The sequence below is a fragment of the Rattus norvegicus genome, chromosome 20, assembly GCF_036323735.1.
Source record: "Rattus norvegicus strain BN/NHsdMcwi chromosome 20, GRCr8, whole genome shotgun sequence".
Taxonomy (NCBI): domain Eukaryota; kingdom Metazoa; phylum Chordata; class Mammalia; order Rodentia; family Muridae; genus Rattus; species Rattus norvegicus.
Genome location: NC_086038.1, coordinates 79,506 through 223,684, shown reverse-complemented (window position 1 = coordinate 223,684; position 144,179 = coordinate 79,506). Strand labels below are relative to the sequence as shown.

The 144,179-nt window shown below is 40.6% G+C and overlaps 3 protein-coding genes and 4 pseudogenes across 7 annotated transcripts; 3 read left to right on the top strand and 4 right to left on the bottom strand.

Moving 5' to 3' along the window:
• Nucleotides 1-41,466: 41,466 nt before the first annotated feature.
• Nucleotides 41,467-42,405, top strand: Or2n1e (olfactory receptor family 2 subfamily N member 1E). Its single transcript, NM_001000267.1, has one exon. It carries the CDS (start codon nt 41,467-41,469, stop codon nt 42,403-42,405), a length of 939 nt encoding a protein of 312 aa, NP_001000267.1.
• A 3,331-nt stretch (nt 42,406-45,736) lies between these two features.
• Kmt5c-ps1 (lysine methyltransferase 5C, pseudogene 1) lies at nt 45,737-50,151 on the bottom strand (annotated as a pseudogene).
• Nucleotides 50,152-54,029: 3,878 nt separating this feature from the next.
• Clic2 (chloride intracellular channel 2) lies at nt 54,030-69,055 on the bottom strand. Its single transcript, NM_001009651.1, has 6 exons — nt 68,788-69,055; nt 59,533-59,642; nt 59,283-59,408; nt 55,526-55,632; nt 54,700-54,881; nt 54,030-54,431 (listed from the first exon to the last, which is right to left on the bottom strand). Exons 1-6 carry the CDS (start codon nt 68,842-68,844, stop codon nt 54,276-54,278), a joined length of 738 nt encoding a protein of 245 aa, NP_001009651.1. The 5' UTR covers nt 68,845-69,055; the 3' UTR covers nt 54,030-54,275.
• A 10,215-nt stretch (nt 69,056-79,270) lies between these two features.
• On the bottom strand, nt 79,271-127,124 carry Tmlhe (trimethyllysine hydroxylase, epsilon). 5 transcript variants are annotated; one of them, XM_039098398.2, is made up of 9 exons: nt 115,988-116,121; nt 112,622-112,725; nt 110,211-110,387; nt 101,723-102,011; nt 100,427-100,706; nt 99,020-99,139; nt 85,927-86,163; nt 80,244-80,382; nt 79,271-79,692 (listed from the first exon to the last, which is right to left on the bottom strand). In XM_039098398.2, exons 3-9 carry the CDS (start codon nt 110,349-110,351, stop codon nt 79,561-79,563), a joined length of 1,338 nt encoding a protein of 445 aa, XP_038954326.1. In that variant the 5' UTR covers nt 110,352-110,387; nt 112,622-112,725; nt 115,988-116,121; the 3' UTR covers nt 79,271-79,560. The 5 variants fall into 5 exon arrangements, with proteins under 5 accessions (XP_038954326.1, XP_006255917.1, XP_063135014.1 ...); NM_133387.2 differs by lacking the exons at nt 101,723-102,011; nt 112,622-112,725 and adding exons at nt 113,631-113,666; nt 126,995-127,072 and having other exon boundaries at nt 79,450-79,692; nt 115,988-116,169; XM_006255855.3 differs by lacking the exons at nt 101,723-102,011; nt 112,622-112,725 and adding an exon at nt 126,995-127,124 and having other exon boundaries at nt 115,988-116,169.
• On the top strand, nt 118,701-119,671 carry Dnd1-ps3 (DND microRNA-mediated repression inhibitor 1, pseudogene 3; annotated as a pseudogene).
• A 3,740-nt stretch (nt 127,125-130,864) lies between the features above and the next one.
• Cbwd1-ps1 (COBW domain containing 1, pseudogene 1) lies at nt 130,865-137,389 on the bottom strand (annotated as a pseudogene).
• A 1,286-nt stretch (nt 137,390-138,675) lies between these two features.
• Nucleotides 138,676-140,326, top strand: Slc37a3-ps1 (solute carrier family 37, member 3, pseudogene 1; annotated as a pseudogene).
• Nucleotides 140,327-144,179: the final 3,853 nt, after the last annotated feature.

Sequence of the window (144,179 nt, the reverse complement as noted above, 5' to 3'; positions counted from 1 at the left end):
GCCATTCCTACTCAAACCACCACAGTGTGTATAAGGAAAAATATTAAGAATACAGATAGAAATTATATTGGTTTAGGAAACATGGCAGTAATGGATCCCCCTCTTATGCCTCTGACTTCTGTAACTATGGCTAAATTTACATTACTAGGTATGAATTTCTTCCTAGCGAGCAGGATTTAGACACCTGTTGGTTACACTCAGGATATAAGTGCCACTATGGCTTCATTAGATTTGTCTTGCTGAACTAGACATTGTGGTTTGTAGGCTTTCAGATGTATAGAATCACTGATTGTTTCTCTCATTGGCAGCGTGCATAGCACTTTATAATATTGTGAGAGATAGTGTACAGGGAAGAAGCTTCTGATTCAGTTCGAGCTCTATTTTTAAAAGGGTTATCTCCAAACTGCCTTGTCTTCAGAGATAGATCCTGTCTCCAAGTTCTAAAAGGGAAACCAAGGACAATCTAAAATGTTTGTCATACCGACTTAACATACTGTACTTAATTTTGAGGCAGAGTCTGACTGTGAAGTTGTAGTTAGACTGGAACTTGCTATGTAGACCAAGCTGGCCATAAACTCAAAAAGGTCTTCATGTCTTTGCCCTTAGAGTGCTGAGATTAAAAGTACACACATCCAACTGTGAATACAAAGCCTTTGTGAGGGTCCATAGAGCCTTGTCACTGTTATTTAATCTTTAAATAAGTTGTTTTCATGTCCATCAAGTATTCAAAGTCATTTCTCACCTTCTAATTCAAAGAAATAATTCCTTTTATTTTATTTTTTTAGAGAATTATTAATTTTTAGTTGATCCTCTATACTTTGAGAATTACAACTAAGAAATGGTTATTCTACTCACAGTAAGCATCAAAAAAGTAAAACCATATATGCCTCATTAAAAGTCTGTAAAACATTATACATAACAGTATTAGTTGGAGGAATGATAAATAAAACATGACACAGCTAGCAGCAAAAATGAGTGTTTGAGGCTGAAGGGATGGATTGGTGATTAAATGCATTTGCTGCTCTTACAGAGGACCTGAGTTTGTTTCTCAGCACCCACATCAGGTGATCCACAACTGCCTGTAATTCCAGCTCCAAAAAATCTTATACTATCTTCTGGATCCCCCAGGTATTTATATACATATGACATGCACTCACACAAACTCGTGAATAAAAATCAAGATACATATAAAAGAGTTTTATGCTCAAAATAAAGGAAAATTAAAGTCATTAAGAGAAAAAGGGCAGTCAAAGGGGCTACATTTTATTTCATTTGTATGAAAATTTAGGAAGACATTTCTAAAAATATAAGAGGGGCATTAGTTATTTCTAGCATCACAAAGAAAACAAGTAACAATGACTGAAGGTACAAGATTTGCATTTTAGGATAATAAAATAGATTCTATAATTAATTAGTGGTAATAGTTGCACAATTAATGCTGGGGACATCATAGAAGGTAATTGGATTATAAACTTAAAAAAATGTAAGCTTGAACCTATAGAGAGAGAGCTAAGGAGTTAAAAAAGAGCACTGAGTACTTATCCAGAAACCCAGGTTCAAATCCCAAAACTCTAGTCCCAGGGCATCTGACAGCCTCTTCTGGCCCCTGAGTGCACTGAATACCTGTGTTGCACAGACATCCATGCAAGTAAGACACCTATACACATAAAAATAAATAAATAACGATTTTTAAAAGTGAATGTTTAAAGTTTTAAAAACCAAGAACTGTTTTCATGTTTTCATAGGTAGATATTAATTTATCATATTTATATGTAAAATATGTAAGTGAGAATGCATTTAGGTAAAGATCTTAAAACTACAAAGTACACTACAAAGGAGAAGTGTTGAACAAGGGAAGGAGGACAATTCCAATGCAATTAACATGAAAGCAGAAAGGAGGCAATTATGGTGGGGGAGTGGAGGAGAAGGCATGGTCAACAGTGGGAGGAAGTCATTAAATAGGGAAAAGTGGCAGTGAGAAAACTCAAACAAAAAAATATAATGTTTTGGATGGATCTTTCCTTCAGTCTCTGTTCTACATTTTTTTCTCCATATTTCCTCCTGTGAGTATTTTTGTTCCCCCTTCTAACAAAGTCTGAAGTACTGACACTTGTGTCTTCCTTCTTCTTGAGCTTCATGTGGTTTGTGAATTGTATCTTGGGTATTCTGAGCTTTGTGGCTACAATGCACTTAACAATGAATGTATACCATGTGTGTTTTTTTGTGATTAGATTGTGGTAACAGGAGCCTAATAAAATATAGCTGTCTCCTGAGATGTAGGGGAGCGGGCTGTGAAAGGTACCCTGATTCTTGGTCAAATCCCTGGAGACCCTAAAGGGACAGCAGGTGAAGTCTCCCAGTTCAAGGCCCCACTAGCTGCAGCCACCCCATAGAACCCTGTAGAGAGGTGTAAGACAGACCAGTCACGTAGAGCAAGGCCCCAAGTCCCTCCTCCACAGGTGAGGACTTGATCACAGGTCATGTAGGCTCAAGACAGATCAGCCATGGAAGCAGGACCAGGAGAAGGGAACCTATATTCATACAAGAAACCTTACTATACCTCAAAGCACACATTGCACCTCAAACAGTAATAGTAGGAGATTTCAACACCCTACTCTCATCAATGGACAGATCATGGAAACTGAAATTAAACAGAGACATATAGAAACTAGCAGACATTGTGAACCAAATGGATCTAACAGATATCTATAGAACATTTCATCCTAAAACAAAAGACTATACCTTCTTCTCAGCACCTCATGGTACCTTCTCCAAAACTGACCATATAATTGGTCACAAAACAGGCCTCAATAGATACAAGGATATTCAAAAAATCCCATGCATTCTATCAGTCCACCATGGACTAAGGCTGGTCTTCAATACCAACAAAAACAACAGCGAGCCCATATTCATGTTGAAGTTGAACAATGTTCTACTCAATGATAACTTGGTCAAGGAAGAACTCAGAAAGAAATTAAAGTCTTTTTAGAATTTAATGAAAATGAGGGCACAACACACCCAAACTTATGGGATACAATGAAAGCAGGGCTAAGAGGAAAACTCCTATCTCTGAGTGCCTCTAAAATGAAACTGGAGAGACCATACAATAACAGCTTGAAAGCACACATGAAAGTTCTAGAACAAAAAGAAGCAAATTCACCCAAGAAGAGTAAATGGCAAGAAATAACCAAACTCAGGGCTGAACCAGGAGCTTGTTCTTTGAGGAAATCAACAAGATAGATAAACCCTTAGCCAGACTAACCAGAGGGCAGAGAAACCATATCAAAATTAACAAAATCAAAAATGAAAAGGGAGATGTAACAACAAAATCTGAGGAATTTCAAAAAATCATCAGAGCCTAATACTAAAACTTATGCTCAACAAAACTGGAAAATTTGGAGGAAAAGGAAAATTTTCTGCACAGATACCTGGGACCAAAGTTAAATCAGGATCAGATAAACCATCTAAACCATCCCGTAACCCCTACAGAAATAGAAGCAGTCATTAAAAGTCTCCCAACCAAAAACAGCCCAGGGCCAGATGTGTTTAGGTCCACCTTCATAGAGGACGTAATACCAATACTGTCCAAACAATTCACAAAAAAAGCAACAGAAGGAACACCTCCTTCTATGAAGACACAATTACTCTTATACCTAAATGACACAAAGAGTCAACAAAAAGAGACAACTTCAGACCAATTTCCCTTATGAATAGCGACACAAAAATACTCAATAAAATTCTTGCAAACTGAGTCCAAGAACACATCAAAATGATCATCCATCATGATCAAGTAGGCTTCATCCTAGGGTTGCAAGGATGGTTCAATATATGGAAATCCATCAATGTAATCCATTATGTAAACAAACTCAAAGAAAAAAAACACATGATCATCTCATTAGATGCTGAGAAAGCACTTGACAAAATTCAATGCCCCTTCATGTTAAAAGTCTTGGAAATAACAGAAATTCCAGGTCAAGACCTAAACATGATAAAAGGAATATAGAGCAAGTCAGTAGCCAACTTCAAACTAAATGGAGAGAAACTCCAAGCAATCCCACTAAAATCAGACACTGGACAAGACTTCCCACTCTTTCCCTACTTATTCAATACAGTACTCGAAGTCACAGCCAGAGCAATCAGAGGTCAAAGGGATACAAATTGGAAAGGAAGAATCAAAATATCACTAATTCCATGATATGATAGTATACTTAAGTGACCCCAAAAGTTCCACCAGAAAAATACTAAGCCTAATTAACAACTTCAGCAAAGTGTTGGGGTATAAAGTTAACTTAAACAAATCAGTAGCCTTCCTCTACTCAAAGGATAAACAAGATGAGAAAGAATTTAGGGAAATGACACCCTTCACAATAGCCAGAAATAACATAAAATACTTTGGTGTGATTCTAGCCAAGCCAATGAACTACAAGTTTCTGAAGAAAGAAATTAAAGAAGATCTCAGAAGGTGGAAAGACCTCCCAGGCTCATGGATTGGCAATTTGTATCCCTTTGACCTCGTTTTGTTGTCTGCTTGCTCTGGCTATGACTTCGAGTACTGTATTGAATAAGTAGGGAGACAGTGGGAAGCCTTGTCTGGTGTCTGATTTTAGTAGGGTTGCTTGAAGTTTCTATCCATTTAGTTTGATGTTGGCTATTAATATAGTAAAAATGGTCATTTTCCCAAAGGCAATCTAGAGATTCAATGCAATCCCCATCAAAAGTCCACTCAATTCTTAATAGAATTAGAAAGAGCAATTTGCAAATTCATTTGGAATGACAAAAAAAACGAGGATTGGGAAAACTATACTCCACAATAAAAGAAATTCTGGGGGAATCACCATCCCTGACATCAAAGCTATTGCAGAGCAATAATGACAAAAACTGTATAGTATTGGTATAGAAACAGGCAGGAAGATTAATTAAATAGAATTGAAGATCCAGCAGCTCTCTGCTCCCAAACCCCGTGGGAGAGAGACCTCACCGCCTGATCAGGTGGGCACTCCTGAGGCTGCAGAGCGGAGGAGACCACCAACACTGCCCACCCCTGCCCACATCCCTGGCCCAAGAGGCAACTGTATAAGGCCTCTGGGTTCCCATAGGGGAGGGCCCAGGAGCGGCAGGACCCCTGCGCCTGAGACACCGCCGGAACCTGAAGGAAACAGACCGGATAAACAGTTCTCTGCACCCAAATCCCATGGGAGGGAGAGCTAAACCTTCAGAGAGGCAGACACGCCTGGGAAACCAGAAGAGACTGCACTCTGTGCACATCCAGACGCCAGAGGAAAACACCAAACGTCATCTGGAACCCTGGTGCATGGAGGCTCCCGGAAAGAGCGGCGCAGATCTTCCCGGTTGCTGCCGCCGCGGAGAGGACTTAGGCAGTACCCCACGAGCAAACTTGAGCCTTGGAACCACAGGTAGGACCAACTTTTCCCCTGCAAGAAACCTGCCTGGTGAACTCAAGACACAGGCTCACAGGAACAGCTGAAGACTTGTAGAGAGGAATAACTACATGCCCGAAAGCAGAACACTCTGTCCCCATAACTGGCTGAAAGAAAACAGGAAAACAGGTCTACAGCACTCCTGACACACAGGCTTATAGGACAGTCTAGCCACGGTCAGAAATAGCAGAACAAAGTAACACTAGAGATAATCTGATGGCGAGAGGCAAGCGCAGGAACCCAAGCAACAGAAACCAAGACTACATGGCATCATCGGAGCCCAATTCTCCCACCAAAGCAAACACGGAATATCCAAACACACCAGAAAAGCAAGATCTAGTTTCAAAATCATATTTGATCATGATGCTGGAGGACTTCAAGAAAGACATAAAGAACTATCTTAGAGAACAAGTAGAAGCCTACAGAGAGGAATCGCAAAAATCCCTGAAGGAATTCCAGAAAAACACAATCAAACAGTTGAAGGAATTAAAAATGGAGGTGGAAGCAATCAAGAAAGAACACATGGAAACAACCCTGGACATAGAAAATCAAAAGAAAAGACAAGGAGCTGTAGATACAAGCTTCACCAACAGAATACAAGAGATGGAAGAGAGAATCTCGGGAGCAGAAGATTCCATAGAAATCATTGACTCAACTGTCAAAGATAATGTAAAGCAGAAAAAGCTACTGGTCCAAAACATACAGGAAATCCAGGACTCAATGAGAAGATTAAACCTAAGGATAATAGGTATAGAAGAGAGTGAAGACTCCCAGCTCAAAGGACCAGTAAATATCTTCAACAAAATCATAGAAGAAAACTTCCCTAACCTAAAAAAAGAGATACCCATAGGCATACAAGAAGCCTACAGAACTCCAAATAGATTGGACCAGAAAAGAAACACCTCCCGTCACATAATTGTCAAAACACCAAACGCACAAAATAAAGAAAGAATATTAAAAGCAGTAAGGGAAAAAGGTCAAGTAACATATAAAGGCAGACCTATCAGAATCACACCAGACTTTTCACCAGAAACTATGAAGGCCAGAAGATCCTGGACAGATGTCATACAGACCCTAAGAGAACACAAATGCCAGCCCAGGTTACTGTATCCTGCAAAACTCTCAATTAACATAGATGGAGAAACCAAGATATTCCATGACAAAACCAAATTTACACAATATCTTTCTACAAATCCAGCACTACAAAGGATAATAAATGGTAAAGCCCAACAAAAGGAGGCAAGCTATACCCTAGAAGAAGCAAGAAACTAATCATCTTGGCAACAAAACAAAGAGAAGAAAAGCACACAAACATAACCTCACATCCAAATATGAATATAACAGGAAGCAATAATCACTATTCCTTAATATCTCTCAACATCAATGGCCTCAACTCCCCAATAAAAAGACATAGATTAACAAACTGGATACGCAATGAGGACCCTGCATTCTGCTGCCTACAGGAAACACACCTCAGAGACAAAGACAGACACTACCTCAGAGTGAAAGGCTGGAAAACAACTTTCCAAGCAAATGGTCAGAAGAAGCAAGCTGGAGTAGCCATTCTAATATCAAATAAAATCAATTTTCAATTAAAAGTCATCAAAAAAGATAAGGAAGGACACTTCATATTCATCAAAGGAAAAATCCACCAAGATGAACTCTCAATCCTCATCTTCGGTTGGTTTATATACAAGTGTGCAATTTCTAGGCTTGAAAGTAAAATGATGCTATCTGGTGCTGGATAGAGGAGCCTTATTTTTTATTATGGCAGCTTGCTATTTTTGTAACATGGTGATTTGGTTGAACACAATAAAGTACAGTAGTAACTGATCTCCCCTTCTTCCTGGATGAGTGAGGAGATGATTAAATGTTGATGTCAGCATCCTTGAGCATATTCAGATGAGCTTCTGCTTCTGTTGAAAAGGATGCTGTGTTTGATTGTGGTCCGAAGCTTTGAAGCACTACTTGGCATCTCCTTCCTTGGAGGTCTCACTGTTTAAACATAACAGATTTGATAGCTTGTTGGTAAGGTGAGGTCCAGCTTGTCTCCACTAGGTCATCTTCATGTGAATCCGGTGGTTATACGGTTTTGTTCTAGGGATATTTCATTTTTTTAATAACGGTTTTAGCTGACATTCATGGAGAGAATGAGTCCTTAGAAGTGTGCCACTAGTGAAAGGAAATCCTGTCTAGAGTATGTTTCTTTACAAAGCTGTGTCACACCATCCTTTGGGCCCTCTGCTGGAAAAGTAGAATCAAGTCTCAAATAATGCCTTTTAAATTGTATCCTCTAGTATTATAGATGTAGGACAGTACTGTATCATACCTCTGTGGATGTAAAATAGCTTGTACCTGCTTTATGATACGTAGTAGTGACCGTGCTTTATCAGAGCTGTTTTTAATGATGTTGCTCAGAATGTTTTCTTTCCAGATGATGATTGAGAAGCTAATTTAAAAAAAAATGGTGCCAGGTACCACAAGAGTAACAGAACTGTGCTGTTTTCTCGGGTTTTGTTTTTTTACTTTTTTTTTTTCCAATGGAGTGTGCTGGATGTCTCTACAGTTTTGTTCAGATGACTGCAGAACCTGGAAAAGCTGTTGCTGATGATGATGCATAACACACTGCTATTATTGGTCTTTTTATATAAATATAAATATATATATACAGATATATAATTTGAATTTTTTGAAACTTTAGCTGTGCTGTCAACTTTGGAAAAAAGTATCCCCGTTTACTGTGTTGAGTTGGCACTGTACAGAAATTAACAGCCATATTGGTCTAGAAATGTTGAACTTAAGTTTTTTCCATTTGTACAGGGGTAACACACTGTATTAAATATGTAAGGTCTTATCTATGTGGGTTTGATTACAAAAACTAATAAAGTATTCTAATAAAGTCAAAAAAAAAGAATTGAAGATCCAGAAATGGACCCACACACCTATGGTCACTTGATCTTTAACAAAAGATATAAAACCATCTAGTATAAAAAAGATAGCAGTTTCACCAAATGCTGCTGGTTCAACTGGAGGTCAGCATGTAGAAAAATGCACATCTATCTATTCTTATCACCCTGTACAAAGCTCAAGTCCAAGTGGATCAAAGACATCCACATAAAACCAGACACATTGACACTAATAGAAGTGAGGAAGAACCTGGAACACACAGGCACAGGGGAAATTTTCCTGAACAAAACACCAATGGCTTATGCTCTAAGATCAAGAATCGACAAATGGGACCTGATAAAATTGCAAAGCTTCTGTAAGGCAAAGGACACTGTTGTTAGGACAAAGTAGTAACCAACCCACTGGGAAAAGATCTTTACCAATGCTACATCCAATAGAGGACTAATATCCAATATATACAAAAAACTCAAATGTTAGACTCCAGAGAGTCAAATAATCCTATTAAAGATGGGGTACAGAGCTAAAGAAAGAATCCATAGCTGAGGGATATTGAATGGCTGAGAAGTACCTAGAGAAATCTTCAACGTCCTTAGTCATCAGGGAAATGCAAATCAAAACAACTCTAAGATTCCACCTCACACCAGTCAGAATGGCTCAGATCAAAAACTCAGGTGACAACAAATGCTGGTGAGGATGTGAGAAAGAGGAACACTCCTCCATTGTTGGTGGGATTGCAGACTGGAAAAACCATTCTGGAAATCAGTCTGGAGGTTCCTCAGAAAATTGGACATTGAACTACCTGAGGACCCAGCTATACCACTCCTGGGCATATACCCAAAAGATGCCCCAACATATAACAAAGACACGTGCTCTACTATGTTCATCACAGCCTTATTTATAATAGCCAGAAGCTGGAAAGAACCCAGATGCCCTTCAACAGAGGAATGGATACAGAAAATGTGGTACATCTACACAATGGAATATTACTCAGCTATCAAAAACAATGATTTCATGAAATTCATAGGCAAATGGTTGGAACTGGAAAATAGCATCCTGAGTGAGATAACCCAATCACTAAAGAACACACATGGCATGCACTCATTGATAAGTGGATATTAGCCCAAAACCTCAAAATTACCCAAGATAAAATCCACAGACCACATAAAACTCAATAAGAAGGATGATAAAAGTGCAGATGCTTCAGTCCTTCTTAATATGGGGAACAAAATACTCATAGGAGGAGATATAGAGACAAAGTTTGGAGTAGAGACTGAAGGAATATCCCTTCAGAGCCTGCCCCACCTCGGGATCCAGCTCATATATATACATCCACCAAAACTAGACAGTATTAAGTCAAGAAGTGCAGGCTGACAGGAGTCTGATATAGCTGTCTCCTGAGAGTCTCAGCCAGAGTGTGACAAATACAGAGGCGAAAGCTAGGAGCAAACCTTTGAACAGAGAAGGGATCCCCATTGGAGTTAGAAAAAGAAACAAAGGGGCGGAAGGGGCTTGCAACCCCATAAGAACAACAATACCAACCAACCAGAGCTCCCAGGCACTAAACCACCACCCAAAGACTATACATGGTTGGACCCATGGCTCCAGCTTCATATGTAGCAGAGCATGGTCTTGTTGAGCACCAATGGGAGGAGAATCCCTTGGTCCTGCCATGGCTGGACCCCCCAGTGTAGGGAATGTCAGGGCAGGGAAGTGGGACCAGAGGATAGTTGTGGAGGTGGGACACCCTCATAGAAGAAGGAGAGGGTGAATGGAATGCAGGGCTTATGGATGGGAATCTTGGAAAGTAATAATATTTGAAATGTAAATTTTAAAAACTGTCTTAAAAATAAGAAAAAATACATGAATCATTTTCACTATCCACAGTTTCCTCACTCATCATCATTATTTTGAAATATGCATTAAAATTCACTTTTGGAAACTTTAAAATAGTTTGAGAATGTGAATAAAATATATTTCTACCATTCAATACTGCTAAGACTGCGAAAGACTCCCAATGGACCCAGGTAAATGAGTTCATTGCTGTTAGTCCCTGAACCTCACAAGCTCACTAATGAGCTCCCAGGAGTCCATCTTTGTAGAAATAACTGAGTGTTTCAAAAGTCTTCTCAACTATGTTTTAGTTTGGAGGTGGCAGTTGCTCTTTGCCCTGTCTGTCATGGTTGCCTGCTTTTATCAGAGATATTGTTTGAGCTGAAGCAACAAGTCACTAATTTCTCATAAAATAATATAGAACAGCATTAATAAGCCAGCCACAATTCTGGTGTCTTTGTTTTCTTCTTTTTCAGAACAAAACTGATCATACAATTATAAAGTAAACTCTTCCTTTTCTCAGAGAATATGGGGAAGAGAAATACTCAACTGACCAAAATTCCCAAAGTACAGTTTTTATAAATTAAAAAAAGAAATTAATTTAATGACATTTTTCTCTCTCTGAGTGATTGGCTAGGTCTCCAGTACTAGGTGTGATTTTTTTTCTAGTTGAGTGAGTCTTAAATCTAATTAGAGAGCTGCTTGTTACCACCAAGATATGTGACTACTACTCCACCCTTAGGCCTCCCTCTTTTGGAAGCTTACATCATATGTTCAGGGTTCATTTTTAATTGATTTGTATTCATTAATCCCTGGTAATAAATAATTGGGAGAATATTTTAAAATTTTTGTATGTTTCTATTTCTTCAAATCTCAGACTATGTACTCTTAAAGTAAAAATAAATTAATGTAATTTTCTTTTAATAAATTGATTAGTAAAATGTTTATTTTTAATTAGTTAATTAATTATACATACACTCCAGATTTTATTCCCCTCCCGGTTCATCCCCAGAGGGTTCCACATCCTATACCTCCTCCCTCACGCCCACCCCTCCATTCTCCCCTTCCCCTGCCTCTATCTCCACAAGGATATCCCCACCCCACCAGACATCTAAACTTCCTGGGACCTCCAGTATCTTGAGGATTAGGTGCATCATCTCTGACTGAACCCAGACCTGGGAGTTCTCTGCTGTATATGTGTTGGAGGCCTCATCTCAGCTGGTGTATGTTGCCTGGTTGGTGATCCAGTGTCTAAGAGATCTCAGGGGTCCAGGTTAATTGAGATTGCTGCTCCTCCTACAGGGTTGCCCCATCCTCAGCTTCCTCCAGTTATTCCCTAATTCAACCACAGTTGTCAGCAGCTTCTGTTCATTGATTGGGTGCACATATCTGCATCTGACTCTTTCAGCTGCTTGTTGGGTCTTTTGGAGGGCAGTCATGGTAGATCCCTTTTTGTGAGTGCCCCATAGCTTCAGTAACGGTGTCGGTGTCAGGTCTTGGGACCTCCCAGTGAGCTGGATCCCACTTTGGGCCAGTTGCTGGACCTTCTTTTCTTCAGACTCTTCTCCATTTCCATCCCCGCATTTCTTTCAGACAGGAAGAATTATAGGTCAGAGCTTTAGCCGTGGGATAGCAACCCCATCCCTCACTTGATGCCATTTCATTCTGCTGGAGGTGGATTCAATAAGTTCCCTCTCCCCACTGTACGGTCTTTCATCTTGCCCCCCCACATACACACACACTTTGAGTCCTGATACATTCCAGAAGGTCCTCCCAACCTCCTTCCTCCTGAGGTCATCTGCTTTCTGTTGGCCCTCACTGTTTCCATCCTTTTCCCTTACATAATACCAGATCATATTCCCCTCTCCCTCTACCCCCATCCCTGTTCCCTCCCACTCTTCCTCATTGTGATTACTTTCTTTTCCCTACCAAGTGGAACTGAGGCATCCTCACTTGGGCCCTTCAACTTGTTGAACTTTTTTTTTTTTTTTTGGTTCTTTTTTTTCGGAGCTGGGGACCGAACCCAGGGCCTTGCGCTTCCTAGGTAAGCGCTCTACCACTGAGCTAAATCCCCAGCCCCTTGTTGAACTTTTGAGTTCTGTGGACTGTATCTTGGCTATTCTGTACCTTTTTTCCCAGCTAATATCCACTTATTAGTGAGAACATATCATGCCTGTCCTTCTGGGTCTGAGTTACCTCACTCAGGATGACATTTTCTAGTTCCATCCATTTGCCTGCAAAACTCAGGATGTCCTCATTCTTAATAGCTGAGTAGTATTCCATTGTGTAAATGAACCACATTTTCTGTATCCATTCTTCTGTTGTGAAACGTCTGGGTTGTTTCCAGCTTCTGGCTATTATAAATAATACTGCTATGAACATAATGGAACATGTCTCCTTGTTATATGTTGGAACTAACCCTTAGCCAAGCTAACTAGAGGGCATAGAGACAAAATCCAAATTAACAAAATCAGGAATGAAAAGGGAGACATAACAACAGAAACTGAGGAAATTCAAAAAATAATCAGATTCTACTACAAAAACTAACAAAAAGTTTCCTATTTAAGAAAACTGGAAAAGCTAGGTGAAATGGATTATTTTCTATACAGATACCAGGTACAAAGTTAAATCAGGATCAGATAAACCATCTAAACAGTCCCATAACCCCTAAGAAAATAGAAGCAATCATTAGAAGTCTCATAACCAAAAAGAGCCCAGGACCGGATGGGTTTAGTGCAGAATTCTATCAGACCTTCACAGATGCCCTAATACAAATACTTCTCGAACTATTCCATAAAATAGAAACAGAAAGAACAGTACCCAATTCTTTCTATGAAGCCACAGTTGCACTGATTCCTAACCCACAAAAAGACCCAAAAGAAAAAGAGAACTTCAGACCAACTTTCCTTATGAATATCTATGCAAAAATACTCAATAAAATTCTCCCAAACCGAATCCATGAACACATCAAAATGATCATCCATCATGATCAAGTAGGCTTTATCCCAGGGATGCAGGGATGGTTTAATATACAGAAGCCCATCAATGTAATCCACTATATTAAAAAAAACTCAAAGGAAAAAACAAGAAGCAATACCACGTGATCATCTCATTAGATGCTGAGAAAGCATTTGACAAAATACAACATTCATTTATGTTAAAAGTATTGGAGAAATCAGAAATTCAAGGTTCATACCTAAATATAATAAAAAGTAATATGCGACAAACCAATAGCCAACCTCAAACTGAATGGAGAGAAAATTTAAAGCAATCCCATTAAAATCAGGGACAAGACTGCCCACTCTCTCCCTACCTATTGAATATAGTACTCGAAGTTCTAGTCAGAGCAATTATACAACAAACAGAGAATAAAGAAATAGAAATTGGGGAGGACAAAGACAAGATATCACTATTTGCAGATGATATGATACATAAATGACCCCAGCTCTCTTCTACCAGAGAGCTCCTACAGTTGATTAACAACTTCAGCAAAGTGGCTGGATATTAAATTAATTCAAACAAATCAGTATCCTTCCTCTACTCAATAAATGAGCTGAGGAAGAAATTAGGGAAATAACACCCTTCACAATAGTCAAAATAATATAAAATATCTTGGTGTGATTCCAACAAAGGAAGTGAAAGAGCTATATGACAAGAACTTCAAAACCCTGAAGAAAAAGTTAAATGTTTTAAAAAATGCAAACTATGTAGGCTGTTACTGGACATGTTGGGGAACATAACCTAATGGAAAGGCCTGGTTTTGTTTGTCTGTTTTTATTTTCAGTTTGGATACTTGTACTTTCTAGTAGAATTATCATTTAATTCCCACTTGATTAGAATATTTAACACTAAATTTCAAGCATCTTTTAGTTACTTCTATGTAAACCTCCTAAAGGGGACAGTATTATTTATGATACATTATGTTTCTTTGTGAGATGATATGCTCAGTTTTCAGAAACACACACACAGAAAGACAGACAGAGACAGAGAGAGGGAGGGAGGGAGGGAGGGGCAGTTACATACTTTGCTTAAGGCCCAGAGAATATTGAGGAAAATGTGCTACAAAGTTTTTAAGAGCCAGATGACTAGTGTTTCTGCGGTGAGATGGTAGATGGTGTCTCCTAGAAACAGCAGGAATACTTTGGGAACACCTCAACAATATGGCGGCCTAAACAAGACCTGAATGATGACAATGCCAACACACATGCTAGTGTGGAAAGTATAAACTTCGCAGAGTCCCACTCCATACAAAGGACTAGAAGCAACTAATATTGATGAGAGGGAAAATGAGCATCTCCCAAGGATGAACCTTCTAATTGGTTATCCAATACAAAGTATTAACCTCTGAAATCTTGTACACATGAGAAACACTGAACATACTTACAAGGCTTTACACACAATATGAATACACACAAAAAATGTGTGTGTGTGTGTGTGTGCACGCATGTGTGCACCCGCACCTGAGTATGTGTACATAAAAACAGAAAGTACAGAAAAAGAAGAAATGAATTTGAAAGGAACAAAGGGGTGGGATAGGGGTTTGGAGAAGCTGGAGGGAGGAAAGGAAAGGAGAGCAGTGATGTACTTATATTTTAATTAAAATTTAAATATGTTAGGACAAAACTGACACATTAAGAGGTAAATGAGACCAGATACTAAAATGCTGAGAAATATCAATGCCCATTATAGATGATCCAGACCAAAAAAATAAATAAATAAAATAAAGGAAAACAAAACAAAAACATTTATAATGTTCACAGTTAACTTACACTATAGATCAAATGGTGTTAATAAAATATTATATCCAATAGATGTAGATTATATATCATTTATAGGATCTTATGAAATTTTCTACAAAATTGTATAATTCCGTTCATAAAGCAAGTTTTAAAAACATAAAGAAGAATAATTTCTAATACCTTATTGGATCAAAAAGAAGTAAAGTAGAAATCAACAGCAAAGCAGAGCACAGAAAGTACGGAAACACATGGTTATTGAGCAATGCACTTTTGAACGTAAATCATTGGGAAATAAAGATGAGTAAAAAAACTTTCTAGAGTCAAATGTAATACAAACCCTACTTAACAGAAGCCATGGAAAATAAGGCAAATCCAGGATGAAGGTTTTTTTATTTAATCTATGAGTGCCTCTATTAAAATTAACAATATAGTTATCATACAGACAGCCTACCATCTCAGGAACTCCAAACATCAGGAATAAGCCGAGCTTAAATTAGTATTCAGAAAGAAATAACAAAGTTTTGAGCTGAAATTAATGCAATGAAAAATACTAACAATATAATACAAATTAATGACACACAGAGATTAATTTATGGTCAGGCCAAATTAATATTATAAAAGGGATAATTTTGTTCCTAAATTATAGACTCATGGTAGACATTATCAAAATTCTAGTATTATTATTCACAGAAATAGGAACACTGCCCAGGGCCAGCCCCGGCGGGGGTCTTCTTCCTTGTTGGTTCTTCTTGAGGCAGTTGATGGGGAAGCGCTTCAGTAGAGAGTAAGACTTTGTCTTATGAGATTTGAGGGTAAGACTTTGTCTTACGAGATATTTAGGGTTGCTGTATAATAATAAAACGTGTACTTACCTAGGTTACTATGCTGCTGTAGCTGACCTGCCTTCTGTGTTCCTCTGAGACCAGAAACTACAGCCTCTGGCACTGAGCACCTCATTCTAAAACAGCAGGAGATAAAGTAAAGGATTAATTGCTAGAGCCCTTTCCCTCTTGTCCCTATGCATCTTGCTTGTCAGGCTAGGGGGAAGTTTGGAGCAATAAACTTCCACTGAACCAGGAGAAGAGAATAGCCATGTGGAAGTAAAAACTTTTATATAGGGCAAATATGCATAAACTTATATAAGTTCATATACAGATTGATGAATGCACATTTACACATTTACACTCAAACCATATGGGTCCAGCTTGCATACATTCGCACAATTACATTCTTACACACACACACACATGCATACATTCTCACAGTTACATACTTACACACATATCCATACTTCCATATGTATATGGAGCAAAAGACCAAGCACTGATGCAGAAAGAACTCTCATTATGGATGAAAACTGAGCTCCAATTGTTACTACATAGAGAAAGAAAAAGCTTCTACTCTTTTAATGCTAAATAAATTAAACCCAAGTTTTTAAGAAAAAGGCTTGTTCCTTTTAATAAGACTAAGCCTGCCTTGCTATTAAGAAAGAACCTGTTCTGTCCCATGGTAAGAAGCCTGTCTGCTCCTTCTGCTCTCTGCATCTTCTTTTTCCTCTTTCTCTCTGCATTCTGCACTTTGTCTCTTAGTATTTTATGTTACCTATAGTCTCTAAGTTTCTCCACTCTGCATTCTCCTTCTAATCTTGATCTCTCTTCTTGCTCTGATGTCCCAATAATGCTCTTCTTCTCAATGCCTTTTCTCTCAATGCTAAGCCTATGCTTCTAAGTTCTTCTTGAGTTCAGTTCTGTCTAAAAACTTCTCCTCAGCCCAGTTTCTCTCTCAGCTTGGTTCTGCTCAGCTCAGCTCTGACTCTTCACTTTGTCCTCACACTTAAACAGCTTTCAGAATACATGATCACGTGTTAAAAAGTTCATCGCAAGTTCACACAAAAAAATCAAATCATAAATTGAAATAGAAGTTTACAGCAGAGAATGTTTGCACGCATATCCATTATGAGTAATTATCTGGCTAAACACACATTGCCTGTCACAGCTCCACAGGTTCACTGGAGGATTAAAACCATAACTAAGTTATTAGTGAAGTTTTGTATAGATAAACCCAGTCAATATTTTATCTTCTGTCCTAACACCTGTAGTAAATCATTAGTTCCCTTTTGATGACCTTTGGTTAATTGTTTTACAACCTCTTGGAGTGTGCTCTGAGTAGGAGAAAGTCTGGTTACCATCTAAGAGCAATTAACTGGTGACACTTGGGAGACTGGCAGAGTTCTCACTGCAGTTTTGATTATCAAAAAAAGACTTAAAAGCAGCCCCACTATAAAAGAGCTTAATATTCATTGGTATACTTTTAGGAATTCTTATAGGATCATTATTAAGACTTAAGAATGCATGTATTTGTCTATATAGTGTCACTACAATAGAGTACATCTGTGTAGATCTGCTCCAAAGGGGTGTACTATTATTAATGATTATTATATATGCTTAATAGTAACAGAAAAAGCATTTTAATAGCAGGGATCTTTCCTAAAATGAATCCCTTAGAGCCTTGCCTAATAAGGGCAAACCAGTCACAGATTATATAATAATCCGAGGCTGGTCATCTCAGGATGATCACCTGCTAGTTATTAGCTTGTCCCATTATGGCTCCTGACAGAACACCAATCCTGAAGTTCATATATAGGCACAAAGTATCCTAAGTAACAGAAATATTCTTAAAAACAGCAGTGCTAGAGCATGGCAGTGTGCAGGCAGACATGTTGTTGAAGGAGCTGAGAGTTCTACATCTTGATCCACAGGTAGCAGAAGATTGCCACACTAGGCCTATCATGAGCACAGAAGTCCTCAAAGCCCACTTACACACTGGCCTCTCTAAAGGCCACACCTACTCCACAAAGGCCACACCTCCTAATGCTTGGCCCACTTCCTGTGGGTCACATTCAAACACATGAGTCTACAGGGGCCTTTCTTATTCAAATCATTACACCATCCTTAATTGCCCCCAGTTCACCCAAAAAAAAAAAAATCTAATCCATTTCCCCCAAATCCTTGTCACTTAGCGTCTCTGGTCTGTGGATTTTAGCATGATTGTCCTTTACTCTACAGCTAATATCCACTTATAAGTGAGTACACTTCTTGCTGGTCTTTCTTGATCTGGGTTACCTCACACAAGATCATTTTTTATATTTCCATCCATTAGACAGCAAGTTTCATGATATCATTTTTAATAGATGAGTAAAATTCAATTATATAAATGTACCACATTTTAAAATTTACTCTTCAATTGGGAAACATCTAGGTTGTTTCCAGCTTCTGGATATTACAAATAAAGTTGCTATGAACATAGTTAAAAATGTGTCTCTGTGATATAGTGGGACAACTTTTCAATATATGCCCAGGAGTGATATAGCTGGGTCTTGAGGTAGAACTATTCCAAGTTTTCTGACAGACTTCCAAATTGATTTCCAAAGTGCTTGTTCAAGTTTCCCTCCCACCAGCAATGTCGGAGTGCTCCCCTCCCTCCACAGCCTTGCCAGCAATGTGCTATTACTTGAGTTTCTGATGTTAGTCATTGTGAAAGGTAGAAAGATAGACTCTCAAGGTCATTTTGATTTGCATTTCCCTGATGATTAAAGGCACGGAATGTTTCTTGAAGTTCTTCTCAGCCATTTGAGATTTCTCTGTAAAGGAATCTGTTTAACTGTGTACCCCGTATCTTAATTGGGTTATTTGGTTCGTTGGTGTATAACTTGAGTTCTGTATAAATTTGGAATATAGGCCCTCTTTGGGGTGTGGAATTAGGGAAGATTCTTTTCCAATCTATAGATTGCCATTTTGTCCTATTGACAGTGTCCTTTGCCTTACATTAGCTTTTCAATTTCATGTGGTCCCATGTATCAATTGTTGAGCTTAGAGTCTGAGCCACTTGTGTTCTGTTCATGTCCTGTACCAATGACTTCATGGCTATTCCCTAATTTCTTTTGGAAATTTAGATTTACTCTATCTGGTTTTATGGTGAGGTATTTGACTAGGACTTGAGTTTTGCATAGGGTGATAAATAAGGATTTGTTTGCATTCTTCTACATGCAGATATCCATAGACCAGTGTCATTTGTTAAAGATCCTTTCTTTACTCCATTTATGGTTTTCTTTTTTATTTTTTATATATTTTATGTATTTACATTATGTATGTTATCCCCTTTCCCCCCTCTCCCATACCTCTCCACCCTGCTTCTATGAGGATGCTCCCACTCCCACCCACCCACTCCCACCCTAATGCCCTGGCATTCCCCTGTATTGAGCAAATGAGCTTCACAGGACGAAGGTCTTTTCTTCCTATTGATTCTGGACAGTGACATCCTCTGCTACATATGCAACTAGAACCACGGGTCCCTCCATGTGTACTCATTGGTTGGTGGTTTAGTCCCTGGGAGCTCTGGTGGGGTCTGGTTGGTTGATTGGTGTTCTTTCTATGGTGTTGCAAACCCTTCAGCTCTTTCAGTCCTTTCACTAACTTGTCCATTGGGGTCCCCATGTTCATTCTGATGGTTAACTGCAAGCATCCTCATCTGTATCACTAGGGATATGGTAGAGACTCTCGGAAGACAGCTATATCAGGCTCCTGTAAGCAAGCAATTTTTGGTATCACCAATAGTGACTGGATTTGGTGACTGTATATGGGATGGATACCCAAGTGGGTCAGTCTCCGGATAACCTTTTCTTCAGTCCATGCTCCAATCTTTGTCCCTGTATTTCCTACCATGAGTATTTTGTCCTCTCTTCTAAGAAGGAATAAAGCATCCACATTTTGGTCTACCTTCTTGAACTTCATATGATCTGTGAATATTTTCTTAGGTGTTCTAAGCTTTTGGGCTAATATCCTTTCCTCCCATTGATGCCCAACAAGGCCATCTTCTGTTAAATAGGTAGATAAAGCCATATGTCCATCCCTGTGCTTCTCTTGGGATGGTGGTTTACTCCCTGTAAGCTCTGGGAGGTCTACTTGGTTGAATTTGTGTTCTTCTTATGGGGTTGCAAACCTCTTCAGCTACTTCAGTCCTTTCTCTAACTCCTCCATTGGGGGCCCTGTTCTCAGTTCAATGATTGGCTGTGAGCATCCACCTCTGTATTTCTAAGGCTCCAGCAGAGCCTCTCAGCAGACAACTCTATCAGGCTCCTGTCAGCATGCACTTCTTGGCATCTGCAATATTGTCTGGGTTTGGTGGCTGTATGTATATGGGATGCATCCCCATGTCTCTGGATGGCTTTTCAGTTCTGCTCCACACTTTGTCTCCGTATTTCCTCCAGTGAGTATTTTGTTCCCTCTTCTAAGAAGGCCTGAAGCATCCACACTTTGGTCATCCTTCTTCTTGAGCTTCATGTGATCTGTGAAATATACCTTGGGTAATACAAGCTTTTGGGCTAATATCCACTTATCAGTGAGTGCATAGCTTGTGTTGTCTTCTGGAATTGGGTTGCCTCACATGGGAAGATATTTTCAAATCCCTCCATTTGCCTATGAATTTCATGAAGTCATTGTTTTTGATAGCTGAGTAATATTCCATTGTGTAGATGTACCACATTTTCTGTATCCATTCCTCTGTTGAAGGGCATCTGGGTTCTTTCCAGCTTCTGGCTATTATAAATAAGGCTGCTATGAACATAGTGGAGCTTGTGTCCTTGTTATATGTTGGAGCATCTTTTGGGTATATGCCCAAGAGTGTTATAGCTGGGTCCTCAGGTAGTTCAATGTCCAATTTTCTGAGGAACCTCCAGACTGATTTCCAGAGTGGTTGTACCAGTCTGCAATCCCACCAACAATGGAAGAGTGTTCCTCTTCTCCACATCCACCTGAGTTTTTTTTATCTTAGCCATTCTGACTGGTGTGAGGTAGAATCCCAGACATATTTTGATTTGCATTTTCCTGATGACTAAGGATGTTGAACTTTTTTTTTATATTTTTAAAAATTGGATATATTTCTTTGTTTACATTTCAAATGTTACTCCCTTTCCTGGTTTCCTATCCATAAGCCCCTATCTCCCTCCCCTCCCCCCCTCCTCCATAATGTCATTCTCCCCCGACCAATACCCCCTTACCACCACCTCCGGATATTCCCCTGCACTGGGGGTCCAACCTTGGCTTCTCCTTCCACTAGTGGCCAACAGTGACATCCTCTGCTACATATGCAGTTAGAGCCATGGGTCAGTCCATGTATAGTCTTTGAGTAGTGGTTTAGTCCCTGGAAGCTCTGGTTGGTTGGCATTGTTGTTCTTATGGGTTTGCAAGCCCCTTCAGATCATTCAACCCTTTCTAATATCAAATAAAATCGACTTTCAACCAAAAGTTATCAAAAAAGATAAGGAACAGCCTTCATACTCATCAAAGGAAAAATTTACCAAAATGAACTCTCAATTTGAACATCTGCTCCAAATGCAAGGGCACACACACTCATGATAGAAATTTCACTAAAGCTCGTAGCATACATTGCACCTCACACAATAAGAGTGGGAGACTTCAACACACCACTCTCATCAATGGACAGATCGTGGAAACAGAAACTAAGCAGAGACACAGTTAAACTAACAGAAGTTATGAACCAAATGGATTTAATAGAGATCTATAGAACATTTCATCCAAAAACAAAAGAATATACCTGCTTTTCAGCACCTCATGGTACCTTTTCCAAAATTGACCATATAATCAGTCACAAAAGAGGCCTCAATAGATACAAGGAGATTGAAATGATCCCATGCATCCTACTGGCTACTCCAGCTTGGTTTTCTTTTCTTTTTTTCTTTTGTGTGTGTGTGTGTGTGTGTGTGTGTGTGTGTGTGTGTGTGTGAAGGGGGAGGCATTTGCTTGAAAAAATTTTTTCCCAACTTTTTACTCTTAGGTAGTGTCTGCCTTTGTCACGTAAGTGCATTTTCTGTATGTAGTAAAATGCTGGATCCTCTTTATGTATCCTATCTGTTAGTCTATGTATTTTTATTGAGGAATTTAATCCATTGATGTTAAGAAATATTAAGGAATAGTGATTTTTACCTGTTATTTTTGTTGTTAGCAGTGGAATTATATTTGCGTGGCTCTTCTTTTGGATTTGTTGCAAGAAGATTACTTTTTTGCTTTTTCTAGGGTGTGGTTTCCCTCCTTGTGTTGCAGTTTTTCCATCTATTATCCTTTGTAGGACTGGATTTGTAGAAAGGTATTGTGTAAATTTGGTTTTGTCATGGAATCTCTTGGTTTCTCCATCTATGTTAATTGAGAGTTTTGCTGGATATAGTAACCTGGGCTGGCATTTGTGTTCTCTTAGGGTCTGTATGACATCTGTCCAGGATCTTCTGGCTTTCATAGTCTCTGGTGAGAAGTCTGGTGTGATTCTGATAGGTCTGCCTTTATATGTCACTTGACTTTTTCCCTTACTGCTTTTAATATTCTTTCTTTGTTTTGCATATTTGAGGTTTTAACTATTATGTGATAGGAGGAATTCTTTTCTTGTCCAACCTGTTTGGAGTTCTGTGGGCTTCTTGTCTGTTCATGGGCATCTCTTTCTTTAGGTTAGGAAAGTTTTCTTCTATGATTTTGTTGAAGATACTTACTGGTCCTTTAAGTTGGGAATCTTCATTCTCTTCTATATCTATTATCCTTTGGTTTGATCTCATTTTGTCCTATATTTCCTGGACGTTTTGGAAACATTTCCTGGAGCTTTTTGCTTCTTGCATTTCTTTGGCTATTGTTTTCTATGGTATCTTCTGCCACTGAGATTCTCTCTTCTATCTCTTGTATTCTGTTGCTGATGCTTTCATCTATGACTCCTGATCTCTTTGCTAGGTTTTATATCTCCAGTGTTGTCTCCCTTTGTGGTTTCTTCATTGATTCTATTTCCACTTTTAGATCCTGGATGGTTTTTTGTCAAGTCCTTCACCTGTTTGGTTGTGCTCTCCTGTAATTCTTTAAGGGATTTTTGTGTTTCCTCTTTAAGGGCTTCTACTTGTTTACCTGTGTTCTCCTGTTCTCTTTATGTCCTTGTAAAAGTCGTCTATCATCATCATTAGATGTGAATTTAAATCCAAATCTTGCTTTTCTAGTGTGTTGGGATATCCAGTATTTGCTGTAGTGGGGTAACTGGGTTCTGATGATGCAAGTAATCTTGGTTTTTGCTGCTTAGTTTCTTGTGCTTGCCTTTCACCATCTGGTTATCTCTGACATAGTTGGTCTTGATATCTCTGGCTGGAGCTTGTCCCTCCTTTGTGCTTGTGAGTTTTGAGCCTATGATCTTAGGAGTAAGAGCACTCCTGGCAGACCAGCTCTCTGTGGGCAGGTTTTGCGTCTGAAGGATTGTGGAACAGCCTAGGCTCTGGGCACAGATGGAGACCAGAAAGGTCCTGTCTTAGGCTGCTCATGTGCCCTGTGTGCTCCCAGCATGTCCCTCTTTGGAAGTCAATGGAGAGAAAGTGGGGTCCTACCTGTGAGCTGTGGGCTTAGGATGAGAGCGCTCCTGGCAGACCAGCTCTCTGTGATTAGGTTTTGGGTTTGAGAGCTGTGGGGCAGCCCCAGCTCTGGGGGCAGATGGAGACCTGAAGGCATTGTATGGTTTTACCCTTAGTCAAAATTTAAGTGTCCAAAAGTGTGTCAGCTTATCACAGGGTCTTTGATTCAATTCCACTGATCAGTCTATCTGTTCCTATACAAATTTTGCAGTACACCTTGAGAACAGAAACTGTGATACCTCCAAAAGATCTTAAATAGTTCAAGATTTTTTAAGCTATTCTGGGTATTTTGTTTTTCCATATGAAGTTGAGAATTTCTCTCTCAAGTTCTGTACATAATTGTGTTGGAATTTGGATGATAATTCCATATAATCTGTAGATTGCTTTTGGGAAGATGGCCATTTTCACTATGTTAAGCCTAACAACTCATGAATATGAAAGGTCTTTCTATATTTTGATGTCTTCCTCAATATCTTTCTTCATACACTTAAAGTTCTTATCACAAAGTTCTTTGACTTGCTTCGGTAGAGTAACAGCAACATATTTTATATTATTTGTTCTTTCCCTGATTTCTTCCTTAGCCTGTTTATCAATTACATGAAGGAGAGCTATTGGTTTTTTAATTAATTTTGTATCCAGCCACATTGCTGAAAGTGTTTATCATCTGTAGGAGTAGAATTTTCAGTAGAATTCTCAGTAGAATTTTTGTGGTCACTTATATATACTATTATATCATCCTCAAATAGTGATACTTTGACTTCTTCCCTTCCAATTTGTAACCCTTTGATCTTTTTTTCTTATTGTTCTAGCTAGAACTTCAAGTACTATACTAAGTGGAGAGAGGGAGGGGAGGCAGCCTTGATTTTCCATGATTTTAGTGGAATTGCTTTAAGTTTTTCTCCATGTAATTTGATGTTGACTGTTGGCTTGCTGAATATTGCTTTTATTATGCTTAGGTATGCACCTTTTATTCCCGATCTCACCAAATTTTTTTTTCTTTTCTTTCTTTTTTTTTTCAGAGCTGGGGACCGAACCCCCAGGGTCTTGCGCTTGCTAGGTAAGCACTCTACCACTGAGCTAAATCCCCAACCCCCCAAAATTTTAAACATGAAGGGATATTGGGTTTGGTCAAAAGTTTATTCAGCATCTAATGAGTTGATAACGTGATTTTTTCTTTCAGTTTTTTACATGGTGGATTACACTGATAGATTTTCATATATTGAACCATCTCTGCATCCCTGGGATGAAGGCAACTTGGTCATGGGAGATGATGATTTTAATGTGCTCATAGATTCCGTTTGTGAGTATTTTGTGTGTTTCTTTTCTTTTTTTTTTTCTTTTTTTTTTTTTTTTTCGGAGCTGGGGACCGAACTTAGGGCCTTGCACTTGCTAGGCAAGCGCTCTACCACTGAGCTAAATCCCCAACCCCCTCGTCTGTGAGTATTTTATTGACTATTTTTACATCAATGTTCATAAAGTAGGTTGGTCTGAAATTCTTGTTTGGTTGAGTATTTTGGGAGGTTAGATATAAGTGTGACCGCAGCCTCAAAGAATGAGTTTAGCAGTGTTTCTTCTGTTTACACTTTGTGGAATAGTTTGAGGAGTATTGCTATTAGCTCTTTATAAGTATGATAGAATTCTGCACTAAGACCATCTGGCCTTATGTTTTTTGTTTGTTTGTTTGTTTTTTGTTTGGGAGACTTCTAATTACTTTTCTATTTCCTTTGGGATAATAGAGCTGTTTAAATAGTTTACCTGATCTTGATTTAAATTTGGTAAGAGGTATCTGTCTAGAAAATCATCCATTTTGTTAAGATTTTCCAATTTTGGGAGTATAGGCTTTTGAAAAAAGACCCAAAGATTTTTTTGCATTTCCTTAGTGGCTATTATGTTCCCCTTTTAATTTCTAATTTAGTTTATTTGGATTTTGTCTCTGTTTTTGACTTATTTTGTTCGTGGCTTTGTTTTTCTCTTGTTTTTATCAAATAACCAACTCATAGATTTGTTGATATAGGGGGTAGTAAGGGGGATGTATGGGGGGAATACCCATATGGGGGAGTGGGAGGAGAGGGGAGGGGGGCTTATGGACAGGAAACCGGGAAAGGGAATAACATTTGAAATCTAAGTAAAGAAATATATCTAATAAAAATTTTAAGAAAAATAATTAAGAAACTAAAAAAAAGTAGAAATACTGTGTTACTAGGCACATACATAGTAGGTAAATTTAGTTTATACTCAACTGTGCTGCTTAAAAGAAGGCATGCAGCCAAAATTCTAAGTACTGGGTTTATCCAAGTATTAATACACAAATAAAGAAAGCCTATCTAAATAAAATAGTGGGGGATTTAAATACTGCACTCTCATCAATCAACAAGTCACCCAGATAAAAAATAAACAGAGAAATAATAAAAACTACCTGATGTTTTGAGTGAAATGGACATTTGAAATGTTATTCCCTTTCTGAGTTTCCCTTAACCCCCTTATTCCAACCCCCTCCCCATTCTTCTAAGAGGGGGTTCCCCCTCCCCAACCATCCACCCCTTCCCACCTCCTCGCCCTGACATTTCCCTACACTTGGTGGGGGGGAGTGTCCAACTTTGGCAGGACCAAGAGCTTCTCCTCCCACTAGTGCCCAACAAGGCCATCCTCTGCTACATATGCAGCTGGAGCCATGGGTCAGTCCATGTGTACTCTTTGTTTAGTCACTGGGAGCTCTGGTTGGTTGGTATTGTTCTTATAGGGTTGCCAACCCCTTCATCTCCTTCAATCCTTTCTATAACTCCTTCATTGGGGACCCCCTTCTCAGCTGAATGGTTGTCTGTGAGCATTCACCTCTGTCATGCACTGTCAGAGCCTCTCAGGAGACAGCTATATCAGGCTACTGTCAGCATGCACTTCTTGGCATCAGCAATACGGTCTGGGTTCGGTGACTGTATGTATATGTGCCTGGATCCCCAGGTGGGGCAGGCTCTGAAGGGACATTCCGTCAGTCTCTGCTCCAAACTTTGTCTCCATATCTCCTTCTATGAATATTTTTGTTCCACCTTTGAAGAAGAACTAAAGCATCTGCAATGGTCATCCTTCTTCTTGAGCTTCGTGTGGTCTGTGGATTGTATCTTGGATAATTCGAGTTTGGGGGCTAATATCCACCTATATTGTATCTTCTACACTGGAGATTCCATCTCCCATCTCTTGTACTCTGTTAGTGATGCTTGTATCTGTTGCTCCTGTTCTCTTCTCTAGGTTTTCCATCTCCAGGACTTTCTCAGTTTGTATTTTCTTTATTCTATTTCTGTGCTTTTATTTTCATTTTCTGGTCCTGAACACTTTTATTTATTTCCTTCACATGTATAATTGTATTTTTCTGTATTTTTTCAGCGATTTATTTGTATCCTCTTTAAAGGCCTCTATCTGTTTGTATTTTCCTGTATTTCTTTAAACAATTTCTTCATTTCCTTCTTTAAACCCTCTGTCGTCTTTATAAGATTGGATTTATGATTATTTTCTTGTGCTTTGGTTTTTAGGATATCTAGGACTTGCTATAATAGGATAGCTGTGCTCTGAGGATGGCATACTGTCCTTGCTTTTGTGGACTGTGTTCCTATGCTGGTCTTTAGCCATCTACTTGTTCTTGGATGTTGTAGCAGGTGTTTGGAAGATGCCTAACCTTGATGATCCTTGTATGGCAGATATCAGTTGAGTATCTTTGGACTGGACAATGAAACTCAGGTGGCAATGCAAGTCTTCCTGCAGTTAGGTGTGCCCCTGGGGACATGGTTGTAAGGGGACTGGAGTGCAGAAGGCAAGCATAGAGGTGGTGAAATAATGGCTCTCCAGAGGATATTATACTGCTCTGGACATCTGGGCATGCCCCAGAAGACTGTGGGCAGGGGACAAGGGAATGGGTACAGGGTAAAAATATAACTGCTGTGGTTCTGTATATGCAGATATGATGAAGGTGGGTGGAGAGGTGTCAGGACAGTGAACATCTGGGGAACAGCAGTCCACAGAGGGCAGCTGGGCATGCTCCAGAGGACTGATGGCGGGTGAAGGGGAATGGTTGTATGGGAGAAATATATGCTTCCAGATCAGCAGGATTGATCAGGACTAGGTTTTCATTCATTCGTTCACTCATGAATATTTTTAATGTAACAAAACCAAGTATAAGATTAAAACAAAAACTACCACATTAAAGTAGAGCAAGTCAAACCAACAGAAAGAAAAGAGCCCAACAGAAAGCATAAGAATCAGGTACCTACTTGTTCATATATGGAGGAATCTCATAAAAACACTAAACTGGAATCAGTAATATATAAGCAGAGAGCCTAGTGCAGATCCATGAGGGACCTCTCAATGCTGCATCAGTCTCTTTGAGTTTATATAAGCTTTGCTCATGTTGATTTACAGGGCCATGTTTTCTTGGTACCTTTAATTCCTCCAGCTCTTAAACTCTTTCTGCCTCAACTTTCATGTTGTTTCCTGAGCTCTGAGGTGAGCAAGTTGATAAAGACCTCTCATTTAAGGCTTAGAGTTGCAAGGTCTTTCACTCTGTACGTAGTGTCTGTCTGTGAGTCTCTTTATGTGTTCCCATCTGCTGCAGGAAGAAGATTCTCTGATGATCACTGAGCAAGGCATTAATTTATGGTTATAGTAAAATATCATTAGTAATAATTTCCTCACTACTTTTTTTTTGAGACTAGTCTTATTTGATTTATCCCAAGTCTCTAGGTAATCTTCTCTCAGTTTCTTATCCCAAACAGTGTTGGGTATGGGATGCATCTCATGAAATGACCCTTGAGTAAAATCAGTCACTGGTTGGTTACTCCCACATGCTTTGTGACACCATTCCTCCCATAAAATCTTGTAGACAATATACAATGGTAGATGAAAGGTTTCTGTCTGGCTTTGTGTTTACATTTCTCTTAGTCTTGGCAACAGTCTGAATTATAACTTCAATGATTTCAAAACTATATAAACTACTCTAAGAATGAGTGAAGGTACTTAAATTCTTGTGTAAGTTCCAAAGACTCGTTTACTCATATACTGTTTATTTACTTATTTTAATTACATTCAATGTAACATGTATATAAAGTGTTTTGTGAGTTTTGATGTGTTTACTTTAAAGCATGTCTAAACAGAAGATATCTACCAACCTCTATTTAGTATCTGCTAATTGTACATAAGAAACATCTCCACTGAGAATACTTCCCAAGGAATTTTCTGTGCTAACACACCTGTGAGAGGGATAAATGAATGGTCTGGCTGAAAACAATGCCTCAAATATTTGAGGCTGCATACAGCAAGCACATAGCAGTACACTCACACACCACGGTTGATACTTCCTACTACTGGCTGTCTGATGTAGGTTCCATGGCACTTGTGTCGACTGTAAAAGTAAGTTATGAGATTCATGGTTGACTACGTACTGTGGACAACAGTTTCTCTGTTCTCTAAAATCTGACAGGTGTAAATGAATATTTTCATAATTTCATTCTACTGGAAAAATATAAAAACAAGGTAAGTTAAATAACACTTTGTCTCAAAGGCCATCAGGTGTTATTGGAAGGTAGAAACATCGATGAATAGTTGTGTGAATTATATGCATGAATGTCACACAATATTTCACCTCAGGAATTCTCTGAAATTAGAAGTTTTAGAAATAATTACTTTACTCTTTGACTTTTTTCCTCAGGTTTTTTATCTTTAATTTTTATAAACTTAAGCAAATAGAGTTTTTGACATATATTGAATATTTCAACAAAGTGATAAATATTTAATTGTTAAAGTGTACCGTAGGAATTGGTTTTGAGTAAACAGCCAAAGTTTCTGTGATAGATTTCTCCATATGGGTGGGTAGGTGGAGGGGAGAGAGAGAGACAGAGACAGACAGACAGAGACAGACAGACAGAGATTTCATTTATAGGTTTTAGAGTCAGACAGGATATGACTAATGTGTTTTGTCTCTAACTGTATATATCTAATAAATATCATGAGTTAAATTAAATTAAATAGCATATGATGAAAACTAAGTATGACTGACACCAGAATAAACAGATGAGCTGATGTTAAAAAGATCACAAGATGAATGCAGTCTTATCATTAAGTTATCATTAAGATAACTAAATTTTGTGAGAAAATAGAGCTCTGTAGTGATATAAAATAGAAAGTTACTTAAAGCAGAAGACACAAAATAGATAAATGAAGCAAAAGTAGATGAATATGAGCATGAAATGAAAAGAACATAGAGGTGTTTTAGAGTAAATCACAAGTCAGAAGTATCTGTGTGGTTGCTCAATAAATATCAAGAGAAAGAAAATGGCCAATGATTATTCCTGAATTTGTCAGGTCAAAACTAAGTTTATATAATGAACAACATTTGTATAATACAAAATAAATTAAGAAGTCAACAGAATAATGGAGGATCGCCACTCTTGTATTCCATTATAGTAAACTCGAGGAGAATTTATAGTATAAATAGCCCCTTTAAAAGCTTTAAGAAGAGTCAATGGCTTAACAAGTTAATTGTGAGTCTAAAAATGCTAAATAAACAATACACGTCTTACAATGTAATTGATAGTATGTGAAAACAAATTATTAAAAATTTGTTTTAAACACAGTGAAATTCTTTGTATGTGGAGTGGTGTGTGTGTGTGTGTGTGTGTGAGAGAGAGAGAGAGAGAGAGAGACAGAGAGACAGAGAGAGACAGAGAGACAGAGAGAGAGACAGAGAGAGACAGAGAGAGACAGAGAGAGACAATGTTTATGCACATGCGGAAGACAGAGGGCAACCTCTAGTGTTGTTCTTCAGAGCCATGACCTTGCATTATGAAACAGGGTCTCTCACTGACTTGGGGCTCAACAATTGGCCTGGTGTGGCTGACCAGAAAGTCTCTGTCTTTTCTACCACCCCAGGGCTGAGATTACAAGTACACACCACGCCCAGCTCTTTTCAACCCAGGTGCTGAGTACTGACCTTGAATCCTAACAAGGCTAGCATGACAAACACTGAGCTTTCTCCCCAGCCCAGGGTAATTTATTTCACATTCCATTTTCAATTGTAAAAGAAATTAGGTCAAGATTTTTTCTGAGTTCAAATTGTTTTAAAATAAAACCATGAATGATGTCAGCTAAGTGACCCTCGTTCATGAAACACACCTAGGCTACTGGTGCTGTGAGTTTACAATTCCAGACAATTGTATTAAGTTTTTATCTATAAGGAGCATTACAAACCTCAGAACTAAGTGGCGTAGTAACACAGAGTGTTGGGACATGGATTAGAAAATTAAACTTTTTTGTGTATTGTTCTTCCCTTTCAGGTGTGAAGCACCTGTCATAGTAGCCTAAATCTATCAGGTGGGACTATTCAAGAAAAGAGTTAAGACGGTATGGAAGTGAGAGAATAATTTACTAATTCATCCACTAAAATTACTGAAATGCTCATTTACTAATCAGTCCGTGGTCTTACACTACCAGACCACGTTCTTAAGGTAACTAAAGACAGATTTTACTTTCTCTCCTTCATGAAATTGTCAAAAGTGACTGTCAACACGAAGCTGTTGATAACTAAACTATGAATTCTTCCTTTCAGTTGCGTGATAGCCCATCGAGAGTATGACGAGTGACAGTAATTTTACCTAATTACTAGTCACCGTGTGTGCTGAAGATTCCAATAAACTTCCAATCTCCTTAGTTCATCTTCCATTCACCTCCAAATGACACTTTACACGCCACATTTAGATAGTTAACTATTCATCACTATGCTCTGCTAATGATTAGCAAGGCCTAAATATTAAAATAATTAATGTCTTAAATGACATGGTAAGATACGGAAACTATAGATTCCTAATTTCAAGAATCCATAGAAAACACATGCGGGTTTTCAAAACTTCTCAGCTTAATGGAGATGCTGATGACTTTCCTGATGCCAATTAACTTCAGTTATAATGTATCTGAAGTGTGTGGAATTGGTCACTGGGAGATGTGCTAACTCCTTCTTCATTAAAGTATGTTAAGTTGTAAGTTAGACATTTCAGTGTGTTGTTCCGTGTAATCTACTTTGGTTATGCACAAATCCTTGCTACTGTTTTCCTGCCTCCTCCTGTTCTCTCTTCACTGTCGTGAGCTCCTTTACTCTATTGTTCACATTTTAGAAATCATACAGAGTTTGTATCTACAGCACCAGATTATTTCGCTCAACACAAACATCTCCAGCTCCATGCATTTCCTACGATGATATAATTTTTTCTCTTATACTGAGTAAAAATTTTGCATTCATCTTTTATTCTCTTTTATTGGTGCATTTTTTTGCTTTTGAGCCAGTGCCAGTCAGTATTTGTCATTATAAATTATGACTGCAGTTAAAGCAGATATTGTGACGTTCCTATTGGTTTTTCTCTGCTTAGGAATTATTTGGCTATTTCATTTTCCACAGGAATTTGAGACTGCTATTCTATTTCTGTGAAGAAGGTCATTGGAACTGAATGGGTATTGTATCGAATTTGTATATTGCTTTTAGTTAAGTGCCACTTCCATACCGTAAATTCTGATGATCTGACAAACATGAAATTCTTTCTACCTTTTACTGTATTCTAAAGTTTCTTTCTTCACTTCTTGAATTTTCTATTGTAAATGTCTTTAATTTCTTTGATTAAATTTATATCTAGGGAATTCTTTGAATGTTCTTGTCTCTTTTACTTCTTTTTGGGAATTTATTGTTTTGTTTTGTTTTGTTTTGTTTTTATAGCAAATCTAATGTGGAGAATGCCACATAGAAGCAGCATTCCACCCTTAATTACAGTTTGGAGATGGGAAATATTTCTCCAGAAATATCTAACTAGGGAGAGTAGCCATATTGACAAGCTCCAGGTTCGATTGGGAGAGTATCTCTCAATGAGAAAGACGAAAGAAGGTCAAGAATGATTTCCTATATCAAACCTCATCTTCCACCCGCACACTCCTGTGCACGTACGTTCTCATACCACACACATCTGCATCTACACACATTTGATCATCTTTGTGTGAACGCACACAAAAAGAGAGGGGTTGAATAAGAAAAAAATCTTAATATTTTCTGCGTCTGCAGGTTGCGTTGTTCTACATTTCTATAGTGTTTTAAGATATAGTGTTTATCTTATCAAAATAAGAATTTTCTGGTGGAATCTTTAGCACTTTATAATTATAGGATCTTATTATCTGAAAAACAGTTTGATTATTTTCTATTCCCATTTGTATACTGTTTTGTACTATCTTTTCTTTACTGATCTGGCCAAGATTCTACCCACAATGTTCAAAGTGACAGAAAAAATTCTTCTTTTATGTCTTGTATTATGGAAGATACTTGCAAATTTTCCAAGTTTAGTAAAATATTGTCTACTTATTTGCAACATTGTAGCCTTTTTATTCAGTTGGATTAAGGTATAGTATTTTTGCTGCCTTTTTTACTTGTGTTACTAAGAGACAATGTTTTTGTCAAAATAATTTTATGCATTTATCGAGATAATGATGTGATTCCGACCCTTTATTTGTGCGTATATGTCATATTATATTGATTGCGTTATATGTTGAGCCATCTTAAGTTTCCCACAGTGAATCCTACTTGATCGTGTTGTTTGTATTTTCTCCTTTTTGCTTTGTTTTGAGCCTGTTTGAGTATCAGGGTATTCCTAGATTCATATGACACATGTTTTAGTCTTCATTTCTCCTTAGTTAAATACTTTGAAGAACATTGGAAATGATTTGTGTCTTAAGATCTGTCGGAATTTATCAATAAATCAATCAGTCTTGATCTTAGTTATGTTGGCAGATTTACTGTTTTGCTCTCACTTTTATTGACCACTTTAGTTTTTCATTTTGAATCTTGCTTCAGCTTTGTCTGTTCATAGATGTGCTTTGGATTTCTTGAGGATTTTTCAACTTACAGGAAATTATATTTCTGCCTATTTTTATCTCTTTTCTTCTAATAATTTTGATATTTGTAGATCTTGTTTACTTAAACCTTTTATGTACCTTTATAGGTAATTTACTTATAGCACATTTGTATTTCTTTAAATGCAGATAAACAACAGCTCTAGTCTCATAACAGCATTCATTCTGTCCGTTTGGCTAATGTTACATTGTATGCCTTTTTTTTTTCATGTAATTTTATGAAAAATTAACTTACTTCCTAAATTCTTCAATAATAACACTCATCATTTAATGATATGTTGTTTAGTTGCCATGTTTAATATAATTTCTCCAGATGCTATATTTATTGATTATACTATATTCCATTATAATCTGATAAGATACAAGAGATTAATTCATTATTTATTTACATGCTGCTGGGTAGTGGGGTGAATGTCTGTAGTCCTAGTACTCACAAGGCAGAGGCAGGCAGACACTGAGGATGATGCCAGTCAGGGCTACAAAGAAAGTTCCAGAACATCCAGGGTTACATGGAGAAGCCCTGTCTTAGTAGGGGTAGGGACAAGCAAAAATAATAATAATAATAACAAACACAACAACAACAACCAAAAAAAAGCATGCTTTTTTCTGTTTGATTTAATAAGAATGTGTCTTTAGTGGGTTTTTTGCTTGTTTGCTTTCTGTGTCTTTGTTTTATTTTCTTTGCCTGAATGATCTGTCTATCATTGATAATGTAGTCACCCACTGTTATGTTAGAATCTGTTCATCTCTTTTGGTTCAATACTCCTTACTGAACGTGGATATGCCAACGTTCCCTGTATGATTCATTACTCATGAATTTTAGGCCCACCTTTTGGATTGTTTCTTTTATTAAGACAAAGGTAACCTTTTATCACTAATATTATTTGCTTTTATAATCCATTTCTCTTATAATTTTACTTTTATTCTGTTTGCTTTGGCCATTGGGATATGTTTGTTTTTTACGTTCTATGAATAATCGCTTCCTGTATCTCATTCCAGTCTGGTAGTCTCTGCCTTTTATTTTATTTTTTTTTTTTTTATTAACTTGAGTATTTCTTATATACATTTCGAGTGTTATTCCCTTTCCCGGTTTCCGGGCAAACATCCCCTTCCCCCCTCCCCTTCCTTATGGGTGTTCCCCTCCCAACCCTCCCCCCATTGCCGCCCTCCCCCCATAGACTAGTTCACTGGGGGTTCAGTCTTAGCAGGACCCAGGGCTTCCCCTTCCACTGGTGCTCTTACTAGGATATTCATTGCTACCTATGAGGTCAGAGTCCAGGGTCAGTCCATGTATAGTCTTTAGGTAGTGGCTTAGTCCCTGGAAGCCCTGGTTGCTTGACATTGTTGTACATATGGAGTCTCGAGCCCCTTCAAGCTCTTCCAGTTCTTTCTCTGATTCCTTCAACGGGGGACCTATTCTCAGCTCAGTGGTTTGCTGCTGGCATTCGCCTCTATATTTGCTGTATTCTGGCTGTGTCTCTCAGGAGAGATCTACATCCGGCTCCTGTCAGTCTGCACTTCTTTGCTTCATCCATCTTGTCTAATTGGGTGGCTGTATATGTATGGGCCACATGTGGGGCAGGCTCTGAATGGGTGTTCGTTCAGTCTCTGTTTTAATCTTTGCCTCTCCCTTCCCTGCCAAGGGTATTCTTTTTCCTCATTTAAAGAAGGAGTGAAGCATTCACATTTTGATCATCCGTCTTGAGTTTCGTTTGTTCTAGGGATCTAGGGTAATTCAAGCATTTGGGCTAATAGCCACTTATCAATGAGTGCATACCATGTATGTCTTTCTGTGATTGGGTTAGCTCACTCAGGATGATATTTTCCAGTTCCAACCATTTGCCTACGAATTTCATAAACTCGTTGTTTTTGATAGCTGAGTAATATTCCATTGTGTAGATGTACCACATTTTCTGTATCCATTCCTCTGTTGAAGGGCATCTGGGTTCTTTCCATTTTCTGGCTATTATAAATAAGGCTGCGATGAACATAGTGGAGCACGTGTCTCTTTTATATGTTGAGGCATCTTTTGGGTATATGCCCAAGAGAGGTATAGCTGGATCCTCAGGCAGTTCAATGTCCAATTTTCTGAGGAACCTCCAGACTGATTTCCAGAATGGTTTTACCAGTCTGCAATCCCACCAACAATGGAGGAGTGTTCCTCTTTCTCCACATCCTCGCCAGCATCTGCTGTCACCTGAGTTTTTGATCTTAGCCAATCGCACTGGTGTGAGGTGAAATCTCAGGGTTGTTTTGATTTGCATTTCCCTTATGACTAAAGATGTTGAACATTTCTTTAGGTGTTTCTCAGCCATTCGGCATTCCTCAGCTGTGAATTCTTTGTTTAGCTCTGAACCCCATTTTTTAATAGGGTTATTTGTTTCCCTGCGGTCTAACTTCTTGAGCTCTTTGTATATTTTGGATATAAGGCCTCTATCTGTTGTAGGATTGGTAAAGATCTTTTCCCAATCTGTTGGTTGCCGTTTTGTCCTAACCACAGTGTCCTTTGCCTTACAGAAGCTTTGCAGTTTTATGAGATCCCATTTGTCGATTCTTGATCTTAGAGCATAAGCCATTGGTGTTTTGTTCAGGAAATTTTTTCCAGTGCCCATGTGTTCCAGATGCTTCCCTAGTTTTTCTTCTATTAGTTTGAGTGTGTCTGGTTTGATGTGGAGGTCCTTGATCCACTTGGACTTAAGCTTTGTACAGGGTGATAAGCATGGATCGATCTGCATTCTTCTACATGTTGCCCTCCAGTTGAACCAGCACCATTTGCTGAAAATGCTATCTTTTTTCCATTTGATGGTTTTGGCTCCTTTGTCAAAAATCAAGTGACCATAGGTGTGTGGGTTCATTTCTGGGTCTTCAATTCTATTCCATTGGTCTATCTGTCTGTCTCTGTACCAATACCATGCAGTTTTTATCACTATTGCTCTGTAATACTGCTTGAGTTCAGGGATAGTGATTCCCCCTGAAGTCCTTTTATTGTTGAGGATAGCTTTAGCTATCCTGGGTTTTTTGTTATTCCAGATGAATTTGCAAATTGTTCTGTCTAACTCTTTGAAGAATTGGATTGGTATTTTGATGGGGATTGCATTGAATCTGTAGATTGCTTTTGGTAAAATGGCCATTTTTACTATATTAATCCTGCCAATCCATGAGCATGGGAGATCTTTCCATCTTCTGAGGTCTTCTTCAATTTCTTTCCTCAGTGTCTTGAAGTTCTTATTGTACAGATCTTTTACTTGCTTGGTTAAAGTCACACCGAGGTACTTTATATTATTTGGGTCTATTATGAAGGGTGTCGTTTCCCTAATTTCTTTCTCGGCTTGTTTCTCTTTTGTATAGAGGAAGGCAACTGATTTATTTGAGTTAATTTTATACCCAGCCACTTTGCTGAAGTTGTTTATCAGCTTTAGTAGTTCTCTGGTGGAACTTTTGGGATCACTTAAATATACTATCATGTCATCTGCAAATAGTGATATTTTGACCTCTTCTTTTCCGATCTGTATCCCTTTGATCTCCTTTTGTTGTCTGATTGCTTTGGCTAGAACTTCAAGAACTATATTGAATAAGTAGGGAGAGAGTGGGCAGCCTTGTCTAGTCCCTGATTTTAGTGGGATTGCTTCAAGTTTCTCTCCATTTAGTTTAATGTTAGCAACTGGTTTGCTGTATATGGCTTTTACTATGTTTAGGTATGGGCCTTGAATTCCTATTCTTTCCAGGACTTTTATCATGAAGGGGTGTTGAATTTTGTCAAATGCTTTCTCAGCATCTAATGAAATGATCATGTGGTTCTGTTCTTTCAGTTTGTTTATATAATGGATCACGTTGATGGTTTTCCGTATATTAAAACATCCCTGCATGCCTGGGATGAAGCCTACTTGATCATGATGGATGATTGTTTTGATGTGCTCTTGAATTCGGTTTGCCAGAATTTTATTGAGTATTTTTGCGTCGATATTCATAAGGGAAATTGGTCTGAAGTTCTCTTTCTTTGTTGTGTCTTTGTGTGGTTTAGGTATAAGAGTAATTGTGGCTTCGTAGAAGGAATTCGGTAGGGCTCCATCTGTTTCAATTTTGTGGAATAGTTTGGATAATATTGGTATGAGGTCTTCTATGAAGGTTTGATAGAATTCTGCACTAAACCCGTCTGGACCTGGGCTCTTTTTGGTTGGGAGACCTTTAATGACTGCTTCTATTTCCTTAGGAGTTATGGGGTTGTTTAACTGGTTTATCTGTTCCTGATTTAACTTCGATACCTGGTATCTGTCTAGGAAATTGTCCATTTCCTGAAGATTTTCAAGTTTTGTTGAATATAGGTTTTTATAGTAAGATCTGATGATTTTTTGAATTTCCTCCGAATCTGTAGTTATGTCTCCCTTTTCATTTCTGATTTTGTTAATTTGGACACACTCTCTGTGTCCTCTCGTTAGTCTGGCTAAGGGTTTATCTATCTTGTTGATTTTCTCAAAGAACCAACTTTTGGTTCTGTTGATTCTTTCTATGGTCCTTTTTGTTTCTACTTGGTTGATTTCAGCTCTGAGTTTGATTATTTCCTGCCTTCTACTCCTCCTGGGTGTATTTGCTTCTTTTTGTTCTAGAGCTTTTAGGTGTGCTGTCAAGCTGCTGACATATGCTCTTTCCTGTTTCTTTCTGCAGGCACTCAGCGCTATGAGTTTTCCTCTTAGCACAGCTTTCATTGTGTCCCATAAGTTTGAGTATGTTGTATCTTCATTTTCATTAAATTCTAAAAAGTTTTTAATTTCTTTCTTTATTTCTTCCTTGACCAGGTTATCATTGAGTAGAGCATTGTTCAATTTCCACGTATATGTGGGCATTCTTCCCTTATTGTTATTGAAGACCAGTTTTAGGCCGTGGTGGTCCGATAGCACGCATGGGATTATTTCTATCTTTCTGTACCTGTTGAGGCCCGTTTTTTGACCAATTATATGGTCAATTTTGGAGAAAGTACCATGAGGAGCTGAGAAGAAGGTATATCCTTTTGCTTTAGGATAGAATGTTCTATAAATATCCGTTAAGTCCATTTGGCTCATGACTTCTCTTAGTCTGTCTACATCACTGTTTAATTTCTGTTTCCATGATCTGTCCATTGATGAGAGTGGGGTGTTGAAATCTCCCACTATTATTGTGTGAGGTGCAATGTGTGTTTTGAGCTTTAGTAAGGTTTCTTTTACGTATGTAGGTGCCCTTGTATTTGGGGCATAGATATTTAGGATTGAGAGTTCATCTTGGTTGATTTTTCCTTTGATGAATATGAAGTGTCCTTCCTTATCTTTTTTGATGACTTTTAGTTGAAAATTGATTTTATTTGATATTAGAATGGCTACTCCAGCTTGCTTCTTCTGACCATTTGCTTGGAAAGTTGTTTTCCAGCCTTTCACTCTGAGGTAGTGTCTGTCTTTGTCTCTGAGGTGTGTTTCCTGTAGGCAGCAGAATGCAGGGTCCTCGTTGCGTATCCAGTTTGTTAATCTATGTCTTTTTATTGGGGAGTTGAGGCCATTGATATTGAGAGATATTAAGGAATAGTGATTATTGCTTCCCGTTATATTCATATTTGGATGTGAGGTTATGTTTGTGTGCTTTCATTCTCTTTGTTTTGTTGCCAAGACGATTAGTTTCTTGCTTCTTCTAGGGTATAGCTTGCCTCCTTATGTTGGGCTTTACCATTTATTATCCTTTGTAGTGCTGGATTTGTAGAAAGATATTGTGTAAATTTGGTTTTGTCATGGAATATCTTGGTTTCTCCATCAATGTTAATTGAGAGTTTTGCTGGATACAGTAACCTGGGCTGGCATTTGTGTTCTCTTAGGGTCTGTATGACATCAGTCCAGGATCTTCTGGCCTTCATAGTTTCTGGCGAGAAGTCTGGTGTGATTCTGATAGGTCTCCCTTTATATGTTACTTGACCTTTTTCCCTTACTGCTTTTAATATTCTTTCTTTATTTTGTGCGTTTGGTGTTTTGACAATTATGTGACGGGAGGTGTTTCTTTTCTGGTCCAATCTATTTGGAGTTCTGTAGGCTTCTTGTATGTCTATGGGTATCTCTTTTTTTAGGTTAGGGAAGTTTTCTTCTATGATTTTGTTGAAGATATTTACTGGTCCTTTGAGCTGGGAGTCTTCACTCTCTTCTATACCTATTATCCTTAGGTTTGACCTTCTCATTGAGTCCTGGATTTCCTGTATGTTTTGGACCAGTAGCTTTTTCCGCTTTACATTATCTTTGACAGTTGAGTCAATGATTTCTATGGAATCTTCTGCTCCTGAGATTCTCTCTTCCATCTCTTGTATTCTGTTGGTGAAGCTTGTATCTACAGCTCCTTGTCTCTTCTTTTGGTTTTCTATATCCAGGGTTGTTTCCATGTGTTCTTTCTTGATTGCTTCTATTTCCATTTTTAATTCCTTCAACTGTTTGATTGTGTTTTCCTGGAATTCTTTCAGGGATTTTTGCGATTCCTCTCTGTAGGCTTCTACTTGTTTATTAATGTTTTCCTGTGCTTCCCTAAGTGTGTTCATGTCTTTCTTGAAGTCCTCCAGCATCATGATCAAATATGATTTTGAAACTAGATCTTGCTTTTCTGGTGTGTTTGGATATTCCATGTTTGTTTTGGTGGGAGAATTGTGCTCCGATGATGGCACGTAGTCTTGGTTTCTGTTGCTTGGGTTCCTGCGCTTGCCTCTCGCCATCAGATTATCTCTAGTGTTACTTTGTTCTGCTGTTTCTGACAGTGGCTAGACTGTCCTATAAGCCTGTGTGTCAGGAGTGCTGTAGACCTGTTTTCCTCTCTTTCAGTCAGTTATGGGGACAGAGTGTTCTGCTTTCGGGCGTGTGGTTTTTCCTCTCTACAGGTCTTCAGCTGTTCCTGTGGGCCTGTGTCTTGAGTTCACCAGGCAGCTTTCTTGCAGCAGAAAAGTTGGTCTTACCTGTGGTCCCGAAGCTCAAGTTCGCTCGTGGGGTGCTGCCCACGGGCTCTCTGCAGCGGCAGCAACCAGGAAGACCTGTGCCGCCCCTTCCGGGAGCTTCAGTGCACCAGGGTTCCAGATGGTCTTTGGCTTTTTCCTCTGGCGTCCGAGATGTGTGTGCAGGGAGCAGTCTCTTCTGGTTTCCCAGGCTTGTCCGCCTCTCTGAAGGTTTAGCTCTCCCTCCCACGGGATTTGGGTGCAGAGAACTGTTTATCAGGTCTGTTTCCTTCAGGGTCCGGCGGGGTCCTGCCGCTCCTGGGCCCTCCCCCACGGGAGCCCAGAGGCCTTATACAGTTTCCTCTTGGGCCAGGGATGTGGGCAGGGGTGAGCAGTGTTGGTGGTCTCTTCCGCTCTGCAGCCTCAGGAGTGCCCACCTGACCAGGCGGTTGGGTTTCTCTCTCACCGGGTCTGGGAGCAGAGAGTCTCTGCCTTTTAATTGGAAGATTGAGATTATTAAGTCTGACTTAATTCTGAAAGGTATGTACGACTTCCTATTATGTTTATACAAATGTGTAATGTTTGGTTCTTCTGTAATCTTTATACTCATATTTATTACCTCACCATTGAGATGCATTCTTTTCTGTACATTCATAGTCATGGGGTTTTGTTGTTTTTGTTGTTGGTTTCTTTTAACCTGTGGGTAAAATTCTTGAAAGAATCTTCTGTAGCAGTGGCTTCATAATCAGAGATTTCTTTAGTGTTTAAAATGGATTTTTTTGTACTTTGCTTACAAAGACTAATTAGCTATTCTGGAAGGAGAAATGTAATATGGCACAAATTTTCATTAAGGAATTAAAGTACAGCATGCTTGGCTTTTAGGGTTTATATTATTAAAAGTAGAGTTTATCTTTTAATTTTTCTTATTAGTTAATTCATGCCTATGTGTGCTCTTGGGGGTCCACACAAGTACAGAAATGGGTATTTTATTCTCTGGAGCTGGAGATGTGGGTGGTTGTGCTACACTCATCACAGGTACTGGGAATACATGTTTGGTTTCCCAGAAAAACAGTAAGCGTTCTTCAGCCTTGAGTAATTTCTCCAGATCCCAACATCAACCAACTACGGTATTTCATGTATTTATCTTTGCATGTGACTGGCACTTCTCTCAGTTTCCAATAACTTTTCTTTACTTTATATATCTACCATTTTAAATTAACATGGCACTTCTAAACGGCAGGTAAAATATACCAAAGAAGAATGGCTGTATCCAATGAAAGCCACCCGAAAGAATTCATCCTCCTGGGCTTTGCTGACCACCCTTGGCTGGAACTCCCGCTCTTTGTTACTCTGCTGATCACGTACCCCATGGCTTTGATGGGGAACATCGCCATCATTCTGGTGTCCACCTTGGATCCTCGTCTCCACAGCCCCATGTATTTTTTTCTCAGAAATCTCTCCTTTCTGGACATGTGCTACACCACAAGCGTTGTGCCTCAGATGCTGTTTAACCTGGGAAGCTCCAGAAAAACCATCAGTTACGTTGGATGTGTTATCCAACTTTATATCTTCCACGTAATGGGTGGCACGGAATGTCTGCTTTTGGCTATCATGTCCATTGATCGCTACGTGGCTATCTGCAGACCTCTCCACTACACCCTCATCATGAGTCAGCGAGTGTGCGTCTTGTCAGTGTCTATTATGTGGCTGACTGGAGTGATCTTTGGTTTTTCAGAGGCTACACTTACATTACAATTGCCATTGTGTGGCCAATATAAACTGGATCACTTATTGTGTGAAATCCCCGTTCTCATAAAAACTGCCTGTGGGGAGAAGGAGTTTAATGAGCTGGCACTTTCTGTGGTGTGCATTTTCATACTGATTGTTCCTCTGTTCTTAATTCTTGCTTCTTATGTTAATATTGGTCGTGCAGTACTTAGAATTAAATCTTCTGAAGGAAGGAGGAAAGCCTTTGGGACATGTTCTTCTCATCTCATTGTAGTTTCTTTATTTTATGGTCCAGGCATGAGCATGTACCTTCAGCCTCCTTCCTCCATCACAAGGGACCAACCCAAGTTCATGGCTCTCTTTTATGCAGTGATAACTCCTACACTGAACCCCTTCATCTATACCCTAAGGAACAAGGATGTAAAGGGTGCCTTAAAAAAGCTACTGAGAAGCATTTTTAGTTCAAAGTGAAAATTCTTTGGTATCAAATGAAATAAATTAACAATTGTAGTAATTTTATATTGGTTTCTCTAATAATGGTCATATATTCCAGGTTCACAGATTATGGCCTTATTGCCAGGCTTTTCTCATTTCTAGTATCACAGCATTGTGAGTTTTGTTTATGAATTAGGATGAAATGTGTACAGATATCTGTGGGACCAGGTCAGGTTTGGGTGCAGGCAGAAACGAGAAGGATCCTGTCCCAGACTGCTCCTTAGTTCCTTTGTCCTGAGAGCTCCAGGTGGGTCACTCGGAGCAGAAGTGGTGGTCTTACCTCTGCTCTTAGGTGTGTCATGGATCCTGGAGACTGACTTTAGCTCTGAGGGGACCCACCTGGAGCTCTCTGGACGCAGGAACCTAGGAGCAGCACTCCTGCGGACTGACTTTCCGCCCCACAACATACTTACTGTGAATTTTTTAGTGAATATTTAGTGTTCAATCTGTCTCTTCTGATAAGTTTTTGTTTGATGTTAATTTGTCAGGTATTAAAATGGTCATACCTCATTGTTTCTTGGTTCTTGTTCATTTTCTCGGAATACCTTTTGTATCCTTTAACCCTGAGGTGATGGTTGTCCTTGATGACGAGTTGTGTTTCTTGGGTATAGTATAAAGATGGATTTTGTTTTCTGATCCAATATGCTATGTTAGTCTGTGTCATTTTATTGGGGAATTGAAATCGATATTGAGAGTTATTATTGAGGAGTGCTTATTAATTCCTATTTTTATCATTATAGTATGGTTTTCCTCCCTTCTTTTAATTTACTGTTTTGGGATTATTTCTTTTGTGTTCTTGGATATCTTTAACCTACTCTTCAGACTGAAGTTTTCCTTCTACTGCCTTCTATTCTGGACTGGTGGACAGAACTTTCTTAAATTTGTTTTATTGTGAAGTAATTTTCTTTCTATGTTGATTATGGTAGTTTTGGCATCTATGATTCTTCAGAGCCTGTAGAATATATGTCTCTGTGTTGGGAATTGGTTCTGCTCCTTTAATTGGGAATTTGCATGTCCAAACGTTGAAGGTCCTTGTCCTCAAATGGTTTTTGATTGATCAATAAAAATGCCAACGGCCGGGGCTGGGGATTTAGCTCAGTGGTAGAGCGCTTACCTAGGAAGCACAAGGCCCTGGGTTCGGTCCCCAGCTCCGAAAAAAAGAACCAAAAAAAAAAAAAAATGCCAACGGCCAATGGCTGGGAAAAGAAGGATGGAGTAGGATCTTTATATTTGCGCCGGCTAGGATGAAGGCGAGGGGAGGGGAGAAGCGAATCACCATGCTTTGGGGGACAAGAATGGGACATAAGAGCTGCAGGAGAGAAAGCCAATCACCCACGTAATAATTTGGGTAAGCAGCCAATGGCCACTTCACTGATTGGGTCTTGAGTAGCAGGGGAAAGTTTAGGACCAAGTCTCAGGTGTACTGGATGGGAACATTTGCCATTAGGGTAAATTTTAGGAGTGCCTCAACTTTGAGCTAATCACAGCATGTCAAAAATTAACTGGTGTGTATGTGTGTCTCCATTTACAAATCTAAGTATCTCCTGGGCAAGTGTATGAGTGTGACCCTCTGGGAGCCAAAGCCCAAACAACCACTAACTACATCCCTGCCCTTCAGTCTCTCCATTGAAAAGCTAGGTATTATTCTAATGGGCCTGCCTTTATTAGTGTCCTGTTTTTTTTCCCCACCACATTTAATATTTTTTCTTTTAATATCTTTTTAATATCTATTCTTTACACTTAATGTTTTGATTATTATGTGTTGTGGGGAGTTTTGCTTCTGTTGCTGTCTATCCAGTATTCCATATGCCTCAGGCATCTTGATAGGCATCTCTTTCTATAGATTAGAGAATTTTTCTTTTTACAGCTTTATTAAAAATATTTTAGGGCCAAGCAATGATGGTACCTACCTTTAATCCCAGTGCTTGGGAGGCAAAGGCTGATAGATCTCTGTGAGCTTGAAGCTAGCCTGGCCTACAGAGTGAGTTCCAGGACAGCCAGGGTTACACAGAAAAACCCTGTCTCAAAAAGTCAAAAGAAAATAGTTTCTGTGCCTTTAACCTGGGTTTCTTCTCCTTCCTATTATTTGTAGGTCTGTCCTTTTCATAATGTCCCAGATTTTCTGAAGCTTTTATCCCTGTGTCTTTTTAAAAAGGTTTTAAAATTTCTTTTGACTGAGCTATTCCTTTCTTTTTCCTTTATAATTTTGTCTTCTACTTCTTTTTTTTTAAGTGCTTACAATGTTTTAAAATTTAGGTTCTTCCAATCCCCCCAATCATACCCCATTCTGGTGTGGGGAGGAGAGGGAGCCTCCCCTAGACGCCAGTAGCATCAAGGATAGTACCATGAAAAAGATAAGATCACACCTGGCCTCCCTGAGACCCATGAGGCAGAGCCAAGGATGTGCCCCTGGGTAACACCTACCCTATCTGGATGTCTCTATCTCCATCAACTGAAGAGCTGAGGGCCAACTCACTCCCACCATGGGAGCAGCTCTGGGAAGGCAAACCCCCAAGTCAATTCCACCTCCTGATGCCTGGCCTTTTTGATTGTCGCCATGGAGTGGCTCCCACCCCCTTATGGCCTTGCTCTGTGGGGAGGAAGGGACTGAGCGGAGGGGGATGACTCCTACAGTTCTGAGGTTGGGGCAAGGATGGACATGGAAACATCAAATGGCCAAGGCTGCCTGCTGGGTTAGGGCTGACTCAGGGGTCAGCAGCCATAGAGCAACAAGGATCAACTCTCTAGGGGTGTCCCAAACAACACACTTCCAGGATCAGACCTGGGCTAAGGGTCAGTTCCCTCCTTCCTTTCTGGAGGGGTCCAAGACAGAGAGACTCTGAACTCCATACCAGGCTCCCTGTAAGCAGCCCATCATGGCTCACCACTATTGATATCCAGATCAATAGAACCATGACTGACCACTAGGCAGAGGTGCTTAGGTGGGCAGAAAGGGACAAAGGCAAGGGCCTGCTTAGGGATGAGGGGTGGGAACAGGACCTTGGCTCCCAGCAGAGGCAGGAGCAGCTGGTAAGGCTGGGACTAGGTGGGTAAGTTCCACATGCACCACAGAAGGTAGCTCATAGAGCCGGGCCCTGTAGCAGTCCTGTTGTGGAGTCCAGCAGGTCTCAGGAGCAGGTGTAGGGTCACCATGGCCTCAGCCTGTAGTCGGCAGTGGGGACCACACCTTCCACATCAGTGTAGGGAGACACAGGCAGTGTGGAGGACAGGGGGCAATGAAGCCTTGTGCAACCTGAAGCGATGTCAGCAGCTTCTGGGGACATACTCTGGGCTGGGACTGAGTATGTCACCTGGATCCAGAGGGGTAAGTAGTCCAAGAGGAAGCTGGCAGGCAGCAGGCATGGGGCCTGTCAAGCAGCACCTTCCTACAGGCAGTATTCCCATCTGAGGGCACAAACTTGCAGTTGGGCTTGCAGTCATGGTTGATGATGGCAGCCGGGCCAAGCCGCAGGTGGGCAATCCTTTTTCAGGTGGAGTACATGATGCTGAAGTCGTTCTTGCCAGCCCTAAGCAGGTATTCATCCTCTTCACACAGCTCCGCAATGCAGCCCACCAGCAGCTCCAGCTTCTCATTCTTCCCAGCGTGGGTAGACACAATCTTGGTCCCATTGGTCTCCGTGGAGTGGCGGGTGCAGGGTAACGTGGTGAAGCCACTCTCAAGGAGGAAGGCGTGGAGATAGCAAAAAGAATGTGGGTCTTGAGGGAAGCCTCCTGCTGAGAGGTGTGGTTCTGGGTTCTGGAAGTAGTGAGCCATCCAGCCTCCATGTCCAGTTGCCTTAGAAACATTTCCAATGCTGAGTGAGGTGGTGTTGTTTGTTGCCGCACGGTGAGCATAGGGGTGACATTCATTTTATGGGTGCAGAAGCCGAGGTAGGGGGTCGAGAACAAGGCTGGTAGCCAGGTCATCATTCTCGCACAGTTCTCGGTCTGTCACTCGGTCACGCCCCGTGGTGCTTTAAAATCCATGCTGCTGCTAGCACAGAACAGGGCACAGGGATGTGCTACTCAGAAGCCACATGGGTGTCAGTGCACATAAAGCCCACCTTGCCAAGTGCACATGTAGGAGGCAGGTCCCTGAGAGTGAGAGGGGAGTCTGCCTGTGCTCCACGGGTGTGTTGTCCTGTATTTCTTTAAGGGAGTTATGAACCAAGAGGTCAGGTTCTAGAGGGTAAAGGTGGTCTTGGATCAGAGGTTCCTGCTTGCAGAATACAGAAGGACAAAGGAGTAAGTCTGGACAGACCAGAATGGTGGATAGAGAGAAGAATAAAGAAGACAGGTGTCTGACGAGAGCGGGAGGAGGCGGTGGGTGGAGGAGGAGGTGCAGGTGAGATGCTGAGGTGCAGTTCTGGGACCCGACCTCTAAGCCCCTCTTGGCCCCTGTGATGTAGTTGTATCCATTGTGGCTGGAGTTCTTGTGATCTGTTGATTTCTACATTGGGTACAGTTGTGATTTTCTGTGATGGTCTTCATTTGTGAGGCTTACTTCTGAACTTTTTGGTTGACTGAATTTTTCATTTCTAGTTTTATTCCAGTTTGGCTTTTTTTTAAGTGATTTTTTTGTTAAACTCTATTTTTATATCTCGAATCATTTTCATTATTCCACTTTACTGTTAGCTTTTGTTTTCATGGTCTTCAATTAAACATTTGTTCATATCCTCTTTGAGGTCCTTGAATGTATTCCTAATTGCTATTTAGAAGTCCTTGTCTTGGACTTTAACTAAATTGCTTTTTTGGGGGCCTATTACAAAAAGGTTGCTGGCTCCTCGAGCCACATTGTATTGGCTGTTCTTGTTTTTGTGTTGTGATCTAGGCATCTGGAGTTATGATGTTTGAAATGTTCCTTGATGTAGACATCTGTTTTCATATTTTTGGATGGGTATTCTATTCTCGGTTGCTGTTGCCCACTCTGGGTTAAGACAAACTATGGCAGTAATGGAATCAGTGAGTCTCAGCCAAGTGTGGTGTCTGTAGGTTCCCTGGTAGAAATCTGTCCTGCCAATTGTCATGGAGTCACAATGGAATGGAGATGGGCTAGAAGAAAAGGCTAAGAGAGGTGTTGGGGGAATTGCTAAGGAGACCCTGAGTATGTACCAAGAGGGAAAAGGTGGGCTTGCACCAGAGGTTCCTGCTTGCAGAATACAGAAGGGCAGAGAGTAAGTGTGGAGAGACCAGAATGGTGGACAGGAAAAATAAAGGTCACCTTCCTGTGACCCCGACAAATCTTTTAAAAGTGTGTCTCTGGTAGAAAGTAATTCTGAAGTTCACTAGAATCACAATGTAGTGGAAATGTCCTAAAATGTAAGGCTAAAAGGGTTCTCAGGGAAGAACTTGGGGACCTTGTAATTTGGCTGTTATATTCCTTTCACCTCCTCTTTTGCACTGTTCTCTCAGACATAAATACAGGAACCGTGATGTAGTTGTATCCATTGTGGCTAGAGTTCTTGTGATCTGTTGATTTCTGCATTGGGTACAGTTGTGGTTTTCTGTGATGGTCTTCATTTGAGCTAAAAGTTTTTGGAACCAGGAACTTCAGAAATATGAGAATTTGGGGAACTTGTCTTGGAATTGGAGTCCCTCGCTCAATATAATATTGTTGAGGCTTATCCATTTGTCCACAGTTTTCATTATTTCGCTTTTCTTTGCAGCTGAATAATATCCTGTTGTGTGTATGTACCATATTTTTCACTCTTCTCTCATATGTTAAAGGATATTTAAGTTGTTTTCATTTCCTGTCTATTGTGAACAGGGAAGCAAAACAACATTGCAAAGCAGTTATCAGTGGAGTCGCATGTCAAGTTCTTTGGTCATTTGCTCAGGAATGGCTTCATCACATGACAGATCTAGTTTTAGATTTTCTGAGAATTCCCCGAAATGATTTCCAGAGTGACAACACCAATTTGTATTCCCACCAGCAGTGAATGAGGGTCCCTCTCTTTCTGCAGCTTCACCAGCGTTTGTTGAAAGTCGTTATGCTATTTTAGCCATTCTGACTGGGGCAAGGTGAAATCTCAAGGTTGTTTGAATTCGAATTTTGCTAATTGCTAAGGATGATGAACCTTAGTATTTGCTAGCCAGTTTTGTTCCTTTTACTGAAAACTGGTTTAGTCCTTAGCTTATTTTAAATTGGTTCACTTGTTTCCTTGACTCTTAGTTTTTTTTTTAAATTCTTTGTGTATCTGAATATTAATTCTCTGTAGCTTATAAAAGATACCCTTTTGCAACACACCTTTCCATCCTTTGAAGCTTACATTTTCCTGCCCTTCTCTTTCAAGAGATTCCCTGAGCTTTATATAGCATGATATTGATGTTCCATTTAGGGCCAAGCACCCCGCCACCGCTTATTTTGTATTTAGAAGGCAATTTGATCATATGCTTATTTATAATAGAATAGTATCTTAGCTACTGACAAAGTACTGTGACTAAGGCAACTTATGAAAAGAAGGATTTCATCAAAGAATTGTTTACAGTTTTGGAGGGTGAATATATGTCATCATGGCGGGGAACATAGCAGGCAGGGTGGCGTGGTGCTAAGCAGTAACTGAGAGCTAAAATCTTGAGACAACAACCAAGAGGCAGAGAACAAAGAAGGGGGAGGGAGAGAAGGAGAGAAGGAGGGAGGGAGGGAGGGAGGGAGGGAGGGAGGGGGAGAGAAGGAGGGAGGGAGGGGGAGAGAAGGAGGGAGGGAGGGGGAGAGGGGGAGAGGGAGGGAGGGGGAGAGGGAGAGACAGAGAGAGGGAGAGACGGAGAGAGGGAGAGAGTGAGGGGGAGAGGGAGAGAGGGAGAGATGGGTGTGGGATTTTAATAATTGGGAATGGTGTACAACTTGAAATCTCAAAGCCCACTTCAAGTGACCTCCTCCAAGGCTACAACTCTTAATTCTTTCAAAAACAGTTTTACCATCTGGGGACCAAGCATTCAAACACATGAACCTCTGGGAGCCATTCTCTTCAAACCACTATAAATAGTAATTGCTTCCCCTCTAGGGTCTGTGCTTCTTCCACTCTGTCTAGCTCAGCTCCAGGTTGATATCCCCATGCTTTGCAACCGAAGTGTGTGGAGTTATCATCAACCGGATCACAGATTCTTTTTCAGGGTTTTTTGGTTATTGTTGTTGTTGCTGCTGTTTATGTTGGGAGATTATGCAGAATAATGTTGTACCATTATGGTCAGAAGTGGAATTTCTTTCACAAAGTATAAAATGTGTTGATTTATTAATCTTTGTTTCATATTTTCTAATTTTTATGATATCCTCAGAAATATTATAGTCCTGTCATGGTTATAAGCATATTTCACCATGCAACTTTCATAATGTCACTTTTATGTTGTTTTTATTTCTCTGAAGAATAAGATATCTGTTTTATTTTTTCAAGTAGTTGAACTAATGCATTTATTTAGAAAAAAAAATCTACCTTTTCACCTAGTCAGAAATGCTACTTTATCAAATGGGAAGTTTTGACACATATCTCTATGTATACACTATTTTTCTATTATGAAACCTCCTGTTAACATGAGATTCTTTCATAATTAATCTTTTCCCTTAAAAAGTGACTCTGTTGAACAAGGAAATACTTTCCCATATTAAATAATTTATAACATAAGGAAGAGATTTCTGGAACTAATTTAGTCTAGAACCATGATTTGCAATCACACATCTGCTTAAATTGGTCAAAATGTTCCGGAGACTTTTACTTACCTGGCCATGAAAATACATTTCTTAAAATTTTCATAGAAGTTGTGTTATGCAGACTGTAGGACCAAGTGGAACTTGTTTGAGATAACCCTGGGGGACGCTTAGGAAAGTGCTTTTGTTTGTCACCTTATTGTTGTAAATCAGGCATGTTAACAGCCTACCTTTTAACAATTCAACAAAAGCAGCCAATGTCATCACCTGCTGCCACCAGGTGTGGTGCATTTCCACTGTTGCCATGAGTTGCACATTTTCCTGTGTGACATGCCCACCCTTGTCGGCTCATATATGTTGTCTCAGCATTTGTGAAGTTGAGTCTCTAGAACCACAAGCTTAAGATCAGACTGGGCTGTATATGGGGGATCCATCCCATACAGAGACACCAAACCCAGTCACTATTGGGGATGCCAATAAATGCAGGCTGACAGTACCCTGATATAGCTGTCCCCTGTGAGGCTCTGTGAGAGCATGACAAATACAGAGGCAAATGCTCGCAGCCAACCATTGAACTGAGAGTGGGGTCCCCAATGGAGGAGTTAGAGAAAGGAATGAAGGAGCTGAAGGGTTTGCAACCCCATAAGAAGAACAACAATATCAACCAACCAGACCCCCAGAGCTCCCAGGGACTAAACCACCCTCCCAAGAGAACACAGGGATGGACCCATGGCTCCATCCGCATATGTAGCAGAGGATGGTCTTGTTGGTCATCAATGGCCCTTGGTCCTATGAAAGCTCGATGCCTTAGTGTAGGGGAATGTCAGGGCGGGGAAGAAGGAGGGAGTTGGTGGGTGAGTAAGGGAGCACCTTCATAGAAGCAGGGGGAGGAGAGATGGGATATCGGATTTCCGGAGGGAAAACTAAGAAAACAGAAAATATTTAAAATGTAAACTAAAAAATATCCAATAAAAGAAAAAAAAAAAAGTCAGACTGGGCTACTATTTTTCTGTCCCAGCCTTTGGTAACTTCTTAGCTTATGTGACATCAATTTCTGTTTCTGAATTTAGAAATGGGTGATATTATACAGTATTTGTCCATCTCTACTTCATCCACATTGTCAGGCGTATGTTTTAGGTCATATGATTATTTGTAGATGCTTGGCCTAGGGAGTGGCACTATTTGGAGGTCTGGCCTTGCTGGAGTGGGTGTGACACTGTGGGTGTGGGCTTTAAGACTCACATCCTAGATGCCTGGAAGCCAGTCTTTCACTATCAACCTTCAGATGAAGATGTAGAACTCTCAGCTCTGCCAACGCCATCCCTGCCTGGATGCTGCCGTGCTCCCATTTGATGATAATGGACTGAACTTCTGGACCTATAAGCCAGCCCCAATTAAATGTTGTCCTTATAAGACTTGACTTGGTCATGGTAGTGTCTGTTCACAGCAGTAAATCCCTAACTAAGACAGAAGTTGGTATCAGGGATTGAGGTATTGCTGTGATACGCCTGACCATGTGTTCATTTGGCAGAATGTGGATTTTGGGACTTTGGATTTGGAAATAAGTAGAATGCTTTAAGCGGGAATTAATGAGATATCCTAGTAGGAATAAGGAAGACTTTGTTTCGCAGGATGATTTGAACTGTGAAAGCCTGGCTCTAGAGGTTTCAGAGGAGAAGAATTTTAGTATATGGCCTAGAGACTGTTCTTGTGGCAGAAGAAGTCTTTGTTGAAGGAAGTGGCTACTCTTTGCCATCATCCAAAGTATCTGCCTGAAGTTAAGGTGAAGAGACTCAGATTAACTGCATTGACAAAGAAAGTCTCAGAAATATGCCCATCATAGACTGTTCTCTGGTTAAGTTTCATGAAGAGCATTTTAAACAAGCATAGCAAGTTCATAAAGGAAAGATATAAAAGAGTATTAAAGGGGCATGAGGAATTGAAATGGAGCTGAATCCTGTGTTCAAGGATATTAAATTGAACTAAGGAAGTGGTGACCTTGGGTCAAGATACCACCCAGCTAAATTTACCTCCAGGCATGGTAGCCTTTATTCCAGGAGGTAAAGACAAGCAGATCTCTGAGTTCAAGGCCAGCGTAGAACAGAGCAAGTTCTAGGTGAAGTAAAACTTAAGTCCAGGCTTGGTGGACCACACTTTTAATCCAGTGCTTAGGAGAAAGGCATGCAGATCTCTGAGTTCAAAGTCAGTCTACAGAGCAACTTCCAACCAAGCTTAGGCAGTGAAGAAGGTGGAAAACAGAAAGCTGGTGATAATGTAATAGAAGGAGGGGGCCATATTCCAGCCCCAGCAAGCAGCAGGACATGGCAGCTTCAGCCATGTGGCTCTAGCTTCAGAGTCTAGACTACAAGGGAATACTGGACACCTGATGCTGGGAGCTAAGAGATTAGCAGTGATTGAGAAGAGACCAGCATCACTGAGGTGAAATCTTCTGGGGAGTGTTTTTCTGAGAACACAAAGGAGCTCTGTTCCAGAGATAGCCAAGGTTGTACCTAATGCTACAGCTGGACTTGGTAATGGGTAAGAGTCACCCAGGTGGTACTGGTTTTGAAGGCATGAAGGGGTCATAAAGAACAACTGAGGCTTGGCACTGTGAAAGGCCATGGAGGGCCACTGGTGAAGGGGTAGCTTCAGTGGCAGTAGATGTCCCAGGACTGAAGGGGTCATGCAAATGAGCTGAGACTTGACACCATGAAGAGGGCCTATGAGAGGCTATTGGTGAAGCCTAGTTGCAGAGGAAGATCCCAGCATATTATAGATGCTAGCATCATGGGATGATCCCCAAGGACAGCAGTGGCAGTGGAGTGGATCAACCTGAGCTTAGAGTGCTACAGAGGGCAGAGCTGGAGAGGTGACACCAGCCCTTTTGAAGAGCCCAGAAGATCATGTGTGGATCCAAGATATTGAAACAAGAAGCTGTAACATTGAAGTTGCCTTGGAGACTCCAAGATGTTCGAGATTTCAGAGCAGTGGGCTATCTACTGAGGAAAGCTGCTAACAGTGAGAGGAACCAGCCTGAGAGAAAGAATTTTGTTGCAGTCAACAAAGATGAAAAAGTTGGAGCTCTGAAGACCACTTTGACATCAGCCTTGGAGATGCAGAGTTTGGAGTTTTCCCGGCTGGTTTCCTATCTTGCTTTGAGGATTACAGTTAAGTGATTGGATGAATCTCAGAAGAGACTTTGAACTTTGGACGTTTAACATTCTTAAGACTGCTAAAGACTATGGGACTTATAAAGTTGGACTAAATGTATTTTGCATTATGGTGTGTGTTTAGGTATGGCCCCCATATAATAATATGTTTGAACAAGCCTATGGGGGCCAGGGAGTGGAATGTGATGTATATTTGTATATGCTTAGCCCAGAGAGTGGCACTATTAGGAGGTGCGGCCTTGTTGGTGTGTTACTGTGGGTGTGGGCTTTAAGACCTGGTGTTGTAAAATTATACAAATGCTGTCTTTTACCCCCACCAGTTGATGGGCACAAGAATCCATGAGTAAATCAGCCTTCGGCAGTGTGATATGGGATGGAGCAGAGCAGGTGAGAGGCTTTGCTGACTGAGATTAAAATATCTACCAGAAATCTTGGGACACTATAGTGCCAGACCTAGAGCGGGATAAAAGACAGCATTCTTTTTTTAATATAATATTACAGCAACAAAGATCTTCACCCTAGGTGCCTGGAAATGAATATTCTGTCAGCAGCCTTCATATGAAGATGTAGAACTCTCAGCTCCTCCTGCACCGTGCCTGCCTGGATGCTGCCATGTTCCTGCCTTGATGATGACTGAACCTTTGAACCGTAAGCCAGCCCCAATTAAATGTCCTTATCAGACTTGTCTTGGTCATGGTGTCTGTTCACAGCAGTGAAACCCTAAGATGGGTCACATGTTATGCATTCTAGGAATTCAACCAAAGAACAAAAGATATTGATGCTTTCCATGTTTTTAAGATTCAGTGTTTGTTGCAGGAATAATTGAAATGAAAATACAGCCATCTGCAAGATACAAAGCGGTTGAATTGTTTATGGCTAATGGAAAACTTTTCTATTTTTTTTCTATTTTTTATATTACTAGATTGACTAGAGGAAATAGTATTTTCTATGTTATTATTTCCAATAATCTTTCTAATAAGGCACAAAGTGAAATTAGGTAACAAAGAGAGCTTTTGCTTCTGAAAGAGATGTCTCTACTGTTTAGCCACACTTGCATAGGTATTTTCAATTTCTTTGTCTTCAGGACATGTGTGGGCAAATTCTTCACGGGCGTAGGCATTGTGGAGATAGCGCCAGACTCCTGAGAATTCTGCTGGAATGTCAAAGTCACGGTACTTCTTCGCAGCAACCTCGGATTTCAGAAAAAAAAAATGAGAAAAGTCGATAGAAAAGTACATCAGCTATGTTATGAATCTAATATATAGAAACACACCTCAAAGGCCAAGTACTGCAAAACAGAGAACAAAATAAGCATAAATAATATTGGATTTACTATTTTAATGTTTTGTCTACAAGTGTAGACAAAGCCATATTTTCTCTTACTAGAAGTTATAACTGTGTTATAACTTCCAACTCACAAACGCCTCATACTATGCAGCCACTCATACTCAAACTTACTTTAATAATGTTCAGTTTGGGCAACAAACTACAGTCAGCCAGTGTTAGTTGATCCCCATCCAAGAACAGTCTTCTGGAAAGTGTACGTTCCTCGGTGCTGTCAGGATCAATTTCATCCAGAAGTGGGGTATTTAAGTAGTCATCCAAACGTTTAAATTCTCTAAGCAGAGATTTTTCAAAATCTAAGACAGTAAAGTAATAAGGTTAATTATAAATCATTATAAATATTAATTATTTAAAAATTAATTTAAAAAATAATCAATTAAAATTATTATAAATCTTAATAACTAAATACATTCTTAATAAGCTTCCAGGGTTTACATACTCCTTTTCACTAATTCACTGATGAGACAGTATCAGCTCAAAGGGTGAGTAGATATATCTTAGACATTTTTTAAAGAGATATATATTGGTAGGAAAGGCAAAGAAAGAAAAATCAGTATATATCATCCAACACAGAAGAGTCAGAAAGTCAAAGAGGAGACTATGTTTTTATGACTCAGAAGAAAACAATCCTATTCAAGAATGTTTATGGGAGACGTTAGGTCCTGCAAATTTACAAAGGCACAGTTCTGCAGTTGGTTCACAGCTGGTCCACAAATGCTCTATTTGAACTGTGCTGGTAATTGATTTATTGAATTTTGGATTATAAACGCCATAAAACTTAATACAAGGGAATTTCAGAGGGCAGAACAGAAAATGAGGAAGGAAGTTGTTTGTTCCCCAAAAAACACTATTTTTGAAAATTCTAATTGAGTTGAGTGACAATGGAAGAAGGAACAAGTAACTGAGAAAAATACAGCCCTAAAAAAAAAAGCATTCTTACTCTTATTTGCTTCCTTTTGTGTATTCTTAATGTACGCAGAAAATTTGGCAAAGAGATTACAGCCCACATCGAAAGATTCCTTGTACTTGGGACTCAGATGAGGATACCTTAAAAAGAAGCAGAGGTGATTATAATTCCCAGACTGTATCACAGAGACCAGTGTGTCCTAACCCTTACTGTACAAAGAATAGAAATTTTAGAAAGTTATATTGAAATTTGAAGGTATTCAGAAATCTCTTAGTAGAAATATATTTTTCCTCAAACTGAGAATACTTTAGTTCCTAAAATTCAGTTCCTAAATTGTGGCCTGGAATTTAAACCTTATTTACCTATAAGAATGCCTTAGAGTTTTGTTTTTGTTCCTATTTGATGCAAGGAACAAAAGCAATACGTTTTCAGTAAGTAGTAGGAAAACAAGCAGATCAAATATCTTGTTTGTAGACTCAAGCACATAAAAACCATTTGATGCAGAAAAGACCTATGACAAAAAAAAAAAAAATCCAACATCCCTTTACTATTAAAGTCCTAGAAAGACTAGATATATAAGGGGCATAACATAATAAAGTCAATTTACAGCAAGCCCACAACCAATACCGTGCTAAATAGAGAAAAACTAAAATCAGGAACAGGACAAGGATGTCCACTCTCCCGATGCCCGTTCGATGTAGTGGTTGAAGACTTAGCTAGAGCAGAAAGACAAAAGGGACGCAGATAGGAAGGTGAGATGTCAAAAATATCTTTATGCACAGATATGATTCTCTTCATAAAGGAACCTGAAGACTTCATCAGAGATACCGCTTATAAATTTATTCAGCAAAGTAACCAAATTCAGAATTAACACACAAAGATCTGTAGCCTCCCTACATACAAATGACAAACACACTTTTGAGAAAGGAATCAAGGGAACAATACCATTTAAAATAGTCTCAAAATATAGAGTACCTTAGAATAATTCTAAACAAATTAGATTGCTTCTCCACCTTGGAGGTGGGAGAGATTGTATCGGATTGGAGGAAATCCTGGAGGGCATCTCTTTTATTAACTTGAGTATTTCTTATTTACATTTCGAATGTTATTCCCCTTCCTGGTTTCCAGGCCAACATCCCCCTAATCCCTCCCCCTCCCTTCTATACGGCTTCCCTTCCCCATCCTCCCCCCATTGCCACCCTCCCCCCAACAATCATGGTCACTGGGGGTTCAATCTTGGCAGGACCCAGGGCTTCCCCTTCCACTGGTGCTCTTACTAGGATATTCATTGCTACCTATGAGGTCAGAGTCCAGGGTCAGTCCATGTATAGTCTTTGGGTAGTGGCTTAGTCCCTGGAAGCTCTGGTTGCTTGGCATTGTTGTTCATATGGGGTCTCGAGCCCCTTCAAGCTCTTCCAGTTCTTTCTCTGATTCCTTCAACGGGGGTCCCGTTCTCAGCTCAGTGGTTTGCTGCTGGCATTTGCTGGAGAGCATCTCTTGGTGCTACCATGTCCTTTCATTAAAGCCAATGGGAAATTACAACAGCCTAATCCAAGCAGAATGACAAAGGGCACAGACCCAACAGGATAGAAGGTATGGGTCACTCTAGGAAAAAAAGGTAAGACCTGCTGAGTTGCTTAATGAGGGTGCAGGAAATACAGAGTGGGTGGCAGAGGAAGGAAGTTGTAAATACCAAGGCCACATGACCATTGCACAAATGAGGCTTATAATTGATAGGAGCGTTCCTATCCTATTTTGTTGAAATTTGTTTATACAAATATTTGTATTTTCTTTTCTTGATTTCTTTATCACATTATATGAATTAAGAGAATATCAATAATGATTATCACATTTAGGTTTTGCTATACCAAAAGAATGTTCTTCAAGGAACATTGCCACTTATTCTGAAATTTATAATGTGTTTGTGCTTGTACATGGAATAGTTATATCATGCTGAGTGTAATTATGATTTTAATTTGAAAATTTTATTTTAATTTGAAATTTTAATTTGAAAATTATTTTATTATTTTATTGAAAATTTATTATTTTATTTTAATTTGAAAATTAAGCATAACGTAGAGAGATATGATTGTGTGTCAAGTTGACAAGGGGTAGACTTTCGATGGCTATTCTCGAGGTCAAGTTGATTACATCTAGAATTAACTAAAACCCAAGCAGCTGGGCACACCTGTGAGGGATTTTTTAGAAATAATTTGAAGTGGGAAGACCCACCTTTAATCCATATCTGTGAGATAGAAACATCCACTGTTACTCTGGGGGATACTGATAAAGGGAGCTTTTGCCTTTTTCCTGCTTGCCCCGACTCTCACTGGCAAATCCATTCCTTCACTGGCGTACACAGAAAACCTGCCTAGACATAGTCTCATGGACTGGAAACCGCTGGATTCTTGGACTTTCCTTTGGTAGACAGCCATTGTTGGACTAGATGGACTACAGCCTGTGAGCCACGCTAATAAATCTCATATATATTCATCCTGTCAGTTTTGTTCTAGAGAACCGTGATTAATACACCCATTAATAATCTATTGCGTTTGCCTCCGTTAGTTCTTTCCTCTTAGCTAATCAATATGTCCATCCATGCCTTGTTAAACCTAAAATCACCCTCTCCTTCCCCTTCAACATTATCTCTTAAAGTACCATCAGGTCTTAATCCTTTCTATGCTGCGATTTTCTTCACAGAGGAGCCCTCTCTTTTCTTGCTCTTCTCGTTCTCCTTAACGGATTCCATCCATTTGCGCAGCACCGGCAATTGTGACATTTTTATGTCATCTGTCCCCAAGGTGCTTCCAACATCCCCAGTTTAATGCATATATCCCAACCAAAGAGCATAGTGTTCCTCCAGGAACCGCCCAGCTTTCTTGCTCCTCTTCATTACCGGATAATGCTGTCACAGTTTATGTAGCCTGCTGCTATGCCTTTGCTCTATCGTCATCAACCCTAACCCTCTGAAACTGTAAGCCCAAATATATGTGTTCCTAGGTCATGGCATTGTACACACTTCCCAGATCATTACATTTTGTCGCAATGATAGAAAACTTATTAATATGGGGGTATTCATATAGAGAAAGAGGGGAAGAATGGATAAATAGCATAAAGTATATTTGGAAAAACCACAGGGGGAACCTATTATACTCTAAGATTACTTTAAAAGTTATTCTATGTGTTAATGTTCCCCCAGGAGCAATGGACTGTCTGTACCAGGCTCTTCAACTTGTTGGTCACAGGAGTCCAAGCGACTCCCTAAGCAATATGGCTGTTGCCGTTGTTTTTGGTTGCTAGCCAGACCCGGCCTTGACTAACCCTCCCCCCTCTCCCACCCTGAGTCCTTTATTTCAGGGCTACAGAAAATTTATTTTTCTGTTTTAAAGTCTGCTATGAATTTAAAAACCCTTTGAATCCTATCTACAATGTGCTTGAAGTTGAAGGAGGAGATTTCTGTATGTGTCTTATTGTTGGACCAGATTCTCAAGCATTTTCAAATTAGCAAGAATCCTAAATCTGGAACTGGTAAAGTGGCTCAGGAGATAACGGTACTTGCTACTGAAGCTGAAGGTCTGAGTTTGATTCTTAGGACACCCATGATAGGAGGAAATATCTGGCACCCACAAGTGCACGGATGTACATGTAATTGTGAGCACGAGAGCATGTGGGTTCACGCACACCAATTAATCGATCAATAAATGTAATGTTGAAGATTAGAAGAATCAATCTGGAGTAAATAGACAGAAATTATCTTTTAAGCATAATAATATCCTGTAGACTGTTGTACCTTGGAGGAGCGAGTGTCTTCTCTAGAAACTCCTCAATTTTAATGAAGTCTGTTTTCAACTCTTTGTTATATATCAAGAATGGTGGGTTGGTACCTGGGGCTAAGTCCTTCAGTTCTTCAGGTTTTCTATGATCATTGAAAAAAAAGAAGAGTTAGGTCTCTAAACAAAGTACATAATATCGATACTAACATCATATGATTGTCTACCAATATCAATCCCCAGAATTCAACGTATGCTGATTTATCTTACCTGGCTGTATCAATAGTAGTCACATTAAATTTAACTCCCTTAAGCCAGAGTATCATAAAAAGGCGTTGGCAGAAAGGACAGTTTCCAATACTTTCTCCGTCACTTCCAGCCTAGCAAGATAAAGAAAGTCCCCAGTGTACTTTTGTTGTTACACAAGCATGTATTAAATGCTCATTGGGAAGTCGGAAGTACTTAATCTCCAGGATTCTGAGAGAGAAAGTATATTAAATAAAATACATTACATTAAAAAAATAAATTAAATTAAATTACAAGTGTGGTAAGTTTATAATAATAAATCTTAATAATAAATTTTCTATGCTATCATTTTACATAACAAATTCCCTATTCTGTACTTAAGCAACAAACTGGAGCATACAACTTGTCTCACTTATGAGATTTACGTAAAAAAATGAATACTTCTTTTTAGATCTTTTCAAATTTCCATCTTGGAAATATTCTTTCCATATTACAAATGACCATTTCATTTCTTTTTTGTGTGACTTGTTTCATAACATCTTACCAATTTTCTATTTTTATTTTTTCTAGATCAATAAGGAAAATATTATATATATTTATGAAATTGTTAAAGGAGTAAATAAAATGTTATTTAAAATTTAAATTTACATAAATCAATATTTATTTCTATATAGCCTGTTTTTTCTGATCTGCATATATGCATATACTTACATATCTGCATATTATATATATTCAAAATTATAAAAACTTTATATTCTTATCTTGATCATTGATATATTCTATAATCCTTTCTTTCATGACATTTTTGTTCTAAGGTGTTGTTGGGGCTTCTTCTGTAGTATCTTTTTATCAAAACTTTTTCATACAATATATTTTGATCGTATTCTTTCTCCTTCTCTAAGACCTTTATCTCCCTGTAGCCACTCACCTTCATGGCTTCTTCCAACCTTCCTCAAACCCAATGAAACAAAAACTGAAAAGACAACCATTACCAAATCATATAAAACAGACACACACAAAAAGTGTTTGTGAAAAACAAAGTGTGTGTGTGTGTGTGTGTGTGTGTGTGTGTGTGTGTGTGCACATGTGTGTTGGCCAACTACTTCTGAGAATGAGACCTGCCACTTTTTCTCTTTCTTATCAGGAATCATCTATAAACAGATTTTTGGTTAAGGATGTGACTTTGTAACCACTTCCTGTTCTCTGTGTTAGCATTTTGATCTGGTTTGAACTTGTGAACATTTTGTGTGTACTGTCACAGTCTCTATGAGCTCATGTGTGCACCAGACCTGGTGCATCTGAAAGATGCTATTTCCTTGAAGTTATCCACTGCCTCTGGGTCTTAAAGACTTTTTACCTCCCTTTCAGCATAGATGCCTGAGCCTTAAAAGGAAGGGTTCGATAAGACATCCCATTTAGGACTGAGTTTTCTAAAGTTTCTCACTGTCTGCATGTTATTCATTTGTAAGACTCTGTGCTAATATTTACTGCAAGAATTAAGTTCTTTGACTAGGGTTGAGTGATGTGTTAGTTTATACGTAAAGCAATAGGTCACTAGAAGCCATCTTTGTGACTATTGTTCAGCAGAACAATAGTAGTGAGGTTTCCCCTAAGACTCATGACCTAGGTATAGTTTTCAGCATAAGTTAAAGTTACGTCTCATGAAGGAGTGGTCCCTAAATTCAAAAAAGAAAAAGAAAAAGAAAAAAAAAAGAGTAGTTGGTTGTTCCATAACATTTGTGCCACCATTGCACAAGCGTATCTTTTGCAGGGTAGAGAAAAGGGTTTATTTGGCTCACACTCCCACATTGTAGTCCATTATTGAAGGAAGTCAGAACAGGAAGTCAAGCAGGATAGGAAGGTGGGATAGGAGCTGATGCAGAGGCCGTGGACGAATGCTGCTCAGTGGCTTGCTCCCGGTGGCTTACTCAATGTTCTTATAGAACTTAGGACCACCAGCCCGTGGGTGGCACCACCTACAGTGAGCTGTGCCCTCTCCATCAATCACTAATTAAGGAAATGCCCTTTGGTCTGATCTTACGGAGGTGTCATTTTTCAATGAGAGTCCCTCCTTTCAGGTAACTCAAGGTGACGTAGAACCAGCCAGCACATAAGGGTAAATTATCATAAAAGATGAATTTGGACTCCTCTGCCAGTTTGTAGGTGGTTAGAGATTGCTTACTTTAGGGTGTTCTAGGCAAATGTTAATCTCTCTCTCTCTCTCTCTCTCTCTCTCTCTCTCTCTCTCTCTCTCTTTCTCTGTGTGTGTGTGTTTCTTCTGTCTTTGTCTGTCTGTCTGTCTTTCTTTCTTCCTTTCTTTCTTTCTTATCTACATCCAAACTGCAGTTTCCCCTTCCCCCTCCCCTCCAAGTTCTCCTTTACTTCCTCTCTGCTCCCCCCCATCCACTACTCTTCCATTTCTCTTCAGTAAAGGGCAGGTCTCCTGTGGATATCGACCAACCATGGCATCTCAAGTTGAGTAAGATTAGGCACCATTGAGCCTGGATGAGATGATCCAGTAGGAGAAGGGTCCTTAAAGCAGGTGAAAGAATCAGAGACAGCCCCTGCTCCCGCTGTCAGGAGTCCCAAAAGAAGACCAATCTACCATCTGTAATATATATGCAGAGGACCTAGGCCAATTCTATGTAGGCTCCCTGAATGTCAGTTCAGTCATGAGCCAAGGCACGTTGATTCTGTAGGTTTCCTTGTGATGTCCTTGACCCTTTTGGCTTCTGTAATCCTTGCTACCCCACTTCTCCACGATTCCCCAAGACCCATTTAATGTTTAATTGCAGGCCTCTGCATCTGTGAATATCAGTTCCTAGGTAAAGCCTCACTGATGACAAGATATACTCATATAGTGACACCAATATATGACTATAACAGAAGAGCATTAGGAAACTTTTTCTATCCTGGATCTCTGGACTACCCAGCTTCTAGTTCCCGGCCCTCCAGAGTGTCGGGGTAGGCTTCCTTTCATGGCATGGGTCTCAAGCTGGATCAGTCATTGGTTGACTACTCCTATAATTTCTGTTCCATTTTTACCCTAGCATGTATTGTGGATAGAACAAATTGTAGATTTAAGGTTTTGTGGGTGCATAGGTGTCCCAATCCTTCCACTGGAAATTTTGCCTGCTTACAGGAGATGGCGAGTTCAGGCTCTGTCTTCCCCCTTTTCTAGGGGTCTTACCTAGGGTCCTCTATCCTCTCCTACCCAATCCCTCCTGTTCCTACATTTACCCACCCCCTACCAAGAAAATTTCCCCTCAGTCTACCTAATATTTCCCTTCTATTTCTCCTTCAAGGGAGATTTACGCATCACATCACCTCGCCCCCACCAGCCCTCCTTGTTCCTTAGCATGTCTGGGCCTGTGGACTGTAGCATGGTCATCCTTTACAGCTAATATCCAGTATAACCGAGTACACACCATCTGTCCTGTAGGTTGATGACATTGTGCAGGTGAGGGCTGACACAAGTTAGATCAAGGCCATGATTGGACAGTAAAAGAATAAGGCAGGGACAAAGTTTTTGTAGGGAGGGAGAGCAAGAGAAAGAGGGAAGAATCAAAATAGAGACCGAGAAGGATGACCCAGATCTGGGTGGTCCTGAACTGCCAGGGTAGCTGGGATGGATTTCTGTAGACAAATTTATCCTATCTAGATGGGTGGTTTATATCCTTATCAACTGGTTGTAAGTTTATTGTGTGGATATATTCTACATTGAGTATTTAACATATAAATCTGGTTGTTGGGTTACAGTCTTGATATTCCCAGGTAGCTGGCATCAGAGTTCCTGGCTGGCCAGGGCTGGCCAGGGTAACCAGCAATGCCTATGAAGGTACAAGAACCATACAGACAGAGTGGGTATGAAAACAGGATCCATCCTTCTGCTGCATACAAGAGGCACACCTAAAAATCAAGGGTAGACATTACCTCAGGGTAAAACTGACATTATAAACCAAATTGAACCTAACTTATTTACAGAATATTCTACCCAAACATAAAAGAATACACCTTCTTAGCACCTCACAGAACTTTCTTTCAAACTGACCACATATTCAGTCCCACAGCAAGTTGCAACAGATGCAAAAAAAATCATACCACCATGGATTAAAGCTGGATATAAACAACAACAGAAACAACAAGAAAGTTTACAAACTCACAAAACCCAAACAACTTTCTACTGAAAGACTGCTGGGCCAAGGCAGAAATAAAGAAATTAAAGATTTTCTAGAATTCAATCTAAATGAATACACAACATACCTACACTTATACAACAATGAAATCAGTGCCCTTAGAAGACATGTCATAGCACTGTGTGCCTACATAAAATATAGGAGAGATCGCATACTAGCAATTTAATAGCACATCTGAAAGCTCTAGAACAAAAAGAAACCAGCACACCCAAGAGGAGTGGATGGCCAGAAATAAGCTGAAGGCTGAAATCAATAAAAATAGAAACAAAACAGAGCATTAAACAGAATCAGTGAAAGAGAATTGGTTCTTTGGAAAAGTAAATAAGATAGACAAACTCTAGCTAAAACACAGAATATACAAATTAATAAATTCAGAAAAGAAAAGGGAGACATAACAACAAACATAGAGAAAATCCAGAGAAATATACTGGCATCCTAAACAAAAAAAAAAAAAAACAAAAAAAAAACAAAAAAAAAAAATCCTGTACTCTGCAAAATTAGAAAATCAAAAAAAAAAGGTAATTTTATTGACAGATACCACTTACCAAAGTTAAATCAAGATCAGATAAACAATTTAAATAGACCTATAGTCCCTATGGAAATAGGAACAGCCATTCAAACCTTCTAACCAAGAAAAGCCCAGGTCAAATGGTTTTAGTGCAGAATTCTACCAGACTATCAAAAGGAGTTAAAGCCAACACTTCTCAAATTATTACAGAAAAACAGAAAGAACATTGCAAAATTAATGTTATGATACCACAGTCACCCTGATACTCAAACTTCGTAAAGACTCAACAAAGACAGAATTACAGACCAATTTTTCTCATGAACACTGATGTAAAAATACTCACTAAAATACTCACAAACCGAATCCAACTGCAAATCAAAACACATCAAAAAGATAATCTTCCATGATCAAGTAAGATTCATCCCAAAGAGGCAGAGATAGTTCAACATATGAAAATCTTTTAATGTAACCCACATATAAACAAACTGAAGGGAAAAAACCCACACGGTCATCTCATCCCAAAAAAAGCCTTTGAGGAAATCCAATACCCTTCATGATAAATTTCCTGGAAAGATTAAGGATGTAAAGAACATACAAATGACAAATGGCCTGAGAAAGAAATCCACAAAACAACACCTTAAATAATATGGAAAATCACGGAGTAACTAACCAAGCAACTGAAGGACTTGTATGATAAAAACTTCAAGTCATTGAAGAAAGAAACAAGATATCAGAAAATGGAAAGATAGACCATGCTTATGGACCAGTAGGCTTAACATAGTAAAAATGACCCTCCTGCCAAAACCCAGGGACAGATTCAACACAATCCCCACCAAAATTCCAACACAATTCTGTACAGATCTTCAAAGGACAACACTCAGCTTCATATGGAAAAACAAATTAACTAACGAACAAAAAGCAGAATAGCTAAAGCAACCCTGAACAATAAAAGAACTTCTGGGGGCATCGTCATCCCTGATTTTATGTTGCATTACAGAAATACATTAATAAAAACTGCATGGCATTGGCATAAAACCAGACAGATTGATCAACAGAATCTAATCGCAGACTCAGTCATCAATATACACACCTATGGGCACCTATGGTTCTTATTAATGAATCAAAAAATACACATTAAAGAAAAAGAAAGCATCATCAGCAAATGGTACTGGACTAACTGGATGTCTGCATTCAGAAATGTAAATAGATCCACATTTATTACCCTGCACGAAATTCAAGTTGATCAAAGACTTCAACATGAAACCAGATACACTGAACCTAATAGAAAAGAAATTGGAGAATAACCGTGAATACATTGGCACAGGAGACAACTCTGAGTGGTCCTATCACCATCTTAGCGGGGATGAGGATGTTCTAGAGAGACACTTCTCTCTCCCTTTGACTATTAGGCTATTGAAACAGTAGATTCCAAGGAATTGAACCACCATACATCAAATCACATCCCTGTCTGCGTTGTCATTGACGTCTTCGCCTAATCTAGAAAAATGGGGATCCTCATTCTGCTTCATCCAAACATTGATTCCCACGCTACTTTTTGTCAATTTTATCTGATGTTTATCTTACAAATAAGTTTCCTTCTCTCCTTTGCCATTTGTTCATTCATTCACTGATCCATTCAATATTTATTTGAAATTGGGTATCTATCAGAGAGCTACTGATGTCTAAGCTATTGGCCTCCCTTATCTCTTGGAGACTAATTTTTCTCTCTGGCCTCAAGTCACTTAGCTCCTAGTCTATAGCTTGAAGAAGAAAATGAATGGTATTTGCCTTAAAGCTGCTGTCGCCTGATATTTGTGGCAATATCAAGGCCCCAGAAAACCTGAGTATAACATCAATGTTCTGAAATTTTTTCCTTTCCTAACAGAGTATGCAATGGAGGAAATATACGTTGTTGCCTTTTCCTGAAGTTGCAGTCAATAGGAATGGGAAGACGCAGTTAACCTCGCATTTTCTCTGTAACGGACTAAGAATCCATTCAAAACTGGTCTTAGTGAGTAGAAATATGGTTAATGCTGAAAGACAGGAAGAAAAACGATGTCTGATAATAGATGCAGCAGGAAGGGTGAATCACCGTTGGCAGAATCGGAATACACATGGGTGGGGCAAGTGCAGTCAAGTTTCACAGGATAATTTAATATTGTTTTCTCCTTAGTTACGCTGACTGAAGTCGTCACATGATATCTTAGTTTATGAACTTCTAAGCCCAAGTGTCAGATTATTTCTTATATACATTTAGACAAAAAGAAGCCATTTATGAAAACAACCTTTACTCTTTGTGATCTACGGTTCTAAACCTGAAAAATAATGGTATTTAATAACGTTTGTTACATTGTCAGCGATTGTGACTTACAATTTGCTTCCTCTAATTCTCACAATGAAGATGACCCTGTCAGGTGGGCTCTGTTTGGCTCCTGCTTTGCGGTTGAGGAAGCCTGGCTTTCTCAAAAAACACTCAGTTAGTGAGGATAAATGGCAGATTTCTCACTTATCAAATCTACGAGCGCCTTATCCACTTATATTGAATACTCATCTAATAGTTTTATTAAACTTTTGTATTAAGTCATCATTGTAATAATACCAATTGTAGTTTGAAAACTGTGTAACAGTAGAATCTCTTCCCTCTTATACACGTTAAATTTTTCTCAAAAAAAAACATTGAATTCAAATTTTGACCGAAATGTTTAACTCTACATTTTTGTTTTTTACAAATAGACTACAAACATAAATATACAGTATAATTTTAGAGTACTTCTAGAGAAATCAACGAACAGAACATTAATAGGATGTGCCTTGTATTTAGATAAAACGATTTTTTTCATTGTTTACATGGAGCATATGGGGAACACGATATAGCTTCTTAATTGTGGCAAGAAAGTTCTTGATATTTTCTAGGAATCCTATTAATATATTGCAAAAAGCTGTGATTAGGTTTTTAAACTACAATCAATAAATCGTTTCATCTTCAAACTTAAGTCATTGGGTTTTTACTGTTTTTACCATTTATGTCTTCTCCTTGTAGTTTCCATGTAATTCCTAGAGAACTGTGGAACACATATCTGAGCAAAGCAAAACAAGAATACTGGACCAGATATAACTCAAGACTCTTCCAGAAAATGTGTGATTTGTATCAACCGCCATCAGAAAAAAATTACACCTAAAGGATTTCATTTGATGAACTTGTAGGGGATTTTACTAAGTTCATCGAGTCGAAAACAATTGAATAAAATAAGATGTGTATTCTTTAAAGAATCGAGATTCTAACTCTTTGATGCATTAAGACTTAGAACAAAGCTGCCTAGGTGTTCCTTGCTTTATTTTCTGTAACCATAAAACAGGGTTAATAATAAAACCCTCAGTGCATTGCCTGTCATATACTGAGCACTCGGCAACTTAGAAAGCTAAATTTATTTTCACTCAACATTTGCTCATTGTGTTCATATTACTACCCAAATCTGGTAAAGAACTCTATGAAGATACACACAAAAGCAGGCGCCAACAACTGACTTGAGAAATACAATTGAACTGAAAGAACAGTTTACACAAAAGGAATACTTTAGTTTCTCTATGGAGAAGCATTACCACGTGTTGGAATTGGTATAGATGTAAAAGGTAAATTAAAAATTCAAGACATTTATATATCAATTGTTTGAGCAGTCAATGTGTTTTTCTATAATCCAGATATAAGAGTATTTAAGAATTTAAGTATTTAAGAATTATTTATAAAAGGGTCTGGTACCACATGATTTTGATTTTGTTATTATTATTAATTGTATTATCCTGAATATTTACATTAATCAATTAAAATGAATGGAAAAATTAAAGAGTTAATATAAGCAAGGGTTTAGGAAACTCTGATTTCTACTTGAAATGACCCATAGAAATTTTTCATTATGATCTAATTTAGAAACACATATTTCTTTGTCTTACTTTAGGGGTTTTCCAGAGTGCTTTTCTGAGAAGTTAAGACAATTAAAAAAGTAATTCCAATGCAGATCAAAAAGAGGAAGAAGTACGTTCTTAAATGCCTACTTCTCATATATCAAGCACAGACTATTCTTTCCCACAGTGTCCATCTGGCCCTGCCATGAAGTTTGTACATCACAATAGACTTTCAGAAAAAATTCTCCAGAGAGTGTGAACGTAGAGTTCTCAAACTATGATTAGCCTGTTCCTCTACACTCATTCAAGCCTTCTAAAATCTATTTCATAAATCATGGTAAGACCTAGGCAGGCTTTTAAATCCCTTTATTGTACATATAGAAACAAGGTCTGGAGGGAGGAATGCATCTTCCCCAAGGAAAACAACTGTAAACATAATTTAACCACTGTGACACGAACCAGTCTAGTACTCTATTACCATAATGAGATAATATTTATTTTTTACTGTCACAGCAGAACAGCCAAACATGCGGGTTTCCTCTAGGACTTAGGGTAGAAAAATAATTACAAAGTTCATTCCTACTTTGTAGGCTGAGCTTTGCGATTCCTTTAGAAGCTCAGGTCCAGTATCAAAAATCAACCCCCTGTATACTGTTTTACAGCTAGAAAACTTACCTTCACAAAGAGCTCAATTTCAGGGTCTGCTTGGGTGTTGAGCGCTAAGCTTGCCATCTCCTTTTACTGTCAATCGTCAGCCCCCAGCGTCTTTGTGAAGCCAGGACACTCGTGGACTCTTCCTTGAGTTATTTCCAAAATTGCATGGAATGTCGATGTTCTGAGAGTTTAACTTGTTCACCGAGTCAAACCTGGGCCAATCTTTCCTCTTGCAGGATTGGGATGTGGAAAGTTCTAGACACTAAAAGAAGCTCTTGATTTATTTTCCTTCTTCCTCTTTACTTAGCAATTCAGTGAAGAACCAGAAGAGTGTGTGTAAACTGGCTGGCTAGGAGGGTGGGGGTGTTTCCAGAGACGCTTCAGTGCCATGAGTCAGCAAAGGGCACACACGCACACACACGCACACACACACACACACACACACACACACACACGCACACACACACACACACACACACAGAGGGGGGGGGAGAGACAGACAGACAGACAGACAGACACAGAGACAGACAGACACAGAGACAGACAGACACAAACACAGAGAGACAGAGACACAGAGAGACAGAGACACAGAGACACAGAGACACAGAGACACAGACACAGACAGAGACAGACAGACACAGAGACACAGAGACAGAGACAGAGACAGACAGACAGACACAGAGACAGACAGACACAGACAGAGACAGAGACAGACAGACAGACACAGAGACAGACAGACACAGACAGAGACAGAGACAGACAGACAGAGACAGAGACAGACAGACACAGAAACACAGACAGACACAGAGACACAGAGACACAGAGACACAGAGACAGGCTGGGGAAAGGAGGGAGGAGATTCAGTTCTGGCTTGAACATATCAAGCTGACCAGATGTTCTCTAGAGCCCTGAGTCCCGGGCTCCGTGCCCAGAAAAGGGCCTTCCATTGCTCTTCCTGTAACCTGACAGTTTTTCCAGGAAAAGGGCCAGGAATGACATGGAATTTTATCATTTGTAAGGGCTTGTTTATCCACTGAAAATATCTGAAGTGGGGTTAAAAAATTGTACTTCTCCAAAAGTTTCCACCCATACTGCCACACTCATGCAGCCAGATTTCTGTTCCAGTTTGCAAATTTCACTTCGTTTCTGTAACCTGGGGATGTTCTCTGTAGTGGTAGAGTCCGGGGACTTCTACCATGTGTTTGCTTCTCCTGGTTCTTTCTTGGAAACACAGACTGGCAGGTGGATCACTTGTCTTAGTGACCGTCCCAGGCGTCTCACAGTCCTACTCTGCCCCTGCTCCTCATCTCCGAGAACTGGCAGCAAAATATCCATTCCGTGTCTTCACTGTTTCTGGCAGCTGTTTTCTGCCTTTCGGATCTGGGCATTGAGGAATAAACTTCTGGATCAATAAACCTCTCTGCTCTTAGGATTTTTTACCTGGTGACCAGAGATGCACCAGGTGAGTCCCACGGTGACCTTTTATACAGCACCAGGCCCTCCTCATGCTCATCCGATGTGAACAGAAACTTTGTGTTCCCCACGGAAAGACTGACTGCAGCGTGAGAATCTTGGGGAGACCCAGCCCGGGCCACGCCTGTGGGTTCTGGGAAGGAGTGGCTGGTTTTGAAGGCGATGGAAGAAAAGGAACGGGTGGCTTCTCAGATGGTCTCAGGGGGATTGTGCTGAACATCTATCGATGGCTTTGAAAGTGACTGTAGGCTTGGTCGTTACCAGAACCCAGTGGTGACTGCGTTGTTCGCCACATTTATTCTGCATTGATCTCTTTTCCTGTATTTCTCACACCTTGTTTAGTGGTGAACGCCTACTCTGTGATGTAGGCCAACCCACGTGATGCCTTAGGAGTAGAGATGAGCAACATAGGAGGGAGACAGGAACTGACTTTAAACATGCTCAGTTATGAGGATCCTTACCCTTCTCATTCATGCTTCTAACCAGTATGGAGTCTTGTCACTTCCATATCATGACTATTTTAAAAATCAATCCATTTCTCTCCCACCCTCCAGATTTCAAGCCAGCAAAATGTAATCAACTACATTATGTTTATGTATACTTATATCAAAACTCCTTTCTATAATTTAGTTCCCTGAGTACCTAACGGTGTTTTATCTCCTGCTTGGTCATGTTTTTATTTTTGTTTTTATTATATTATTATTTATGTAACTTTACATTTAATGTTTGCATACTGTTTCACACAACAAGAAAAACTACAATTATTTTCGAAAAGGAAAAATGATATTGAGGAGGGTGAAATAGTTTAATGGTTTTAGCTCCTTTGTCAAAGATCAAGTGACCATAGGTGTATGGGTTCATTTCCGGGTCTTCAATTCTGTTCCACTGGTCTGTCTGTCTGTCACCGTACCAATACAATACAGTTTTTATCACTATGGCTCTGTAATACAGCTTGAGGTCAGGGATGGTGATTTCCCCAGAAGTTCTTTTTTTGTTGAGAATAGATGTCAATATCCTCGTTTTTTTTGTTATCCGGTAGCAAGAGTACCTCCCCTGATTTTTCTCTCAAGATTGTTATGGCCAAGGATCATATGAGTCAGTGCACAGAAAAATGTCTTTAAAAAATGCTTGACTGGCGATTCATACATGTTAAGGCTAACTGTGAGGAATGCACTTGTGCTTGGACCATATTATTAGCTGAGTAACAACGGGAAACTTTCCTGAAACCTTTTATGATAATCTAACAAATTGTTTTGAGGTAGCTCAGTGAGTGAATCAACCCCTAGTATTTGGAATGTTTATATATAAAATTAACACTGCCTATTAGCAGACTAATACTATGATGATATCTTTGTTATAAAATAAGAGTGCAGGGGTTGAGAAATGGTCTAGTGTTTATGAACACTTGCTGCTCATGCAGGGGACCTGGGTTAGGTTCCTAGCACCTATAGGACATCTCACGACCACTTATAACTCAAGCTCCAGGGAGACTAACTCCTTCTTCTGACCTCTGCAGGCACCAGGTATAAATATGTGTGTGTGTGTGTGTGTGTGTGTGTGTGTGTGTGTTGTGTGTGTATGCTGGCAAAACAGAAAACAGTCATACACATAAAAAGAATAAACATATTTTATTTTATATTTTTCAATTATTCTATTTTTATTCATCAGACATTCACTGGTCATGCTTGTGCACTGAGAACAGAAAAAGTGGAAGGCAGAGAAGTCCAATGTCTTCCCTCAAGGAGCTTTCCTTCTGTGACAGTGACAAATATATTAGCAGTTAATATCGTGTAAGTACAGAGAATCTGTGAAAGCTCTTAGTGCCTAAACGTGTCTTTTGCAGTTGAGGTTATATTAATATGAGGTAATGTGACTGACGTAATTTTGCAAATGGGGGAAGTGAGCCAGTACCCCAGGGCCTTAAACAGTGGGTTCAAACTTTTCTGCATTATCACAGCTGCCTCTTTTGACTTGTTAGTACTATAGGCCTCATGCATATAGCATAAAATTAGCTCCTTTACATGCTCCTTCCCCCCTAATTTGATTGCTCATTCATTCCCAAAGATGGACACGAATTTTGTGGTTAGAGCACCCTCATGTATTTAAAAGGTTATCTTTCAGGTATATTATTTTTTTAAGATTTATTTTACTTGTATGTTTTACCTTTGTGTATGTGTGTGTGTACCACATGTATGATGGTGATGAGAAGAGGGTATTAGATCCCCTGAAACTGGAGTACAAATGCTTGTGAGACAACATGTGAGTGCTGGAAGTCAGATTCAGGTCCTCTGCCAAAGAAGCAAGCGCTCTACAGAACACATGAAACTCAAGAATGACCAAAATGCAAATGCTTCACTCCTTCTTTAAAAGGGGAACAAGAATACCCTTGGCAGGGAATAGAGAGGCAAAGTTTAGAACAGACACAGAAGGAACACCCATTCAGAGCCTGCCCCACATGTGGCCCATACATATACAGCCACCAAACTAGACAAGATGGATGAAGCAAAGAAGTGCAGACTGACAGGAGCCGGATGTAGATCTCTCCTGAGAGACACAGCCAGAATACAGCAAATACAGAGGCGAATGCCAGCAGCAAACCACTGAACTGCGAACAGGACCCCCGTTGAAGGAATCAGAGAAAGGACTGAAAGAGCTTGAAGGGGCTCGAGACCCCATATGAACAACAATGCCAAGCAACCAGAGCTTCCAGGGACTAAGCCACAACCTAAAGACTATACATGGACTGACCCTGGACTCTCATAGGTAGCAATGAATATCCTAGTAAGAGCACCAGTGGAAGGGGAAGCCCTTGGTCCTGCCAAGACTGAACCCCCCAGTGAATGTGAGTGTTGGGGGGAGGGCGGTAATGGGGGGAGGGTGGGGAGGGGAACACCCATAAAGAAGGGGAGGGGGAGGGGTTAGGGGGATGTTTGCCTAGAAACCGGGAAAGGGAATAACAATCGAAATGTAAATAAGAAATACTCAAGTTAATAAAGGAAAACAAAAAGAAAGAAAAAAAAAGAAGAAGCAAGGGCTCTAAACCAGCTTCTGTCTGCTATAAATAGGGCTGCTACAAACATAGTGGGGCATGTGTTCTTGTTATACATCGAAGCACCTTTTGGGTAAATGCCCAGTGGTGGCATAGCTGGGTCTTCAGGTAGTAGTACTATTTTCAATTTTCTGAGAAACTGCCAGATGGATTTCTTTTACAAATGTGGATAACCCTTGAATTCAAGGCATAGTTGTTCAGAATTGAGAGTTCATCTTGGATTTTCTGTGATGAGTATGTAGTGTCCTTCCCCATCCTTTTTTTGATAACTTTTGTTGAAAGTCTATTTTATTGGAAATTAGAAGGGCTACTCCAGCTTGTTTCTTGGGACCATTTGCTTGGGAAAATTTTTTCCAGACATTTACTGTGAGGTAGTTCCTGTCTTTGTCACTGAAGTGTGTTTCCTGTATACAGCAATATGCTGGATCCTGTTTATGTATCCAGCCAGTTAGCCTGTGTTTTTACTGGGGAATTGCGTCCATTGGTGTTGAGATATATTAAGGAACAATAATTTGTTGTTAGAGGTGGAATTATGTTTGTGTGATTCTCTTTTTTGGGGGTTGTTCTGAGAAGATTAATTTCTTGGTTTTTCTTCTAGGCTGTAGTTTCCCTCCTTGTGTTGGAGTTTTCCATGTATTATCCTTTGTAGGGCTGGATCTGTTGAAAAATATTGTGTAAATTTGGTTTTGTCATGGAATATCTTGGCTTCTCTATCTATGTTAATTGAGAGTTTTGCTGGATACAGTAACCTGGGCTGGCATTTGTATTCTCTTAGGGTCTGTATGACATCTGTCCAGGATCTTCTGACTTTTATAGTCTCTGGTGAGAAATCTGGTGTAATTCTGTTTGGTCTGCCTTTATATGTCACTTAACCTTTTTCCCTTACTGCTTTTAATATTCTTTCTTTTTGTGTGTTTGGTGTTTTGACTATTATGTGACAGGAGAGATTTTTTTTCTGGTCCAATCTATTTGGAGTTCTGTAGGCTTCTTGTATGTTTAAGGGCATCTCTTTCTTTAGGTTAGGGAAGTTTTCTTCTATAATTTTGTTGAAGATATTTACTGCCCCTTTGAGTTGGGAATCTTTGCTCTCTTCTATACATATTATTCTTAGGTTTGGTCTTATCTATGGTATCTTCTACACCTGAGATTCTCTCTTCTATCTCTTGTATTCTGTTGGTGATGCTTGCATCTGAGAGTCCTGCTTTCTTTCCTAGGATTTCCATCCCCAGGGTCCCCTCCCTTTGTGATTTCTTTATTTTTTCTATTTCCTTTTTAAGATCCTGGATGGTTTTGTTCAATTCCTTCATGTGTTTGGTTGTGTTTTCCTGTAATTCTTTAAGGGATCTATGTGTTTCCTCTTTAAAGGCTTCTGTTCACCTGTGTTCTCCTGTATTATTTTAAGGGAGTAATTAATTTTTTATTTCTTTAAGGGAGTTAGTAAATACTTTCTGCTGAGAGGGTATCTGTGTAGAAGCCTGCTCTTCAAAAGGTATTTTTTGTTTTGTTTTCTCACATAATTAAAAATATTTATGTATATGGGTGTTTTGCCTGCATGTTTGTGCACCACATGCATGCCTGGTCCCCACGAAGGTCAGAGATGGTGTTGGATGCACTGGAATTAGAATTCCCTACAGTCGTGAGCCACTGCGTGGGTGTTAGAAACCCAACCTGTGTACTTTGCAAGAGCAACAGGTGCTCTTAATAGTGGAGCTATCTTTTATCCAGCTGAAGTCCAGTGTTTTGTTTTGTTTTGTTTTTTCTTGAATTTCCCAGTCTTAGACATACCTGGCTCCACGGGCACAGTGCTATTTACAACTTAATCTTGGTGTTTTGTAGATTCTTTCTATGTGGGGCTGAGACTCGATCTCTGTGAGAGTACGGAGGGCTCACCTGCTTGTGCTTATTGCTGGTCTCAGTGTTCTGCTGCTGTAAAGAGACAGCACGACCATGCCAACATTCATAAAAGAAAGCATTTAATTGGGGGCTGGCTTGCAGTTTCAGAGGGCAGTCCATTGTCATCACGGTGTGGAGCACAGAAGCATGTATGTCAGGCATGTGCTAGAAGAGTATCGAGAGATATATTTTCATTCACAGGCCAGCAGAGAGAGACCCTGTGCCTGACATGGGCCTTTGACATCTCAATGCCCGTCTTCAGTGACACATCTCCTCCCACAGAGTCGTTACTCCTAATCTCCTAATCTTCCCCAACTGATGACCAAAAACACAAATATGTGGACCTATTACCCTATTCTTATTGAAAGAACAACATCTCCTCTTTTATACTCTTTCTCTGTACCATGCTCAAACTCACCAGCACACTTCTTTCATTCCTGCTGTGTCACTGTCCCAAAAAGTGGTAATCATGTTTTTTTTCTTTAGGCCTCATAGAGAATCTGAGCTTTTGAACTCTCATACATATAAGTTTCTTCTCTACATATAGGCTTCTTCTGCATCTCTTCACCTATTCATGTTGTATCCATCAGAGTCTGTTTCTCTCTATCTTTGCTGGGGTTTTTTGTTTGTTTGTTTCAGTTTTAGAGTACTCTCAACTAGTTGGGTGTCATAGTCCTCTTCTCCCTCACAAAATGCAAATTATGCATCTGATCATAGCGTGTATGCACTCTTTATTTGGTTAATCTTTAATGTCAATATTCTTAGGTCCATTTCATCTTGATTGATAAAGTGAATCACAAAGTAATCTTTCAGCTGCCAGAATTTTAGAAACAGAGGCATGGAAGACGGCTGAATATGCACAATTTGAACAATGCATGAATCTATTTAACACCCCTTCTCACTATGGCAGTCCAACCCTGGGCTGGACGCAGGAACTTCTAATCCAGAACGTATATCACTCCTTATGATGGAACAACCCTGACGAGTTATACGGAGAAGGCAGGCAAGGAACACCAATACAATAAGATTGTCTAACAGAAGGATTTCAGATGAATATACTTCTGAAACCCTTTTCAAGCAGCCTTAATTCTTTTTGTGTCCAATCAAAAATTCATGTGTACTCTCAGAATTACCTTTGCATCCCTGAAGGATCCTTAAAAATAGCCTTTAAATCAGGCTTGTATTGTCCTTTCCATTTTAAAAAATCTTGTCTTTTTTGTTAGCTTGTTTTTTTTTGTTTTGTTTTGTTTTTTCCCCCGACTGAGAAGCCACAATCCCTAGCTTCTGCACGACTCAGATCTGCTAAGTCAGTTGGGATTCATTCATCTGCTACTTAGCCTGTAAATTTTAGTTGCTGCTTCCCCCACACCTCCTGTTCTAATATCTTTCCTTCAAATACTGTCCTTCCAATGTGTTTACATAGAACTTTTAGGAGCTTAATTTGGAAAGTATTCTGGAATATGTGAGTGTATATGCCTCCTGTTTTATTCCTTAATCATAATCATGCACATCTGCCCGTCTGTCTCGTTCACCCAGTAAGTTTTTGCTTCCAAGCCACCCTCCCCAATACTGTCCCAGATTTGCTGTCTCGCTAGTCTCTTTCACTCTTCTGTTCTTTTAACTTTAGACCTTCAGGTCACAAGAAAGGAAGTTTGGACTCTTATCATTCAAGCTAAGACTTTTATACTGCTTTATATCCTGGTACAAAAGCAGTTAAAAAGATAAGCCCAGGGGTTGGGGATTTAGCTCAGTGGTAGAGCGCTTGCCTAGCAAGCGCAAGGCCCTGGGTTCAGTCCCCAGCTCCGAAAAAAAGGAAAAAAAAAAAAGATAAGCCCAGATCAAGAAAATATGCAATCGGGCTGGAGAGATGGCTCAGTGGTTAAGAGCACTGACTGCTCTTCCAGAGGTCCTGAGTTCAATTCCCAGCATCCACATGGTGGCTCAAAACCATCTGTAATAAGATCCGATGCCCTCTTCTGTGTGTCTGAAGACAGCTACAGTGTACTTATATATAATAAATAAATCTTTAAAAAAAAAAAGAAAATATGCAATCATACTTTGCATGACCTATGCAAGGAATAAAGGAAGAGTAAAATCTACAAGGAAATATACAGATTTCTCACTCAAGAGGGTACAGTGAGCTCATAATAAGAAAAGCCCACAGTTCCAAACTCATGGTAATTGTGGATAAGACATAAAAGGTCAACTGAAAAAGGGCTAATGATGACAAAACAGATAAACAAGAAGACAGATAATTATCTCCATGCTGAAGTATCAGTCTTACTGCTCTAAAAGGAAACTATGGTAAACAGCATTCAATCTCCCAAAAGGCAGAGCGTTCCAAAGGTAGTTTTTGTAAAATGCTGGTCATAGGCTATGCTCATTGCTTAGTGTGAAGGTGCTTACAAATTCACTAACCCTTATCATACGTCTTGCAGAAATAATGAAGGGGAAAAGGAACACTGATAAATCAGAAACTCTGCCAGGGTCTTTGGCTCTGACCAGGTACAGGCTTATGGGGTGAGGACATAGATACATCTAGGCCTCATAACTTGGGGATGACTTTACCCAGCAGTAGGCGCTGAGTAGACCTCCCAAATGCCAAGGACAATTCCTGTAAAATGAACTTGAATCTAACCACTGGCTGGCATTTGGAAGTGTAGTTAGGAGTGGAAAATTCTGATGGATTGGTTTCTTCTGACAAGTTGATTTCCTTCTACCAAACTTCTACCTTGGAGAGAAGCAAAGCTAGAAGAGTTTAGAAAATGATTCTTGTCAATTTTTAATGTTTGAATCTGTTTGTCAACCTAGATAATCGTGGGACTTTTTTTTTTTTTTTTTTTGCTAAACGATCTGAAAGTGGGCCTGATGATTATTGTTATGCTATAAAGGGTTATTAGACAGTGCACGTGTGGAGAGTGGAGGGAGTTAATATTTATTACATGAGATGGCTTATTAACTAGAAGAATTGGCTTTGGTGCCAGGTTTCGAAAACTCTACTCAATGAGTGACCTCAGATGAGGTGCTCAATCTGTCTTTTTTCTTTTTCTTTTTTAACTACTTACTTAAACATTTTATTTAAAAACAACTGAAACACACAAAATGACCATGTGATATTTGTGGTTATAATAAATAATACTTGTTTTTTAAAATAAGTATTTAACTTGGGAGGATGTTATTAACTTATTTTTCATTTTTTAATCAGATATTTTTTATTTGCATTTCAAATGTTATCCCCTTTCCTGGCTTCTCATTCATAAACCCCCTATACCACCCCTCCTCCACCTTCTTTTATGAGGGTGTTTCCCCCACCCATCCTTCCCTATTAGCTGCACTGACATTCCTCTACCCTGGGGGGTGCAAGGGCTTCTCCTCCCATTGGTGCACAACAAGGCAGAGACAAGGAAAGGTCATCCAGAGACCGCCCCTCCTGGGGATCCACCCCATATACAGACACCAAATCCAGACACTATTGGGGATGCCAAGAAGTGCATGCCGACAGGAGCCTGACATAGCTGTCCCCTGAGAGGCTCTGCCAGAGTCTGACAAATACAGAGGTGGATGCTCTCAGGCAACCATTGGACTGCAAACCGGGTCTCCAATAGAGGAGGTTAGGAAAAAAATTAAAGCTGAAGGAGTTTGCAACCCCATAGGAAGAACAACAATATCAACCAACCAGACACCCCAGAGCTTTCAGGGACTAAATCTCCAACCAAAGAGCACACATTGAGTGATGTCTCCAGCTGCATATGTAGCAGAGGACGGCCTTGTGGGCATCAATGGGAGGAGAGGCCCTGGGTCCTGCGAAGGCTGATGCCCTGGTGTAGGGGAATGTCGGGTGTCAAGGAGGGAGGGAGTGGTTGGGTGGGTGTGGGAGCAGCGTCATAGAAGCTGGGTGGGGGGTGGCCTAGCGGGTTGCCGGAGGGGAATCCAGGAATGGGGATAACATTTGAAATGTTAATGAAGAAAATATCCAATAAAAGAAAAAAATCTATAAAATGAAAATATTTTACAAATGTTGCTTTATCATTACTTTGTAATTTCTAGAATGCGTTTGCATTCTGATTTAGCTGAAGACAAACTATGTAATAGAATTTGTTTCCTTTTAATATGGAGATTATATTTCTTATGTACAGTGATTATAATTATATCAAAAAGGTGAGGAAAAGATTAGACTCATGTTTTAACTAGATGGTGATGTTAGACAACTCAGAAGCCCTCTTTCTTTATCAGGCTTCTCCTAGAAAAGTAAGGAAAAATCTCTTCTGTAGAATGGAAAATAGACAATCTGAAACAATTTTTAATACAATATTGTTCTGTTGATATAAAATTCTCGTAGTAGGGTACCGAGTGTATTCATAATCCTAGTGCTTTAAATTTTAGGCATGAAGACCTAGAATTCGAGCAGTATTCAGTACATCATCTCTAGTCAAATAGCAGCCACACAGTTGACGGTAGCCAGTGAATGACTCCCTGCCGTGAAGGACTCGCCAGTTGTCTATAAATAGTACCTGTGAACGTATGAAAAAAAGCAAATAAAGAATTAGAACAAGGGCAGATCCTAGGGAATCTAAGTCAGATTAAGCTTTAGATTGTTCTACGGGTCGCATCTGGTAAAATATTTTTCTTTTGAAGATAACCAGATTAAAGGGAAAATAAGATCTGTCTAACCTTGCAGCAGGCTAAATAGCAATTAAAAAGAAAAGAGTTTTTATAAGCTCTGTGTACCCAAGGAACGTACATTATATAAGAAACTATCTTTCCTTCAAAGTAAATCAGGAAATTGGTTTCTTTATCTGCAATCCTCAGTTTATACATTTTACATAGCTGAAGCTATTCTGATCCTACTTGAATCCTTTCATCATTAAAATAAATGTGTCTGATGTCTGGAGATCCAAGTGGTGGCTGCTTCCAATCATCAGGGAGTAACTGCCAGGACCAGGAATCATTAGAGAAATCTTTTCGCTTTGTAACACGGTGACACTTCTTAAACAAGCTTCAATGTTCACAAATTTTGTATAGAAAGCGTCCTTGATACGTCTTTACAGCTTTTGGGACCTACCTTTCCAGGCTTCAGTTTGACCCAAAGTTCATTCTCAGGCCTTCTCAGTTCAGTCGTTAGGGTTCGGTGTGCTGCATACCAACGACGGACAACGTCGTAAGGCACAGTGTTGATGACAGCCCTGTCGTAGTTGTTGTACCTGAGATGGAACCATGAGAAATAAAGATCGCAGACGCCTGATAGAGACATTTACTGCTTCTCAAACTCCTTTAGATAACGCTTTCTCTGTGTTTTTACTGTTAGTTCAAACCTTGAAATGACAATGAATCAAGTTACTCTTAGGAATACAGCACCAGAGAAAGGAAATTCCACCATCTGCTGGTCACATTTTGCTTTTCTTTGGAGTCTTTCGGGGACAGGAAGTCAAAGTTAAGTTCCAGCTGATTTCTCCCATCTCAGGATATGGTTGGTTTTTCTGTTTGCTCGTTTGTTTGTCTGTCTTTTTTTTTTCTTTTTTAGGATATGGTATTTTATCTGACGTGTGTTTCCTGGAATAAGTACTTATTGATCAAAGTGCAAATGAAAACATCAGGGGAGGATTGAACTTTTTACACTAAACTAAGAGACAATATAAGTTGTATAAACAAAGCTATCTTTAAGATATACAGAATGAGATAATTCCACAAATATTTTCCTTTGTGGGAAAAGTACTAGATATAACCTAGTAGACGGCTTTACTCAGAGGTCTTCATTCAGTCTGTTAATTCACTTAATATTAGCAAATACATGAGCACCTCTATTGCCAAGGAATTTATTAGGATGTGATGCGACATGGCCCGAGCTCTTTTGGAAGTTTATATCCTACTGAGGATGCAAAGATATAAATGCAACAAATACATAAATAAGATAATTTCAGCGAGTTACATATGTTGTGTGCAAATACAGTGACACGTGTTTAAAGGCAATTAAAACTTGTTTTTGAATGCTGAAGGAATTTTTTGAGAAGTGACACTGGGACTGGTGCCTGTGTGAATAGAAATGAAGTATATGACAAAGTGAAGAAAGTGCAGTCTAACCAGAGAGAATAGCAAATATAAAGTGTTGGGATAGAAATCATTCTATCATGTTTACAGACCACCAAGCAGGCCATGTGGCTTGTGCTGAGTAATCAAGGAGAATTGTACTTGAAGGAATGAAATAGAGTAAGTAGACTGGGGCAAGAGTTATATTTATGAATATATATATGAATATATATATGTACATATATGTGTGTGTGTGTGTGTGTGTGTGTGTGTGTGTGTGTAGTTATGGAGAGAATGGTAAAGCCTTGGACTTGATCTGCGTACCGTGAGGACCACTGAAAATTATTTACTAAGATAACGTTTTTCTGTCCGGGTGTAGCATGCATTACCTCTATTGCTAGCATAAAGAGACAGAAGCAGGTGGAACTCTTTCAGTTTGAGGCCAGCCAAGGCAAGGCTACACAGTTGTACCCTGTCTAAAAGAAAATATAATGTATAAGAAAATATAATGTATTTCTATTTTGGATAAGGGAAATTAGCTTTTCGCTGAAGTATAACATATGCAGGAACGTACACAAACAAATCTTGATGAATTTTCATGTTGGGATGGCATTCATGTCACTACTAATGAGATATAACACTTATTGCTACAACACTGTGACAATTTCTTGAGCCCTTTTCCAGTTACGTTGTTTATCCTACCCAAAGGTAACGGCCATCCTGATTTCTGTCACTGAAAATTGTTCATAAGAAATTTTATATAAATGGAATTATAAGGCATCTTCTTTTTCTGTCTGGCATCTTTCATTTAATGTTGCAGTTATAAAATTCATCATTTAGTAGTTATTACTCATTACTGGTGCTGTATGGAACTTAATTGCAAGATTATTCCATAATTTATTAATTGTATTTTTACTGAATATTTGACTCATTTTCACTTTTGAACTGTTTTATAAGTAGTGCTTCCATGAACAGACTATTGTATATCTTGGTAAATGTATGTATTCATTTTGCTTGGTATAAACTTAAGAATAGAATTTCTGGGTTGCAGGGTATGTATATTGTCAGATTTTAGTAGATATTGCCAAAGGTCTTCCTTTCAAAGAAAAACAAATTTTCTCTTCAAGATATCAGATGACATTTGTTGAGTTTGGTATAGAACATAATCAGAACCAATATTCTTTTTTCCCATATGTGAAACAAACTCCAGCTTAGTAGGCCTGCAGGACTACGACCGTAGAATCAAATGAAGGACCATAATGAATGATGCTTTCTTTCAGGCTTTTAGGAGCCATGGTCTTATAAAGAAGACAGTGAGGGAGCAGTCTTCAATAGGGTGTTGATATTCAATGTCATTTCTAGAGACTTCTGGTTCGATATATTTGGTAGCTGTATAAATACTCTTATTGGCTTATTTTACCATCGGAGAAGGAAAACTGTTCTTAACCCCCTTTTATACATAAGGCAATTGAAACTTGGAAAGAGTAAATCTGTCCCAGCTTACTATAAGGTACTTGGATTTCTCTAATATTTTACTTGTTGCTAATAGCATCATGGAGAAAGAACTATCCAATTCCTGTGAACACTTTCTCAGAAGGCCATCCTGAAAAAGTATCTATGATGGTAGCTAAAAATTAGTACAACCGACAGCACCAAGTATTGGCCAGACAACAAAAACAACAGAAAGTTCACATATACATGGAAGCTGAACAATGCTCTACTCAGTGATAACCTGGTCAAGGAAGAAATAAAGAAAGAAATGAAAACTTTTCAGAACTTAATGAAAATGAAGGCACAACTACCCAAACTTATGGGACACAATGAAAGCTGTGCTAAGAGGAAAGCTCATAACTCTGAGTGCCTGCAGAAAGAAACAGGAGAGAGCATATGTCAGCAGCTTGACAGCACACCTAAAAGCTCTAGAACAACAAAAAAATACATCCAAGAGGAGTGGAAGGCAGGAAATAATCAAACTCAGGGCTGAAATCAACCAAGTAGAAACAAAAAGAACTACACAAACAATCAACAAAACCAGGAGCTGGTTCTTTGAGAAAATCAACAAGATAGATAAACCCTTAGCCAGACTAACGAGAGGACACAGAGTGTGTGTCCAAATTAACAAAATCAGAAATGAAAAGGGAGACACAACTACAGAATCAGAGGAAAATCAAAAAGAAATCATTAGATCTTACTACAAAAGCCTATATTCAACAAAACTTGAAAATCTGCAGGAAATGGACAATTTCCTAGACAGATACCAGGTATCGAAGTTAAATCAGGAACAGATAAACCAGTTAAACAACCCCATAATTCCTAAGGAAATAGCAGCAGTCATTAAAGGTCTCCCAACCAAAAAGAGCCCAGGTCCAGACGGGTTTAGTGCAGAATTCTATCAGACCTTCATAGAAGACCTCATACCAATACTATCCAAACTATTCCACAAAATTGAAACAGATGGAGCACTACCGAATTCCTTCTACGAAGCCACAATTACTCTTATACCTAAACCACACAAAGACCCAACAAAGAAAGAGAACTTCAGACCAATTTCCCTCATGAAAATCGATGTAAAAATACTCAATAAAATTCTTGCAAATTGAAGAATCCAAGAGCACATCAAAATGATCATCCATCATGATCAAGTAGGTTTCATCCCAGTCATGCAGGGATGGTTTAATACACAGAAAACCATTAACGTCATCCACTATATAAACAAACTCAAAGAAAAAAACCACAGGATCATCTCATTAGACGCTGAGAAAGCATTTGACAAAATTCAACACTCCCTCAGGGTAAAAGTCTTAGAAAGATCATACAGATCTTTCCCTTGCTTGGTTAGAGTCACACCAAGGTATTTTGTATTATTTGTGACTATTGTGAAGGGTGTCGTACAGGGCCATGTGTAATCTAGGAGCAGGAGCTGAAGCAGGGGCATCGAGGAGTGCAGTGTCTCGCTTGCTCCTCGTGGTTTGCTTAGTCTGTTTTCGGGACCACCAGCCCAGGGATGGAACAACCTACAATTGGCTGGGCCCTGCCCCATTGCCCATGGGCCAATCTTATGGAAGCATTTTCTTAATTAAGGTCCCTCCTCTCAGATGTCTTCTAGCTTGTTTCAAGTTGACATAAAAACTAATCCCGACAGACGGACAGAAAAATGGAGGGTTCCATGATAAAACAAGAATAGGAATATTTTCATGGTGTAATTAGGTTGCAGGGTGAGGTTTTTCCACATTAAATGCTTTTTTTATTTTTCCATTTTTTAAGGTGTGCATAGTAAAATACTGTACATACTTCTTATTTTATGTGGTGAGTATACAAGAGATGACTGAAGGGGAGTGTTTCTTGGAAGAACTTATCCAAGAAAAGTGAATTAATATTGACATAATTCCTTCCACCGAAGAGAGCAAAGAGCAGAGATGGCGACTTATTTTGAACAATGAGTATGGTAGATATTATTATTGAAACTCAGAAATTCATGATAAATAGGTTAAGTGGCTTGTTCAAGGCCATAAATCATTGACTGACAGTCACGATTTGACCTTTTCTGTACTACATCAAGTTACCTTCCACAGCTTCCTCCCTTACTTTCACCTAGTACTTACTATCATCTGATATACTCTATATTTGCTTTTTAAAAATAAAATAGCCCTTCTTACTAGAATGAAGATTCTATGAAAGCCGTAATGTTTTCACAATTACATTTCTGGAATCACAATCGGTGCCTGCGTCTTTGTGGACACTCAACAAGTTTTTGTGGAGGAACAGTGCACGGTAGAAGTTAGCTTAAGTGGAAGTAAAATTATAAAAATATTGGCGGCAACATGGAAAACAACTTAAACTTAAAGCAATGCAGTTTTTCTCAGGCAGAATCTGTGTAGAAAACATGAGCTGTGCGAGTTGAAGCTACCACAGTAAGAAGGGCTCAAGGCATGTAGAATTGTGTAAGTTATAAGAATAATTTGGGTTTTTAGGAAGATGATAAGTAGATAAGGATCTTTTTTTAAGTTGTTGGTATTTTGTTTGCTTGTTTTTCAAGACAGAGTTTCTGTTGTGTAACATCCCTGACTGTCCTGGAACTCACTCTGTAGCCCAGCCTGGCCTGGAACTCTGAGATGCCCCTGCCTCTGCACCTGAATGCTGGGATTAAAGGCGTATCTGGCCTGACCTTGATTTCTTGATCCAACGCTGAGAGAACCAACCCCTGAAAAATGTTCCTGTGACCTTAACACATGGGCAGTGGCTATATATTTTTCCCTCACACATAAACACACATATATAATAAATACAAATTTAAAAGATTTCTCTAGTTACAGCGTACAAAATGGATAAAAAAGGTGAAATCAATGGTTCTATGTAGAAGTGATAATGGTCTCACGTAGGAAGTGTCACTGCTGATAGGAAGCACTGGCTACACTGAGGAAAAATAGTAGGTCAATGCGGTTAGATTGGTCGTACAGAGTGAGGGATACGAACAAGTTGAAGGTAGCTTTTGGTCTTTTGTTTGGGTAATTCAGTGGATTTATCATTCAATAAAACAATAGCAAATATAGAGCGAGATGAGCTTAAGGTGAGTGGAGCCTATGAGCTAGAATTTGAATAGGATACACCGTGTAGTCTATAAGACAGCCAAATGATCATTCGAGGAGATAGCTGGGTAAACTTGTCAAGAAGTTAATATATCATAAATATATCACATGGGGGAATAGTTATTTCGTACTCACCTGATCAAATACAGCTCCTTATTCCATGGGTAGATATTTAAGATGGGTCCAACCCCTATCATGTGATTGTGACATTGTCCAACATTTTCAATATATTCATGCTTCAATGGTACTTGGCTGAGGAGGTCAAATTCCTCAGGTGCTCTTTGGAGTACTTGTTGCGCTGCATAGAATCCATCCACCAACAGTGTCCTGCCACCTGTTCCTTCGTGCTTAAGACAATGAAATACTTGAATGCTAAAGAAACAAAGCAAATTCTTCTGTACAGTGGGTAAAAGAGAATATATTGAAATTCTAGTATAGTGTATCAGAAATGATTACTAAAACTACTTTGGTAATTTTAATGAAGAAAGAAATCCCATTTCCTAGTTGTTTCCCCTTCATAGAAAGTTGTATATTTTTACTCTTAAGTACGTTAGTACACATTCATTTCAAAGATGTTTAATATGTATTAAGGGACATATATGCCAGGGAAGACATGGGACTAGAGACATAAACAACACGTGGTCTCTGTTTTGAAGATACTCATAAAGCTAGCACCAATAACATTTGAATAAAAAATAAAGGTGTGGCGAGGGCCACAGAAAAGAAAATTAAAGAAATATTTGAGTGAGAAAGGGAGCAGCTTTGCTTAGTCTTAAATAATGAACAAAAATCGAAATGGGATGAGTTTGAAGCATGGAGAAAGGACCCCAGGAGGAGACAAACCACAACCAAATATAGTGATATAAATCAGGGCATATTCAAGGAAAAGAAGTTTCTGTTGTCATAGCATAGAAAACCATAGAACACTCTTAATTTGTTAAAAATTTATGGTTATAGTAGCATTTTTAAAATATGGGTAGCAAGATGGTTGGTTCACCAGGTAAAGGCCCTTGTCTGTGGCTGATGACCCGAGTTTGAGCCCTAGGAATGACATAGTGGAAGGAGAAAAGTTATCTTCTCACCTTACCCTTGCGTACATTGGCACACAAACACACAAGAGAACGCAGCCTATTCAGCTGGGGTGGAGATCGTGTCTTTATTTATCCACTGAGTTACTCCTGTGTTTAGAGCAGCTATGACTAGTCACTGGAGACAATATATATGTCTCCCTTTTCCTGTGGCCTACAGATATAGATGTAGAACTTTCAGCTCCTTCTCCAGCACTGTGTCCGCCGTATGCCACTGCGCTTCCCCCCAAGACAAGAATGGACTATCTGAGCCGTGGAGTCGTGGAAGGCAGCAAGCATCAAGACTTGGAAGAGCACAAGAAAACAGAATTACTTCAAGATGCTAGATGCACGCAATGACAGACAAATCCCCGTAGACCTGCCTCTGAGGAACTGACTGAGGGCCCTCGGCAATGGGAACGCATACAGATCTGATTACCTGAGGAAAATGCATCAATCAAACAAGGAGACCCGAGGCTACCCCATTGCAGTCACTGCATAGACGCCCTTGTTCCCACTTTCCTAAGTGACCTGAAACTTCTTTATCAGTGACAAGAAGCCTGTTTCTTATGCTGTGAAACTATGTCCCCAAGCCACTCCAACGTTACAGACACAGGGAGTAAGAAAGGTGAGGTGGTCGAGAATGTGAGTGATCCACACCTCTTCTGCAGGAAGTAGGAAGCAACGGTAAATTCACTAGAGGCCACCAGAACAAGCAATTCCGTGCAGCGGTCAGCTCGCATCTTCATGATGCTGACCACTCAGCAGCACCCTGAGGCTGACCTTCAGAGGCTAAAAACACACAAGTTAGAAGTACAGAGGAAAGGAGAGGAAAGATGTTCTAATAAGAAGACGGAGTTCACATACAATATAGTAGAACAATCCGTTGATTTTTCAATCCAGTTTTCTATTTATCTAAGGGTTTAGTATAATTTTCTTTACTTCACAAACGTGGAAACTGAAAGGGTTGGGCAATTTTTTTCAATGAAATTCAACTGGAAAATATCACAGCTAAGACAAAAATCCAAAGCTCTGGGGTAGGCTGTGGTTTCTTGCCCTGTTCCATCTTCTGCTGTCGTCCGTGATGCAGCCACACAGACTCAGCTGGTCCGGACACTGCGCCAAGACGCCCTCGAGTAACAATGATACTGCGCAGCAAAATAATGCCCACCACTTAAAAAAAAAGGCAGTGCTGTTCATTAAGATAGAATTCAGGAAGACGTGTGACGGGACCATAACGAAGGCTGGAAGAAGATGTTCAGTTGAAATAGTTAAACGTGTATGTCTGAATATGTTAACAGAGAAGGTTCTGGGAGATGACTACTGAGAGTCTGAGAAACCGAAGGAGGATTTTGAAATTCAAGAGGAGAAATAAACAGTGCTTATATCCTGCCATTTATATCTTTAGTGTCACCCACCCCTTGCCTTCCTGTTTACTTTCCTGTTTCCTGTAGAGTAGGAGCTAAGAACCACAGATAAGAGAAAATACGCGAGGCCTAGGTTATCTCACTCAATATAATATTTTCTATTACCATCCATTTGCCTACAATTTCATTAATTCATTTTCTTTACAGTTGGATAGTATTCTACTGTGTATTTTGGTTATAGGACATTTGGGTTGTTCCCATTTCCTCGCTATCATTAATAAAGCAGAAATGAACACGGATGAACAGTGTTTGTAGAATGGGATGTTAAATCCTTTCGATATTTGCCGAGGAATAGTACAGCTGGATCCTGTGGTAGAAAACTTTTCGCTCTTTCATGATTCTCCACACTGATTCCAGAGGGGATGGATCGGTTTGCAACTTTACCAAGAGTGAATGACGGCTCGTTTTTGTCTATGTCCCCTCTAGCATTTGTTGTAGGTTGTTTTGTTGACGTTGGTCATTCTGACTGGCATGAGATGAGACTAAAAGTTTTTCTAAATTCACATTTCCTTAAAGGCTGGTTAGTTTTTGTGCCAACTTGAGAATGATTTGAGAAGAGAAAATCTTAATTGAAAAGAAGCCTCCATGAGATTGGCCTGTAAATCAACTAACCTGGGCCTATAGGGGTCCTCAGAGACTGAACCCCAACAGAGAGCATATATGGGAAACACCTATCTCATAGGCACATACGTAGCAGTTGTGCAGCTCGGTCTTCATGTAAGACTTCTAACAACAGGAACAAGGCTGTATCTGACTCTGTGGCCTGACTTTAAATCCCTTTCTGCAAAATGGAATATCCTGAATATCCTGAAGATGCACCTAGTCTTACTGCAGCTTGATATGACAAGTTTTATGAGGAGAAAGGACTGGATGAAAGAAGGTAGGGGAGGGGAGCTGAAATGGAAATTTTTGGTTTCTTTGGAAATTTAGTTGTGTCATGTGATGCTTTTTGGAACTTGTCTTGTGAGAGGATGTGAGAGAGAATGTGATGTTTTGTTGAAGCAGATGGTTGAGAGGGCACACGATGTTTGTAAAGAATCCCATTAACAGCGAGAGGTCATTCCTGCATTCAGCACTGTGCAATACTTTGCTGGTCTTCTATGGCTGTGCAACGTTTCACTGGTCTTTGCTGACTGTGCAATGCTTTGCCAGCCTTGTTCTCGTTGGTCTTTACTTCACAGAGAGAAACGTGCCAAAGAACTTCTCGTGGTATTTTGGCTGCTTTCGCTGACTTGTGCTGATTTGGTGGAGCATTACATCAATATTATAGGGAAAAGCACAGCTAGAAGTCTCGGGGATCAAAATGCCCAATGCTTTAATTGTGAATTTTGCCATTTGCAAAGAAATGGTACATCTAGAAGATCCAGAGCACAAAATATCGGGTGTATTGACTCTGGAGAATATGATGCTCATAAAAGACAACAAGCAGGTTTAGGCTACACTGAAACCCAAAGGCTTCCAAGGTATTGTAGTCACCGTGGAAAGAGCAAACATTGATCTAAGGATTGTAGATCCAAGAGAGATGTACGAGGTAACCTCCTGTCACTGGGAAGTGGACAGAGGGACCTGTAAGCTCGAGGCCGTGCAACAGACAGTGTGAGTCGTCTTCCTTTGGTCGGCCAGAAAAGAGCAAGTAAGCAGGAAAATCAAAACTAAATGTTTCTGATCTTATGCATGGTATAGAAGGAAGTGAAGCTTCAGATCTGGCCAAAGATAGGCCTTAAATTATCCCCAACGGTTAAATATTACAAGTTAACCACTGCTGCTTATAGTCCTTTACCTTCAGGGACAGTGGGAGAAGAAGTGCATTAACTTCTATTAACTTCTCAATACAACCTAATACAGGGGACAGAATTTCTCAGCTGTTGGTGAGAAATTCAACAACAAATTCAACAAATTCAAGGGTAAGGCCAGTTCAGTAGAAAGAACAGGGGCTTTTGGGAGTATTGTAAAATGTGTGTCCTGGCAAACACTGGTTAATGATCAGAGAATCAAATAAATGGTGTTGACCCAGAAGATTTGGTGAATATAGGAGCTGATGTTAATATACTTTCCCAAAAGTCGTAGAATTCAGATTGGCCATTCAGAAGGTGGATACAAAGCTTATAAGAACTGGTAAATTATCACAAATAAGACAAAGTGTCCCATAGATCCACTGTGTTAGACCGGAAGGGCAAACAGAGAAGTTGAGACTTTAGGTGGCTGACATACCCACAGGTTTATGGGAAAGGATCTTATACAACAGTGGGGCGCTCAAATTAATATTCTTGCAATTCCAGGGACAGCAAATTGGGGGTGACATAGTAGATGCTCCTGGAGAAGGCATTGATACAGGTGATTGAGAACAATCACAAGCTGTGCCCATTGTCCAAACACAGGACAACACAGGGATTGAGTTTCTAGATTTATACGAGGGGCCACTGCTGACCCACCAACAGCCTTGCCCCTACAGTGGTTATCAAACAGACCCGTGTGCTAAGAGCAGTGGCCCGATAACAAAAGAAAAATTGCAAGCACTTGAAGAGCTGGTACAAGAGCAGCTGGAGGCTCAACATATAGAAGAGTCTACCAGCCAACGGGATTCCCCTGTGTTTACTCTAAAAAGGAAATCAGAAAAATGTAGGGTGATAACCAGTTTAAGAGCAGTGAATACAGTAATTAAGCCAATGGGTCCTTTATAGCCTGGACTTCCTTTACCTTCTTTGTTACCAAGATCATGGACCATAAAAATAATATTGACTTGAAAGATTGCATTTGCACAGTACCCTTGCGTGATCAGGACAGCGAGTTTTGCTTTCTTAGTACCCACTCTGAACAACGCTGGTCCAATGAAAAGGCACCACTGGAAGGTACTTGGACATGGAATGTTAAATAGTCCAACTTTATGTCAATATTTTGTGCAACAACCATTAAAAATAATTCGTAGGCAATTTCCTCAATCTGTCATTTATCATGATACTTTGTTGTCTGATTCTAATGACGATGCTTTAGAGAAAATGTTTAAGGAAACACAAAGAACTGCCGTGCTGGTGGTTACAGATTGCTCCAGAAAAAATAAAAAGAGGAAATCCACGTAAGTTATCTGGGTTTTAAAATCAGTCAACAAAAAATTCGAACATGAAAAATACAGATCCATAGGGATCGATTGAGAACCTTAACAATTTTCAAAAATTAATGTGTGACATTAACTGGCTGAGGTTTACACCTGGTCTGAGTATTTATGACTCAAGTAATTTATTTCAAACATTACAAGGAGATTCAAATTTTAATGATCTAAGAAACATAATGGTTGAAGCAGAAAAAGACTTAACTCTTGTAAAACAGAGTCTATAAGATGCAAGGATTGAATTGGCCCTGAACTTGATTATATTTTGGTTATTTTTGCCTTCAACTCATTCTTTTACTGATCTCATTATACAAAGGGAAGATAATGTTATAGAATGGATTTCCTTAGCTCATAAAGTAAAAAAAATTAAAGATATATGGGAAAAATTTCTGAATTAATTATAAAAGGTAGAATATGACTACATCAGTTGTCAGGAGGAGACCTGAACTGTAGCACCTCTTAATAATGCTGTGGTTATGTGATGATGGTGATTAGTAAAGATTAGGGAAGAGCTTGTAGTAAATGCTCGGGAGAAATTAATAACAAACATTCAAAATACAGTTTATCACATAGTTATATGTCTATACAAATATATACAGCTTAATAAAAGAACTAATTGGATTCTTCCACATATTGTAAAGAAAACATCAATTCACACTCATACAAGTTTGCCAGGTCCATTAACTCAAGGAAATGAGAAAATTGACCAATTACTAATAGGAAATGTGATAGAAGCCTCAAATTTTCATGAAAAACTTCACATTAATGGAAAAGGTTTAAATTTTTAAATTTTAAATTTTTTTAAATTTTTTTTTCCTATCTCCTCGCACACCTGATCCTGCCACACCTTTCCCCATTGTGGGGCGGCAGACAATGAAAGGTATCCTTCAGTCTCTGTTCTAAACTTTGCCTCTCTCTTCCCTGCCAAGGGTATTCTTGTTCCCCTTTTAAAGAAGGAGTGAGGTATTCGCATTTTGGTCATCCTTCTTGAGTTTCATGTGTTCTGTGCATCTAGGGTAATTCAAGCATTTGGGCTAATAGCCACTTATCAGTGAGTGCATACCATGTGTGCTTTTCTGTGATTGGGTTACCTCACTCAGGATGATATTTTCCAGTTCCAACCATTTGCCTACGAATTTCATAAAGTCATTGTTTTTGATAGCTGAGTAATATTCCATTGTGTAGATGTACCACATTTTCTGTATCCATTCCTCTGTTGAAGGGCATCTGGGTTCTTTCCAGCTTCTGGCTATTATAAATAATGCTGCTATGAACATAGTGGAGCACGTGTCTCTTTTATATGTTGAGGCATCTTTTGGGTATATGCCCAAGAGAGGTATAGCTGGATCCTCAGGTAGTTCAATGTCCAATTTTCTGAGGAACCTCCAGACTGATTTCCAGAATGGTTGTACCAGTCTGCAATCCCACCAGCTATGGAGGAGTGTTCCTCTTTCTCCGCATCCTCCCCAGCATTTGCTGTCACCTGAGTTTTTGATCTTACCCCCTCTGACTGGTGTGAGGTGGAATCTCAGGGTTGTTTTGATTTGCATTTCCCTGATGACTAAGGATGCTGAATATTTCTTTAGGTGCTCCTCAGCCATTTGATATTCCTCTGTTGTGAATTCATAGTTTAGTCCTATACCCCATTTTTTGGTTGGGTTGTTTGGTTTTTTGGTGGTTAGCTTCTTGAGTTCTTTATATTTTAGATATTAGCCCTCTATCAGATGTGTACTTAGTGAAGATATTTTCCCAATCTGTAGGATGCTGATTTGTCTTCTTGACTATGCCCTTTGCCTTCTATTTTTTTAATTCTTGATCTTAGAGCATGAGCCATTGGAGTTCTGTTTAGGAAATTTCCCCCTGTGCCAATGAGTTCAAGGCTCTTTCCCAGGTGAAAATGCTTTCAATGGGGTAAAATGGAGGGAAGATTTAATTGTGGAGTGTGGATCAAAGAGGAGAGGGTAAAATAACAATGATGTCTGAAACATCAGCTGGTTATCCAATACCAAAAGGTCAGCCCTGAAAGTATACAAACAAGTAATACTGTACAGAGAAGGTTCTGTTTAATAACATATATGAATGTAACACCTACTAATGAGAAAAGAAGAGACCATGAGTTTGAAAGACGGACTAGAAGAGTACATGGGTGGGGGTTGGAGGGAGGAAATGGAAGGGAGAAATGATGTAAAAAATAAAAAAAAAACCTTTAAAGGCCATTATAAATCATACTGTTACTTATTCACCTAGAATAATATATAGCACATAAATTTCTATGTATACATAAAAATATATAGTGTAAATGAAGTTATCCTATTTGTGATAACAATGTTCTTCCCAGGAGGTATTGACTAACAAAATCCCCAATACCAGGCATGAGAAACCCCCTTTGGATTGTTAGTTAGGGGAGTCCAAGAGTCTCCCAAAAACAACATGGACTATTACTGTTGGCCTTAGTTTCCTCCCAAAGGTTGAGGTTGGTTCTTGTTGCTGAAGACACCATGTACTTCAGACATGAGAAGGCACCATACAAGTTTTCAAGGGAGGGAATCAATCAATAATTCTATCATGCTGTCACATTCACGACATGTGAGGGCGACCACAATGGCACAAGAGCCTTATGGGTGCCATAGTGGCACATATATCGTAGATCGGACCAACAGCTTTCTAATTACATTTAAGGTTTGATCAACAGGAGGGAAATCATGCCTGGCACGAGAGATCTATCACCCCTTCACCGATATCATTTCTAATTGCAATCTAAATATTTATCCTTATTCCCACAGGTAAGTGTCACCATCTCCTTACCACAAAACAAAAACAAAATTAAACTACTCTTTTCAACAGACAGAAACTATTATAGAAAAGCACAACCAGTTAAAATGCAGGAAAAATGTACCCATTCCCAGTTGATACATCCTCAATACAACTCCTGCACCCAAGGTTCAGGCAACTTTGCAGAAGACGGGAGAAGAGGCCAAAAGCTTTTAAGAGCCAGAGAACCAAGAAATCTGGTGTGAGATTTTATCTCCTAGAAACCACAGGGAAACTTCACCCATGATACCTCAACAATACGGCTCCCTAAACAAGACCTGAAGGAGTAACACACTATCAGACATGTTAACATGGAAGAGGGAAATCTCACGGGGCCCTAACCCTAACGAAAGGAACATGGGCAATTAAAGAACGTTGAGAGCAGGTAAAATAGTTTTCCTCAGGGATGAACCACTTAATTGGTTTATCCAACACTAAGTAAGTGGCTGGCTAGTCCTGGAATCACATACACATAAATAACACTAAAGAGCTGAGCAGGTTATACTTATACATCCAGGTAAGTGTGTGTGTGTGTGTGTGTGTGTGTGTGTGTGAGTGTGTGTGGGGGGTGTGAGTGTGTGTGTGAGTGTGTGTGTGAGTGTGTGTGTGAGTGTGTGTATGGGTGGGTGTGGGTGTGTGTGAGTGTGTGTGAGTGTGTGTGTATGGGTGGGTGTGAGTGTGTGTGGGTGTGTGGGTGTGTGTGTGTGAGTGTGTGTGTGTGAGTGTGTGGGGGGTGTGTGTGAGTGTGTGTGTGAGTGTGTGTGTGAGAGTGTGTGTGTGAGTGTGTGTGAGTGTGTGTGTGTATGGGTGGGTGTGGGTGTGGGTGTGTGGGTGTGTGGGGGTGTGGGGGTGTGTGGGGGTGTGTGGGTGTGTGTGGGTGTGGGTGTGTGTGTGAGTGTGTGTGTGTGGGTGTGTGAGTGTGTGTGTGTGAGTGTGAGTGTGTGCGCGAGTGTGTGTGAGAGTGTGTGTGAGTGTGTGTGTGGGTGGGTGGGTGTGGGGGTGTGTGTGCGTGTGTGGGTGTGTGTGGGTGTGTGTGGGTGTGTGGGTGTGTGTGTGTGTGAGTGTGTGTGTGTGAGTGTGTGTGGGTGGGTGTGTGTGAGTGTGAGTGTGTGTGTGAGTGTGTGTGTGAGTGTGTGTGTGTGGGTGTGGGTGTGGGTGTGTGGGTGTGTGGGTGTGTGTGTGTGTGGGTGTGTGAGTGTGAGTGTGTGTGTGAGTGTGTGTGTGTGAGTGTGTGTGTATGGGTGGGTGTGTGGGGGTGTGTGTGGGTGTGTGTGGGTGTGTGTGTGGGTGTGGGTGTGGGGGTGTGGGTGTGTGTGTGTGTGTGTCTGTGTGTGTGGGTGTGGGTGTGTGTGGGTGTGGGGTGTGTGTGTGTGTGTGTGTGTGTGTGTGCGCGTGCGCGCGCGCGTGCGCACGCACATGCATGCACCCATGTTATATTATGGCTTCCTTGTAGAAGAGGAAACACAAGGAGTGTAGGAGACAGAGGAGATGGAAGACCTCGAGACAATGAGGGCTTCTAAATCAAAGGGATTTGAGGGGCTGCACCTGATGAAGTGATAGAGCTGGAAGGAAAAGCGGACACATGCCCCCCTCCACGCCTAACCCTCGAGCAATCTCCAATTGTTAACTACTTGCCGGTAAATTAGTTTTCTCCAAGGGTGTCCAAGGAAACAAAGTATAGTTAATGTTTTAAATTTTCTTCTTTTAAAATTATTTTATTTATTTACATTCCAGCCATTGCCTCCCCTCCTGGTCCCCCCTCCCACACTCCCACAGTTCCTCCTCCTATTCCTCCTCCCTCTTGCCTCCGAGATGGTGATTCCCCCACCTACCCAGGTGTCCCCCTTCCCTGGATCTCAAATCTCTCAAAGATTAGGTGCATCTTCTCCCTCTGAGGCCAGACCAGGCAGTCTTCTGCTGTATATATATGTATATGTGCTGGGGGTCTTGGAGAAACAAACTATTCTTTTTTAAAATTTTTTATTATATATTTCTTTACTTACATTTCAAATGTTATTCCCCTTCCCGGTTTCCTGTCCATAAGCCCCCATTCCCTCCCCTCCCACTCCCCCATACGGGTATTCTCCCTATACATCCCCCTTACTGCCACCCCCATATTCCCCTGCACTGGGGGTCCAACCTTGGCAGGACCAAGGGCTTCCCCTTCCACTGGTGCCCTTACTAGGCTATTCCCTGCTACATATGCAGTTGGAGCCCAGGGTTACTCCATGTATAGTCTTTGGGTAGTGGCTTAGTCCCTGGAAGCTCTGATTGGTTGGCATTGGAACAAGCTATTCTTAAGCATAAGTCAACACGCCCAGAAGTAGATTGGCCAACCAGAAAATAAACTCAATGTCATCTTTGGAGGATCCTTGTCTTGCAATGTCACATCAAGGCCTTTGCTTTTAAATTTTTTGTTTTACTTAATTTTTATATATTGTTTCTTCTTTCTACCCTACAGGTCCTTTGTATATATATTAGGGCTTCTAATTTAGTGTGTTTTAGGATTCCTGAGTGTGTGAACATGTGAGTCTCTTCATCTACTCCATTTCTTGTGTCTTTTATTTGGCTCTTTTCCTTCTGTTCGTTTTGTCCTACTCTGATGTGTTTTATTTTGCCTTATTTTATTTTGTATTATAATCCCTTAGAAACCTATTTGTTTTCTGATGAGACATAAGAGGGGTCTTCATAGGAAGGGTGATGAAGAGGAAGTGGGAGGTGTAGAGGAAGGTAAACCATAATAAGGATATATTACAGAAGAGAAAAAATTGTATTTTCTATAAAAGGAAAACAAAAAACTTAGTTATATCACTCTTATGAAGATACCCAAAGAAATCAAGTCAGTGTACCACAAAGACTGGGCTTATTGCTACACAATCTACAGCAGCTGAGTTATAAAATATTCCTAATACTCTACCAATAGAGTGGAAGGAAAGTCTCTCTGTCTGTCTGTCTGTCTCTCTCACCCACACACAAATACACTTAACACATTCACACACATTTACACATAAATATGTTTGAATGAATGAAAATATGTCACTTGTTGAAAAATGGCTGGAACTAGACATCAAAGTGCTACGTAAAGTAAGTCAGTGCAATAAGACAAGTCTTACACGTTTTACTGAACGTGAGGTAGATGAGGATAAAAAAACCATGAAACTGAAAGTGGGATTACTAGGGATAATAAAACAGAAAGGGAAGAGTGTAGTTAGGTAAAACTAATAGACGGGAATGGATATGTTTCAAATACATTATAAAAATATATAGAAGTATCATAATGAGACCCCTTTATATTTAATGTATGCTGATAATAATTTTGAAAGGTATGAACTGTAGATTTTATAAAAAATTCTTAGCTCTAAAAGGATATAAGAGAGAATGAGTATAGAAAGAAAAAGAATATAGAGTCTAGGCAAATCCACAAAAGTAGAGAATTGATAAAGCTGAGTGACAGGAAGGCAGCAGGTATGGGAAGACGGGGGAAGCTACAGTTAAAGAAAGGATGGCACCTACAGCAAAGGTAGCTCATGGACGATGACGATGACAGTGGTGATTACGATAACTAAAGAGAATTACAACTAACCCTTACTGAGTACTTAGTTTTGAGCAGTGTTAAGTGATTTAAATTTATTACATAATTTAATTCCTTATCAATATTAATGGGTAGATTGTATTTGGATAAAGCTATGGAAGCTTGGAGATTTTAACCTACATGCTTAACGTCAAAAAGCTAATAAGACACATTCAGACGGGGCTGCAGATCAACCCTTAACTCTTCACTAACTCTGCGCTACCAATCTACTCGGTCTTCACAGTTCACTAGAAAAGGTATAAAGTAAACATAGCTGTTTATCTCTGGTCATCAAATGTGAACACATGTGCATGCCATGACATGTATGGAGGCCGGAGGAAACCTTGTGGGGATCGGTTCTCTCATTGCATCGTGTGGATGTCCCAGGGACGGAATATCGGGTTTGATGACAAGAATCTTAACCTCATCTCACTGATCTGAAATATTCTTAACATACAAACTCTCCAAATAAACCAATACATCACTGCTACCAATGTAACAGTAATCAGCCATCACCCTCTCCTACTATCTTGTTAACACCACGTGTACTTATACAATCATTTCACTAATATCATTGTTTCGGGCTCATAATCTGTATGCAGAAGCAAGATCAATAACAAATAGTAAGGAATTTTAATATAGTAAATGAGCTACTGATTTACTATGAAAAAGGTTATTTTTCAGCCATTTCTCCTCTCCAGTTTCTTGTAAGATTCAGACTCCTATTAATATCATTCTGATAACAGCAGTGTTTGTAGGATGGACCCCTTTGCTATACCACAGAAACTAAATGCAAGGAAAATGTAAATTGTTAAAAGATAAATTCTTACTGTATAGCCCAGGCTATCTCTGAACACAGTAAAATCCTCCTACCTCTACCTCCCCGAGTACTGGAATTAAAGGCCTAGGCCACCTATACAAGAGGAATTAGGGTTTTTCAAGGCTAGGCTGGGTAATGAGTTCCAGTTCTAAGAAAAAGCAGCGAGGGCTACAGTGTAAGCCAGTGTCCGTCTCTTCCCACACGTATATGTGTTATATTGTAGATACAAATTTCATTCCTAAAAGCTTGATGAAGACTGAACTAGAATGTCTCAAAGTGACTATATTGCCAGGGGAAGACAGAGACACACGTGGGTCTGCACTATGTAGGTGTAATCTTCATTGACATAGAATAGACAGTGATGAAGAAACTATTCAAGGCCATCAACTAGAAGGACACAACACTGGGAAAGTCTAACACACTCACCCACAGGGCTCTTGAAAGTAGGTGGTATCGGTATGGCGATCTAGGGCTAGCTTGGTGTACGCAGTGTCACCTCTGGAAAAGTCTGACGTGAAATACCACATCCTTCCATAAATGGTTTCTCTGCCAAATAAAATCAAGAAAACTATTATATATTTGTAGATTTATTTCATTCATCATTGTTTCATATATATATACATATATATATATATATATATATACACACACACACACACATATATAATAGTTATTGCTACAGATGGCTATCTATAAGGTGAAGTTGACAGTTAAAAATACAAGTCTGCAAAATTATCTCACCAATTGACCTTCTAGGAAAACAAATTGAAAAAATACATTCTGAATCTCTGGGGTCACTGCATATTGATTATATGAACTTTAATAGTCTTCTCAATCAAGGTCATTCCCTGTATTTACTTTCCTTTCATAGATTCAAAAGTGTGGCTGCTTGTAGTAAGGGACAATTTTAATTAATTTATATAACAACTTCTGCTTTCGTTAATATTCAGATTTTCAACAATAGTCCTTTCCTAGCATAGTGGATAATAGAATATCCAAGAGTGACAGAGGAGTCTCCATTTTATTCTCGTGTTATAAAATATTTGTCTTCATTTTATCTTTTGAACATAGAGGAATAAAGAAAAGAGAAAATAAGAAATGAAGAATAGTAATAAAAATACTATATTTAGGAGCAGGAAACCTATGATGTTTAAATCTCTGTACTACTGCTTACTATCAGGGTAATCCTGGAGTGTATCTTAGCATCGGGTGCTTATAAGTGGAATAGAGACTAAAACACATGATTAAAAGGTTGTTGCGGGGTTGGGGATTTAGCTCAGTGGTAGAGCGCTTGCCTAGCAAGCGCAAGGCCCTGGGTTCGGTCCCCAGCTCCGAAAAAAAGAACCAAAAAACAAAAAAAAAAAAAAAAAAAGGTTGTTGCAAGACCAGAATAAAATTTAGGGTATGAATATGCTAATTAATGCAATACAATGTATTCGATGAGACATTAGCAACCAATCCATCTTAGAAATCTAAGAAGATGTAAATCCCTTTTGAATTCTTTTCTCATATCCTTCCTCCCCTCCCCCAACCTCTCTCCCTGACTTCCCCTCTCCGGATCCACCCTACCTCGCTCCTACCTCCTCTCAGAAAAAAAAGCAGGCCTCCCACGGACATCGAACTGTTTTATTTAATATAATACAAATTAAGTCCCCTTTTGAGCAGATTACATTACAGATGTGAGAGGGGAGGGAGAAAGGCATGGACAGAGGCGGGGGCCACGGCTGCACCGGAGGCCGAACTGGGCCGTGTCCCACCTGAGAGCCGCCCCACAAGCTCTTTAATTGCACTCACATTGTAGTTACAGTCAATTTCAGAAACTTGGTAAATCACCTGATTAGGCTGACCCTTCGTGCCAGCTTTTCCGTGTGCTCCTGAGTGGGAGGGACATTTTCTACAAACGCAATTCCGTAGAGCAGAAAGTTCTGCAGAAACTTCTTCAGTCCTTCCTTTGTTTCCAAGAAACCCTGGAAATCAACAGACGGAAGCTGGGCGTCCTGGTAGAGCTTGGCGTTCCACAGCACCCTGGGTTGGATGACCTCCTGCTTCTGCCCTTCGTAGCTGTTTTTCACCAGCCAATCCAGGTCGTATCTAGTCACATGACCATCTGGCCCTTTAAGGAGAAAAGGGGGCACGAAAAGAAAATTTAGAAATACCGCCAAATATTTAATACTTAAAAATGCTCATTCCTTTTCAACATTAGTTTGACATTTTTAATTATTTGATATTTTTACAGATGCATACGTTTTGGTCAAATCTACCTCCCATCTGTCTCTTCCAATCCCTCTTATTTCTCATTAGAATCTTACAAGACAATTTTCACTGCTCTTCACGGTAAAAGGAAGATGAGCATCCCATTTATGCGACATTTCTGGGTGTTTTTAGTGTATGGATTTGCCAACCAACATACATTAAAATGTTTAACAATAACAGTCAGAGTTAGGTATCGTTATCTCTAATTTACGCACACACGAAGTTCAGGGTTCGGTTGGTAAGGAGTGAGAACTATCAAAAAGGACAGACTGCATTAGGATGGCTCTGTCCGCAACAAAACCTCTTTTTTTGTCTTTTTTTTCGGGGCTGGGGGCCGAACCCAGGGCCTTGAGCTTGCTAGGCAAGCGCCCTACCGCTGAGCCAAATCCCCAACCCCGAAACAAAAACCTCTTATTTCTTTGCTTTCAACTTCCTGTTTAGACATTTATTAGTAATTACTTCACTTTGAAAGTCTTGGGCGCTGTTTTTGCAGGGCTCTTGTAAAATCAGAGGACGTAAGATTTCTTTTTTTTTTTTCTTTTGCTCGGAGCTGGGGACCGAACCCAGGGCCTTGCGCTTGCTAGGCAAGCGCTCTACCGCTGAGCTAAATCCCCAACCGCAAGATTTTAAAAAGTTCTCCAAGTCATGGTTCACGGAGAGCCACTGTGCAATCATCATAACTAACATCATATCGTTTATTGGGTATTTGTGTCCCACACTTTCCACTCAAATCTTCTTGAGCCCCAAACTCACTGGGCCCGCCCCGTTACCTGTACGCGCATGGGCACTGCCCTGGGGCATGGACGCCGCTCGGGGACCAGGCTCCCCCCTCAGCAGCTGACAGCTCCCCGCAGGGGTGGACTCCACGACCCTCACCTGTCCCGGGACTTTTGGGTGGCTCGATCGTGGGCAAACAGTGACAGCCACCATGAGATCGGTGTGCGATGGCCTTGGGGTCCAGAAGGGACTGTTTGGCCGCAGTCCATGCCACTGAGAGTCCAGAGGGTGACCGGGTTTGCTTTGTTTTAGGATGAGGTTTCCATGTGCTTTTTCCAAAAAGACATTCAGTGTCGGTTTTCCCGCCAAACACTCCCTCTTCTAACCTGCGGGGTCGCGATGAAGACATCGGGGCAGGAGGAAGACTCGTTGGCAAGAAGGGGTTTGGCTGAAGTGGGAGGGAAACAGCAAGGATAACAGGCGGGGGGTAGATGTGATCGAAACACAGTGCATACGTTTATAAAATCGCCATATGCCTCTGCCCCTGCCGCTGAAGGCACAAAGCAAACAAAGCGTTAAATTCTGCAGGGTTGTGCGATTACTGTGTATAATATTTTAAGAGGGGGATAGGAAAAGATCCACAGAAATGGAGGAACAGAGTTTATATTTGTAAATGACATCTGCGTCAGGATAGAAGTTTGCCTAGTGATACCAAGTGTTCTGCGGACACATCGTGTGTCGTGATGAGTTCCCGGAACAACATAACTCTCAGGACTGTGTGTGTGTTTGTGTGTGTGTGTGAGTGTGTGTGTGAGTGTGTGAGTGTGTTTGTGTGTGTGTGTGTGTGAGTGTGTGTGTGTTTGTGTGTGTGTGAGTGTGTGTGTGAGTGTGTGAGTGTGTGTGAGTGTGTGTAAGTGTGTGTGTAAGTGTGTGTGTAAGTGTGTGAGTGTGTGTTTCTGTGTGTTTGTGTGTGTATGTGTGTTTGTGAGTGTGTGTGTGTGTTTGTGTGTGTGTTTGTGTGTGTGAGTGCGTGTGTATGAGTGTGTGTGTGTGAGTGTGTGAGTGTGTGTATGTGAGTGAGTGCGTGTGTATGAGTGTGTGTGTTTGTGTGTGTTTGTGAGTGTGTGAGTGTGAGTGTGTGTTTGTGTGTGTGTTTGTGTGAGTGCGTGTGTATGTGTGTGTGTGAGTGTGTGAGTGTGTTTGTGTGTGTGAGTGTGTGTGTAAGTGTGTGAGTGTGTGTGTTTCTGTGTGTGTATGTGTTTGTGAGTGTGTGTGTGAGTGTGTGTTTGTGTGTGTGTTTTGTGTGTGAGTGCGTGTGTATGAGTGTGTGTGTGTGAGTGTGTGTGTTTGTGTGTTTGTGAGTGTGTGTATGTTTCTGTGTGTGTGAGTGTGTGTGTTTATGTATGTAAGTGTGTGTGTATGTTTGTGTGTGTGAGTGTGTGTGTGTTTGTGTGTGAGTGTGTGTGTGTTTGTGTGTGTGAATGTGTGTGTATGAGTGTGTGTATGTGTGTGTATGAGTGTGTGTGAGTGTGTGTGTTTGTGTGTGTATGTGTGTGAGTGTGTGTTTGTGTGTATGTGCGTGTGAGTGTTTGTGTTTTTGTGTTTGTGTGTGTGTTTGTGAGTGTGTGTGTTTGTGTGTGTGTCTGTGTGTGTGAGTGTGTGTGTGTGTGTGTGTGTGTGTGAGAGAGAGAGAGAGAGAGAGAGAGAGAGAGAGAGAGAGAGAGAGAGAGAGAGAGAGAGAATTACATGGAACCTCAGAAGTCTTTATAGTCCGTCTGTAATTGTTCCTCTCATAAATACCAAACTGAGGATGACTTTATTTTAAAAGGGTTGTCAGTGACTCCTAACTTAATTTCCTGAGAGATGATTTAGAGAGAGACAACTCTTCCGGGATGAGAAAACATTAAATATGAATTCCATTTATACCTTATTAATTACCAACAGTGTCTGGAGAGGTCCTGGAGGAGACTGAAAATTCTCCCATATGCGTCGGCTATTATAAGACAAAGCTGTGGGGTTTCAGCTAAACCCTTCAATGTGCCAAGACTCTAGCCTGTTGCTTCTCTTCCATTAAACATCTATTACTTCTGTATTTCATTTTCCTTCACAACTGAATGATGTCCTGTTGTCCATATGTACGTTTCCGTTATCATCAGCTCATAGATGTCTGAACTACTTCTACCTCCTAGCTATGCTGCATAGAGCGACAGTGCACAAGCAGGGCAGAGGGTCTTTGGATAAATGTCCACGATTTTGTAAGCTGGATAATTCTGCAGATTTACTTCTAGCTTTTCGAAGAACCTCCATACATTTCCATAGTGCTACACCAGTCTTCATTCCCATCAATACCAAATGAGTGTTCCACTTTACACACACCCTCCCAGCACTTGATACAACTTTTTTTAAATCTTAGCTATAATGACTGGGGTAAGATCTCAAAGTAATTATACTTAGTGTTTCCCTGATTACTAAGAATGTTGAATATTTTTGAAATGTTAAAACTTATCAACCATTTTTATTTCTTCCTTCGGTAACTTTGTTTAGATCCATTCTCCAACTTTTTAATTAGGCTGTTGGTTTTCTTTTTCTTTTTTTTTTTTTTTTTCGGAGCTGGGGACCAAACCCAGGGCCTTGCGCTTGCCTAAAGCGCTCTACCACTGAGCTAAATCCCCAACCCCCATGTTGAGATTCTTAATGCATTTGGAGTTGTGTTTTGTGTAAGAAACGCAATACGGTTTTATATGTATATATTTATATGTATTTGTATGTATTTAGATGAATGCTATTCAATTTGACCAGCACCATCTGACATCTGGTTTTTTTTCCCCCAGTGTGTATTTTGGCCTCTTTGTAAAAAATTATGTGGCTGTAGAAACACGGGCTTTTATTTGGGTCCTCAATTCTGTTCCACTAATCAATGTGTCTTTTTTTTTTTCTTATATTTCTTTTTTTTTTTTTCATCTTTATTAACGTGGGTATTTCTTATTTACATTTCGATTGTTATTCCCTTTCCCGGTTTTTAAGTGTCCCCTTTTATTTTAATGCATGTGAGTGTGCTTGTGTGGATAAGTTCATGAGTGCAGCTGAGGCATTAAATTCTCTGGAGCTTGAATTATAGGCTTTTGTAAAATTAAATTTACTTAAAGTAAATTGACTTGTAAGCTTAAAAAATTAAAATAAATACTGGGAATCAAACTTCAGTCCAATGCAAAAACAGTATTGATCTTAACTACCGAGATACTTCTCTAGCCCCAGTATGTCATTTATACACCATATATATACATATGTACGTGATGTTTTCACTATTGTAGCTCTGTAGTACAACTTGAAAATCGGGGATGGTGATAAATCTAGCAGTGTTTTTATTGTTCAGGATTATCTCGGCTATCCTGGTTCTTTTGTTCTCCATATGAATTTTGAGTTTTTTTTCAATTTCTGTGGAAAATTTGCATTGGAATTTTAATCGGGTTGTGGAATCTATAGACTGATTTTGGTAGGATGGCCTTTTCACAGTATCAATCCGTAAGCATGGAACATCTTCCCATCTTCTGGTATCTACTTCACTTTTTAAAAGTGTCTTAGTATTTTAATTATGCAAGTTTTCACTTCCTTGGTTAGATTTAGTTCAAGATCTTTCTTTCTGTCTGTCTGTCTTTCTGCCTGTCTGTCTTTCTGAGGCTATTATAAATAAGTTTGTTTCCCTGTTTTCTTTCTCAGTGTTTGCAATTGGTATAGAGGATCACTATTGGTGTGTTTTTATTTGTTTTGTTGTTTTCCTGTTCATCCTGCCCTATGCCACTTAGCTGTATGTGTTTTATTAGCTGCAGGAGTTTCGCTAGAGCCTTTAGGATCTTTTATGAATAGAATCATATCATCTGCAAATAAAGATATTTGAATTCTTTCCATGGTTGTGTCTGCTTTCTCTCTTCTTGTTTTGTTACTCTACCTAAGACTTCAAGTACTGGACAGGAGTCAAGAGAATGGGCATCCTTGTCTTGTTTCTCACTTTAGTGGAAATACTTTGTTTTTCTTCGTTCAATACGATGTTGACTTTTAATTTGTCTATTGTCTTTATTAATTTGAGATACATTCTTTGCATTTTGATTTTATCAAAGTTATTTTCTGCACCTAATAAGACGTATATGGTTTCTGTTCTTGAGTTCATCTCTGCAACAGATCACATTTACTGACTTATGTTTGCTGAACTATACCTGCACCTCTGGGATGAAACCCATTTGATCATGATGGATGACCTTTTCTCTCATGCTCTTAAATTAATTTTACAAGTATTTAACTGAGAATTTTCGTGATTGTGTTCATCAAAGACATTGGCCTATAGGTTTTTGGATCTTTATCTGATTTTTGTATCGAGTTATTAGTGGTTTCATAAAAATCATTTGGAAATGTTCTCTCCATTTCTATTTTATGGGATTATTTGAAGAGCATTGGTTTTCTCTGAAGGTCTGGTGGACTTCTGTTCTGAATCCATCCGATCCTGGCTATTTTTTAATAGTTGGGAGATTTTTTAATGACTGTTTCTATTTATTTGTTTTTATAGATCTGTTTAAATTATTTACTTCATGTACATTTAGTTTGGAAGTCACATGCATCTAGAAATTCATCTATTTCTTTTGGATTTTCCACATTTCTAGAATCCAGATTTTTTTTATAGTATATCCTTGATTCTCTGAATTTCCTGTCTCTGTTATATCATCTCCCCTTTAATTGCCTCTACTTCTATTAATTTATGTCTCCTATTATTAATTGGGTTAAAATTTTGGCAAACTTGTTAATATTTTCAAAGAACTAACTCTTTGTTTTATTGATTTCTACTTTTTCCTATGCATTTATTTCTATTTCATCCATAATTTTGCTTGTTGCTTCTTGTCTACTATTTTGGGGTATAGCATTTTTGTTGTTGATTTGTTTTGTTTTTCCAAGGTTTTCAAGTACATAGTTAAGCTATTAATTTGAGATCTCTACAGGTCTTGTTTAATGTAGGCACTCAGCGCTATAAACTTTCTTCTTAGAGTTGCCTTCATTGTGTCCCATAGATTCTGTTCCTTTGTGTTTTCATTTTCATTCAATTCTAGGGATTTTAAAATTCCCTGCTTGATTTCTTCCTTTACCCAATATCATTCAGTACAGTTGTGTTGTGTAGTCTCCATGATTTTGTGTATTTTCTGTAGTTTCTATTGCCCTTATATCTACCTTTATTCCACTGTGGTTCAGTTTTCCTGTATTTGTATGTGAGACTTGCTCTGTATCCTAGTAAAAGTCAATTTTGGAGTAAGTTCCATGGGCTACTGAGAAGAAGATACACTCTTTAGTATTTGGTTGGAATGTTCTGTAAATGTCTGTTCGTTCCTTTTGATTTTATGTTTATTTTCGATGTAATTTAATTGCAGATTTTTTTTCTCTTTAGTTTTTTTTTTTTTTTCAGGTGCCCTGTCTATTTCTGGGAGTGGGGTATTTAAGTCATCCACAATGACTGTGCTGGAGTTAATCTGTGGTTGCAGATCTAACAGTATGAGATATATATACATACACATACACACTGGTGTTGTAAATTAAGGTTTGTTTTTGGAGGTAATAAAATGATGCTTCTTGCTTTCTAATACAATCTGCTCATCTGTGTTTCTTTATTGAGTAACTGGGACCATTAAAATTAAGAGATATTATTGAAAGTTGTGTGTTAATTTGTGTATTTTGATGTTTTGTGATATTTTCTTGAACTTTGACTTAACTCTTTGGGAATTTTTTTTACCTGTGAACTCTTGGGTACGTTTATCCTTCTCTACAGATCAAAGTAGTCCTTCAAGTATCCTCTGTGGTGCTGGCTTAGTGGTCATAAACTTCTTTAATCTATTTTTGTCATGGAAAGTTTTTACTTCTTCAGTTTTAATAGATTTGCTGAGTATAGTAGTCTCGTTTGGCAGTTATGGTTTCAGAACTTGTACTGCACATTTTTCAAGCTTTTCTGTCTCCAAGTTTCTGTCCAATAATCAGATGTCATTCTGAGGCCTGCCTTTTTAAGTGACCTGACTTTTCTCTCTTCAAGCTTTCAATATCCTTCCTTTATTCTGTGTTCTTAATATTTTAACTACAACATGCAACGAGGAGCTTCTTTCAGGGTCTGATCTCTCTGGTGTTCTGTAGGACGCTTGTACCTGAACGGGCATCTTATCCTCTAGGTTTAAAATTTTTCATCTATGCTTTTGCAATGTATTCTGCTGTGCTCCACAATGCAAAAGTTAGGGTTGGAAGCTGGCACGTGGATGCTTAGAACCAAATTACATCCTGTGCAAGAGCAGCAACTGCTCTCACCTACTGATCCATCTCTATAGGCCCTGTTCACACACACACACACACACACACACACACACACACATACACACACACACACACAATTTTTCTTTTCATTTTATTATATTCTAATATAGTATATATTATAATAATATATAATAATATTATAAGATAATTATATCATTTCCTCTCCTTCCTTTCCTTCCTGCAAATCCCCTAAATTTATGGCCTTTTTTCCATTGTTTTCTTTTTTATCTATCTAGTTCTCTAAATACATAAATGTAACATGTTTGGTCTGTATAGTGTTATGTGTATGTATGTACTGGATAAATGTGACCTCCTCGGCCTGGCAGGCTAGGGAGACTGTAAACACGCCCAGGAAAAGCAGAAGCAAACCTTGAGTGATTGGCCTTATCGGCCTGAGCAGAGACATCTGCCTTGGCTGCAGCTGTGAGCTTTGATGTTGTGCTGGAGCTAACAGAGGCAGCCTTGTTGTGCTGGAATTAATGAGCTGCAAAGATATGGAAACCCACGGGATTCACTGCTGTGCTGTTGCCACCCCCAGGTTACTGTTCTGGGGATGGGTTTGTGGTCTCTCCCTTTATGTACTCTGCTGAATATTAAACTTTGAGCCTTGATCAGAACACTGTCTTGGCTCCAGGTTTCTCTCACCCCCTGCCCTTTTCATCTCCAGCCCTCCTTTCAGGGGAGCCCTGATCGACCTTAAGCCCTGGATGGCTACAGGTAAACAATGGTGTGCTCCTCTGTGGTGAGGACTTCCTCTCCCACTTTTCCTTAGCATTTTGGGCAGGGTTGAAGCTTCCTGGGCTTTTCCTCATTCATATTAACATGCCTACTGCTAACAACAACAGTACTGTTTGGCTCAGTTTAAGCAGTCGTGTTGGTGAGACTTTAGGAGCCTAGGAGACAGAATCCTACAACTCCCTGGTCCACTAGTTTTTGCCCGTTTATGTTTTAAAACTTCTCATTGAGTTTTACTGAGCGATCTGATTTCTCTACATTTCCTTCCTGCCCTGATTCTTGTTTTCGACATGATCCATTCTGTTGGTTGGGTTTTCCCACTGAGGTTTTTTGACTTTTTAAATTTTTATTCCCAGCATCATTTGAGCTTGGCTTTTGTTTATCAATTCTTTTTGTGAAATTATGTTTTTGTATCTTATGTAGACTTCTGCATTTCATTCATGTCTTTGTTTTTGTTCTCTGGGAGTATATTCATGTTTTTGAGTCGTCTGAACATAATTGTAATTAGTCTTTTAAGTTCTTTGGAAGTTTTCCAGGTCATTTAGGTGCCATTATGTGATTGGTTGTCTGTGGAGGAGACATGTTGTTTCTCATTTTTTTTCCTTTGTTTTTTGTCATTTTTTTTTCCTTTTCTGGGACTTGCGCATCTTGGGTAGTTTGTTGACTGAGTTTTTCCTTCCTTCCTTTATGTCTTTCTTTTTCAAGTAGGCTAAGTCAGATCCTCTTCTTTCTAAAGGAGGCTGTGTTGGTTGTACTCACGGAGCAAAATTACTAGGAGGTGGGCATGGTGCAGACGTCATCCTTGTCTGAAGTGTCTGGATGGTAGGTTAGCCTAAGCGAGGGAGGACTAGGTTTCTTCCCTAGTACAAGAGGTTCCTGGACGATGTGGGTAAGTCTAAGTAGAGAGAGCCTGGTCCCATTCTTACTACAGGGAATATGCAGGCTGGGACCCTGGAGCAAAAATTCTAGGAAATACAGGTAGGTTTGGCACAAGAGGCAGTGGCCAGCACCTGGAACATGAATTCAGGAGTTGTAGGAGGGCTGCATCAGGGCAGGTCGTACGCAGGGGGCTTCCAGGGAGGTAGGCCCAAGCAAGGGAAATATGGCCTCCTCCTGTCTACTGAAAATGTTAGTTATTATACCTGCAACTACAGCACTTAGGAGGCTGAGGCAGGATAATCACTAGTTTTAGGCCAGTCTGATGCATAGTGAATTTAAGGACAGATGGGGATATATGATAAGACCTTGTCTCAAAAACAAAACACAAAACAAGGCAAAAAAAAAAAAAAAAAACAAAAACAAAAAACCACACAAAAAAAAAAAAAAAAAAAAAAACCAAAGAGTGGCAAAAACAGGCAACCTTGCAAAGTTTTAGCTTAGGGATTATCCTGTTTCAAAATTAGGTATGATGATAGCTGTACCAAAACAAACTGAAGAGGGTATAGAAACCGTTTCCAACTCAAGAGGAAAATCTAACTGAAAAGTCCCTATTTTGTAAAGAGCCAAACTGTGTGCTTCATAGAAATCGTTGTTTTTTAGAATAATACCTGAAAGAAATCCAAGTCTCCTGTATACTTACAAGTGAAAAAGAGTGTACTTTCATCCAGACGAATCGTCTTTGGCTTAATGCATAAATCCACACTGGCAGTGTCCAGGCTCCGCTGGTGAGTCTTAGAATTATAGCACGAGGCTGAGCGGCAGTGGTCTCGAAGCCAGACATAATCGAAGCGCATCACAGTGCTGGCATATTGCAGTTCTGGGGAAATGTCAGATTTAACAGAAATGCTTACTCAGGAAAACTAAACACAAAAAGTCAGAAATGAACTCACACACATATGGTCACTTGATCTTTGACAAAGGAGCTAAAACCATCCAGTGGAAAAAAGATAGCATTTTCAACAAATGGTGCTGGTTCAACTGGAGGTCAACATGTAGAAGAATGCACATCGATCCATGCTTATCACCCTGCACAAAGCTTAAGTCCAAGTGGATCAAGGACCTCCACATCAAACCACATACACTCAAACTAATAGAAGAAAAACTAGGGCAGCATCTCGAACACATGGGTACTGGGGAAAATTTCCTAAACCGAACACCAATGACTTATGCTCTAAGATCAAGAATCAACAAATGGGATCTCATAAAACTGCAAAGCTTCTGTAAGGCAAAGGACACTGTGGTTAGGACAAAACGGCAACCAACAGATTGGGAAAAGATCTTTACCAATCCTACAACTGATAGAGGCCTTATATCCAAAATATACAAAGAACTCAAGAAGTTAGACCGCAGGGAGACAAATAACCCTATTAAAAAATGGGGTTCAGAGCTAAACAAAGAATTCACAGCTGAGGAATGCCGAATGGCTGAGAAACACCTAAAGAAATGTTCAACATCTTTAGTCATAAGGGAAATGCAAATCAAAACAACCCTGAGATTTCACCTCACACCAGTGCGATTGGCTAAGATCAAAAACTCAGGTGACAGCAAATGCTGGCGAGGATGTGGAGAAAGAGGAACACTCCTCCATTGTTGGTGGGATTGCAGACTGGTACAACCATTCTGGAAATCAGTCTGGAGGTTCCTCAGAAAGTTGGACATTGAACTGCCTGAGGATCCAGCTATACCTCTCTTGGGCATATACCCAAAAGATGCCTCAACATATAAAAGAGACACGTGCTCCACTATGTTCATAGCAGCCTTATTTATAATAGCCAGAAACTGGAAAGAACCCAGATGCCCTTCAACAGAGGAATGGATACAGAAAATGTGGTACATCTACACAATGGAGTACTACTCAGCTATCAAAAACAACGAGTTTATGAAATTCATCAGCAAATGGATGGAACTAGAAAATAGCATCCTGAGTGAGGTAACCCAATCACAGAAAAACACACATGGTATGCACTCATTGATAAGTGGATATTAGCCCAAAAGCTCAAAGTACCCAAGATGCAATCCACAGACCACAAGAAGAAGGAAAACCAAAGTGCGCATGCTTCAGACTTTCTTGGAAGGGGGGGAAAATACTCACAGGAGGAAATAGAGAGACAAGGTGTGGAATAGAGACTGAGGAAATGACCAGCTAGAGCCTGCCACACATGCGGATCCATCCCATATGAAGTCACCAAACCCAGACGTTATTCTGGATGCCAAGAAGTGCATGCTGACAGGAGCCTGATAGAGCTGTCCCCTGAGAGGTTCTGCCAGAGCCTGACAGAGGCAAATGCTTGCAGCCAACCATTGGACTGAGCACAGGGTCCCCAATGGGGGAGTTGGAGAAAGGACTGAAGGAGCTAAAGGGGTCTGCAACCCCATAGGAAGAACAACAATATCAACGAACCAGAGCACCCAGAGCTCCCAGGGTTTAAACCACAAACCAAAGACAAGGACAGACCCATGGCTCCAGCTGCATATGTAGCAGAGGATGGTTTTGTTGGGCATCAGTGGGAGGAGAGGCCCTTGGTCCTGTGAATGCTCAATGCCCCAGTGTAGGGCCAGGGCGGGGAAGTGTGAGAGAGAAGATGGGTGGGTGGGGCAGGAACCTCATGGAGGCAGGGGTTGGGGGGATGAGATGAGGGCTTTCCAGAGGGGAAACCAGGAAAGGGGATAACATTTGAAACATAAATAAAGAAAATATCCAAAAAAGGAACTTCAGGACATCCAGGGGTTCATAAAGAGACTTTGTCTTAAAAACAAAAAGAGGGGTTGGGGATTTAGCTCAGTGGTTGAGCGTTAGCCTCCAAGCGCAAGGCCCTGGGTTCGGTCTCCAGCTCCAAAAAAAACAAAACAAAAAAAAAAAAAAAACAAAAAGAAAACAAACAACAACACCTCCCCCAAAAAAATGATGCCGAAAGATTTGGGAATGCTCATGCCAATAAATGAGCCTTGACTTTCACTTCGTGCCATACACAGAAATTGAATAGGAATTAAAATACTAAAATCAAAACTTCTAGAGGAAACTAAATAAAAATCTGGATATCTTGGGCATACCTATAATCCCAGCACTCGGGAGATGGTGATAGAAGAATGTGGAGTTTAACGTCAGCCTCAGCTATACAGTGAGTTAAAAGCCAGCCTGAAATATAGGAGGGAAACTGAGGGGCGGAGGGGGGCAGAGAGAGAGAGAGAGAGAGAGAGAGAGAGAGAGAGAGAGAGAGAGAGAGAGGCTGTTAATAAACCAAATAGGAATATACAGAGATACAGAGATATCTTGTTTGTTTATTGTAGTGCTGAGATCAAACTCAATCCTCTCATTTACTAGGCAAGCAATCTGCCGTTGAACTATATCCCCAGTGAAAGTAAAAACGTAAATAAAGGAAACACACTAGACAGCTTTAAATACTAAGTACAAATTAATCAAGATTGAGGGGCTGTGGAAATGGCTTAGCTGATAAAATGCTTGTCTTGAAAGCACTAGGACCTGAGTTCAACCACAGCAACTTTGGTGACATTTGTCCTCATCCACTCTCCACGAGGCAGCTAAACTCACTGATCCATATTTGGGCACATTTTATTAGAGTTTCAAAACAATGCTTCATTCATGCAAACAATATTAGGATACTATGTGCCAAGCACTGCTCTATATACTATGGACAGGTGAATAGCAGAAAACTTCCTACCCTTGGGACTTACATCCTCGGGTGAACAGATAATTAAAATGAAATATAAAGTACCCTGATGTACTAACGTAGCTAATCGTGTAGTATAGGACAGCTCGGGATACACAAAACAGCACAGCATATGTACCCGAGAACTAAGCACTAAGTGGGAAATCCAGCACCACGGCGAAGAGTAATAATATATACTTATATTGGGAAGTGAATCGTCTGCCGATTTGCATCCGCTGGCCATCTGAAGGATATCTAAGAAATTATATTTGAGAGATGTAAGTTAAAGAGTAAACCATGTGGGTTCCTTTGAATTCCTGCAGACACACTTTTATGGCTAAAAGAACAGCAAAGACAGGGTTGGGGATTTAGCTCAGTGGTACAGCACTTACCTAGCAAGCGCAAGGCCCTGGGTTTGGTCCCCAGCTCTGAAAAAAAAAAAAAACAGCAAAGACAAAAGTCCAAGAAATCAGACTGGTGTGTCAAAACCAAGTGATTACAATGTCAAGGTATTTTCTCCAAGTGGAAGACGTAGAATGAAGGTTACAATTTTGAGAGAATTTAAGAAAATAGAATTATTTTAAGATATAAAAATTCCACTCACAAGTCACCCCATGTCTTAGTCAGGGTCTCTATTCCTGCACAAACATCATGACCAAAAAGCAAGTTGTGGAGGAAAGGGTTTATTCAGCTTACACCTCCACATTGCTGGCTCATCACTAAAAGAAGTCAGGACTGGAACTCAAGCAGGTCAGGAAGCTGGAGCTGATGCAGAGGCCATGGAGGGGTGTTTCATACTGACTTGCTCCCCCTGGCTTGCTCAGCTTGCTTTCTTATAGAACCCAAGACCACCAGCCCAGGGATGGCAGCACCCACAATGGGCTGGGTCCTCCCCACTTGATCACTAATTGAGAAAATTCCTTGCAGCTGGGTCTCATAAAGGCATTTCCACAACTGAGGCTCCTTTTCTGTGATAACTCCAGCTTGTGTCAAGTTGACACACAAAACCAGCCAGTGCACCCCACAACTCTGCCTGCCTCCCAAGCAGTCAGCTCTAACCCAAAACACAAAGGTAAGACACACACTCCCGTTCCAATCCCCTAGCACCTGCTGGGATCCCAGCAAGCCTAGCATCCATTGGCCGTACCCAGCCCCGTCCAAGCTCATCTTCCTCTGGTCAGCACCTACACCTGCATCAGTTGCAGATCAGGGTATGGAGCATCACTCCACAGCTCTGCCTGCTTCCCAGGAGGCCTGAATCAACCACAGACACCCAGGCCACCCAAAACCAGAGACAACCAGATGGCAAAAGGCAATCGCAGAACATAATCAACAGAAGCCAATACAATATGACATCATCAGAATCCACCTCTCCTACAGCAAGCCCTGGAGATCTTAACACCCCTGAAGGGCGAGACTGTGACCTTAAATCTCATCTCTTGAAGACGATAGAGGCATTCAAAGAGAATATAAATACTTTCCTTAAAGAAATACAGAAAAAAATCAGGTAGAAGCCCTGTAGCAATACATCCTTTAAAGAAATACAGAAAAATAAAATCAAACAGGCAAAGGAAATGAATGAAACAGTGCAAGAACTAGAAAAGGAAGTAGAAGCAATAATGAAAACACAAAGAGCATCCTTGTAGGGGCAGGAGGAGCGGGCAAAGTTTTATAGAAGGGGATGGGGAGGAGGGGGAGGAGGGGGAGGAAGAAGAGGAAGGGGAGGAGGGAGAGGAAGGGGAGGAGGAGGGGGAAGGAGGAGGGGGAGGAAGAGGAAGGGGAGGAGGGGGAGGAAGAAGAGGGGGGAGGAGGAAGAGGAAGGGGAGGAGGGGGAGGAGACTTGAGAGGAGGAGAGGGGACGAGTGGAGAAAACATGGAGGCGACATTAAGATTCCTCTCTGCACATTTACAGGTTGCTGTGAATATTCTTGAGGGATGGATGTGTACAGGGCTTTGTACGTCTAAGTGGGCAATTTTATCTTATCAGTTGCATCAGAGGTTATCGTGTTGTGTGTTCTTTCATGTGGCGATGCAATTGAATTCAAGAGAGTGTGTGGTGGCTGGAGACACTGGGCCGCCACGGAATTGGGATGCATAGTCTGGCCTGGTGTCAACCAGGGAACTGGATGGGTAGAGATCGCTGCCGGGCTCAGAGAGAAGCCATCGGCTGTGTGATATGGGATGGAGCAAAGCGGGTGAGACGCTTTGCTGACCGAGATGAAAATATCAAACAGATGTCGTGGGGCACTAAAAGAAAGCCCGTGTTTTATTTTACCACAACAGATCAGTAGGTTTAATACAGTGAAAATGGCCACCTCACCAAAAGCAATCTACAGATTTAAGGTAATCTCTTCAAAATTCCAACACAACTCTTTACAAATCTTGAAACAACATTCTTTTCTTTCTTTTTTTGTGGATGATGCAGGGTAAGGAGTTTGGCTGGAACACTGTAGAGTTATCCTTAAGTTGGGATTTTAATGTTGTATTTTTGTTGTATTTTTGTATGTTGTATTTTTGTTGTATTTTGTCATTTTTGTGATTTCTCCAATAGTCTTGAAGATAAGTCTCCAGATAACTATTCCAACTCCACTGAAAACATGATCAGACTACACAAAAAATTTTGTTGTGCAGCAAAATGAACATATTTAATGCTGTTGAGTAGTATGTTTAAGTGGTTGATAGGGTATATTTTATGTCATCTATTTTTACCACAATTAAAAAAAATAACATTTCCTCAGACATCTCTTACCCAAATGATCTTCATGTTGGTGCCAAGTACAATTCACAGACTTGGAAGCCGTATGGCACCAATGGAGCGAAAATGGAAATAAACTTTTAAAGCCGGACAGACGAAGACCGTGAGCTATGTCTCCTCTCTTCATCAAGTTCTGGAGCCTGCTTTGTTGGTGCAACAACTTATGGTACCACATCCTAGAAGACAAGAGAGAACAACAATATAACACGTGAGGCCATGGGAATCATGTAACGGCTATAAAGATAGAAGCACTGAAAAACAGGTTCAGTGATCTCAATTAGACAAAAAGGGTAAAAATGTATTAAAAAGTTATGTTAGTTTGTTATATGGGAAGAGGGAGAAAGCCATGGGTATTAGTCAGGGGTCTCTAGAGTCACAAAGCTTATGGAATAAATATCTGTCTGTCTGTCTGTCTGTCTGTCTGTCTGTCTGTCTGTTCCTTCTTTCTTGTCTTCATATAGGATTCCAGTAGAAGGCATGGCCCAGGTTAAAGCGGTGTCTTTTCACCTCCAGACCTAGACTGGAGGTCTGTCCTTCTTTCTCAACCGTGCAGAGAAAGTACTCACTCTACACTAGGGCTGGATACCCAGACTGAATAAAAGGGAAAGAGAGAGAAAGCCTGGTGGGTTCTCGACTTCCTGTCTGTCTGCTTACTTCCTCCCCCCACCAAAGCCACAGCTGCTTCTGCCTCCACGACCTCCCTGTCGTGATGGGCGATGTCGCTTTAACCCGTTAGCAAAATAAATCTTTCCTTTTAAAAGTTGTTTTGTCGGATAATTCGCCACAGTGAGAAAAGTAACCAATACACGTGGAATACTGACAAAAGCGGAAATCTGCCCCCCTTGCATTTCTCACATTTGCTTTTCAGTAAATAATGCCTTCTGCCTTGTGAGGACAGAGCAAGAACTTCCCAGATCTTAGACTTAGGAGCCTGACACCTTCTACTAAGTTAATTTCTAAATAGTTTTCTGATGATACTATAAGAGAATTTAGGAATTTGGATTTGCAGCTGTTAGTACACATAAAACACAACAAAGTTTTGTATTTTGACCTTGCTAAGATCACTTTTTGTTCCAGTAACTATTTGGAGATTTCTTGGGATTTCCTGCATAAGGGATGACGACTATGAATAATGACAGATTTATATCTTCCATTCTAAACGTTGTACTTTTTCTATTATTGTAATATATATGTGTGTGTGTGTGTGTGTGTGTGTGTGTATATATATATATATATATATATATATATATATAAATTTACTTATTTAATGTGCATGAGTGTTCTGCCTGCACGTATGTATGTGTACCATGGGAGATGTGTAAAGCATATGTTTACCAGGAATTTTATCAAATTTTTGTTGATTTCACAAAATGAATTATTAATTATTAAGTGTTATCTCTCTAGCTCTATTAAAACTTCATTCAAAATATTGGTAGTGTTTCTCTCTTAGGTTTTCTTTTTGATATTTTATTTATTTTTATTGCATATTTATTGGCATTTTGCCTGTATGTATGTGTATCATATGTATGCAGTACCCATAGGGGCCCAAAGAGGGCATCCTCAGATCCTACAGCTCTGAAGTAGATGTGTGTGAGCTGCCATGTGGGTTTTCCGAAGGGTTAGCCAGTGCACACGTCTTTCTTCCTTCCATGTTTAGCAGAAATTACTAGAGAATCCAAAGGGAGTCTGGGGTTTTCTTTGTGGAGATTATTTTCTTTCTGGGACTCGAAATCTGCATTAAAATTATTGTTTGGTTTTAATATTTCTTATAATCATTTTATTCAACTTTGTTACCTCTTCCACCATATTTTTTCTATTATTCAATTTTGATAGTTTCTATTTATTATGTCCTCTTAATTTCTGTCCAGTATGTAATTAAGACCATCTAAGTAAACTTTAATTTAATGTATTTCCTTTTTGCGTTTGAGTATTTATACTTGGTCCTACAATTTTCTTTAAAATTCTAATTGTAAGGCAGGGCGTGTTGGCCTTTAGTCCCAGCACTCAAGAGGCAGAGTCAAGATCCACCAAAAAGTGAATATTGACTGATGACATTATCTTTGCTTCATTTCATATTTTTGTTTGAGTTTTACATTTCAACTAATGACTGTGTTTTAGCTTTTAACTCGACTGAGTGGGGTTTTATGATTTACTTTTCAGCACCTATTCTATAGTATTGTCTCTATTTCCTCTCATACCTCTGACTTACATGCTTTCCCTTCTCATTTTTACTGCATCTCTTTGTTTTTCCTTTACTCATTCGCTCTTCTTTTCATTTAGTTATTAAGACCTATAGCTGGTCTTTTACTACTTTGTGAGTTATTTTTCCCATCCTTTATCCCACCACCAGCCCTCGGTTTCACATCCTATCAGTAGACTGGAGAGAAACGAGAGCGCAGAGAGTGTAGAGAGAGAATCCCTAATCTAATTTATTTCTTCTTTTGTTTCTTCTTTGAACACAGCTCCTAACAAGCTACAGCCAACCCTTGAACAGCCAACAACCCGTCTCTTGGGCCCTAGCATTTATATTCCCTCTGAAAAGTTCCCCAAATTCCAAACATCACACAATGACAGAAACTATCCTCAGCTAGTCAAGCCCCTGCTAGCCCATGCATGAGGCAACCATAATCACCTGCTACACAGCTGTCTCGTGTTCCACACCTGGGATTAAAACAAAAACATGAACTGCAAGACTTTGGGGAAAACTATGCAGTCCAAACGGGAGTGTGAGCAATGGTGTGAGAGGGTGAATCCAGAGAACGAGGCAGCCCCGGAGGCGTGGGTAAGGGAGACCGGCATCCGCCTGGCCAGGAAGTACGGCTGGGTGGGCAGCCCGCCGCCGTCAGGGTCCGAGGTGTTCATCGGACGACACCGCAGGACGTGCACGAGCACCAGCTGACCCCACTCTTGCAGCGCGTGGGACGCCCCTATGAGTTCCGCCTATGATGACCTTAGTGGCCTGAACCCGGGCTTTGCCTATGCGCGCTACAGCGGTGCCCAGGGCGCCAATGCATCGCTGCACCACCACCTTGGCCTTCCTGCCAGCTCCTGGTACCGAGAAGGGCGAGCTGACGGTGGACCGGCTCCCTCTTAGCTTGAACTGATGCTCGCCCTGCAACCGCTCTGTCCCTGCCTGCAGGAGACATTGCTGCTACCCAGCCCTGGGTCTGCGCCCTCTCCGACTGCACTGGAGTTTAGCACGCACCGAGCTGCTGCTGTGGCCAAAAAGGCTCTGGAAGAAGGGCAGTCATGCTTCTGTGGAGAGCAGGTGGCTGACCTGAACCAGCACCTGCGCCAACAGCTTGCGGGTCCCTCACTGCGGTGTCTAAGGCCAGATGTCAGCAACTACCCCAGGCCAGGGACAAGCTGGGGTCCCAAGGGACTCAGGCTGCTCTGCAACTGCTGTGACAACGGACGAAGCTGGGCAGCCCAGTGTCCCTGACCAAGTGTTTAGGAACAGGGCCTGCCGGCTGGCATCGCCTCTGGTACCAAGTTCTGGTCCCTGGGCATCCAGTGCCCTTCAGTGGCCTCATTTGGGTTGTGCTGACCTCTGATCAGCAGGATGGGCGTGAGGTGGCCAAGGATGCTGCATCTGCACAGCTGCTGGGAACACTGAGTGAATCTAGGACCAGCTTAAGGTCTCCTAGGGCTGGAGCAGGTTCTGTGGTGAAGCAGTGACCCCTTCTTCCTACAGGCACCCTAATGGGTAAGCAGAGCCTGTGCCAACCCCCAGCCCCGCAGGCCTGGGCAGCCACTACTTATCCCAAGGAGAAGGTCTGGTGAAAGCTTCCCCTGCTGGGACAGGACCCTGTCACACCTAGGTGCTACCTTAGTTGTGAGGAACCTTGCCCTCCCCCTCTGAGCCCAGGGTCTATCCTTAGTCAATTCCCAGCTTGACAAACATCCGCCACACCCACACAGGAGCTTACTAAAAATCTGTTTTTATTTGGAGAACGGGCTGAACGAACGAGCCCTTCCTCCCACCACTGGCCACTGGTTTGGCTTACATGGTTCTTGTTTTCCTATACCGGTTTTATTTATATTAAAACCCTGGTTGGTAAAATAAAAAATAAAAAATTCTTACAACATTTCTATGCTTTTAAAAGAAACCAAACTTGCAAAATTTTTACTACAAAGATCCTTTACTTTAAAAAGTCTTGAAACTACATATATCTTAGCGGTATCCTGGCTTCTCTACTATTGATTCATACTGGTGGTATAAGTGAACTACAAAAATATTTATATTACATTAAAATATTGAAACTGTGGTTAAATAATTGCGATGATACTATTTACTTTTCCATGCTAGATAGTGGTGGCTATCTTAAGCAGAACAATAAAGAAGAATAGAGAAAAGAAATGAAACTGAAGGATACACCCATCTTAACAGATGTGCAAAATATCAAAGAAACACAAAAAGATTTGCAGTAAGACAAACCTCCAGAAGTCCTCAAGAACTGAAAACAAAGATAATGAAATAGCAGAATGCCAGAAAATTATTTCAAAATATTACTATTAAAAATGTTTAGTTACGTATATTCTTTGGATTCCTGATCTTTCCAAGGTTTTTATCATGAAGGGATGTTGAATTTGTTTGTCAAATGCTTTCTCAGCATCCAATGAGATGATCATGTGGTTTTCTTCTTTGAGTTTGTTTATATAGTGGATTACATTGATTGATTTCCATATATTGAACCATCCCTGCATCCCTGGGATGAAGCCTACTTGATCATGACGATTGTTCTGATGTGCTCTTGGAATCGGTTTGTGAGAATTTTATTGAGTATTTTTGCGTCGATATTCATTAGGGAAATTGGCCTGAAGTTCTCTTTCTTTGTTGGGTCTTTGTGTGGTTTAGGTATAAGAGTAATTGTGGCTTCATAGAAGGAATTCGGTAGGGCTCCATCTGTTTCAATTTTGTGGAATAGTTTGGATAATATTGGTATGAGGTCTTCTATGAAGGTTTGATAGAATTCTGCACTAAACCCGTCTGGACCTGGGCTCTTTTTGGTTGGGAGACCTTTAATGACTGCTTCTATTTCCTTAGGAGTTATGGGGTTGTTTAACTGGTTTATCTGTTCCTGATTTAACTTCCGTACCTGGTATCTGCCTAGGAAATTGTCCATTTCCTGCAGATTTTCAAGTTTTGTTGAATACAGGCTTTTGTAGTAAGATCTGATGATTTTTTGAATTTCCTCTGATTCTGTAGTTATGTCTCCCTTTTCATTTCTGATTTTGTTAATTTGGACACACTCTCTGTGTCCTCTCGTTAGTCTGGCTAAGGGTTTATCTATCTTGTTGATTTTCTCAAACAACCAACTTTTGGTCCTGTTGATTCTTTCTATGGTCCTTTTTGTTTCTACTTGGTTGATTTCAGCTCTGAGTTTGATTATTTCCTGCCTTCTACTCCTCCTGGGTGTATTTGCTTCTTTTTTTTTTTTTCTAGAGCTTTTAGGTGTGCTGTCAAGCTGCTGACGTATGCGCTTTCCTGTTTCTTTTGCAGGCACTCAGAGCTATGAGTTTTCATTGTTACCACTGATCCTCTTACCACTGCTTTCATTGTGTCCCTTAAGTTTGGGTATAGTAGTGCTTTCATTTTTGTTGAATTCAAGAAGTCTTTAATTTCTTTATTTCTTCCCTGACCAAGTTATCATTGAGTAGAGAGTTCTTCAGTTTCCATGGGTACCTGGGTTTTCTGTTGTTTTTGTTGTTACTCAAGTCTAGCCTTAGTCCCTGCTGATCTGATGGGATGCATTGGATTATGTCAATCTTCTTGTATCGGTTGAATCTTGTTTTGTGACTGATCATATGGTCAGTTTTGGAAAAGGTACCATGAGGTGCTGAGCAGAAGGTACATTTCCAATTCATAAGTCCCCATAGTCTTTATCAGTCTCAACAACGTTAAAAGTCCAAAGTTCAAAGTTCCCACTAAGAGTCATCCAAACACTTAACTGTAATTCCCAAAGCAAGACAGGAAACCATCAGGGTCAACTCCAAACTCTGCACCTTCAAGGCTGACATCAAAGCCATCTTCAGGTCTCCGATTGCTTTTTCATCTTTGTTGACTGCAACAAAGTTCTTTCCTGTGGGCTGGTTCTACTCCCTGTTAGAAGATTTCCTTGACAGGAATTCCACAGATCGGGCTGGAAAATCTTGGGGTCTTCAAGGCAGCTTCAATGTCACAGCTTCTTGTTTCAAAATCTGGGACCCATACATGATCTTCTGGGCTCCTCATAAGGGCTGGTGTCACTTCTTCAATTCTGCCCTCTGTAGCATTCTGGGTTCAAGTTGATCCACTCCACTGCTGCTACTGTTCTTAATGATCATCCCATGGTACCGGCGTCTCCAAAACTCTGGGGTCTTCTGCTGCAACTAGGCTTCACCAATAGCCTCTCATAGGCCCTCTTCATGGTGCCAAGCTTCGAATCCTTTGCATGACTCCTTCAGTCCTAGGCCGTCAACTGCAACTGAAGCTACCCCTTCACCAGTGGCCCTCCATGGCCTTTCACAGTGTCAAGCCTGAGTTGTTCTTTATGACCCCTTCATGTCTTCATACCTGGGTGACTCTTACCCATTACCAAGTCCAGCTGCAGCATGAGGTACAACCTTGGCTATCTCTGGAACAGAGCTCCTTTGTGTTCTCAGAAAAACACTCCCCAGAAGATTTCACCTCAGCGATGCTGGTCTCTTCTCAATCACTGCTAATCTCTTAGCTCCCAGCATCAGGTGTCCAGTATTCCCTTGTATTCTAGACTCTAAAGCCAGAGCCACATGGCTGAAGCTGCCATGTCCTGCTGCTTGCTGGGGCTGGAATATGGCCCCCTCCTTCTATTACATTATCACCAGCTTTCTGTTTTCCACCTTCTTCACTGCCTAAGCTTGGCTATCCTGGAACTTGCTTTGTAGACTGACTTTTAACTCAGAGATCTGCACGCCTGTCTCCTAAGCACTGGATTAAATGTGTGAGACACTAAGCCTGGATTTAAGTTTTTCTTCACCTAGAACTTGCTGTATTCTAGGCTGGCCCTGAACTCAGAGATCTGTTTGGCTTTATCTCCTGGAATAAAGGCTTGCACTACCATGCCTGGACCTAAATTTAACTGGGTGGGATCTTGCCCCAGGTCACTACTCCCTTAATTCAGTTTAACATCATTGAACACAGGATTCAACTCCATTTCACTTCCTGGTGCTCCTTTAATACTAGAACCATAGATTTTACTTTTTTTTTTCTCAGCTTGCTATGCTTGTTTAAAATGCTCTTCATGAGACTTAACCAGAGAACAAAGTCTATGATGGATATTTCTGAGACTTCCTTTGTCAATGCCATTAATCTGAGTCTCTTCACCTTAGTCTCAGGTAGACTCGTCTTCACCAAAATACCACAAAACCAGTCTCTGTGCCACATACTGAAATTGTTGTCCTCTGAAACCTCCTGAGCCAGGTCTGCACAGTTCCAATTACTCTCAGCAACAAAGTCTTCCACATTCCTACTAGGATGGCCCATTATATAACCCATTTAAAGCACCCCACCCCTTCCCAAATCCAAAGTCCTAGAATCCACATTCTTCCAAACAACTGGACCGTCTTGCAGGTTCAGAGGTTCAGTCCACTATGACCAAAGCAGGAACATGGCAGCACCCAGGCAGGCACGGTGCAGGAGGAACTGAGAGTTCAACATCTTCATCTGAAGGCTGCTAGGATGAGATTTGTAACCCACACCCACAGTGACACACCTACTCCAACAGGGCCACACCTTCTAATCCTGCCACTTGCTGGGCCGAGCATATACAAACCATCACACTGATAGAGTAGAAACTTCCTAAAATATAAACATAAATGAAGGCAATGAAAAGAAAATCACCAGATAATGGCCATTTCTTATCACCAAATGTAACTTCCAGTCCTGGGACTGGGTTACATCTAATTGAGTTCTTGGCCAAACGATCTTATGTGAATCCTCAAACAATCCGGGCTGTTGCCAAGACAATAAGTTGATTTCCACAAACGCCAATAAAGCTCATGGCTGAATACAAAACCTACACAACTCATTGAACATGGAGATGTCAAGATAGTGCCAACATAGAACCTTCACCCTTACATGCTAATCTCTTTGATACAGGAAGGACTCTGCATGCTGCCAAATGGTAAATGTATTACCATTTCAGCCACGAACCATTTGATCTACAGTGGCATCCTCCCTGGAAGATATACTAGAGCAATGGTGGCACAGCTTGTGGGACTGACCAACCAGTATATGAGATGGAACCGACACCTGAGAGACTAGACAGCTCATAGACTCAGGGTAAAAGGAAATACTACTGACCTAAATGACATTCTGCTACACTCGTAGAGCAGCATCTTGCTCAGCCATCATCAGAGAAGCTTCCTCTTGCAGCGAATGGGAACAAACGCAGAGACCCACAGCCAGACAAAAATGCAAAAAGCGAGAGACCTCAGAACATTCAGTCCATCCAATACCTCCCCTCGAGGAACCCTGAGGAGGAGGAAGTGGAAAGAGAGAGACAGAAAGATAGAGGACACTAAGAAAAAAGGTCTTCTCAACACAGCATGGCTTGTTTCACGTAATCCTACTGCCAATGCCCGAAGTTACACTGGAGTCCTTTTCAGAAAGTCCTGACTTAGACCAATAGCCTGATGTGATTTCCCTTTGTTTTCTCCAGCAATTTTAAGAGTTTTCGGGCTCTGTATTAAGGTCTTTGGTTCACTTTGACTTGATTTTCATACTGGGGGAGAGATGTGGATCTAATCTTATTCTTCTATGTGTGGACCTGCAGTTTTTCTAGCACTTTTTGTGGACGATGCTGTCTTTTCTCCAATATAAGTGCTTTTGGTCCCTTCGGCAAATTTTAGATGTTTCTTTCTGGGGCCTCTGTTCTATTCCATTGATCTACATGTCTGTTTGTATACTGTTTCACACAACGAGAAAAACTATAATTGTTTTTGAAAAGGAAAAATTGTATTGAGGAGAGTGAAATAGTTTAAAATTCTCATACACCGATGGTAGATTATGTGATTCTGATGAATATAAAATGATGCAGCCCTTTCATAAAAGTTTGGCAAAACATTAAACATAAAGTTACATAAATAATAATAAAAACAAAAATAAAAATATAACCAAGCAGGAGATAAAACATCATTAGGTACTCAAGGAATTAAATTATAGTAAGGAGTTTTGATATAAGTATACATGAACATAATGTAGTTAATTACATTTTGCTGGCTTGAAATCTGGAGGGTGGGAGAGAAATGGACTGATTTTTAAAATAGTCATGATATGGAAGCGACAAGACTCCTTACTGGTTAGAAGCATGAATGAGAAGGGTAAGGATCCTCATAACTGAGCATGTTTAAAGTCAGTTCCTGTCTCCCTCCTATGTTGCTCATCTCTACTCCTAAGGGCATCAAGTGGGTTGGCCTACATCACTGAGTAGGTGTTCACCACTAAACAAGGTGTGAGAAATACAGGAAAAGAGATCAATGCAGAATAAATGTGGCTAACAACGCAGTCACCACTGGGTTCTGGTAACGACCAAGCCTACAGTCACTTTCAAAGCCATCCATAGATGTTCAGCACAATCCCCCTGAGACCATCTGAGAAGCCACCAGTTCCTTTTCTTCCATCGCCTTCAAAACCAGCCACTCCTTCCCAGAACCCACAGGCGTGGCCCGGGCTGGGTCTCCCCAAGATTCTCACGCTGCAGTCAGTCTTTCCGTGGGGAACACAAAGTTTCTGTTCACATCGGATGAGCATGAGGAGGGCCTGGTACTGTATAAAAGGTCACCGTGGGACTCACCTGGTGCATCTCTGGTCACCAGGTAAAAAATCCTAAGAGCAGAGAGGTTTATTGATCCAGAAGTTTATTCCTCAATGCCCAGATCCGAAAGGCAGAAAGCAGCTGCCAGAAACAGTGAAGACACGGAATGGATATTTTGCTGCCAGTTCTCGGAGATGAGGAGCAGGGGCAGAGTAGGACTGTGAGACGCCTGGGACGGACACTAAGACAAGCAAGTGATCCATCTGCCAGTCTGTGTTTCCAAGAAAGAACCAGGAGAAGCAAACACATGGTAGAAGTCCCCGGACTCTACCACTACAGTGAGCATTCATCACACTGCTTATGAAGCAATGCATGACTTCTTTTACTATTGTGGTAAATCATGTTTTCTTTTCATGGTTGTTCTATAACAAAGGAAGACTTGGTCCATAGGGCTTATATTTCTCTTGTACCTTTGTAGTCACCTCCTGTTAAATTAACTACTTTTAAACTTTAACTACCCTGTACCCTGACAAGTAAAATAAAAGCAACAAAACCGAAAGACCACCGTATGAAAATGGATCAATACAATGTTCCTAAGTCGGAGAGATCAGCAGTTTTGTTCAGTAATTACACAGCACAATCTCCAACTATTTTGTTTCTATAAAACTTGCCGGTGATGTATTATGTTCATTCAACGCATAAATGACATTTTGGACAATAATTTTTGTTTAAAATCCTTTACTAATAAAGTATCCACATGAGCACTATTCAGAGTTAACTTTCAATCATGCACGAAAGATTGCCATTTCCAATAGTTTTTAAAGTTCTTCAGAATTGCTTTTTCTGAACAGAAAGAAACGTCTCCAGCCTCACTTCCCTCCTACAGCTACACTGACAGCCTTGCTCTGAGAGCGGGTGGCACAGGGTACACCCCGGTCGGGGACATTAGAGGCAGCCTGGGGGTCACTCTCAAGCCCAGGCTGCTCCAGCTCTCAGCGTCAGGCCCCCGGCCCCACGCTGACCTCCAGGAAGGCTGGGTCGCGAGGAGGGCCTTGCAAGGCTGGGGTGCCCTCCTCAGCCAGTGTGAGGCGACCACCATCATCCTGGGACCGGGATCGGTGCAGCCACCGCCCCTGCCCGGTGCCAGACCCCAAAGCACAAGACTGGGAGCTGCGGGTCCCGGCCACCGACCATGACCCTTCCCGGACCCGAGGGGCTGCCCTACCTGCGCTGGAAGTCACGGCTCGGAGGTCTGCGGAGGAAAACGCAAGCAGAGACTCGGTGCGGTGCAGCCTCCTCGGTCCTTCTGCCCCCTCCCCGCGGCGGTCGGACTCCGCTCCCCTCCCCCGCTCCCCTCCCCCGGCCGCTCCCGCCCCGCGGAGGACTTAAGCCCCGCCCCGCTCCTTCCGGTCTCACGGGGCGCTTTAGAGACCCGGGTGTAGCCAAGTCCGCAGTCTTCACTGAGCAAATGTGCAGCTCAAACAGGAGAAGGACGGGTCCGGGCTGTTACAGTGCCTGCCTGCCTGCCTGCCTCTGTGTTCTGCAATCTCTTGTCTGTGTTTTTATTAGTGGCATCTTACTGAGGTTTCGTAAGAACTGAAATTCTTCCACTGTCCTTGCACGGTCGCATTTCCACAGATTCGGATGAGCATTTTGAATCAAAGGCCCAGCTGCACTGCTAGCATAGTTAGCTTTAAAGGGGGAATAAACCGCAGGAAATGAATCTTGGTGTGAACGAAATTTAATAATAATGCATACTAGAAAAACTAAGAGATGGAGCATGAAATAATCTGTCACCAAGTACAGAAGAAAATACTTCTTTGGACTCAACATCAACAAAAGAAGTAAAAGCTTTCATTATGACAGAGGCTTTCTTATATTCCTCTATCATTTTATCCTGAAATTCTTCCTATCTGTAATTGTTCATTGGAAAAATCATAGTCTCTTTTTAAAACTCAGTTTCGGTATTCCTCTGTTATTCCTCAGTCGCTTCTATATACAGTTGTGTTCTTTTTCATTGACTCCGTATGCCTTATCTACCACTTCTGGATTCTCGTTTCTCTTTCTGCATATTTCTTCTGTGCGGTGAACAAGCAGCCCTTTGAAAGCAGAAAGTTCTCATTTTTTCAAATGTGGTTACCAAGCCAAGGATGTATTCTTAAATGAATATTTGTCAATAATTGCCTAAGACCACTGAATATGCACACTAAAGATTATACCAAAAAATGTGAATTAATGCTAAGAAGAATAACTAAATAAGATGAAAAAATCTAGATTTAATCTAACTGGTATCCGTTCATGCAACAAATATGGAGTCTACGAGACGTCAAACTTTGCAGTGATTTCTGGGTATAAACTGCTGACCAAAGCCAGGACATAGTTTACACCCTGATAATTTTATGCTTAATGAATAAAAATCAATGATGAGCAGACAGATAGGAAAAAGAACATTCCAGAAAGATGGAAAGCATGATTCAGTGTCTTTTAATATGAAGGAGCTTAACCGTAGTGAACAAGATCAGTAAAGGTTAAGATGGAGTCGATAAATATAAAGTCCTCGAGAAAAGGCAAGAAGTTGGTAAAGTTTATTTAAGTCAGAGAAGTTCTGCATTATACTAGCAGAGAACATTTATGAAACTTATACTATCTGCCAAATATTGACCTGTTTTATAGTAAACATTTAAGACGGATTGTATTATTTGCAGTTAGGGGTAAGGCACAGATAGGTTAAACGATCCCAACATCATATGGAGGTTACGTTTCCAAGCTGAGATTAAACCTAAGTAAGTAATATACAATGGGAACTACAATAAAAACACCGTAAAAATCTAAAAGGCACTCTTTTAACAAAATACATTCATTGGCTCTAGATATTTGACACCATTTAAATAATAAACCATGCAAAGAGCTTCAAGAAAATAGTACACGGGATAGAAATATTACCATTGTAAACCCGTGCCTTAGCAGTGGTGACCGGGGCGCCTTTGGTACGCGATGCTGCCCAGGCACAGAGAGAAAGGGAGGAAAAGTAGATGCTTTGAATGCTGTTTTGTGGAGCACACTTACAGTTTTGGTCAAAGGCTTCGTTTCTCTAGGCTTTCCTATGAAATTTCCTATTTCATACATGGGTGTAATAATAACATCTCTCTCACAAGACTACCATGACTAAAAGAGACCATACATGTAAAGACGGGCTTGCCATGCCGTGTCGGGAATGGACATCTTAGTGACTGAAAGAGAGAAAGTATGAACAACCAGGAAACACAGAGCCCAGGTGCAACTGATCAATAATAAATGAACGATAGAAGGAAAGTTTATTTTCCTCTTCTTTGTACTATTGATCCCTCAGTCTTACTCAGTTCTTACTGTTAGAAACTAAACTTTGAAGCTAGGTGTGGGGACACATGCCATTAATCCCAGCACTTGGAAGGTAGAGGCAGGGGAATCACTGTGAGTTGGAGGCCAACCTGGTCTACATACCAAGTTCTAGACTACGTAGGGCTACGTAGAGAGACCCTGCCTCAAAGGAGGGGAAAAGAAAAGAAGAAAAGTAAAGAAAGTAAGCATTGAGATAATTTCCTTTGTCAGCTTCTCTGATGTGTGCATGTGAGTGTGTGTGTCTGTGTGTGTGTGTAAGTGTATGTGTGTGTGTGTCTGTGTGTGTGTGTCTGTGTGTGTGTCTGTGTGTATGTGTGTGTGTATGTGTGTGAGTGTGTGTGTGTCTGTGTGTGTGTCTGTGTGTATGTGTGTGTGTGTGTGTCTGTGTGTGTGTGAGTGTGTGTGTGTCTGTGTGTGTGAGTGTGTGTGTCTGCCTGTGTGTGTGTATGTGTCTGTGTGTGAGTGTCTGTGTGTGTGTGTCTATGTATCTCTCTGTGTGTGAGTGTCTGTGTGTGTGTCTGTGTGTGTGTGAGTGTGTGTCTGTGTGTGTGTCTGTGTGTGTGAGTATGTGTGTGAGTGTGTGTAAGTATGTGTGGGTGTGTGTGTGGGTGTGTGTGTCTGTGTGTCTGTGTGTGAGTGTGTGTCTGTGTGTGTGTCTGTGTGTGAGTGTGTGTCTGTGTGTGTGTCTATGTGTGAGTGTGTGTGTCTGTATGTGTGAGTGTGTGTGTGTGAGTGTGTGTCTGTGTGTAAGTGTATGCATGTGTGAGTGTGTGTGTGTGAGTGTGTGTGTCTGTGTGTGTGTCTGTGTGTGTGTCTGTGTGTATGTGTGTGAGTGTGTCTGTGTGTGTGAGTGTGTGTCTGTGTGTGAGTGTGTGTGAGTATGTGTGTGTGTCTGTGTGTGTGAGTGTGTGTGTGTGTCTGTGTGTATGTGTGTGAGTGTGTGTGTGAGTGTGTGTGTGTGTGTGTCTATAACTCATATAGTGTATGACAGTGTATTTTAGGAGTGAGTGAGTAGATGGATGGATTAAAACCTAGGAAGAGCTGGGCATGATTTTACCTGTAATCTCACTAAGAAAACCCAGTCAGGAACATCATGAATCTGAGGCTAGTCGCTTCTGCATAACAAAAACCTGTCTGAAAAAAGACAAATATATTTTTCTTCTCTTCATAGAATATACTAAGCTTGTTTATGTTCAACCTTCAAAATATAATAAGCACATTCACTTATCCTCACCTTTGCTGCTTATCGTCTAAGCCAGGGGTAGGAGTTATTTTTCTGTAAAGAGCCATATAGTAAATATTTTCAGATGCTTTTGAGATTTACACAATCTGTCTGCAACTGAATTCTACTTTTATAAATCAGAAATAGCCATAGAGCACAGAAAATCGCATTTTAAGTGACTGTGTGTGGAGGGGTTCTAGTAAAAGTTTATCTACAGAAACAGGAGACAGGATTGGGCCTGTGGTTTATAATTCACCAACTCCTGATCTAGGCTGAATTACCACCGTCTCTTGGACAAACGATGCGTGGGAATCATTGTTTGTGACTATTATTATTATTTCTGCCTTGACAACTTAGTTTTATCAATTGAATTGGAATTTCAATTATCTTTTTAATTCTACTCAAACCTTAAAAGTTCTTGAGACGTTTAAGCTATATATTCTGATTTGAATTTGTATCCGTCAAAAGGTATTTAAAATTATTAAAATAAAAGGATTAGATAAATCTAGAACAGTTTATTTGATTGAGGAGCAATTCGCAAATCTGGCAGCCCTGAGGATCAAGAAAGGTTCAGAGAGCTCCACCCACACCACACGGGCAAACGATATTTACAAATAAAACGTGAAAACAATGGACAAAGTTAGCATGTTTGGTTATAGCCTGAGGTCCGTGTTGTTCAGGGATTTTCTGAGCAGTTTGCAGCCTGTAGTTGACTGAGCCTTGGCTGGCAGGAGAGAGTGAAATGACTACAGTCGTCCCCCTTTATCTCCAAAAGACGCACTCCAAGCCTCCCGTGGATGTCAGATACTCCGTGTAGTTTCTATGTATGTTCAGAACTGTACATATCTGTCACATTTGTCACCGTTGTAACAGCAGCAACCTGAGGGGAAGAGTTTTAAAAAGAAAAGATTCACTTTGGCCCAAAGTTTCAAAGGTTTCAGTACATGGTTGTCTGGAAACAATGTTTTGGGCCTAAAACAACGCAGATTATTGTGTATACAGCGGGGACCGTGCACTTCATACTGGCCAAGAAGGACAGAGAGGGAGACCAAGCTGGGGTCAAGATCTATCTTTAAAGCAACAGCCTTGGTGCCCAACTCCCGCCAACTTGGCACCGTTTTACCCAATTACTTGACTTCCCAGTTAAACGTTGTCTTCAAATTTTGAATCTTTGAAGCCAATGATTAGGTCAGAACTTCCATGGTATAATTGTCTACGAAAATAATCTCACAGACAAGTCAGAGTTGTGCTTTACTAGCTTCTAAGCACCTCTCAATCAAATCAAATAGATAATTAATATTAATCAAATGTATCCGTAAAATAGAACAATTAAAACAATACGAAGAATGAAAATTACTTAAAACTTACGAATTGCTCATTTTTAGGATTTTAAGTGTAATACTTTTTGGATAGCTGTGGCTGAAGCTGTGGAGAGACTGGATTAGGGAGGGCTTTTGTGTTAATGAATAGGTTACAGTGTGTTCACACATCAAGTTAATACATAGACAACTCTCGGCCAAATTAACACACACAGCAGCTTTTGGGTCAACTTCTCAGCTTTGAAAATTGATCAAAAGCCTAGACATCCTGTCACCATCATAGTGACTGGTTTGGTCTCGGTATAGAATCCAAAAGTCACAATGAATTGGATACTTTTTTACGTGTTCTTTATACCATTTGTTATTCTATGATGAAACCACTTAATGTTCAAAGGACATTGGTGCATAACATGCACTAGTGAACAGCGGTGACACGATTGCTTCAAACTTCTGAGAAGAGACCCGTACCAGGCAGGCTGCTGGGATAGCGCCTAGGAGGCCACACTGAGAAACCAAAATGTGCTCTGTAACGAAAACGAGACTTTTCATGAAATGGACTCACTAAAGAAAATCAATTCAAAGTTCAGATAATAAAAATAGTTCAACAGTGTTCAAATGTAATTGTTTATGGTTTTGGCTCGGGTCATAGTAGCAATCAAGGATCATAGTTCACTGTGATGTGACCTGACTTAAAGAAGTAACCATTTCCGTTGCAAACAAAGCTGCGATGATGAGTCGTAGTAATCTGAAGACTCAAAAGGAACAGAAAGAATTGGAAAATGTTGGAAAAAGGCACACTTGTCATCCACCACTCAAGACACCAGTAAATAAATTGCTAACTTCAAACATATAGATCATGTTTGCTTCACCATATGGAATTCCTTCTGTGTATTTATTTGTTGGCTGTGCCAGACAAACCGCAGAATTGAATATCCATTTAAAGATTAGTTTAGTTCTGTTTAGTTGCGAACATAAGCCCCTAACATGGGCAAGGGAAGATCTAAAGCCTTGTGTTACTTTATTCAATATATATGTCTACTGTGCATAAATGGCTACATCTGTCCAATGTCCTTGGAAGTCTAATTGATTTGGCTATAAAATACAAAATATTCCAAGAGTGAGCCACCAGGAAACTTTCTTGAACCCTACTTGGAATAACTCTTCTGGAAAACTTTTTAAGCCATTTTGTGTTATCTTAACAATTTCTAAACTGTCGGCCTGGTTTAAAATGAAATTCTGCCAAATCATTTTGGGATTTAAGTAATTTGTGATTTGTAATTAAGTAATTTGGATTTGCAAATTCAAGTTCAAGTTTTATCAGTGAGTTAGTTTCTTTATTGGAGTTCTGCGAATTATACCTAGACCAAGATATGTCATAAAAGTTAATATCTATATCTACAATATATAAAATCTATAATATCTATATAATATCTATAAAGTTATTATCTATATCTCCTATACCAAGATATAGTATAAAAGTAATAGAAACCTGTAGATTTCCATCCTTTCATGAATCTTCTCTTTCTTTTTTTATAAGCAAGATGAATTTAATGCCAGCCATAAAACCAAAGTTTAAAGTTCAATGATTATAATCTTCTAAGCATAATACGGAACAAAGAGCCAAAGTACCATCACACTATCACTGATTGTAAGAGATGGTTTAATTTCTTTGACTCTTTAGGAACATTAAAAACTCATTTTATTAAAAACACAGGGGTTGGCGATTTAGCTCAGTGGTAGAGCACTTGCCTAGCAAGCGCAAGGCCCTGGGTTCGGTCCCCAGCTCCGAAAAAAAAAAAGAAAAGAAAAGAAAAAAAGAAAAAAGGAAAAACACAGCAACAGAGTTGAAGGGATGGCTCAGTGGTTAAGAGCGCTGGCTGCTCTTCCAGACATCCTGGGTTTAATTCCCAGCAACCACATGGAGACTTACAGCCGTCTGTGACATCAGGTCCAGGGGATCCAGTGCCCTCTTCTGGATTCCTCAGACACCGAATGAGCAAAATACACAGACATACATGCAGGCGAAATACCCACACACATAACATACACAGACATACATGCAGGCGAAATACCCACATACATAACATACACAGACATACATGCAGATGAAATACCCATACACATAACATACACAGACATACATGCAGGCGAAATACCCATACATATAACATACACAGACATACATGCAGGCGAAATACCCACACACATAACATAAAATTAAGTTTAAATTTTTTTCAATACAATGATAGCAATTTTATGATGCCTTCAATGCAATCATTGTATCTCAGCAATTATCTGAAGTTTTTAAGAGAAAATGAAAATGTTCAAATTTGCCATCATTTTTACAAATAATGATGGATTAGTTGTCAGCAGCCAAGCTTAAGCAACAAAGAAAATTCTGGAATTCTTGTGACATACTTTCCTCAAAAAACAAAAAACAAAAAACCTCCAAATGATATAGTTTATGAACATCGGATGTTTTTATAATAATTTACTAAAATTTTATGAGTTTTTATAGAATACTATCGTAAAATACACTCCCAATTCATAACCGAGGTAATGAATGCAGGACTTAAATACATCTAGTAGGAAACCAGCTCCTCCTGCGGTGGACAAACTCCATCCTTGCCTGGCGTTGTCCTTTGCTCCTCTGCCTCTGCCACAGCAGTGATGAAGAGTTGTTGAAGAATATCCTCATCTAAAGTTTCACCAATAAAGACCAGCAGACACGCTGTCTCCGCACCCTCCTTCCAGCTCCCTCCGCTCTCTCCATGGATGCCCTGCACAGCCATTCGCTGTGTTTGTCTTTGATAGACACCAGTGCCTTTAGCCGAATGACCTCCATGCAGCTGCCATCCCTGTTTTTCACATTCTTTTCCCCAGGATAATCCATGCAGCTGCCATCCCTGTTTTTCACATTCTTTTCCCCAGGATAATCCATGCAGCTGCCATCCCTGTTTTTCACATTCTTTTCCCCAGGATAATACATTTCCGCCCTCCTCCTCGGCACCTCCTGGCCCTTCAGCTGTGACTGTAACAACTCTCTGATCGAGGTGAGGTGCTGGCGACACACGCTGGAGTTTGTTCTGCAAACTTACACCGGAGAGATCATCATAGGCACGAAGATCTAATATATTTGAGAGATGAACTCTTGATCTTTGAGTTTATAAAACGTTTCCCAGTCCATTTATTGATCTGATAGTTGTCCTTAATTTGTTTAGCTCCTCTTCTGAAACCAAGTCTGTTTTATTGACGAGAATCGTGTCTGCCAAAGCAACTCGCCTGGTAGCTTCATTGACAAGGCCATCGGGTCTTTCTTCAGTTAAATGTTTTAATCCGTATTTTGAGTCTAAGAGAGTTATGATACCATCAAGATAAACATCACTCCCTAACTCAGCATCTGTAGGGAGTGGCGCGGCGAAGTAAAGATGGCGCCGACAGCCAGCCCCGTCCGAATGTGAATAACTTACCGCGCATGCGCAGACTTGCCCCCTTGTCAGGGCAGCTGTATGATAATGAGGTGCATTTGGCGCCCTCCTGTGGTGAACAACAGTACTGCGCATGCCTGGGGTTTTGCACCTGACGTCAGTCTGGCTGGGGCGGTACTATGCTAATGAAAGTTCATGCCGCGCCAATCTCTGGAGGACGAGTAGCTGGGATGACAGTGGGGTGACTCGTGCCCCACCAATCCCTGAAAGAATATTAGCATACTGTTGTGTATATAAGGCGAGCGGCTTTGCAGCTCGCTCGGCGCGGTAACACTTGGAGCTGTGACACTTAGGGCTGGCTGCTGCCGCCGCTGCCTCCCTGTATCAAAAATGAAGGTGTCCTGCAGTAAAGGCTGTTGAGAAGAATCCAACCGTGTTGCGTCTTCCTTGCCGGCCGAGGTGGGCGTGACAAGCATCTGCCCAAAACATGCACCAGGATCTGCTAGCCCAGTGGTCTCTAAGGAATCAAACTTGCCCTTCTTCTGCGTCAGGGTCTCCACAGCCCCAAGGCCACCGTCCTTGAGTGAACAGCAGAGGCAACCGTTTCTAAGTCCCAGCCATTCCTCACAGAGTTCTCCACCTTGACTGACAGCTAAGGATTTCTCTGCTGCACTCCCTTCTCTGAATTCATATACAATCACTGCTACTTTTCTATTATGTTGTTCTGTCAAAATGTAGTTCAGAAGTGTTGGCTTTCCAGCTCCTAAATACTCGGTGAAAATTGTAACTGGAATCCTAATGATGAGGTCAAGATTTTCCTCTTCTTCTTGGTGGTTGGTCTCAATGGGGACCAATTCCAGACAATCCTCCACGTACTCTTCTTCCACCTCCACGGTTTTCATAGCAGGTAACAAGCTGCCCGCAGTCACACTCGTGAATCTTCTTAAAGATTAAGCATATTAGGATTATATGAGTCAAGAACTAACTAGAACTACAGTAAAAAAAAAAAATTAAGCACTATATATGATAAAATAAAGTGGTCATTGTCTTAGTCAGGGTTTCTATTCCTGCACAAACTTCATGACCAAGAAACAAGTTGGGGAGGAAAGGGTTTATTCAGCTTACACTTCCACATTGCTGTTCATCACCAAAGGAAGTCAGGACTGGAACTCAAGCAGGTCAGGAAGCAGGAGCTGATGCAGAGGCCATGGAGGGATGTTTCTTACTGGCTTGCTTCCCCTGGCTTGCTCAGCTTGATTTCTTATAGAACCCAAGACCACCAGCCCAGGGACATCACCACCTATAATGGGTTGGGTCTTCCCCTCTTGATCACTAATTGAGAAAACGCCTTACAGCTGGGTCTCATGGAGGCATTTCCTCAAGGGAGGCTCCTTTCTCTGAGGTAACTCCAGCTTCAATTTTTATTTTGCATATCATTTTCATGTTTTTTAAATAAAGACCATCTTATATAGGGTTATTGTTACAGTTCGAATATAAAATGTCCACTTCAAGCTAAACTGTTTAAACACTTGGTTCACAGCTGGAGAAGTTGTCGAACCCGTGATCTATAGCAGACATAGGCTGCTAGGGATGGGATCTCAGAGTCTTCACCCTGTCCATTCCCATCCTGGCTTCTGTCTAATCTGCTAAAAAGTGATGAGTGTTGCTTCCTGCTTCTGCTACTAGGACTGAGCTGCCTCAGCCATCACTGTCTTCCTTGCTACATTGTAATATCTCTTGAAACTCTAGGCCGAATGAAATCCTCTCTCCCGTAAGTTGATTTTGTTAGATATTTTGCTACAGACATGAGAAAAGCCCAACTAATTCAATTACTTCTGCTTTTTTCCCATTCCATTTGCATGAAGTATTTATTCTCTCCCTCTCACTTTCAGTCCACATGTCTATTTCGAAATACATATATTTGATTTTATATCACATCTTCCTACATTTTACCTACTGTGTTAAAATAGTGGTTTTAATTTGATCTTAAAAACAGGACTATACTAAAGATATAAATTATTTACATGGCATATTAACAACACTGGAGGTTCAAATTTTGCATGTAAAATTGCAAGTAAATGTAAATCAATTAGTTTTATTATACCTTTTCAGATTTCTTTGGTTTCCTTCTGTTATCTCCTTGCTCTTTTTGAGGCAGTCTCACTCTGTAACCTCAGCTGGCCTAGAAATCCGTGTGTAGCTCTTGCTGGCTCAAACATACCTCACTTCCGCTCCAGCTTTCCGAGGGGTGAAGCATAAGCATGAACCTCCATGCCTGGCTGAACACTTCCTGTAGGACAGCCCTAGTGAAGATATATTCCCTCATATTTTGCTTATCTGGAAATATCATTTCTTCATATCAATTTGGAGGGATATAGGATTGGTTAGCACGATTACCCCTTCGTTACTATAAACATCTCTGCTACCTGTGGGGATTCCGCTGAGAAATCTGTGCTCATACCATTTGGGGACATCATTTATGAAGTATTCTTTGGCTTCTCTTTAGATTTTAATTAATATATTATTCATTTTTAATATATATGTTTAAAATTATTTCAATCTTTAGAAGATTTTCTAAAAGAAAAAAACCGTAGCCCCTGGGTGAGGTGGTGGCGGGGGGCGGGGGCGGGGGCGGCGGGGACGGCGGGGGGGGGGGGGAGGGAGGCGGGGGAAAGCGGGGGGGGGGGGCGGGGGAGCGGGGACAGGGCACCGGCAGGGCCGGCGGGGGCGTCGGGGGCGGTGTGGGGAGGGGAGGGCGGCGGGGGGGTAGGGGCGGGGGGCGGCGTGGGGGTAGGGGAGGGCGGCGGGTGGGGTAAGGGAGGGCGGCGGGTAGGGGAGGGGAGGGCGGCGTGGGGGGTAGGGGCGGGGGGCGTGGGGGTAGGGGAGGGCGGCGGGTGGGGTAGGGGAGGGCGGCGGGGGGGTAGGGGAGGGCGGCGGGTGGGGTAGGGGAGGGCGGCGGGTGGGGTAGGGGAGGGCGGCGGGTGGGGTAGGGGAGGGCGGCGGGGGGGGTAGGGGAGGGCGGCGGGGGGGGGTAGGGGAGGGCGGCGGGGGGGGCGGTAGGGGAGGGCGGCGGGGGGGGTAGGGGAGGGCGGCGTGGGGGTAGGGGAGGGCGGCGTGGGGGGTAGGGGAGGGCGGCGGGGGGGGTAGGGGAGGGCGGCGGGGGGGTAGGGGAGGGCGGCGGGGGGGGTAGGGGAGGGCGGCGGGGGGGGGTAGGGGAGGGCGGCCGCGGGGGGCGGTAGGGGAGGGCGGCGGGGGGGGTAGGGGAGGGCGGCGTGGGGGTAGGGGAGGGCGGCGGGTGGGGTAGGGGAGGGCGGCGGGGGGGTAGGGGAGGGCGGCGGGGGGGGTAGGGGAGGGCGGCGGGGGGGGGTAGGGGAGGGCGGCCGCGGGGGGCGGTAGGGGAGGGCGGCGGGGGGGGTAGGGGAGGGCGGCGTGGGGGGCGGTAGGGGAGGGCGGCAGGGTCTAGCAGAGCCGGTGCTTCGGCGCATCTCAGACAGAAGAAACCATGTAACTCAGTCACTGGGAAGACTCTGGTCCAGGTGAAGATGGAGGCGGGAGGAGCATGGTCTGGGCACGATTTATGCAGAGAGAAGAAGCTCTCGTCTCCTGCTTCAGCCATCACCGCGTTGCTGTGTTCTTGCTTTCGTTCTTCGGATATTCATTGCTCCGTGCGTCAGGAAAATCAGTATTTCCAGGAAGTGGGCCCTAAACGCTTTTACCACGTCAGTTGACCTGGCCTGCAGAGCAGCATCCACCTGCTTCCCAGCGCAGAGGAAGCCACTCTTTGTCTTGGGGCACAAGACACTGTTTCTGGTCTCCCATACTGGGCCTCTTAGTCCGTGGCGTCGTGGGGATTGGCTGAGTTTGCGATGTGTTCTGTGCTCTGTCCGCGGTGTTTGCCTTGGGAACCGCTGCGCTTCCCTAACAGGTGGCTGGACTGGGGCTTGCGGGGTGTGCGCAGCCTGCGGGGTCCGGAGGCTGGCGCTGTGTGTCGGGAGGAGCTGGTGGCGGAGCCGTCTTCGGTCTCTGCGCTTCGGCGGGCAATGTTTCCGGAACGAGCCTGGATTCATCGGGTCTCCGCTATGGTTACGAGGCTGCCATTCCGATGACCGCGTCTGTGCAGTTTGCTGGTGGGGTTGTCGTCTTCTTCGGACTTACGGTGTCACCGGAAGAAATTGGTCTCCCATCGAGGCAGAGCTTGGAAGAAGATTCACGGAGGCCACTCACTAATGGTGCCGAGAATGAGGGTAACCGTGAGCCTCAATCCAGGAGGACAGGGCTGTCATCCAAGTGAAGGCGCTAAGTTTTCTTCATGCTTGATGCCGTCCTGGAGTCAACCATACTCACTGGCCCACATGCCTGCCTGAAGCTACTGAATTACTCCTTTTTCTTCCGGTTGCCCTTTTACCTGAGTAACAACTTCGTGTGGACGAAAGCCAAAGCTGACAAATTGTCCATTTGGTACCATGTTGGAGGCCACCTGTGCTGGGCCTCAGCCCGTTCCTGGCATTGGGTCCCTTGTTGGGTGTAGTCGCTCTCCAAAAATGTCCATCAGTGACCTTTACAGGGCGGTTTTGTTTTGTTTTGTTTTGTTTTGTTGTTTTTTGTTTTTTGTTCTTGGTGGACCATCCAACCTAGTTAGCTCTGCTATTTCTGCAGACTTGGGTCACCGAGAGCTGATCCAAGGACGCAGTGGTGCTCTGGCGACTGTCACAGGAACCATCGACGGAACAGGGAGAATTGGTGCTGTCATGGGCCAGGATTTGGTGTCTTTGATCCAGGACAACTTGGGATAGATGTAGGTTTTCTACCTTTTTGTTCTCATGATAAGTCATTCAATTCTGTTGATCTCACCATGAATAGTGAAGGAACTATTCTCTCTCGTGCAAAGGACACAAGCTCACGTACTTAAGAGAGACGGACTGGAAACTTCTGAGGGCCCAGCGGTCTTCAGTTCCCTCCTGTGCAGTTATCTGAACACTAATGGAGCCTCAGCTTGCCAGGCCTCCTGCCACACTGCCAGCTGCCCCAGACACTGGCAAGCAAGGGGCGCATTGTTTTTGCACACTACAGCAGTTACGGAAGGTTTTTATTACATTTGTGGGTGTACTGAAAGGAAAACGACCCTGCCAGCATCTGTGTTGGGTTTGTCAGCTAATCCCTCTAACCTTAAACGCCAGTTCTGGTCCTGGACCCCTGTTCTTCAGCCTTAAGAGCTAAGTGAGCAGGAGGCAGGATCGTGCACGTTTGTACGGACGAGAAGACGGTGGTGCAATGCTCCGACACCACGTTTGCAGAGAGCGGATCACATTTCAGAGCAGAGCTGGGTTCAGACGATGCTTCGGGCCTGCCCAGGACAGAGTGCACCTCACCGAGGTGGGCAGACGGCGGGGTCACTCTGTGGCCTCCGGGAGTCCCCGTCCTCTCTGGAATGGCAGTTTGCTTGTTCTCCTCCGACTTCACTCTCATTTGACTCCTCGGAGCAGTCTTGCGTCCGTCCGTGATGATTAAGTTATTTCAGGCATTCAGTATGGAGCTTCAACCCCGGATTCAGTCTGGGAACAGCAAGGCCTTGTTGGTCTCTGCCGCAGGCGCAGCCGGGTTCCTGAGTTACCTCAGCGGAAGACCAGGCTTAGGGAGAAGCCAGAGGCGTCCCAGGGCTGTGACCTGTGCAAACAGAACCATCTTAGAGGATTAAGGCCTGAGGCCTGCCCTTTTAGAAGATTTAAAGGCATTTCTACTAAGGATGCTGAGTCAATTTTAACAAATAAAACTTTGCACCACCTCATTTCTGAGCAGCCAATCAGACTGTTCTGCATGGACACACAAAGCACTGTACACTTCGGGGAACCTCCTATCATACTGACTTCTGAAGCCGTTTCTTCAGGTGAATGTGGACTGGGCCTTCCAGGATCAACGCCAGCTGGCATGTAAGCTGAGTTAAATAAACCTTGCATGCCTACAGGATTGACTGTGCTTAAGTAAATAAGAAAAGGAGCTAGAGCCATACCCTTCCTTCACTCTGGCAAAGTCGAATGCCATCTGTCTGTAGGAGAAAGCCTTCTCATTTAAGTATCTACTATAACGTCGTATGAACGTGGACATATCATAACCTGGGGAGAGGGAGAGGAGACGAGTCATGAACACAGCGCTTTCCACTGGACTTTTCATACGAGTTTCTACAGCTCTTCTTTTTTCTTTTTTCTTTTCTCTTATTGGATGTTTTCTTTATTTACATTTCAAATGTAAATGTTATCCCCATTCCCCATTTCCCCTCCACAAACCCTTTATCCTGACTCCCCTCCCCCTGCTTCGATGAGGGTGCTCCCCTACCCACCCACCCCCTCCCACCTCACCACCCTGACATTCCACTACCCTGGAGCACTGAGCCTTCCCAAGACCAAAGGTTCCATCCTCTGCTACATATGCAGCTGGAGCCATGAGCACCTCCTGTGTACTCTTTGGTGGGTTCAGTCCCTGGGAGCTCTGGTTGGTTGGTACTGTTGTTCTTATGAGGTTGCAAACCCCTTCAGCTCCTCTAACTCCTCCACTGGGGACCCTGTTCTCTTCAAAATAGACAGGGATTGTCACGGTTGCCTCTAAGATGAAGCTTGCCAGGTTGCAGAAAGCCTCGTTTATCACTTACTTACAAGCCAAGATTCTTCCACATGGGCCGCTCTGGCCATTCAGTGTGGCGAATAGACTGTCCAGCATGGGATGTGTTTTGATTTTTTTTTCCTTGCATTTGTAATTACTGTTACACACAGCAGCCTGTTTCATGGGTAACACATGCAGCCATCCAATATGGGGCTATCTGGCTTTACATGTATGTGATAGTAAGCAAATACAACGAATGAGCCAGAGGTTATGGCTCCAGCTGCATCAACCTACAAAAACATTCCTTTAAGAGGGGGATTTTCTTTAATTTGGTTGATGACTTCTACTCCCTCATCTCCCGGATCTTTATAAACAAACTGTGAGACAGATTAACCCAAGGTTCACTTTCCAAAGTGAACACTCCGAGTGACAAAATAAAATTGATATATATTTTATATGAAAAAAAAGAAGATTGTGGATTGTATGTCTTCAAGATTATGGATTCTATATGAATCAATACTTCAAGGTCATTCTGTACATACGTTTTAAATTATGTAAACAAATCAGTTTTAAGTTAGTCTAGGGATCCAGGGATGCAGTGTGTGTGTGTGTATGTGTGTGTGTGTGTGTGTGTGTGTGTGTCTGTGTGTGTCTGTGTGTGTCTGTGTGTGTGTGTGAGAGAGAGAGAAAGAGAGAGAGAGAGAGAGAGAGAGAGAGAGAGAGAGAGAGAGGGAGGACACATTGTATGGCTTTTGTTTTTCTTTTTTTTTTCTTAGTCATAACCAATTTTATTCACGTAGAATTCTGTTCTATTACACCAAGGCTCTAATTTATTATGATTACATATCTAGATAAAAGCAAATACAACAACCATTAGAATTAGGAATAGAGTTGTCTAGATTTTTGTTTCCTATAAATTCTTTTAAATTTTAAAATTCATTTGAATAATATTAAATGGCTTTCTTGTTCCTCCCTTATGTTCTTTCCTTTATTTTTTATTGGATATTTTTATTTACATTTCAAATGTTATTCCCTTTTCTGGTTTCCCATCCATAAGCCCCCTTACCCCATCCCTCTCCCCCTTCTTCTATAAGGGTGTTTCCCCTCCGCATCCTCCCCCCTTTCCACCCCCCACATTCCCCTGCACTGGGGGTGGCAGCCTTGGCAGGACAAAGGGCTTCTTCTCCCATTGGTACCCAACAAGGCCATCCTCTGCTACCTATGCAACTGGAGCCATGGGTCAGTCCATGTATAGTCTTTGGGTAGTGGTTTAGTCCCTGGGAGCTCTGGTTGGTTGGCATTGTTGTTCTTATGGGGTTGCAAACCCCTTCAGCTCCTTAAATCTTTTCTCTAACTCCTCCAATGGGGACCTGGATCTCAACTCAATGGTTTGCTGCTAGCATTTGCCTCTGTATTTGTCGTGCTCTGGCAGAGCCTCTCGGAGAACAGCTACATCCGGTTCCTGTCGGCCTGCACTTCTTTGCTTCATCCATCTTATCTAGTTTGGTGGCTGTATATGTATGGGCCACATGTGGGGCAGGCTCTGAATGGTCATTCCTTCAGTCTCTGCTCTAAACTTTGCCTCCATATCCCCTCCTATGGATATTTTTGTTCCCCCTATTAAGAAGAACTGAAGCATCCACACTTTGGTTATCCTCCTTCTTCAGTTTCATGTGATACGTGGATTGCATCTTGGGTAAATCGAGCTTTTGGACTAATGTCCACAAAATTGTGGCTTCTTCACAGCTTTCTACTCAATGACCACTGGGTCAAAGAAGAGATAAAGAAACTAAAGACATTCTAGAAGTCGATGAAAATGAAGGTATAGCACATACAAACTAATGGGACACAAGAAAAGCAGTGCTAAGAGGAAAGTTCACATCACGAAGTGCTTTCCTAAAGAAACTGGAGAGATCCCATACTAGCGAGTCACAGCACACCTGAAAGCTCTAGAATAAAAGGAAGCAAGCACACACTACAGGAGTCAACCACAGGAAATAATCAAACTCAGGCTGAAATTAATCAATCAGAAACGAAGAGAACAATACAAAGATCAACAAATAAAAGAACTGGTTCTTTGAGAAAATCAGCAAGACAAGACAAACCCTTGACAAATAACATAAAAGGCAGAGAGTATCCAAATGAACAAAATCAGAAATTAAAAAGGAGACCGAACAATGGACATTGAGGAAATTCAAAGAATCGTCAGTTCTTACTTCAAGAACCTGTTCCCCACAAAATTAGAAACTCTAAACAAAGTGAATAATTTTGCAGATAGATAACACTTACACAGCTAAATCAAGATAGGGTGAACTATGTTAAATAGTGCTTTAACCCGTAAAGAGATACAACCATTAAAAGTTCTCAAAACAAAAAAACAAAAAACAAAAACAAAAAAACAAAAAAAAAAACCCAAGATCTTTTTTTTTTCTTTTGAGCACAGAATTCTACCAGACTTTGAAAGAAGGG

What these genes read in the sequence shown, in the direction of transcription:
- Or2n1e (NM_001000267.1), top strand. Translation starts at nt 41,467, where the DNA reads ATGGCTGTATCCAATGAAAGCCACCCGAAAGAATTCATCCTCCTGGGC.
- Tmlhe (XM_063278944.1), bottom strand. Translation starts at nt 110,351, where the DNA reads ATGTCTGGCTTCGAGACCACTGCCGCTCAGCCTCGTGCTATAATTCTA. An exon ending in ACCCAAAAGTCCCGGGACAG is followed by an intron (nt 100,707 to 101,722) that starts GTGAGGGTCGTG and finishes TTCTCCTTAAAG; the next exon opens with GGCCAGATGGTCATGTGACT. An exon ending in TCAAACTGAAGCCTGGAAAG is followed by an intron (nt 79,693 to 80,243) that starts GTAGGTCCCAAA and finishes ATACGTTCACAG; the next exon opens with GTACTATTTATAGACAACTG.
- Clic2 (NM_001009651.1), bottom strand. Translation starts at nt 68,844, where the DNA reads ATGGCAAGCTTAGCGCTCAACACCCAAGCAGACCCTGAAATTGAGCTC. An exon ending in ACTACTATTGATACAGCCAG is followed by an intron (nt 59,409 to 59,532) that starts GTAAGATAAATC and finishes CAATGATCATAG; the next exon opens with AAAACCTGAAGAACTGAAGG. An exon ending in ACAAAAGGAAGCAAATAAGA is followed by an intron (nt 54,882 to 55,525) that starts GTAAGAATGCTT and finishes TTACTGTCTTAG; the next exon opens with ATTTTGAAAAATCTCTGCTT.